This window comes from Pelophylax lessonae, assembly GCF_965119305.1.
Source record: "Pelophylax lessonae genome assembly, chromosome: 4".
In the NCBI taxonomy this organism is placed as follows: Eukaryota; Metazoa; Chordata; class Amphibia; order Anura; family Ranidae; genus Pelophylax; species Pelophylax lessonae.
Window position 1 is genome coordinate 121,366,450 of NC_138771.1, and position 144,179 is coordinate 121,510,628.

Genomic DNA, 144,179 nt, shown 5'->3' on the forward strand with positions numbered 1-144,179 from the left:
GGGTGGCCCCTCAGATTGGAGGTCAGTGGAAGTTCAACAGACGAAGGAAGAAGAAGCTTGGTCACCCACCTTTTTCACTGCAGAGCATCTCACCTCAGCTTCCCTGGTCTGTGATGGCGGATTTGGACGTTTTGCTGGAGCAAATTAAGGCCGCTGCCGCGGTGAAGGGGACTGAGTGGCTCCGGTCCCAGGTCTCCACGTTGATGGGGGTTCAGGACTCTGCACAGGATTCGGAGGGGCTTGCGGTCCCGCGGGCTCGGCGGTCACGGCCGCCGGAGCGTTTTTCACCGGACCCTTCCCCTCGAGCTCAGCGTCATCCTAGGAGCCCCGACAGGGACCCTTCAGGGCCGCCGGCTAAGCGTACTCCTGCTGCGGCCGTGCGCGCCTCTGGGAGGAATCCTCTGCATGGACGGAGCTCTGGGGGTAGTGGGGGGAGGCGGCCTTCGGTCTCTCCCCGTCCCTCTCGCCGGGGTGCTACTGGACTGGCGGGCTCCCCTACTGGCGATGCTCCGGTCGGAGGGGTGCCTCGGCGTGGGAGCGGCTTCATGGCGGCCGGTGGCAGCAGTGATCGGCGGGACTTGGAGTCGGCCTCGGCTGGGCGCAGAGAGATGACGCGGCGGGGCAAGTCACGTGGCCGGGTCATCGGAAGTTCGGCTGGTTCACAGAGGTCTCCGTCGGGCGGAGCTGGAGTACGGGGGCGGGGACGCCTGTCGCTCGGCTCTGCAGATGGCGGGAGTGCGACACCTGGTGGACGGATGTCGGCGGTGCCCGGGGACGATCGTTCGGAAGGCGAGGTGTCCGGATCGGATGTGGAAGAGGATGTCGGTGGTCGGTCGGCGACGAGGGAGGCTGGATCGGCGGCTGGGGGCGCCCCCCCTGGGCAGACAGGTGAGGTCACAATTCCTTCTCTGGCTTTGTCTGATTTGCGGGGCTTGTTTGATGTGGGGGGTGGGGGTGCTGGAGGGGCTCGGGGGGTGGGGGTGTCCCGGCCAGTGGGGGCGGGGACCCCGGAAGGGGATGATGATGGGGGTTTGAGGGGCTTCCTCCTGGGTCTACGGGACCTCTTGGGGCGTTTGCCTCCGGGGGACGGGGGCCGATTGTCTCCAGCGGCGGCTTGGGTGCCTCCGGCGGGGGGCTCGGGCACGGAGCCGGGGGGGGGCCCCGGGGCTGGCGGGGCCGTCTTCCACGGGGATAGTTGCGGGGGGGGCTGGGGCCCCTCCCCAGGTTGTTGGTGCGCCGGCAGTGGTGGCGGTGACGGCCGGGGCGGCGGGGGACAAGACCGGGACGGCGAAGGAGGGGAAGGCGGACGCTGTTCGCCTGGACGATTCAGCGAAAGGTGAGGTATATGTTTGTTTTGAGGGCCCGTTGGGGGCACATTTGAAGCAGGAAGTCCGGGAGAAGATCTGGAAGGGTGAGTACGTGGAAATCTTCACGCTGTTGCCCCTCGAGAAGTTTCACCTGGACAGGGTTAAACCGGAGGAGCGCAAGAAGGAGGACGAGGAGGCGCGACGCTATCGGCTTATCCCTCGGACCTTCGCCAATTGGCTGCAGGCCTTTGCCATTCTGGCGGGCGTCATAGGGGAAAAGGCGCCGGAAAACTGCTCGGCCCTGTTCTGCTACATGGACGCTGTAGGGGAAGCCTATCGGGTTTACGGGGGGTCGGCCTGGCTGCGGTACGACGAACAGTTCCGGCAGCGGAAGGCGGTTAGGCCGTCCTTGCGGTGGGACCACAAGGACATCAGCCTGTGGATGCGGCTCATGTCGTCTGCGAAGGCTCCGAATCAGTTTTTTCCAGGGGGGGCCGGTGGTTCTGCGACCCCGGGACAGCCGGCCGCAAAGAGGAGGGGTTTCTGCTGGCAATTTAATGAGGGTTCCTGTAAGTTCGGGGGCACATGTCGCTTCAAACATGAATGCTCCGGTTGCGGAGGTTCCCATTCCTTGGCTCGGTGTTTTAAGTCCGGAAAAGGGCGGTCCGGAGAGCCTTCGCACAAAGGGGACGACGCCGGTGAGGGTGGAAAGGCTGCGGCCTTTTCTAGATAGGTACCCCGATAGGGCGGCTGCCCGACTTCTGGGGGAGGGTTTTGCGGTGGGTTTTCGTATCCCTTGCTCTTTGGCCTCGGTGCCGCCGGTGGCGAGGAATTTGCGTTCGGCATTGCGCCACCCTTTGGTGGTGTCGGATAAGTTGCACAAGGAAGTGGCTCTCGGTCGCATGGCGGGCCCGTTCTCGGAGGTGCCGGTGCGTGACTTGGTGGTTTCGCCGTTGGGGGTGGTTCCCAAGAAGGAACCCAACAAGTTTCGCCTCATTCACCACCTCTCCTTCCCGAAGGGTGGGTCTGTGAATGACGCCATCGACCCCGATGCCTGTACGGTGTCTTACATTTCCTTTGACGCCGCGGTGGCCTGGGTGCGACATTATGGGCGGGGGGCCTTGATGGCCAAATCGGACATTGAGGCGGCGTTCAGGTTGCTCCCGGTTCACCCGGACAGTTTTCGATTGCTGGGCTGCCGGTGGCAAGGGGCGTATTATGTGGATCGCTGCCTTCCTATGGGCTGCTCCATATCGTGCGCGCTGTTTGAGACCTTCAGTTCCTTTGTGGAGTGGGTGGTTCGGGAGGTTTCCGGTGTGAATTCGGTGATCCACTATTTGGACGACTTTCTGTGTGTGGGCCCGCCCTCTTCCAACGGGTGCGCGATCCTGCTTGCCACGTTGCAGCATGTGGCCGGGAGCTTCGGCATTCCGTTGGCCCCAGACAAGACGGAAGGCCCGACCACGGTGCTCAGCTTCCTGGGCATTGTCGTGGATTCGGAGGCCATGGAGTGTCGCCTACCGGAGGATAAATTGAGGGCTTTGAGAGCTGAAATTGAAAGGGTGCTGGGTTTGCGCAAGATTCAGTTGCGCAGCTTGCAGTCGTTGCTGGGTAAATTGAATTTTGCCTGCCGCATTATGCCCATGGGCCGGGTTTTCTGCCGACGGCTGTCGGCGGCGACTTCGGGGGTGAAGTTGCCCACTCACTTCGTCAGGCTCAACAGGGAACACAGGGATGACTTGCGTCTGTGGCACGGTTTTTTGGCCACGTACAATGGTAGATCCTTGTGGATGGCCGGGCCGATCAGCAACTTTGATTTGGAACTGTTTACCGATGCTGCTGGTTCGGCGGGGTACGGGGCTTTTCACCGGGGGGCGTGGAGCGCCGCCCCTTGGCCGGGGACATGGCAGGTAGCGGGGCTGGTCAGCAACTTGGTGTTGCTAGAACTGTTCCCGGTGGTGGTGGCCCTGGAGATATGGGGGGCGGAGTTCAGGAACCTGAAGGTTCGCCTCCATTGCGACAATCTCGGGGTGGTTCAGGTGATCAACCGCGCGTCGGCTTCGTCTCAGCCGGTGGTGCGCCTCCTCAGGTATTTGGTTTTGCGGTGTCTACGGTTGAATGTTTTCCTGTACGCTGTGCACATTCCGGGGGTTAAGAATGATATTGCTGACGCGCTGTCTCGTTTTCAGTGGGACAGGTTCCGGGAGTTGGCACCGGCAGCGGAGCAACGCGGAGTCACGTGTCCGGAGTGGCTATGGGGGATTGCCTTGGGGTCCTCGCTGGATGGATCAGGAAGTCGGTGAGCGAGTCCACGTGGTCGGCTTATTGCAAGGTATGGTTGGAGTGGCTGGAGGTGTTGCGGGTGGCATCGGTGGATCCTCTGGGTCCGGAGGTCAGGTGGGTGTTACTTTCTTTTGTCTCTGATCATTTTGAGAGGGGCGCGTCGGCTTCTGCTGTGGCTCGCAAGTTGTCCGGCTTGGCCTTTCTGTTTAAATTTCTGGGTTGTCAGGATTACACGAAGGACTTCGTGGTGAGACAAGCGTTACGGGGTTATTCCAGGGCTTATCGGAGGAGGGACACTAGGCGCCCGGTGTCCTTCGCTCTTTTGCAGGACGTCTGCCGGCAATTGGGGGAGCACTGCGCCTCGAGTTACGAGGTGGTGTTGTTTAAGGCGGCCTTTTCTCTCGCTTTTTTCGGGGCTTTCCGGATTGGGGAATTGGTCAGCTCCTCCCGGACGGTGCCGGGGGGCCTATTGGGTCAGGATGTCTCTGTCGGTCGGGAGGGGGTTACTATCCTCCTTCGACGGTCCAAAACGGACCAGAGTGGCAAGGGGGTCCGTGTCCGGTTGTTCGCGGTGCCGTCTTCGCCGCTGTGCCCGGTAGGAGCGGTTCGGGATTACTGGGCAATCCGCCCTTCGCGGCCCGGTTCATTTTTGATGCATGCGGACGGGTCGTCGTTATCTCGTTTTCAATTTGTATCGGTGTTCAGAAGGTGTGTGGGCTCTTTGGGTTTGGATGCCAGTAGGTTTGCATCTCATTCCTTTCGGATCGGGGCGGCCACTGAGGCTGCACGCTGGGGATTGAACGACGATGCGGTCAAACGCATTGGGCGCTGGGAGTCTAGGAGGTTCTTGTTGTACGTTCGTCCACAGCTGTTGGTGTAGGGTATGTGCGGGGGGTGGATTTGTCGCTGGGGGGGTGTGGGCCCGGCTGGTTATCTGAGTATTGGTTGTTTTTCTTTTCCTTTTGTCCCCTTTTCTTGTAGGTTTGGAACCCTGCCTTGTTTGGATCGTGGGACACTCGTATGTTTTCTGGGGGGCCCGGAGAGCTGATGTGCGTCCTAATGGTAGACAACTTGGTTTTTCTCGGCACGAGGCTTGTGTCAGGTGGCTGGGGGTGCCGGGGCTTACTTGGGGCAGGGTCCTTCCCGAAGTGCATCGTTTCGCCCGGTTGGACAGGCAGCCAGATGTTTTGGTGCTGCATGCCGGGGGCAACGATTTGGGGGCCAGGTCCGCGCGGGCCTTGATCAGGGACATCAAGTTGGATTTCCTTCGGCTGCGCACGGCTTTTCCGGCACTGCTTGTAGTTTGGTCGGATATGGTGGCCCGCACGTCCTGGCGCATGGCCAGGTCGGTCGCGCGCCTTAATAAGGCTCGGATTAAGTTGAACAAGGAAGTGGGGCGCTTTGTGTGTCGGAATGGGGGGTTGGTGGTTCGCCACCTGGAGTTGGAAGTGGACACATGGCGGTATCTGCGGGATGATGGAGTCCACCTCAATGCGGTGGGTATAGATTTATGGGCCCTGGGATTACAGGATGGGATCCAGCGAGCCTTGAGGGTTTGGAGGGGCACGCAAGGGTAAGGTGTCACCCTTGGGTGCTGGTGGCGTTTTGTTGGTCTTTGCTGGCGGGGGAGGTGAACAGTTTAGGATAAGGGTATGGTTGGGACTCATCGTTGGTATGGGTCCCTATGGTGCATTCCATTTAATGTCAGTTTAAATGGAATTCAAAATGGTGGCACTGCGGGGAGTGGTTTGTCTCCGAGCCGGTGACGCGGCTGGAGGCCTATCAGGGCACAGGTCCCGCAGTGCAGGATTTGGAATTATTTGGAGGAGCCTCAAAGACCAACAGGCCTAATGACTGATTGTTTTATGTTTGTAAGGAATGTTTTTTCTCCTTATGTTAATTTTAAGGTAAAAGGGTTAATAAAATGGCTGCTGTGGCCAATTAACTCCAAGCACGGTGTGGTCTCAATTATTTAGGTAAAGGGAAAGGTTTATGGCATGGGGGTGGAGCCTTTGGCTTTAAGCAGCCTAAGAGTCTGGGGGTGACATCTATTCTACATTGGTCATGTAATTTGTAATGCATTATTTAAGCATTTCTCTACAATTTCCAAACTCATACTACTGCTGCTCCTGGAGTGAAAAATCTAATATGTTATTATTTATGGTATTAAGCTTTGAGCATGCACCAATGTTAATTTTGGCAGCAAATTTCGATTTAGTTTTAGTTATAGTCTTAAGACTAAAATGCCATTTTAGTTTTAGTCATATTTTAGTCATCTGAATTGTTTTAGTTTCAGTTGTATTTTAGTCAACTAAAATTGTGTTAATTTAGTCGACGAAAACGTTTTAGTCGACAAAATTAACACTGCTCTATATGCTGCTATGCATTGTATTAATACCATTCAATATGTTTTCCACACTGTACAAAATACAATCTCAACAAATATCTAAAACCCAAAACAAAAATGTATTGTGTTGCTGCCTATTAGTACATAGAGGTGGTGCCAGGGGCGTACCTAGAGCATTTGGCACCCGGGGCGGATCCTATATCTGGCACCCCCCCCAGGCAACGAACATTGACGTGTCATGTGTAAAATGTATGGAGACCCCCTTTTACATTACACAGCCCCCGTACCCCTGGACCCCTTTACATTACACAGCCCCCATACCCCTGGACCCCTTTACATTACACAGCCCCTGTACCCCTGGACCCCTTTACATTACACAGCCCCCTTACCCCTGGACCCCTTTACATTACACAGCCCCTGTACCCCTTTACATTACACAGCCCCCTTACCCCTGGACCCCTTTACATTACACAGCCCCTGTACATTACACAGCCCCCTTACCCCTGGACCCCTTTACATTACACAGCCCCCTTACCCCTGGACCCCTTTACATTACACAGCCCCTGTACCCCTGGACCCCTTTACATTACACTGCCCCCTTACCCCTGGACCCCTTTACATTACACCGCCCCCTTACCCCTGGACCCCTTTACATTACACAGCCCCCTTACCCCCTTTACATTACACAGCCCCTGTACCCCTGGACCCCTTTACATTACACTGCCCCCTTACCCCTGGTCCCCTTTACATTACACAACCCCCCATTGGAACCCTTTACATTACACAGCCCCATCCCCCATACAACCCTTTACATTACACAGCCCCCCAATATAACCCCTTTACAATACAAAGCCCCCACTAATAGAACCCCTCTACAATAAATCGCCCCCATAGAACCCATATACAATACAAAGCCCCCCCCATAGAACCCCTATACAATACAAAGCCCCCCCCATAGAACCCCTATACAATACAAAGCCCCCCCATACAACCCCTATACAATACAAAGCCCCCCCCCATACAACCCCTATATAATACAAAGCCACCCCCCCCCAAAAGAACCCCTTTACAATACAAAGTCACCCCCCCCTCAAAATAACCCCTTTACAATACAAAGCCCCCCCGCCCCCCCCCCTCAAAATAACCCCTTTACAATACAAAGCCCCCCCCCCGCCCCCCCTCAAAATAACCCCTTTACAATACAAAACCCACCCGCCCCCCCCCCTCAAAATAACCCCTTTACAATACAAAGCCCCCCCCCCTCAAAATAACCCCTTTACAATACAAAGCCCCCCCTCGCCCCCCCCCCCTACCTTTTTAGGAGGAGAGCGGAGGAGGAGGAACTGTTTAAAGCAGAGAGGATGTGAGAGACTCACTGTCACTCCCGAGCCCTGAATACACAGCGATCGGCGCCTCGGCGGGAACTGCAGAAGTTACTATGCTGGTTAATGAGCAGGTGATTGGTTGATAGGCGGTCCTAGCAACCAATCGCCTTCTCATTAACCAGCATAGTAAACTGCGGCAGCGCAGATCGCTGTGTATTCAGGGCTCGGGAGTGACAGTGAGTCTCTCACATCCTCTCTGCTTTAAACAGTTCCTCCTCCTCCGCGGTGGAAGCAATCTGGCGGCCGGCCCCGGGTGTCACCCTGATCTTCCCTGACACACTGACACCCCCCTAATGTGTGGCACCCGGGGCGTACCGCCCCCCCCGCCCCCCCTATTGGTACGCCACTGGGTGGTGCATTAGGAGAAGGCACAGTGTTCTGTAGTCCTAAAACATTTCCTGTCCTAGGGTAACAATGCTGCTCATACATACAGTAAGTATAGTAGTTGTACAATCCATTAGATTGTAAGCTCTTCTGAGCAGCGCCCTCTTGATCCTCTTGTATTTTATTGTATTGTAACTGTATTGCCTCCCTCTAACACTGTAAAGCGCTACGTAAACTGCTGGCGCTATAGAAATCCTGAATAATAATAATAATAATATAGTACAGTGAGTGAGCATAGCCCCATAGGGCAGAGAGTGTGTTACTGGCAGGATCTGCAAGTGAAAAAAAAAAAAAGCCTGAAACAAGAAAACCAACACAACTACAACATCCAAAACCTGGTAAGCTACAATACATAACATTTTTTTCTTGGGTTTAGAAATTTGCCCTTATTTTTTCAATCCAAAGTTTGTCGTAAAAAGCCAACTGTGACACAGACTGTCACTGCTGTGCTGCCTCTTTAGAACACACACACAGTTCTTGGAACTCCATCGTGTTTAAAAAAAAATTGTCATAAAAGACTGTAAACATATAGTAAAAACACATCTATAAAAAACATATAAAATTTATTACAGTTTCTATTAGTAGAATAGACCTATTATACTTGACATTTCCTAAACACTGTAAAATCATCATTAAATACCAGTCCCTCCAAACCTAAGTGTTCCAATTGTGATCTGCAATTATAATATATCTTATTAAAGATGTTTTATTACAGGGTGATGGATTTGTGCCACAATGTGCCATGCCTTTGTTCTACAGAGGGTTAGGCTCGGTTTCCACTAGTGCGGCTTGCTGTGCGACTTGACACATGTCAAGTTGCACAGCAATTCAAAAGCCATTGTTTTCAATTCGGGCCGTTTCCACTGTCGCGACTTGAGTTGCGGCGACTTCAAAAGTAGTTTGTGCACTACTTTTGAGCCGGCTTCAGTGCGACTTCCCTCTATAATGAGGGACAAGTCTCACTGAAAGCCGCAAACCACTTTAGCTACGAAGTCGCGCTAGAAGTAGCACGACTTCGTAGCCTTGTAGTGGAAACCGAGCCTTACTGTAAATCTTTTTATTTTGATGGATTGTTTCATTTGTTTATTTACTCACTCACTGATTGTCATTTAACATGCAGTAATTATGGTACATTTCCTTTCTTTCAGCTTCCAGATTTGGATATGTATTAACAACTGATTCCACATCAAGTCCCTCCATTGCCCCCACTTCACTATCTACTACAGAAATCACCAACAACAGTGATTCATCATCTACAACAATTATACTATCCAACACATTGGACCAAACATTATCAACAATACTTGCCTCTGATATCCCAACGTCATTAACGTTCAATTCTCTGTTAACAACTACATCAGCCTCTGACTCTCACACTACATTAGCACCAGATACATCAGTCACAAGTCCTACATCCCTACCACCAGTCCCATTAGAATCCAATGCCACTACGTTAGCACCATCTTCATCAGTCACAAATTCAACTTCTTCATTACCAGTCCCATTAGAATCCAATGCCACTACATTAGCACCAGCTTCATCGGCCATAAATTCTACATCTTCACTACCAGTCCCATTAGAATCCAATGCCACTACATTAGCACCAGCTTCATCAGTCACAAGTTCTACAGTTTTTCTACCACTCACATTAGAATCCAATGCCACTACATTAGCACCAGCTTCATCAGTGACAAATGCTACATCTTCACTACCAGTCCCATTAGAATCCAATACCACTACATTAGCACCGGTTTCATCTGTCACAAATTATACATCTTCACTATCATCTTCAATAGAATCCAATGCCACTACGTTAGCACCAGCTTCATCAGTCACAAATTCTACATCTTCACTACCAAACCCATTAGAATCCAATGCCACTACATTAGCACCGGCTTCATCGGTCACAAATTCTACATCTTCACTACCAGTCCCATTAGAATCCAATGCCACTACATTAGCACCAGCTTCATCAGTCACAAGTTCTACAGTTTTTCTACCACTCACATTAGAATCCAATGCCACTACATTAGCACCAGCTTCATCAGTGACAAATGCTACATCTTCACTACCAGTCCCATTAGAATCCAATACCACTACATTAGCACCGGTTTCATCTGTCACAAATTCTACATCTTCATTACCAGTCTTAGTAGAAGCTAATGCCACTACATTAGCACCAGTTTCATCGGTCACAAATTATACATCTTCACTATCATCTTCAATAGAATCCAATGCCACTACGTTAGCACCAGCTTCATCAGTCACAAATTCTACATCTTCCCTACCAAACCCATTAGAATCCAATGCCACTACATTAGCACCGGCTTCATCGGTCACAAATTCTACATCTTCACTACCAGTCCCATTAGAATCCAATGCCACTACATTAGCACCAGCTTCATCAGTCACAAGTTCTACAGTTTTTCTACCACTCACATTAGAATCCAATGCCACTACATTAGCACCAGCTTCATCAGTGACAAATGCTACATCTTCACTACCAGTCCCATTAGAATCCAATACCACTACATTAGCACCGGTTTCATCTGTCACAAATTCTACATCTTCATTACCAGTCTTAGTAGAAGCTAATGCCACTACATTAGCACCAGTTTCATCGGTCACAAATTATACATCTTCACTATCATCTTCAATAGAATCCAATGCCACTACGTTAGCACCAGCTTCATCAGTCACAAATTCTACATCTTCACTACCAAACCCATTAGAATCAAATGCCACTACATTAGCACCGGCTTCATCGGTCACAAATTTTACATCTTCAATACCAGTCCAATTACAATCCAATGGAACTACATTAGCACCAACTTCATTAGTCACAAATTCCACATCTTCACTACCAGTCCCATTAGAATCCAATGCTACTACGTTAGCACCAGCTTCATCGGTCACCAATTCTACATTTTCACTACCAGTCTCATTACAATCCAATGCCACTACATTAGCATCATCTTCATCGGTCACAAATACTACATCTTCACTACCGTCTCCATTACAATCCAATGCCACTACCTTAGCACCAGCTTCATCAGTCACAAATTTTACATCTTCAATACCAGTCCCATTACAATCCAATGGAACTACATTAGCACCAGCTTCATTGGTCACAAATTCCACATCTTCACTACCAGTCCCATTAGAATCCAATGCTACTACGTTAACACCAGCCTCATCAGTCACCAATTCTACATCTTCATTACCAATCTCATTACAATCCAATGCCACTACATTAGCACCATCTTCATTGGTCACAAATGCTACATCTTCACTACCGGTCCCATTACAATCCAATGCCACCACCTTAGCACCAGCTTCATCAGTCACAAATTCCACATCTTCACTACCAGTCCCATTAGAATCCAATGCTACTACGTTAGCACCGGCTTTATCGATCACAAATTTTACATCTTCAATACCAGTCCCATTACAATCCAATGGAACTACATTAGCACCAACTTCATTGGCCACAAACTCCACATCTTCGTTACCTGTCCCATTACAATCCAATGCTACGACGTTAGCACCAGCCTCGGCCTCATCGGTCACCAATTCTACATCTTCACTACCAATCTCATTACTATCCAATGCCACTACATTAGCACCATCTTCATCGGTCACAAATGCTACATCTTCACTACCGGCGCCATTACAATCCAATGCCACCACCTTAGCACCAGCTTCATCAGTCACAAATTCCACATCTTCACTACCAGTCCCATTAGAATCCAATGCTACTACTTTAGCACCGGCTTCATCGATCACAAATTTTACATCTTCAATACCAGTCCCATTACAATCCAATGGAACTACATTAGCACCAACTTCATTGGCCACAAACTCCACATATTCATCACCTGTCCCATTACAATCCAATGGCACTACATTAGGACCGGCTTCATCAGTCACACATTCTACATCTTCACTACCAATCTCATTAGAATCCAATGCCACTACGTTAGCACCAGCTTCATCAGCCACCAATTCTACATCTTTACTGCCAATCCCATTACAATCCAATGGAACTACATTATCACCAACTTCATTGGTCACAAATTCCACATCTTCACTACCAGTGTCATTAGAATCCAATGCTACTACGTTCGCACCAGCTTCATCGGTCACCAATTCTGCATCTTCAATACCAGTCCCATTACAATCCAATGGAACTACATTAGCACCAACTTCATTGGTCACAAATGCTACATCTTCACTACCAGTCCCATTACAATCCAATGCCACTACCTTAGCACCAGTTTCATCAGTCACAAATTCTACATCTTCACTACCGACCCCATTAGAATCCAATGCCACTACGTTGGCACCGGCTTCATCGGTCACAAATTCTACATCTCTATTACCAGTCCCATTACAATCCAATGGAACTACATTAGCACCAACTTCATTAGTCACAAATGCTACATCTTTACTACCAGTCCCATTAGAATCCAATGCCACTACGTTAGCAACGGCTTCATCGGTCACAAATTCTACATCTTCATTACCAGTCCCATTACAATCCAATGGCACTACATTAGCACCAGCTCCATCAGTCTCAAATGCTACCTCCTCTCTACCAATCTCATTCGACACCAATTCAACTACATTAGCACCAGCCACAGCAAACTCAAATGCCATCACTTCACTGCCAGTCTCATTAAATTCAAATGTCACCACATCCACCACATCTACAGTGACCACTAATGACACTACTTCATCACTGGTTACATTAATTTCTAATGTAGCCACGTCCTCACAGGCACAGGCAGTTTCTACTACGATCAACACATACAGCACAAGCACCATGCAAACAACCACTGCCATACCTACTGCCACTGCCATACCTACTGCCTCCTCTCTACCAATCTCATTAGACCCCAATGCAACTACATTAGCACCAGCCACAGCAAACTCAAATGCCATCACTTCACTGCCAGTCTCATTAAATTCAAATGTCACCACATCCACCACATCTACAGTGACCACTAATGACACTACTTCATCACTGGTTACATTAATTTCTAATGTAACCACGCCCTTACAGGCACAGGCAGTTTCCACTACGATCAACACATACAGCACAAGCACCATGCAAACAACCACTGCCATACCTACTGCCACTGTGCCTTTGGAATTTAAGATTGTCAATAAAGTATTTGATAATGATTTGCGGAACCAATCATCTAGCAAATATATAGACCTGAAGAATCAGGTAGAGAATGAGGTAAGGATACTTGATATCATTTTTTTTGTAATTTATTTTGTCACCAGACATCAACAGCTCCAGCACAAATGCAGAGTTACTTTTAAAAGGTTTTTCCGTTTAAACCTGATTTTATTTACACCTATAAATGATGGGTGGAAGATAATGATGAAAAATTGAGAAAAAAAGAAACGTGGATTTTGCAGGCACTGGATATTTAAAAATATAACATTTTATTAAATAATTCATATAAAATCATCAACAAAGAGTCACAAAAGACACATAACAATGTAATATCCCATGTATGGAAGAAAACATATTAATAACAACAACAGATTTGGTAGTTACATTGTTGATAAGGTGGTGGGCTAATACACAAAAAGATAGCAATAAAGATTCAATGATACTTCACATCGAAGCAATCCTGACCGCAGGTGACAGGGAGATATGCCAGAAGATCGGACGATGTGTTTAGCAATAGGTCATAGAGTTCCATTGAGCCATAGTGCTCTAGCATCCAGTATCCAGTGCCTGCAAAGTCCACGTTTCTTTTTTTCTCCATTTTTTAAATTTCAATAGGATGTGGCACCAATTACGCTATATAGACACCCAGGATACCGCTACCTGGGAGCTCACTTAATTTACTCCTGAAGATAGTGATGATCGAATCAGGATAATTGCTGACTGCTTAATTTTTTTTTTTTATTTGAATATTTTGTGCGTTTTTTTTTTTTTTTTTCATTTGAAGAGATTCATATAATTCATGACTCTGAATAACTAACATTCATGAATAGTGGATTCATTATAAAGAAGTCAGTTGCAGGTACTATCCACACCAAGACTTTCAAATGGCAGTGAGAAAATGAAGATATTTCCTAAAGTACACATATGCCCAGACGTGGACATTAGATATGGACATTTTTTATGAATTAGAATCAGAATACAAGCAGTAAATAGAGCTTGAAAACAAGCTCCCAATGAACTACACTATATTATCAAAAATATTGGGACACCTGCCTTTACTTGTACACAAATTGTAATGGCATCACAGTCTTAGTCCGTAGGGTTCAATATTGAGTTGGCCCACTCTTTGCAGCTGTAATAGCTTCAGGTCTTCTGGGAAGGCTATTCACAAGGTATAGGAGTGTGTCTATGGGAATGTTTGACCATTCTTCAAGAAGTGCATTTGTAAGGTCCGCCACTGATGTGGACGAGAAGGCCTGGCTCGCAATCCCTGCTCTAATTCATCCCAAAAGTGTTCTGTCGGGTTGAGGCTTTAATTATCCAAATATAGACTGGGCAGAAGGAACCGCGCATTCAGCCAAGGCTCGGCAGTTCCTAAATGTTTTGCAGGACAATTTTATGGGTCAGATGGTGAACGCACCGACAAGAAACAATGCGGTACTTGACCTACTGATTACCAACAATACAGACCTGCTCATGGATATAGAAATACGTGGCAACTTAGGAAACAGTGACCATAGGTCAATTAGTTTCAGTATTTATCACAGTAATAGGAAACACAAGGGTAATGTAAGGACACTGAATTTCTAAAGAGCCAATTTCCCAAAACTGCGCTCTCTGCTAGAAAATATCAAATGGGATAGAACCCTAGGAACAAAGAACACGGAGGAGAAATGGGAGTGCTTCAAGAGCATACTAAACAAAGGGATTGGCCAGTGCATTCCCAAGAAAAATACATTTAAAAGAGCAAAACTAAACCCTGGGTGGCTAAACATAAAAATGCATATTAATACTAAAGAAAAGGCCTTCAAAAAATACAAGACTGAGGTGTCATTGGCAGCATTCAAGCATTACAAAGAGTGTAATAAGAAATGTAAAGACGAAATCAAGGTGGCTAAAATAGAACACAAGAGACATATAGCGGAAGAGAGTAAAAAGAACCCCAAGAAATTCTTTAAGTATATAAACCGTAAGAAAGCAAGGCCAGAACACATTGGCCCCATAAAAGACGACAAGGGAAATATGGCCACAGAGGACAGAGAAAAGGCGGAAGTGTTAAATAATTTTTTTTCTCTTCAGTCTTCACAAAAGAATCGGGGGGCTACACTAACCCAGCTTGTAAGGCTAAACTAAATAATACACCTCAGGAAGTACCCCATGGCTAAAAGAGGATAGACTTAGAACTAAACTAGAGAAACTTAACATAAATAAATCACCGGGACCAGATGGCTTGCACCCGTAGGTTCTTAAAGAGCTCAGCCAGGTGATTGCCAGACCATTATTCATGATGTTTAAGGATAGTCTACAGATGGGTATGGTGCCAGCTGATTGGAAAAAAGCCAACGTGGTACCAATATTTAAAAAAGGGCCGAGATATATCCCGGGTAACTATAGGCCAGTGAGCCTAACATCAGTAGTATGCAAGATTTTGGATGGGATGTTAAGGGACCATATACAAGACTTTAGTAATGAAAATGGTATTATTAGTAGTAATCAGCATGGATTTATGAAAAATCGTTCATGCCAAACCAATCTATTAACCTTCTACGATGAAGTGAGCTGCCACCTAGATAAAGGTAAGCCTGTGGATGTGGTGTATCTGGACTTTGCAAAGGCCTTTGACACCGTTCCCCACAAATGCTTACTGTACAAACTAAGGAATGTAGGTATGGACCATAGGGTGAGTACCTGGATAGAGAACTGGCTCCAGGGGAGAGTCCAGAGGGTGGTGATTAATGGGGAGTACTCGGAGTGGGTGGGTGTGGAAAGTGGGGTCCCCCAAGGTTCTGTCCTGGGACCAATCTTGTTTAATTTATTCATAAATGATCTAGAGGAGGGGATATCTAGCACAATCTCGGTATTTGCGGATGATAATAAACTAAGCATGCCAATATCTTCTATGCACGATGTCGAAATCTTACAAGCGGACCTGAACAAAATAATGGGGTGGGCAACTACATGGCAGATGAGGTTTAATGTCGAAAAATGTAAAGTAATGCACTTGGGCGTCAGAAACACAAAAGCAAGCTACTCACTAGGGGGGAAACCTCTGGGTAAATCTAAGATGGAAAAGGACCTGGGGGTCCTAGTGGACAACAGGCTTGGCAGTGGCATTCAATGCCAAGCCGCTGCAAACAAAGCCAACAGAATACTGGCATGTATAAAAAAGGGGATTCACTCCAGAAATAAAGAGATTATTCTCTCTAGAGAAAAGATGCTTGAGGGGGGATATGATATCAATGTACAAATACTGTACTGGTGAGGACCCTAGCATAAGGAACAAACTTTTTAGAGAAAGGGAATACAGTAAGTACGTGGCCACTCACTAAAACTAGAGGAAAAACGGTTTAACCTTAAAATACATAAGGGGTTCTTCACTGTCAGAGCAGTAAGGATGTAGAATTCGCTTCCACAAGCATAAGTATCAGCAGGGAGCTTCAATAGTTTAATTAGATGGGCACCTTAAAGACCACAACATACAGGGTTATACTGTACAATGTACGGTTAACAGCAAACATACACACACATCATAGGTTAAACTGGATGGACTGATGTCTTTTTTCAGCCTCACAAACTATGTAACTATGTAACTCTGTGCAGGCTAGTCAAGTTCCTCCACCCCAAAATCACTTAGCCATGTCTTTATGGACCTTGCTTTGTGCACTGGTGCGCAGTCATGTTGGAAGGGGCCATCCCCAAACTATTCCCACAAAGTTGGGAGCATGAAATTGTCCAAAATGGAACTAAGGGGCTAAGCCCAACCCCTGAAAGAAACCCACATACCATAATCCTCCCTCAACCAAATGATTTGGACCAGTGCACAAAACAAGGTCCATAAAGACATGGATGAGTGAGTTTGGGGTGGAGGAACTTGAAAGGCCTGCACAGAGTCCTGACCTCAAAGGATAGAACATCAGGATGAGAACATTTGGAATGAGTTAGAGCGGAGACTGCGAGCCAGGCCTTCTTGTCCACATCAGTGCCTGACCTCACAAATACGCTTCTGGAAGAATAGTCAATTGCTTTTGAAAGGATGGTCAAACATTCTTAAAGACACACTCCTAAACCTTGTGGACAGCCTTTCCAGAACAGCTGAAGCTGTTATAGCTGCAAAGGGTGGGCCGACTCAATATTGAACCCTACGGACATAGACTGGGAGGTCATTAAGGTTCATGTGTGTGTAAAAGCAGACATCCTAATACTTTTGGTTACATAGTGTATCTTTCTGCATGTACTATAAAGTAACTTATTCTCAAAGATCATAAAGAAGACTCTAAAGTACATTTTTGGAAGGTTTAGAAACACAGCATACAAATCTCTTCTGTGCATTTAAATTAGAGGTTGAGCAGGGTACTAAAATTCTGTTGGAGCAGAAAATAAATAGAAAAGAGCTAAGCTTCCAGATCCTCTGTTGTGGAATTTGAAGAGTAAAAGAAAAGTATGGAATTTCTTTTTTTCTTTTTTTGCAGACTCATACTTACCTAGGCAGATGCAGCATAAGTCCAATGCTGCATCTGTCCCCCGCCGGCTCTAACACTGAAACATGAGCGATCAAACACCACCGATTGCTTGGTTCTCACAGCTCCCTGGGCAGTAAGCTGGTAACTGTTAGTCTCTCTGCTCTGCCCTGCCCCCATGCCCCAAGCGGCCAGCATGTGGGTGGATCCTGACTTTATTGTCGCAAATCTTGCCCGTGCCTGGACTGGCTCTGTGATGTCAGCTGAAAACTGGTCACAGGAGTACAGAACGAACTTTAACCCCTCCACAATACACATAGCAACAACAGTGACTGAGGGCTTGTTTTAACTACTTGCTGACTGCGCTATAGCCGAATGAGGGCTACAGCACTGCTGGTTAGTTCAAGGATGGCGTCCCGTGATCACGCCCACCCTGTGCTCACATGACAGTGCTGATCACAGATTGAGAAAAAGAGCCAATAAGTGGCTCTTCACCATGTGACCAGCTGTGTCCAATCACAGCTGATCATGGATGTAAATAGAAGCCAGTTATTGGCAATCCTTTCCTCACAATGACAGCGTGAGTAGAAGAGAGACGGTAACCAGCTTGTGTAAAAGGGACATGTACACTGATAATCAGGGCACTGATTATTAGTGTCCTGATTATCAATGTAGTTATGACAGTGCCCACCAGTGCTGCCAATCAATGCCCACAAGTGCTGCCAAACGGTGCCCATCAGTGCTGTCTATCAGTGCCTCCCATCAGTGAAATATGTGACTGGTGTCCAATCATAGCCGGTCATAGAATGTCAACAAACCCGGTAACTAGCTGTTACCGGGCTCTCCTCCTCACACACCGATCCTGTGTGAGGAGGAGATTGCGGTAAAAGCTAGTTACCAATTACAGTGCACACCAAACACACTGATTGCCCCCCCCCTCCGATAAAGAGGACCTGTCACCAGCCCATAAAAGTACATGTCACCAGCCCATCAGAGTGCCTGAGTACCTGTCACCAGCCCATCAGGTACTCTGATGACAGGTACTCGGGTACTCAGGTACTCTGATGACAGGTACTCAGGTACTCTGATGACAGGTACTCTGATGACAGGTACTCGGGTACCCTGAGTACCTGTCATCAGAGTACCCGAGTACCTGTCACCAGTCCATCAGAGTCCCCGAGTACCTGTCATCGGAGTCCCCGAGTACCTCTCTGTAGCCCATCAGAGTCCCCGAGTACCTCTCTGTAGCCCATCAGAGTCCCCGAGTACCTGTCTCCAGCCTAGAGTACCCGAGTACCTGTCTCCAGCCCAGAGTGCCTGAGTACCTGTCTGCAGCCCATCAGAGTACCTGAGTACCTATCTGCAGCTCATCAGAGTACCTGAGTACCTATCTGCACCCCATACCTCCTAGATTGTGTTGGGGTGTTTGCTTTTCCAAAATGGGGTCATTTTGTGGGCGTTTCCATTGTCCTGCCACTCCAGGGCCTTCAAAAGTGTGATAGGTTGTAATGAAATTAGATGTGAAATGTATGCTCCTAGAACGCCTGAAGGTGCTACTTGGATGTTGGGCCTCTGTATTAGGGATAGACCGATATGTTTTTTTCAGGGCCGATACCAATACCGATATATTGGTCACAACGTATCGGTATCAGCCAATATGGGCCGATAGTCTGCACATTCAATCACACATCCAATGCAGAGTGACCAGTGCCCCCATCTAATGCAGAGTGACCAGTGCATGGGGATTAGCGCCGCCTGATGACACAAATGCAGGGTTCTTCTGCTTACCCGGCGCTGTTATACGAAGTCCCGCCTCCTGGACCTGCTCCTATGATTGACGTCACCAGTGTGCTGTCAATTATAGGTGGGAGCCGGTTCAGTAGGCGGGACTTCGTATGACAGCGCCCGCGCCGGGTAAGCGGAAGAACCCTGATTTTTGTGTTATCAGGCGGCACTAATCCCCCTTCCCCTCCGGAGGCAGAAATATCGGTCATATCGGCCAAGTTTGTGACCGATACTTGCAAAAAAGTGAATATCGGCCAAACCGATAATCCGTTGATCCCTATTCTGTATGTGGCCAGGCTGTGTAAAAGTCTCACACATGTGGTATCGCCATACTCGGGACGAGTAGCAAAATGTATTTTGGGGTGTAATTTTTGCTATGTGTTAGAAAAATCTTATAAATTGACAACTTTGTGTAAAAAAAAAAAAAATATGTTTTCATTTTCTGTCCACATTTTCCAAAAACGTGTGGAAAAAAATGACACGTTCAAAAGACTCATTATACCTCGTAGAATACCTTGGGGTGTTTTCTTTTCAAAAGAAAATTTTGTGGGTAATTTCATTGTCCTGGTGCTCCTGAGCCTTCAAAAGTGTGATAGGCCCCTTTCACACTAGCGGACCGTTCAGATCCGCCTGTCAGTTTTTTAGGTGGATCTGAACAGGTGCCCCATGCATCTCTATGGGGCATCGGATGTCAGCAGAGGCATGTCCGCTGACATCCGATTCAATCCGGTCCGTCAAATCTGTACGGATGGAGACCCTATTTTCCATCCGTCCAGCGGATCGGATGGGATCAAATGAGAACGCACAGGCGGTCCGTTCTCATCCGATTAGGGAACAGCGGGACCTGACAGCGTTGTCTCTGCACACAGAGCAGAGACAGAGCTGCCATCCGCCTGCTCAGTGGGGGATCGGCGGTTCGATCCCCCCGCTGAGAAAAACGGAGTCCGCCGATGGACTCTAAGTGTGAAAGGGGTCTTAGTAAATTATATGTGTAATTTATGCTCGTAGAACACCTGATGGTGCTACTTGCATGTTGGGCCTCTCTATGTGGCCAGGCTATGTAAAATTCTCACACATGTGGTATCGCCATACTCAGGAGGAGTAGTAGAATGTATTTTGGGGTGTAATAGCAAGAATGCATATTCTGTGTGTGAGAAATAACTTGTTATTATGACAATTTTGTGTAAAAAAAAATTAATGAATTTTTCCAAGAATTGTGGGAAAAAATGACCACTTCAAAAAACTCACCATGCCTCTTACTTAATACCTTGGACTGTCTACTTTCCAAAAAGAGGTCATTTTGGGGGTATTTGTACAGTGTCCTGACATTTCAGGGCCTCAAGAAAGGAGACAGGTTGTCAGTACATCAGGTGTGATCAATTTTCAATGATTGGCACCATAGCTTGTAGACTCTACTGCATGGAACCGAATGGTTCGGCTCGCTTTTGCGCTTTTCCACTGCATGGTACCGCAACGGTACGACCGACTCTGAAGCCGCCCCGTGCAGCGTGACCTCAGCGTGGCTTGCAAACGACTTCTCTCTCGAATAGAAGTCAAGTCAATGCAAGTCGCCCCCAAAGTAGTGCAGGAACTTTTTCTAAGTCGGAGCGACTTAAGTTGCTCCGATTAGAACAGTTCCATTGCACTGAATGGAGCGCAATTTGTCAGGTGGCTAAGTCGCCTGACAAGTTGACCCAGTGTGAACCAGGACTTAATGGCAGGACTTAAAGGTTTGCTTTTCCAGTAGTAAGTGGGTGGGATAACAAAGATTCTCTGACCAATCAGTGGCTAGTAGTGACAACAGTCAAGGCTGCATGCAAAGGATTGTGGGATATGGTACCGGTACGGCCCTCTTGGAACCACAACTGAGGTGGTAATTTTTAAGCGAGCCGTACCGTTCGGTTCCATGTAGTGGAAAAGTGCCGCCGTACCGTACCGAACCGTTCCAACACCATGCGGTACCATGCAGTGGAAAAGCGTAAAAAAGTACCGGCTCGCCCCTGTGTGAACTGAGCCTAACTTTCACACAGACAAAGTAATATCTGCTAATTTGAGTTATTTTTACCAAAGACATGTAGCAGTATAAATTTTGGCCCAAATTTATAAAAAAAAAATACTTCTTTTCAAAATTTTATAATAGAAACTAAAACAAAATGTTTTTTTTTTTTTTCAAAATTTTTGCTCTTTTTTCACTTCTATCGCAAAAAAATAACGAACCCACTAAAAGAAAGCTCTATTTGTAGGGAAAAAAATGAAAAAGAAATTTGATTGGGTACAGCGTTGCATGACTGAGTAATGATCATTCAAATTGTGAGAGCACTAAAAGCTGAAAATTGGTCTGGGCAGGAAGGTGGTGAAAGCGCCCTGTATTGAAGTGGTTAAAAAAATAAAAAGGTTATTCTGTAGTTTCACATGCTTAGATATTATTTTAACATATAAGTATGTTGTGCCACCCAACCCTGGCATCTACTTTTAGGAATGTTCTAAAAAAGAAAGGTAAAAAAGTAGTAAAAAGCAATTTCTGAATTACTTAAAACATTAAGACATAAAATTCCCAGCTGAGAAAGATCACAAGTGAGTTTTTGTTTTAAATGTATTTTTATCATTTTAATGTAAGGTGGCCTATACATCTACTACTGTATATATTATTAAAATTAGTCTCACGCTAGCAGGTTCCTCGCTTTACTGAAATAATTTTTTTAGAGGACGAGATTCAAAAAAGTGTGACTTGGTTACTTAAGTGTGACTTATGTGGGCGCATCTGTTGTTGAATTGTTTGAATGTTGAAATAATATGAATCAAATGGAAAAAGGAAAAGCAGAAGAGTTTCCCATAGCAATTGCAATTTTAGCTGTTATTTTGTATGTTAGATATGTGGTAACCCGATATTGTTCCATTTTGCTGGCAGTGTTACCATCATCTTAATAAAGACAATATCACATTTCTAAATTGCTTACAGTACTGTGTATTTTAAAACTCCTATTGAGTAAATTACCAATCCGCTAAATCGTATAGTAATTTTTATTTTAATATTTCTATCACAGATGTCACAAATTTATAAGGATAAATTTAATAATTTCAAGAAAGTAACAGTGACAGGTTTTAGGTAAGTGAATAACTCCTTTTTGGAAAATGTATTTTAGTAAGTGACTTCATTGTAGACTGCATAACAACAATTACAACAGGCCACTTGCTGGTAATAGGTGGTACCTATTACCTATAGTACACATGTGAACAAATATTTTCTTCCAATGTATCTGTCCTTTTTATAAAGAGTTAATCAATCAGTTGGAAGCCGTTAATAAAGATATGGGCAGCTTGAAATACCCCATGTTTCTTTTATTAGACTAACTGTAAAGAAATCACAAATTTCGGACTCATACAATAATAATGTACATGGTGCAGTAAGTCAAATTTCTGTGGATTACTGCCCTTTGCACATTGATTGAGCTTATTAGATAAGGCTATCAGCTTTGTATTTTACAGTATAGGTGTGTTGTAGGAAGATTTTAAAAGATTTTCTTTGTTACAGACTTTAAAATATTTGCCTTATTATAGATACGTAACAGTTAAGGGACCTTCCTTTTAAGATTCACCTAGTGGGGAAAATGATAGCTAAATGGTTAGCACACTTGCCTTATAGTGCTGAAAACACTGATCCATGCCCACAAGAGGACATGTTTTCCATGTTTTGTTTATCCATAGACATATATCTAGGAAATGAAAGTATGTCTATGCTTTACTAGCATCTTAGATGTCCTCCAACTCAACTCTATTTCTCTCTGCATTACGGCACATGCTTGAGTGAGCTAGTTTTCATTTTTTATGTTCAAGATTAAAATGTAGGAGACTCCAGCATAGTACTCTGCTTAGAGCCCTAGTTTGTTGGCCTTGTAAGCAGCAAATCAGTGGACCAACTATTTAGGAGTATTATTGTTTTTATAGTTGTTAAACTTTTGTGCACAGTCTTCTGATCAAGATTTAGGATTTATGTACCTGTTGTACAGTTATATCAAAAATGTCATACTGCCATTGTTAATACTGTACATGTTTATTATAGCTGTTCAATAAAGATTTTATTGAAAAAAAAAAAAAGATTTAGGTATGTTCTACACATAAGAAGTCTCCAGTAAAGTTACTGAGCGTTTAGACTGTTGAACATCCATTGTATCTAGCAGCATTATTAACGGAATCTGTGGATCAGAAATTATCCCAATTATTAAAAGGTATCAGTGGTCAGTGGCTAAGTTTGTTGCCTTGAAAGGTATTATGAGAGTGGCCCCTAGCTCTGAAGAAGGCAAGTGTGTGTAATTTTTTCCCCTACACAATACATGTGGCCCTCTGGCCTTGCCATTGAAGGCCCCCCATTGTCAACAGGGTCCTACAGCCCAACTAATAAAAATTGCTTATATTACCATTGTGTCCCTATGGAGAGAATGCCACTTGCTACATGTACCAGTGAAAACACTGTCACCAGGAAAGAAGCAAGGAAAAGGCTTCTAAAGTAGGTCAGAGACAGCAAAAACACTTGACAGGGGCCCTGGTCTTACGCTATCTAAAACTAAAACTTTTTTTTGGGCTGGAGATATACATTCCCACCTGGCATATAGTATAATGACAATTGGAGCGGGACTTTCCTCTTTCTGGGTGGTTCTCCTGGAACACACCCCTGGGCTCAGCGGGCTCCACGGGCCACACTGTGGTGCGATCTGTAACCCGCTGTGTCAACTAGATACATTGGAAGACTGATCAGTGTACCAGCTGCTGCCGGTACTATGTGATCGCTGTGACCAATCACAGCAGATCAATCGTACACAATGGATGACTTTCATTCATGCCATCAATCGTGCACTATTGTGTTGATCTCTGTGATTGGTCACAGTGGTCACATGGTACAGACAGGACCAATCACAGCCCATCTGTACCATGTGATTGGCTGTGGCAAATCACAGCTAACCACAACAATAAACAGTGAATGAATCAATTTCATTCAGTATAAATGGTTGCTTGTAACAGTGAAATTCACTGGTAAAAGCAATCATAATGTAAAAAGAATAAAAAATACTTCCCCAGCGTAGTATAGTGTTATTATGGTAACATTGTATTGCTCTGGTCACTTTTAAAAAAAAAAAAAAATCATAAAAAAAAAATGTATTGAAAATGAAAAAAATGGGGAAAACATGATTGCTGATTGCTTTTTTATTCATTTTTTTCAAACTGTGACCAGTCAGTGTCCCTGATCACCAGCTATATGGTGACTCTGTACTGCACTGGTGACAGAATGTAAAAAAAAAAATAAAGGAAAAAAAAAAAGATTTTTGTAAATTCTCTTCATTTTCCAAAAGATTGTGACAAAAAATTACAACTTCAAAGAACTCACCATTAGGGATGATCGAACTTTTGAAAAGTTCGGTTCGACCAGAACACCCGAATTTCCCAAAAGTTCGGTTCGGATTTCAGAACCCCATTGAAATCAATGGGACCCGAACTTTGGTAATCAAAAAACACCATTTTTAAGCCCTAAAACCCAATAAATGCCCCTAAAAAGTGCCTAGGGTTCTGGGTCATGCCCCATTAACTATTAATCGCACAAAAAAAAAGTTCTTAAAAATTGTCATTTTTGATAAAAAAAGCCAATTATTGAAAAAAAAGCCAATTATTGAAAAAAAAAAAAAAAGAGAGATTTTTTGATTTTGACTAAAAAATCTCTTTTTTTTTTTTTTTTTAATTTTTCAATAATTGGCTTTTTTATCAAAATGACCATTTTTAAGAACTTTTTTGTGTGATTTTGTGTCTGGGGGGTCTAAAAAGTATACATGTGAAGTTTCAGCTCTGTAGCATGTCCAGAACCATGAAAAAAAAAAAGATAATTTTTCAGTAGAACAGGGATGTGGGACCCTCCTTTAACACCTATATGATCTTTTTTTCTGGTTCTGGACATGCTACAGAGCTGAAACTTCACAGGTACACCTTTTTGACCCCCCAGACACAAAATCACACAAAAAAAAGTTCTTAAATATTGTCATTTTGATAAAAAAGCCAATTATTGAAAAATTAAAAAAAAAAAAAGAGAGATTTTTTGATTTTTACTTTGGATTTAGTATCTGGGGGGTCTAAAAAGTGTGCATGTGAAGTTTCAGCTCTGTAGCATGTCCAGAACCATAAAAAAAAGATCGTTTGTATTAGAAAACTTTCAGCTCAGGGGGTTGGCTTCGCTGCTGTAACACCTTGCCGGTTTAATAGAAGGCATTTTTTTGGGTTCTTTGCAGTCAGGAAAAACATCTGAACTTGTGTATAGTGGTACTGTGCACAAGTTCTGATGTTTTGCCTGCCTCCAAAAACCCCCAAAAAATGCCAGCAAAAACACACCTGGGCATTTTTTTTTTTTTTGACGCTAGCGTTTTTTTTTGGCATTTTTTGGGGTTCTTTTGAGGCAGGCAAAACATCTGAACTTGTGTATAGTGGTGTATATACACACATACATATATTTATATACACACTTAGACATATATAGGTGTGATAGTAGCAGAAATATATGCTTGCGCTAATGAAATCATTTACAGTAATATATTTCTGCTACTATCACACCTATATATGGCTTGGTGTCTATATACATATAATTATGTGTGTATACAAGTTCAGATGTTTTGCCTGCCTCAAAAGAACCCCAAAAAATGCCAAAAAAAACGCTAGCGTCAAAAAAAAAATGCCCAGGTGTGTTTTTGCTGGCATTTTTGGGGGGTTTTTGGAGGCAGGCAAAACATCAGAACTTGTGCACAGTACCACTATACACAAGTTCAGATGTTTTTCCTGACTGCAAAGAACCCAAAAAAATGCCTTCTATTAAACCGGCAAGGTGTGGAAACCGAGAAGCCATATTGGTGATCTGAAAGTTTTCTAATACAAACTATCTTTTTTTTTATGGTTCTGGACATGCTACAGAGCTGAAACTTCACATGTACACCTTTTAGACCCCCCAGACCTGAAATCCAAAGTAAAAGTCAAAAAATCTCTTTTTTTTTTTTCAATAATTGGCTTTTTTATCAAAAATGACAATTTTTAAGAACTTTTTCTCTATAGCGGTCACCCTGCTATGTCACCCTGCCATAGCAGTCACTGCCAGTTAACCCTACACTACACTACGGTCCCTTTACACTTAACACTTTCCCTACAGAAACTAAATTTTTGAAGCTAACTTAAGTGTAAAGGAGCACTCTAACTACACTAGATATCCCTTTCCTCACACTAATAAATAGCTAAATGACACTTTTAAAGTAAAATTAACAGAACTGCTTCTACTCTCTTCCATGTCCAGTATAACAATGCTAGGAATATGGCGGGGGCGATCTTATATACTGGGGGGCGTATTCACTAATGATTGGTCTAGGGACCCCCTAGTCACTCCAATCACATTCCTAGCATTCTCCTGCCCCCTCAATTGGCTTTTGCTAATGGTTCTGGTCCAATCACGGGCTTTTAAAGCCCATTTCCTGAAGCATTTCATTTTGGGCAGTTCTGGTTGCCGAATTCCGAACTTTTTGGGCAAAAAGTTCTAAATTCGGCCGAACCTCGAACACCCAATGTTCGGGCCGAACCAATGGTCGACCCGAACCGTTCGATCATCCCTACTCACCATGCATCTTACTAAATACCTTGGACTGTCTACTTTCCACAAAGGGGTAATTTGTGGGATATGTTTACTGTCCCGGCATATTTGAGCCTTAAGAAAAAAGATGTCAGTACTTAAGAATTGATTAATATTCATACTGTGTATGTGTGTGTATATGTATGTATGTATGTGTGTGTATATATATAGCTGCAAGAAAAAGTATGTGAACCCTTTGGAATGATATGGATTTCTGCACAAATTGGTCATAAAATGTGATCTGATCATCATCTAAGTCACAACAATAGACAATCACAGTCTGCTTAAGCTAATAACACACAAAGAATGAAATGTTGCCATGTTTTTATTGAACACAATAACTTCAACCAAACGTTTCCTGTAGTTGCAGATCAGACGTGCACAACGGTCAGGAGTAATTCTTGACCATTCCTCTTTACAGAACCGTTCAGCAATATTCATGGGATTTCTGGTGTGAATCGCTTTCTTGAGGTCATGCCACAGCATCTCAATCGGGTTAAGGTCAGGACTCTGACTGGGCCACTTCAGAAGGCGTATTTTCTTCTGTTTAACCACTTGCCGACCGCCCACAGTATATTTACTGCGGCAGTCAGCCCCTCACAGGCAAAGCAACGTAGGACTACGTCGCTAGCCTGGGAGGCTCCCACCCCCGCACGCTCCTGCACATCCCCGCGCGTGTGACTGGCGGACCCGATGTCCGTCGGCCACTCGCAATCTCCCGGTGGAGAGGGAGAAAGGCAGGCGGCTGATGTAAACAAAGCCGCCTGTCATTCTCCCCTGTAAGAACAGAGATCATACGGTCCTGCTATGTAGGATCGTATGTCTCTGTTGTTACACCACTAGCCACACCCCTTGACAGTTAGAAGCACGGCCCTAGGGACACACTTAACCCCTGCATCACCAAAATACGTAAAGGGTTCACATACTTTTTCTTGCAGCTGTATATAGTTTGTGGACTGTATAACTTTCCTACAGACTAAATAATAAACAGGGAGTGAAAGTGCCCTGTATTGAAGTGATTAAACATTCATAGAAAGCAATAAATAACAAAAAGGTTTATTCTGGTATGTGACCAGATTTCTTTGTTATTGGATCAATGTTTTAACTGCACTAAAACCTCCTGGCTACTATTACAATCAGCATTTACTAGAATAAATGAAAGTATAACTAAAGGCAAAACCTTTTTTAAAGCACTTTGGATAGTGGAGAGATGGATTAGAACCCCTGTCAGTTTTTATTGCTGCCTGTGCCCTGTTAAGGAGATTCACCCTCTCTATTTGTCTTGTTTACCATTATCATTGCGGGTCAGTTCACACCATAGAAATGCAGTCCAGATGCGTTCCAGATGCTTTTATGCATGTGCATTTTTGATGCATTCCAGTGCATTTTTAATGTGTTTTTGGTGCATTTTTGATGCAATCCAGTGTTTTTTGTCCCCCTCTTTTTTCTTAAATAAGGACATGTGTGTTCCAGTCCATGTTTTATGCGTTTAGGTGCTTTCCATTGTGTTCCATTGTATTTTTGGTGTGTTTTACAGCATTCCAGTACAGTCCAGTGCAGGAAAATGTAGCATGTTTTTTTTTTCTGGAACTGGAATGTACTGGAACTGCAAGACTGGTGTGAACTATGCCATTAGAAACCATATAACCTACTTTCCATGCGTTTGTGATGCAGAAAAAAATGCACTAGACTGCCTGTGGTGTGAACTGTAAAAGAAAATCCCAAATTTTGGGTTGTCCCCATAAACATAACAGCATGGAAATCTTCCAATGGGGACACTAGTTCTAATGACTTGGGGGTTCCCAAGGAATTCCCTAAAATGGCAGATATTTCCTCTCACTTCCTGTTTGGCTATAGGACAGGAAGTGAAAGGAAATCTTGGAAATCAGACACAGATGGCAAAATAAAATCTAACCCTCCCTTGCTCTATTCAAAATAAAAAAAATATATATTTATATTTTAATTGAAATGAATAAGTTCTACTTGAATTGAAAATGGTGACCTATTGTCACTGCTATAAATATGTAAATTGGCAATTTTAGAGAGTGTGTCTCCCTGCCTCAAGTTCCCATTAGTCCTTCTGCATTTACTTGTCTTCTCAAGTTTTAGGTCTGGATTATGAATTATGTGATTTGTAAAGGATTTTAGCAATGTTGTTTTAAAGTTGTGTTTCTCAGTATACTTTCGATTTATGATTTATATTTAGTACAGAAAATGAGAGGATCAAAATTTAGAAAGAGGAAACCTGCTAGAATGCTATTGACAATATCTCAGTTGTTATTATCTGTCTCCACTTCTACTGCATATAAAATGGAGATGAAAATAATGTGATCAAGTCAGCCCCAAATATGCCTGCTATACACTAAAACAAAGATTTGTCTTCTGAAATCTAACATTTGTCCATTTGTCTGTGTTGCAGTCCAGGTTCTGTGGTTGTTGCGTCAGTACTTGAATTTGAAAATTCCACAACTCCAGCGCCTTCCAGTGACAACACTGTGCGTGCATTAATCAGCAGCCTGCAAAACAATAGTATTGTTGGGTCCTTACAGCTACAACCAGAAAGCATCATTTCCAACAGTAAGTGAGAGACAAATTTCAGCATATGTGCATTGGCGTATGATGATTATTACATACTTACATCGTTTGTGAGGTTGAAAAGACACCAGTCCATTCAGTTCAACCTATGATGAGTGTGCGTGTGTGTGTGTTTGCTGTCATTAGTACATCGTATACCCCTGTATGTTGTGGTCGTTAAGGTGCCCATCTAATAGTTTTTTTAAATTATCGATGCTTCCTGTTGATGCCACTGCTTGTGGAAGAGAAATCCACATCCTTACCAGTCTGACGGTAAAGAACCCTTTACGCAGTTTAAGGTTAAACCGCTTCTCTTCTAATTTTATTAAATGGCCGCGTTTTTTTTTTTTTTTAATTCCCTTTTGGTGAAAAGTTTGTTCCCTATGCTAGGGTCCCACTACGGTATTTGTACATTGATATCATATCCCCCCTCAATCGTCTCTTCTCCAGAGAGAATAAATTCAATGCTTATAGTCTTTCTTCATAGCTAATGTCCTCAATTCCCCTAATTATTTTTGTTGCCCTTCTCTGGACTCTCTCCAGTTCCAGCACATCCTTCCTGAGGACCGGTGCCCAGAACTGGATGGCATACTCCAGATGTGGCCGGACCAGAGTCTTGTAGAGTGGGAGAATTATCGTTTTAGCTCTTGAGTGAATCCCCTTTATAGTACATGCCAATATTCTGTTGGCTTTGCTTGCAGCAGCTTGGCATTGCATGCCATTGCTGAGCTTGCCATCTACTAGAACCCCCAGATCATTTTCCATCCTAGATTCCCCCAGAGGTTCACCCCCTAGTGAGTAACTTGCGTTCATATTTTTGGAACCCAAATGCATTACCTTACATTTTTCAACATTAAACCTCATTTGTTTTATCTGTCAAATCACATGACAAGTCGCTCCAATGTGAACAAGGGCTTAGGGGTCTTTGCTAAGCTTTAAAAATGTTAGATTTCTGTCCAAATGGATCTTCATTTACTAATATACAATTTATGTACGCATGTATGTTTTCCTATCAGTCTGGCTCAGTATTGATTTCTCCATGCAATAATATGCTTACCATTTATGAATTCTAATATGCCACAACAATATGCTAATCCTAATTTACATTACATAATATGTACTAATATGCTACAATAATGCCATTATAACATTTTCAAAGTTTCTGGCAAAGACCTGAGTCCTGCAAGGAGTCGTCATAAATCATCATAGCTAGCACACCTGAGAATTATTGGAGGCGGCTTCCTTCTTGATTTATTTATCTTAGGGGCACCCAATAGCATTTGGAGGAGGTTTTCTAACCTGCCTGATTGGCTGCTCAATCACAAATTGGTCAATGGGTGGGGTCAAAAGCCTCAGAAATGATATCCATGCCTTTGGCCAGATTGGGCAATGCTATCTCATGTTTAAACATACCTCCCAACTTTTTGAGATGGGAATGAGGGACACCTTTTAGCAAAATTATGTAGGCATAGGACACACCCCCTGCCACACTCCCTTAAAGGAGAATTATGCAAATATAAAAATATTTTTTTTTTGTTTTTTACCACTACTAATCCTTTTATATTGAATTTTAAGATTTACAAATGCAGCCATTTAGATATTGGATTAAAGGTTTAGCACTAGGAAACACTTTTTGAAAGATAAATAGTACATTTTACATGCAACTATATAGATCAGACCAAAATGAAGGACAAATGAGGAGGAAAGAGGGACGTTGTTCCAAATCAGGGACAGTTCCTTTAAAATCAGGGAGAGTTGGGAGCTATGTTTATACCTTTCGTTAGAAGTAGCAAACCAGACATGTTCAGGGAATAACTGTTGCAGCTTTCTGAGTTGGATTATTTTTTTATAGAACTAAGGTAACGGCTATTAAAGGTGCCTGGCTGTTGTTTTATAGTACTTAAAGACTCTTCACTATGATGAAGCCAAATCATATAAGGGTATAAAGTGTGGTGTGGTGTGTGGGGGGCTGGGCATAAGGTCCCGCACTAATTTAAGCATACATGTATGCTATTATTACACAAACCAATATTTTTATGAATGATCTATGCTACAGTACTTAATGTATATTTTTTTGTTTTTATCATTTCATTTACAGATGTTAGTATTTCCAACCTTGCTCCACTCAATATATCTGTAAACTTTCTTATTATGGCACCATATGATGCATCCGCCAGTGAAACACTAAGAATCCAGACAACTGATTGGGTAGGTTTTTACATTTCGTTTTTATTTAATTTTATTGGAAAGCTTTTAGATCTATCTATCTATCTATCTATCTATCTATCTATCTATCTATCTATCTATCTCATTATATTTGTATGATCTTTATAGGTGCAAAATGTCCTATTAGAGTTTCTGAATGGTACCGAGGCAGCAAAGCCAAATATTGCATTCACGTAAGTAAATTTGATTATTTTTTTTTTTTTATTTACTTTGATTGTCTTGTAGGCACTCTAGGCACAATAGACACAGTTGTGGATCAAGCCTTACAGTGGGCATAGTAGAGAGAGTTTAGAGCACCTGTGAGGTTTTTATTGTTGTCTATGCCCCCATGTTATGGAGAATCACCCTCTCTGTCATGTTTACTATTATGGAAAGTGAAAGGAAACCCCTCACTGTACTCAAAGAGGAAAGAAAAAAAAATTTCTTATAGTTTTACCATAAAGTCAGATCCACAGATATTGGAGAGTTAAAGCAGTATGGCGACCACCTAACTGGCAATATATGTCATTTATTTTGCATTAAATACCAGGGATATGGCAGCAGTAGTTAGCTGCCATAACCCAAGTATAGTTTTTTCCCTTAGGCGGCCGGCTTTTATAGGCGACAGGAGAGGTGCCCCCCTTTCCGCTGCTTCACAATCATTTCCAAGCTTACCGGTGTCGTCGGCAAGCCCAGTACAGACCCGGTGTGGCAGAAGGCTAGGCAGGAAATGGAGTGAGGGCAAGATAGCCCCCACTCGGCTCTATGCCCTTGGAGGACCGGAATTGACCTCTGACGTCACTTCCGGTTCTCGTGCTTATAGATGTGATTTCTTTTTTTTTTTTTTTTTTAGAATCCGTGTCAATTTTCTTTTTGCTTTTTTCTTTTGCTTTTAAGTCTAAATGCAGAGCCCAAATCTCTCAATAAAGAGGACCTGTCATGACTATCTCTATTACAAGAGATGTGTACATTCCTTTTAATAAGGATAAAAGTGATTAAAAAAAATAAATAAATAAAGGAACAGTGTAAAAATAAAAAGTAAAATAAATAAGACTTTTTTTTTTTTTTAAGCACTCCATCTTTCCGTTTTTGCACGCAGAAGCGAACACATACATAAGTCTGCATGCATATGTAAACGGTGTTCAAACCACACATGTGAGGTATCGCTGCGATCCTTAGAGTGAGAGCAATAATTCTAGTTTAGGACTTCCTCTGGTATTCTAAACGGGTAACCTGTAAACATTTTTAAAATGTCCCCTATGTACTGTAGTTTGTCGCCATTCCACAAGCGTACGTAATTTTAAAGTATGACATGTTAGGCATTTATTTACTCGGCGTAACATATAACATATATATATAATCTTTCAAGAAAAAAAATACAGATTTTTACTTTAACAACAAATGTAAAAAAAAAAGGCCTAGTCTTTAAAGCGGAGTTCAAGTTTAAGTGGCTAAACCCCAAAACAAAACAATTAAGAAAAGTAGAATGCAGCTTACCAATTCTTAGGTGGCAGACTGCATTTGTTTTCTTTGTTTAGGCCTTTTTTGTTTTATTCCACCTGGAGATCTGGCCAATCAGTCTGTTATTTTTCAACTTGCTTTAAACAGACCAAGCTGCCCAGCAAAAGTGTCAGTTAGAGGGTTTAGACAAGCCATTTACCACTGACAGTGGTGCTTACATTTATCAGCTTTTATTCATTTTCTGTATGTAAAAATATATCCCAAAGCCAGAAAAAAAAAACTGTTGCCGGAGCTGCTTAAGTGTTAGTTGGAGTTCACCTTTAGCTTGTTAGTCAAGTCCAGTACATCTAACACTACCCACTGCACGGACTGACTAAATGCTGCTGTTAGGCTCCATTCACACCTATGCATGTTGCTTTTGAGCATTTCTGTAGTGCTTTTTGCTTGCTTTCCATGTTTCTTACAGTGATTTTGCCACAATTTTACAGCGATTCGTGTTTTCTTTTTTTTTTTTTGGAAAATTTGTTGTTGAGCAGATTAAAAAAATGTGAAACCCAAATCGTGGCAAAATTGTAATACTTGCGTTTTGGTATGCAGTTCCATTGAAGTCTATGACGAGCAAAACGCTGCATTTTGCAGGAAAAAAGTCCCCAAACCTTTCCAAAAATGCAGAGGCACAAAAATGCATTGATGTGAACATGTTCCATAGGAACCCATGTTTAAAAAAAAAAAAAAAATGAAATGCATAACTGCAAAAGTATGAAAAAACGCATTCGTTTGAATCTAGCCATAGGCCCTGTTCACCCCTGAGCATTTTTCGGCCCGTAAAATGCTCATCTCTAAAGTCTCAAAACACCCAACAAGCAAAATCTCATTCATTTCAATGGCCCCTGTTCACATCTGAGCATTTGTCGTCGAAAGCAAAACGCCTGAAGCTCAAAAAAGTATATGAGCTTCTTTTTTGGCAGATTACAGACATTTTTGTTAGATGTCAATGCCTGCCTCCAAACACCTGCAAAAAAAACGCCTGAAAAACGCCCAAAAAAAACACCCAAAAAAAAATCCCTGAGAACGATACGCTCAGGAGTGAATGAAGCCTTAGGCTCCATTCACACAAATTCATTTTTTTTTCATGCTTTTTGCAGAAATGCAGGACATTTTATTAACATGGGTTCCTATGGAACTCTTTCACATGCATTTTTGTGCCTCTGCGTTTTTTAAACAAGGGTCAGGGACTTTTTTTTAAAAGCAAAAAACATGCTTTTTTTGTTCAATAGACTTCAATGGAAAAGCTGCAGAAATGCATGTAGTGAGTTTTTACTGCGATTTGCATTTTGTGTTTTTAAATCTGCCCATCAACAAATTTTCCCCCCTTAAAAAAAGGATTAAAACTGCAAATCGCTGTAAAATCACGGTCAAAAAACGTGGAAAGCACAGCAAAAAGCACTACAGAAACGCTCCATAGGAACATGCATAGGTGTGACTCAAGCCTTAGGCCTGCTTCACACCTATGCAGGTTGCAGTTTGCATATTCCAGGTGCATTCTGCATTTTTCAATACACATTTTTGATCCATTGAAGTCTATGGAGCCAAAAAAACAGAATAAAGTCCCTGGCCCTTTCCATAAAATGCACAGATGTGGATGTGACCCATAGGAAATCATGTTAAATGGACTGTAGGGTATCAGGACAATATCCCCCCGGACAATATCCCCCCGGATAATATCCCCCTGGGACAACATCCCCTGGGCAATATCCCCTGGGACATAGGGTTAGGGTTAGAGGGGGGATATTGTCCAGGGAGGATATTGTCCGGGGGGATATTGTCCTAGAATTGGACTGTAGTGTGTTTCTGAAAAATTGAACAGGCACTTAAAAATGCATAAGTGTGAACCAGGCCTAAAGGTTAAATTTTCGAATGAAAGTAACCTCTTCACTTTCCATATGAGATTAGCATGCAACAAAAAAATGGACAAAAGATCGTCCGATAACCGGATCGTGTGTACGAGGCTTTAGGCCTGGTTCACACCTATGCAGTTGATGCATATTCCAGGTCCTTTTTGTATTTCTCAATACACGTTTTTGATCCACTGAAGTCTATGGAACCAAAAACCAGAAAAGTGTCCCTGGCCCAAAAAAGCACAGATGTGACCCATAGGAAACCACGTTAAATGAACTGTGCAAAACATGTAACGAGCGCGCGCTATGAGGTAGGAGCTGCTAGCACAAAAAGATGAATATATATATATATATATACCTTCTAAACAGTGAAACAAAAACAAGTGCAGCACTAACAAGTAAATGACATATACTATTATTTTTATTCGGTCATTTATGATAACTGTGCCCATAAAACAAAAACAATTTAGAAGCTAAATGGCCAGTCCTCTTTAGTAGTCCGTGATCCACAGTGAAAAATAAACTGTGATGTATGGGTATCAATGCACACACCATAAAATGCAGCTTTTTTGGCTCCATTTGATGAGCATTTATCTAGTAAGTCTACCATTCCATGATTGAGAGGGCGTCCGTGTACCACAGAGGGGTTTTCCAGTTCCTGATGGGATTGTAAGCAAGGTCTATTTTCTCAGGATATCTGGGGAGCGCGTATAAATGCTGGGGGAGAAGCACTGTCACTTATTGCATTTGAAGGCCCCTTGAATCTCCTTTAGGGAAAGGGAGCCTTGACTGCTGGAAGCATGGCGTCACTGTGGGTGTAAACCTAAAAGAGAAGTTAAGTAGCTCCCTTGGGATTGGCTACAAAGACCTGAAGTAATTTAAGCCCTGGTAAGCAAGTAGGAGCTGTGGTGTGGTCTAGTAAAATCCATTTCTTTATTTAGGCCTTAATTAACATGAAATTAAGCTGCCCTGGGCCCCCCTGTTTGGCTCATCAGGCCTGGGCCCAGTACAATAGGGCTGGTTGTACTGCCTTATCAGCGGCCTTGGGCACATTATACTAATATTATTTTTATTCAGTCATTTATGATATGTCATTTACTTATTAGCACTGCACTTGTTTTTGTTTCAATGTTAAATGAACTGTAGTGTGTTTCTGAAAAACTGAAAAGGCACTCAAAAAATGCATGGATGTGAACCAGGCCTTAGAGAGGAAGTGTGTTGTTGGCCAGATCATAAGGCAAAAATAAAGATAAAAGAAAACCAATGCAGCCCCAACTTTTAAGATTTGCTAGGCTGCAATATATTACAATTTTGTGTTCTATACTGCAACTTTCCTATGCTATGTCTCACCTATATTTTATCTATATTTCAGAAACAATGCAAGTTGGACATATACCACAGCAAATTTCTTTATAAATACTACCAATTTCCTGAATGAAATCACAGTTCTGAATAAACTCATGGCAGCTAGAAGGAATGCTAGTTTCTCCATTGTTCCAGACACTTTGATCGTTGACGGTAAAGACTGCATTTCAATTTAGCAACTTTTTAGTTCTCTATGAACAGGGCTGTGTCGCCCATGAGGCCAGTTGAGGCAGGCCTCCTGGAGACATGATGGGGAAACATTCTTTCATACGAACAAATCTTCTAACTTTCCACATAAATTGAAATCTACTGTCGCACTACTCCCTTGGCAGGTGCTGGTTACGGGTTCCCCTGGGTTACCATTAGCAATAACATGACAGTTTGACATTTTCCCAAGTGTTTTAGCTCAGTCAGGAAACAGTCCAGTAGCTTTGATTTTTTTTTGTGTTTTTTATTTGGAACTTGGATAGGAGAAGGGAATGAGTGGGGTACTCCAATTTTATACACTATGCACAATTGGCTGGGATGACTTGAAAATGCTGAGTAACGCTAGTCATGGCTAGGCCGCTGCTTCACTTTGCCCTTAGCTGTGAAGTATAAGTGAATGAGCTTTCTGAGGTAATCTGTACTGTACTGCTGAACAACTTCAGGGCCCTTCCTGGCACCTCCTTTGTTCCTAATCTTCAGGGTCAATTACACGGCACCCCCTTTACTTATACACTTCATGTGTGAGCTAGCTCCCTGATCCCCTGACTTCTCTGGAGTGGCCCCCTCTCTCAGGCAGACCCTTAGGCAAATCCTCTGGTTCTCACGATACTGTTTTTCTCAAAAGACTCTGCCAGGAGCCCCACTTGTCAGCACTCTGGATCCTTCTGCAGCTCCACAGACACCCGGTTCACTAGGCCGACCCCCTGAACCACCTTCCTCACATCTGCAGGAGGAGAGACAGACATCCACCTCCTCCTGGGACTTTACTCCCGCCAAAAGACGCCCTGTCACATGCTCTCTCAGGATTTATTGCCAATCCCAGGATGCATTGCAGCAATGCCCACCCACTGAGACAGCCATAAACCCTGATGTGTTACTGGTTAGGTTTCCTCCACTGTCCAACAAGCTCCCTTATTGGATACAATGGGGACACTCCCACACCTGGAAACATGTGACAGGCAAAAATAACAGATTCTAGCGACCTGATAAGCAGAAGGAACCACTTTAAGCTTTTTCCTAGCACCTACCTAGGAGGGCGCTACACTACTTTAGATTTATTATCAACTAATTTGTAGACATACCCATAGCTCCCACCTTTTTGAGATAGGAACGAGGGATACCTATTAGCAACAGTATGTAGGCATAGGACACACCCCCTTCCACACCCACTTAAAGGACAATTATACTAAAGAGAGGGTTAGTTGAACCCACGAGTGCTTTTTTTGCCACTCTTTATATTGGCTTTTGACATTTTACAAATGCAGCAATTTAGAAGTTGGATGAAAGGTTTAGCACTGGGAAACGCTTTTTAATATATAAATAGTGCATTTTATATACATGTAGCAGGTTTTCCAGGCATTAGGCCTAAGATGGGTCTGCCATTGTTACCGGTGATACCTTCAGCTCATTTAAGCTGAATACCCTAGTGTGAGAGCTGAGACAATGACCATTCCAGCATCTTTGGTTTGTTTTGTTTATTTTATATTGGGGATGGGAGAAGGGAATGAGTGGGATACTCCCCTGCTAAAACTGGGTCACTCTGTAGAAAAATGCCTGTTAGCGCTGTCTTGAGTCCGCCAGCTGGATGCCGACCAACGCTTACTGACGCTTGAAAGTTTCTTTATTGCTGAACTGTACTAGAACTTGAATTTTAACCCTCTGGTTAACTCAAAAGATTCCGGACTGTAGTGAAACTTGACTCTTGAAACTCTGTTAAGCTCAAAAGTCCTATGAACAGCTCCCTCCAGCCCTTCACTGACTGAGGTAGCTCCTTGTAACTGCTTGTGCTGCTGCAACTCTTAACACTGTACACTGCACACTGCATGCTGTACACATTATTTCTTCAGGGCCCAACCGCTGGCGCCCCCTTTGACACTTCAGGGTCCTCTCACTAGACACCCCCTCTGACACTTCAGGGTCCTCTCACTAGGCACCCCTTCTGACACTTTAGGGTCACACTGGCACCCCCTTTACCACTAGCTAGCTCCTGGACCCTTGGACCTTCACCGGAGTGGTCTCCTCTCAGCTAGGCAGACCCCCAGGGGCAGTTATAGTATTCACGAACTTGGAATGCTTTCCTAAAACTGGACCCCCTCTACTCCGATGGTCCTTGGCACACCGGATCCTCTCTGCAGCTCAGCTCTCTCTGTATCCTCAGGCAAGCCACCCGAGACACCAGATCCTTCTGGCAGGAGGAGAGACAGCCGTACTCTCCCTCCTGGGACTCTGCTTCCTGCCAAAGACGCTGTGTCATGCGCTCCCCTCAAACTTATACCCACTCCCAGAATCCTGTGTGGCAGAATCTGCCTTTTTGGGGTAGATACAGGCCTGAATGTGCCACTGATTGGGTTTCCTCCACTGCCCAATGAGAACCCTACTCATGGAACCAGTGGGGAGACTCCCCAGTTTCAATAGCAACACCTGGGAGACATGACAGCCCAGCTAAAAATCACGGCCCTTTTAAATCCGAGACAGTTGGAAGCTATGCTTGCCTAATATATACTGTATGAATAGCAGGCAAGTATAACAAAAGGCAAACAATTTTTTTTTTCTTTAATTGGGTAAGAGTGGAGAGGTATTAAAACGCCTGTCAGGTTTTCATACCTCCCAACTTTTTAAGATGGGAACGAGGGACAACTTATAGCAAAAGTATGTAGGCATAAGACACATCCCTGCCACATCCCCTTAAAGGAGAATTCTACAAAAAAAAAAATGATTACCGTATATACTCGAGTATAAACCGAGTTTTTCAGCATGTTTTTTTATGCTGAAAAAGCCCCCTTTGGCTTATATTTGAGTCACTGGCTCACTTACTCTTTAAAAATGGCGCCGCCTGGCGCCAACATGTCACCGCGCATGCGCCGTCTGCCCAAGAATAGCCGAACGTGTACGGGCTTTCTCGCGCATCGGCGGCGCATGCGCAGTGACGTGTTAGCTCCGAGCAGCGCCATTTTTAAATGTAAGGCGCCTCACTGACAGGTAAGTGAGACTCCTCCGCAGCCCCTGCATTTCCTCATGCAGTGCTGCGGGCATGGTACAAGACATTCTCCTGTACCATGCCCGCAGCACTGCATCTCCTGTGCCATGTCTATACCTACTGAGCCATGCCTATACCATCACCTGTGCCATGCCTATACCATCACCTGTGCCATGCCTATATGATAACCTGTGCCATGCCTGTACCATGACCTGTACCATCTCCTGTACTATGACCTGTGCCATGCCTGTACCATGACCTGTGCCATCTCCTGTACCATGCCTGCATCTCCTGTACCATGCCCGCAGCCCCTGTTTTGTGTCTCATGGTGGTCCAGTTGGGTCCAGTAGCTGCTGCATTTCCCACCCTAGGCTTATACTCGAGTCAATAAGTTTTCCCACTTTTTTGTGGTAAAATTAGGGGCCTCGGCTTATATTCGGGTCAGCTTATACTCGAGTATATACGGTAGTTAAACCTACAAGTGCTTTTTTTAACCACTACTATTCCTTTATATTAAAGAGATGAGGTAGAATCAGCGCAAGATATCACTACTGGATGAACCACAATATAGGAGTAAACCTAATCAGAAAATAATTGATTCAAAGATTTCTTCTAGATCATAAATAAATGAGCAATGCAGAAATTCAAGTGCTTAAAGCGGAGTTCCACCCGAAATTTATACTTACCTCCATCTTCTCGCTCCCGGTCACCTGAAAAACAAATGGATAATCGCAATTTTTTTTTTTTTTTCACTTACCTTTTAGAGAAAATATACTCACCTTACTTCCTTCTTCCTCCCCTCGGCGGCCACGGCGATTCGTCACTTCCTGACTTTTGCAATGATTCCTGGGAGCTGAACGTCATAGCTCCCAGGAATCATTGCGCCTGCACCGGCCCCGACGTCAGTTCCGGGGCGCGCGCGTCATCCCCTTCTAAACAGCTTCTGGGCATGCCCAGAAGCTGTGGAGGGATGACGCGCGCGACCCGGAAGTGACGTCGGGGCCGGTGCAGTGCATCGTGGGACCGAAGAAGGAGGAAGAGGACCGAAGAGGACGCGGAAGAGGATCGTGCTGGCTTCAAGCTGCCCACACCTGAGATGGCAGCGCTGGAGAAGACAATTTCAAGGTAAGTATATCTCCTGAAAGGTAAGTGCAACCCGGGACAGATCAGAGGCTAGCCATTGTGGAATGTGCTAGCCCTGACTGTCCCGGGGGTATTTTTGTAAAGAAATGTATAACCAGGGTGGAACTCCGCTTTAATAAACAAGTGACTAAATGATTCGTGCTTATGTAGACAATTAGTAATGACCTTAGGAAAAAATTGAATAAAAAAACAAAAGTGATGTGAAAATTTCAAGTAAGTGCCCTCTGAAGAGTGAACCCCTATACCGCAGATTACACAATAGGTGTGTGAGATAATGGAACACAAAACAGTACGTGGGACTGATAAATGAAGTGAAAAGAACGTAGGATTAACGCTCTCCGATAAGTGAACCCCTACAACCAATTGGGTAGGAAGAGATTGAAATGTGCCAGTGAAAATGACAAATGAATAGCAATAAAGGTGCAAGTGAAATAGCAATCTGTTGATAGTCAACAAAATAATATACAAAAAATATTGTCAAAAAAACTAGAAGAAATCTTTGAATCAATTATTTTCTGATTAGGTTTACTCCTAAATTGTGGTTCATCCAGTAGTGATATCTTGCGCTGAATCTACCTTATCTCTTTATTTACTCTCTATGTGGTGACAATTGGCTGCAGGGTCCGGGTGCTCCATTTTACATTTCCGCTTCCTCCTTATTTCCCCCTTCTTTTTCTACTGGTAGCGCATAGATCTATTTCTCCTTTTATTCCTTTATATTGGCTTTTGAAATGTACAAATGCAGAAATTTTGAAACTTAATGAAAAGTTTAGCACTGGAAAACACTTTTTGAAAGATAGAAAGTGCATTTTATATACAATTTTATATAAATCAGACCAAAATGAGTGTCGCCGTTAGGGAGATTCATCCTCTCTGTCATATTTACTGTTATCATGGAAAGCAAAAATCTCAACCTATTTGCCCTGATTAGCGTTCTCACTAAAAGTGAATGTTAAAGAAAATCTTAATATTTTGGATTGTCCCTAAAACAAAAATAGAAAGGAAATTTTCTAATGGGGACACTATTTCCTCGCACTTCCTGAATTGGCTATGGGACAGGAAGTAAAGGGAAATCTCACCAATGTGGCATTGAAGGCCAAAAAAGCGAAAAGTTGTTATAACCCTCCTTTACTCAAAAAAAAAAAAAAAGTTTTGCCTTTTGTTCTATTTTAACCACTTAAGCCCCGGAGGATTTGGCTGCTTAAAGACCAGGGTTTTTTTTGCGATTTTTTTACTGCGTGACTTTAACGGACAATTGCGCGGTCATGCGACGCCGTACCTAAACTAATTTGATGTCCTTTTTTCCCCAGAAACAAAGCTTTCTTTTGGTGGTATTTGATCACCTGTGCGATTTTTACTTTTCGCGCTATAAACAAAAAAAGAGCGTAAATTTTGCAAAAATAACAATATTTTTCACATTTTTTTATATGAAATTCCCCCCCCAAAAAATGTAAAAGGAACTCAGTAAGGTTATATCCAGACCACTGTTCCTGATCTTTGCGGACAGTATTAGGACAGGAGATGTACCAGGGGAGTGGAGGAAAGCTAACGTGATTCCGATATTCAAAAAGGGTCAGAGGCATATCCCGGGAAATTATAGGCCTGTTAGTCTGACATCAGTAGTATGTAAACTTCTGGAGGGGATGATAAGGGACTATATCGTAGAGTTTGCTAAGGGCAACAGCATCATTAGTAGTAACCAGCACGGGTTTACAAATGGGCGTTCTTGTCAAACCAATCTCTTAACATTCTACGAGGAGGTGAGCTGTGAGCTAGATAGGGGCAGACCAGTGGATGTGGTGTACTTGGATTTCGCTAAGGCGTTCGATACAGTTCCCCATAAGCGCTTAATTTATAAAATAAGGTCTGCAGGTATCGACAGCAGGGTTTGCTCTTGGATATGGAACTGGCTAAAAGGGCGTGTCCAAAGGGTGGTAATAAACAGCGCATACTCAGACTGGTCTGAGGTAGTAAGCGGGGTCCCCCAAGGCTCAGTCCTGGGACCAACCTTGTTCAATTTATTCATAAACAGCATTGAGGACGGGATCTGTAGTTCAATTTCAGTTTTTGCAGATGACACAAAATTAGGCAGGGCAATAACAGCACAGCATGAAGCAGATATCCTACAGAATGACCTGGACAAAATAACGGAGTGGGCAACAACTTGGCAAATGAGGTTTAACGTGGAGAAGTGTAAGGTTTTTGCACTTGGGGACTAGCAACATAAAAGCACAATACACGTTAGGAGGGGAACCCCTGGGAGAATCAAAAATGGAGAAGGATCTGGGAGTATTGGTGGATGATAGACTAGGCAACAGCATGCAATGTCAAGCGGCAGCTGCCAAAGCCAGCAGAATATTAGCATGCATTAAGAAAGGGATGTATTCCAGAGATAAGACTATAATCCTTCCACTTTATAAAACTCTGGTCTGACCGCATCTGGAGTATGCTGTCCAGTTCTGGTCACCAGTCCTCAGAAGGGATGTGTTGGAGCTGGAGAGGGTCCAGAGAAGGGCAACTAAACTAATTAGGGGATTGGAGGACCTTGATTATGAGGAGCGTCTGCAATCGCTTGATTTATTCTCCCTGCAGAAGAGACGCCTGAGGGGGGACATGATAGCAATTTTTAAATATCTCAATGGGGATCTAGGCTTAGAAGAAAAGCTATTCAGTCGCAGGGATTGCATGAGGACTCGGGGGCATACAATGCGATTGGAGGAGAAGCGTTTTAACCTCAGGCAACGTGGGGGGTTCTTTACTGTTAGGGCTACAAGATTGGGGAATTCTCTACCACAAGAGGTGGTTTCTGCAGGTAATATGGTGGCTTTCAAAAGACTTCTAGACATACATCTCAAGGATCAGAACATTCAGGGGTATTCGAGATGATTACAGCCACACACACCTACACAGGTTGAACTGGATGGACTGTTGTCTTTATTCAACCTCACCTACTATGTAACTATGTAACTATGTAAAAATCAAAATTTTTTAACATTTTTAGCCAATTTGTTTTCTGCTACCTATGTTTGGTAAAAAAAATCGCAAAAAGCGTATTTTGATTGGTTTGCGCAAAAGTTATTGCGTTTACTAACTAAGGGAAAGAATTCTGTGATTTTTGGTGTTTTTTTTTTTTTAACGCGTAATGGCGGCAATCTGCGATTTTTTTTTTTTGCGGTACTACGACATTGCGGCGGACAGATCGGACCCTTGACTGACATTTTTGACACTTTTGGGGTTACCAGTGACATTACTACAGTAATCAGTGCTATACATATGCACTGTTACTGCAAAATGACACTGGCAGGGAAGGGGTTAACTTTATTGGGGAGGGAGGGGTTAAGTGTGTCCCTAGGGGCGTGCTTTCTACTGTGATTGGCTGTGGCTACTAGTGTAGGAACTGTGATCAACGGTCCTACATAGTAGAACCGTCTGAACACTGTTTCTACACAGGGGAGAATGACAGGCGGCTTGTTTACATTAGCCGCCTGACTTTCTCCCTCTGTACCGACGATCGGCGAGTGACCGGCAGACATCAGGTCCGCCGGTCACACGCACTAACTTCCCTGTGAACGAGCCGCGGCGGGCGCTATTGGCTCACAAGGAAATGACAGGCAAGTGACGTACCGATACTTCACTCTGCCTGGCCGGGGCTGACCGTCGCAGTATATAGTCGTGCGGCGGTCGGCAACCGGTTAAATGGATAGTGTAGGTCATATATGGCATAGCTTTCGGTAAATCAGAGATATAAACAAGCAAAAAATTGGGGGAGCAAACCCTGAACATGTATATCTAAAGCCGGTGCAGCTATGGACCAAGCAACATGTATATTAAAAAATATTTTTAATATACATGTTGCTTGGTCCATAGCTGCACCGGCTTTAGATATACATGTTCAGGGTTTGCTCCCCCAATTTTTTGCTTGTTTATTATGTATTCGGTCTGACCAGACTTCTGGGGTTGAGCATCCCATCCCCCACACACACCTGTACTCTATTGGTGTCCTCTATCAAGTAGATATAGGAGGAGTCCCCTGCAGTGCATTAGCACACCTTCCCAGCAAGGAGTGTTGTCTCCAAGGGTAAGAGAGGCTGGATTCACCCCTTTTTTATGGATAGTGTAGGACCCACTGATAATGGGGTACTTTGACGCAGTGGTGGGCTTGAGCACGATATGGCCATATGGTGGAACTAAATCCCCATTTTTATTTATGGATTGTCTCCATATTTGATAGTCATTTCTTTTGCATGTGTGCGCTATTCTTTTTTTAAGGTAAATCAGAGATATGCATGTGAGACCAAATTTAAAAGGTTCAGAGATAAACATTTTTGCTGTTCTAGCAACAGAATAAACACAAATTAAAAGTTAAAAGGAGAACACTATGATTTGTCTTTAGTAACACAGGCTCTTCTTCTTTGTGTGCACTATCCACACTTGTGTGCTGTGGTAATGCACGGTAAAACAGACAGCCCTATGCATAGAGTGGTGCTATTCATTCTGAATGGCTTCCAATGCATCAGAATACACATAATATTTGATTTGGTGGCCTGCATTGTGGAAAAAATAAAATTGTCATATGCATCTTTCTTTCTATTGAGTCAAATAGGCTGCCCTACTCATGATGTGCGTTAACGCACCACAACTGTTTTCTAAGACAGTGGTCGCAAACCTTTATGACCTCATGGACTACTAAACTCACAATTTTGAATCCCGCAGACCACTAACTTGAATCTTACATGCCTTTTACACACAATGCTATGGATCTCTGACCCCTTCTGCTCACACCCCCCCCTCCCCCTCTGTATTCTGCATCACACTGCTGCCTTAAACAGACTCATCATTGGATCTCATCTTTTTATCCAGCCATGTGCTTGAGCTCTGTGCTCCCTCCCACAGTCTGTGATCAGGGCTGCCATTGGAAGCCCCCTCCTTTTTCACCTCCTGCTCTCTGCACTACTCCTGGCGCTTCCCTCTGAGTTCACAGGAGCCGGAACTGCAAAGGAGGCATTGGGTATCAACATCCTGACATCGAGAACAACACTGGAAACAACATTAGGTGGTATACATCTGCCACAATTTGAATTTGTGCATAACCCCTGGGGACCACCAGAACTTTCTTGTAGACCAGTGGGCAACCGCTGATCTAAGACATTGGTAGGGGGAAATGTTTGAATGTTTTTACAAAGATTCTATACAGAAAAGTTTTATTATTCATCTATTAATTGTCATCTTGCATAACAAAAATGGAATTTAGTCTCAACAGTGGATTATTTACAGATGTTTATTATTTAATTTTAGATTTATTGTTTTTCATTCTTCTATTCCAGGAAAGAATCTGACCTTTAATATAATCAGCCTGTCTCTGGGAATTCTAAACCTATCTCCATCATCAGACCTGACTGTGAAATCCAGCAGTGCTTTTCAGACAAATGCTAAGGCCATTGAAAACTCTGTAAGATATAACGATTTTTCATTTTTGAATTGAGATAAATTCAGCCACATCCTGGCTTCTTACATCGCTTTAAAATTCCAGTAACAAGATAGATAATTACCAGAAGTCCCTTAATTAATTGCCATTAGAGCTGCACGATTAATCATTAAAAAATTGCGAGTCAACCCCCCTCAAGATATCAATCCGGCATTTCCACGATTCATACAGTGTAGAGCTGTTCTCTGTTCACTCACAGATGTAAAAAAAAAAAAAGCCTCCGGCAAATGTTTATCAACACTGCTCAGTGCTGGGAGGTAACTTTAAACATGTTTTACAATGTATCATTGGGTTCTTTTAGATCAAAGAGATGAACTTAGGTCTGTAAATGAAGGCAGTTTAACGACTTAAAGCGGAGTTCCACCCAAAAGTGGAACTTCCGCTTTAAGTACTCCTGACCACCTGACAAGCCACATTTGGCATGTCATTTTTTTGAGGAGGGAAGCGGGTACCTAGTTTTGACAGGTACCCGCTCCCACTTCCGCTTGGAGCGCTGCGGCGCCCTGAGCAGAAGTTCTCCTCTCCCCCTCCTTCCCTGCAATCTTCTGGGACACGTCAGAGGTCCCAGAAGATTGCCCAGCCATTCAGGACGCGCAGCGTGACTAATGATGCCGGTGCCGCCGAGAGGAGAAGGAGAGGAGCGAGGCTTCAGGCGGCTGCATCGCTGGATCCTGGGACAGGTGAGTGTGTGTTTATTAAAAACCAGCAGCTACACTTTTTGTAGCTGCTGACTTTAATAAACAAAAAAATGGCTGGAACTCTGCTTTAACCACTTGCCGACTGCCTAACGCCGATCTACGTCGGCAGTCAGCCCCTCACAGGCAAAGTGACGTAGGGCTACGTCACTAGCTTGTGAGGGTCTAGGGAGCGAGCGCGCGCCCCCGGAGGCGCGCACCCGCTCCCGCGTGGTCACGGACCCCCCCACACGTGTGACCGGCGGACCCGATGTCCGCCGGTCACTCAGCGATCGGCGGGAGAGGGAGAAAGTCAGGCGGCTTGTGTAAACAAGCCACCTGTCATTTTCCTCGGTGTAAAAACACTGATCACACGGATCTACTATGTAGATCCGTTGATCAGTGTCCTTACAGCTCAAGCCACAGCCAATCACAGTAGAAAGCACACCCCTAGGGACACACACAGCCCCTCCCTCCCAAATAAAGTTAACCCCTTCACTACCAGTGTATTTTTACAGTAACAGTGCATATGTATAGCACTGATTACTGTAGAAATGTCACTGGTAACCCCAAAAGTGTCAAAAATGTCAGTCAAGGGTCCGATCTGTCCGCCCCAATGTCGCAGTACCGCAAAAAAAATCGCAGATCGCCGCCATTACGCGTTAAAAAAAAAAAACAACAAAAATGACAAAAGTCTTTCCCTTTGTTAGTAAACGCGATAACTTTTGCGCAAACCAATCAAAATACGCTTTTTGCGATTTTTTTTACCAAACATAGGTAGCATAAAACAAATCGGCCGAAAATGTTAAAAAATTTTGATTTTTACATTTTTTTTGGGGGGAATTTCATATAAAAAAATGTGAAAAATATTGCTATTTTTGCAAAATTTACGCTCTTTTTTTGTTTATAGCGCGTGATCAAAAAATCGCTCAGGTGATCAAATACCACCAAAAGAAAGCTCTGTTTGTGGGAAAAAAAGGACGCCAAATTTGTTTAGGTACAGCGTCGCACGACCACGCAATTGTCCGTTAAAGTCACGCAGTGCCGAATCGCAAAATACCCCCTGGTCGGAATGGGGGTAAAATCTTCCGGGGCTTAAGTGGTTAAAGACTAAGCTTTTTTCTGACATTTGTTGCCTACAAGTTAAAACCAGTGGTTGTTACTAGAAAATTAGTTAGAACCATTATTATATTATGTGTGTATATATATATATATATATATATATATATATATATATATATATATATATACAGTATATATAGCTTTTTTTTTTTTTTTTTTTTTTTTTTTTTTTTTTTAGCAGAGACCCTAGAGAATAAAATGGCAGTCTTTGCAATATTTTATGTCACACTGTATTTTCGCAGTGGCCTTTCGAACGCAGTTTTTTTGGAAAAAGATACACTTCAATGAATTTTTAAAAAACGAAATAATAAAGTTAGCCCAGTTTTTTTGTATAATGTGAAAGATGATGTTACGTCGAGAATCGTTAGTGAGTCCTGATCTTTATTCTAAGCAAAATTAATTGTGATTCTCATTTTATCCAGAATCATGCAGCTCTCGTTGCCATTGCTTACCTTCACATGGCAATTACTCCTTTCTCAAGAACCCTCTTCCTGGGGCTAGGTGTGCTATTCCCTGCCATGTGAAACAATCTTTCATATTTTGAAAATCTTTATTCATAAATATATAGAAAACATAGTAATGAATCCATAAGAACAACAGTACAATTCTGGTTACATAAGAGAGTCTAGTCTCAAAAAGTTATTGCCCAGGCAAAATCAAATAGCTTGTATAACCCAGGAGTATAATACATGTGCACTAATCTTTTAGTACTTACTCTTCATTGCTAGTATTGCTTTGATAATACTGTATTTATCATTATGATAACATAAACGCATTGACATGACAGTAAGCTGTTTTTTGTTTTCCCGAGACTTAGGGATAATGTTAGGATTAGAATACAGGTTTAGTAAAAGAAGTATTACACTCAAAAACAAAATACACTGTTGTCAAAAGTATTGGGACGCCTGCCTTTACACGCACATAAACTTTAATGGCATCCCAGTCTTAGTCTGTAGGGTTCAATATTGTGTTGGCCCAACTTTTGCAGCTATAACCGCTTCAACTCTTCTGGGAAGGCTGTCCACAAGGTTTTGAAGTGTGTCTATCAGAATGTTTGTGAGGTCAGGCACTGATGTTGGACGAGAAGGCCGGGCTTGCAGTCTTCGTTCTACTTCATCCCAAAAGTGTTTTTTTGGACTGAGGTCAGGACTCTTCTGGGAAGGCTCTCCACAAGGTTTAGGAGTGTGTCTTTGGGAATGTTTGACCATTCTTCCAGAAGCGCACAGTCTCTGCTCTAATTTATCCCAAAGGTGTTCTGCCAGGTTGAAGTCAGGACTTTGTGCAGGCCAGTCAAGTTCCTCTGCCCCAAACTCACTCATCCATGTCTTTATAGACCTTGCTTTGTGCACTGGTGGGCAGTCATGCTGGAACAGGAAGGGGCCATCCCCAAACTGTTCCCACAAAGTTGGGAGCATTGAATTGTCCAAGTTGTCTTTGTATGCTGATGCCTTAAGAATTTCCATCACTGGAACTAAGGGGCCAAGCCCAACCCCTGAAAAACAATCCTACACCTTAATCCTCCTCCACTAAATGATATGAACTAGTCACAAATCAAGGTCCATAATGACATGGATGAGCAAGTTTGGGTAGAATAACTTGACTGCCCTGCACAGAGTCCTGACCTCAACCTGATAGAATTGGGATGAATTAGAGCGAAGACTGCAAGCCAGGCCTTCTTGTCCAACATCAGTGCCAGACCTCACAAATGCCCTTTTGGAAGAATGGACAAACTTTCCCATAGACACACTCCTAAACCTTGTGGACAGCCTTTCCAGAAGAGTTGAAGCTGTTATAGCTGCAAAGGGTGGGCCAACTTAATATTAAACCCTACAGACTAAGACTGGGATGCCATTAAAGTTCATGTGCGTGTAACAGCAGGTGTATCAATACTTTTGACAATATAGTGTATATTGAAGCTTACCAAACTTCAGATGCAATGGCTGCATTAGTTTACATTCTTAGATTGTTTTCTCCTTTATCTCACCTGGTGATCCGGCCAGTAACTCGCTTCCTGTCTTAAGATGGCCCTACACGAGTCGACTCGCTTGATTCCCCCATCAACACAATTAGTGTTGATGGCAGAATCCCTTGTGTGAAGCCATTGTGTCCTCCTGGAGGGCGGGGGAAGCCCTCCATGCTGGAAGAATACAGTGATTATTGCTAGCAGCTATAATAGAAGCTAGTAATAATTGCATGTAAAATCTGACAGGCTGGTTGTACCCATGTTGATCCATCAATTACCTTGGGTACATTCAACCTGCTCATACATTGTTCGAATCTCGGCTGGTTCCTGCTGAACTGGTCAAAATTGAAACTGTCTGTGGCTGGCTTTAGGGTGTCCCTACTCCATGGAGCAGCAACAGAGATACCTTTTGGACAGCAGAATTGCCAGCCTGGGGGGAGGGTAGTGTTAGACTAACAGATTTAGATGTATTTGACTAACGAATTAAAGTTGAACTACAGCTAACACTTTATAAGCCGTTGCAGCAAATTTTCTTTTTTTTTCTTTTGGGATAAAGGTTTTACATAATTTCTTAAAAACTGACCATTGTAAGTACCCCTGTTAGAGTTAAATGGTTTGTCTCAACCCTCTAAGGCTTCATGTACACACAGCCTACTTTTACCACCGGCCACGAGAAAACGCAAAACACAGCAAAATCGCAGTGGTCGAAAAGTTCCTATCTTGAATGCAATTCTTCTGTGTTTGGGAGATGGAGGATGAGGGAGGTTGAAGCTCCCCTAACCGCAGCAGCTAATAAACTCTGGTAAAAGCCTATGTGTGCATGGACACATAGGCTTTTATGGAGTTGAGTTTAGGAGCTTTGGCAAAAAGCACAGCTGCCTGCAGAAAAACACATTGGTTTCTCAACAAAATAAAGCATAGAGACATGGATGGATGTGGGAGTTTGCTTTGAATATTAAAAATGAATTAAATGCCATTTTTGGTTTGTGCTGCTCAAATACTGTTAAGTTCCCCTTTAACCTCCCTGGCGGTATGATTATGTCAGGAATTACATACCAAAAGCGGTACAATTCTTTTCATGGAAATTTGGCGTTATGTATTATAGGCCTACAATTCTTAGTAATTACTGACTTAAACCTGACCAAAACAAGAGTCTAGTAGACATCCCAGATGTGATAAATTTGAAACACAAACGCATGAATTATAATCGAATCAATAATATTATTTTATTATTTAATATATAATATATATAATAAAATGATATTGATTAGATTATAATTCATGCATTATATATTATATATAGATATATGTGTGTGTGCATATATATATATATATATATATATATATATATATATATATATATATATATACACATACACATATATATATGCATATATACATTTATATGCATATATATATATATATATATATATATATATATATATATATATGCATGCATATATATATACAATATAAAATGTGTTTTGTGTTTTGTGCAACGTTTTTTTTTTTTTTTTTTTAATTTCCCTCCCTAGTCCCGCTCCCATGCAGCATTGCTGCTGCGGGGAACGGAACTAGGAAGTGATCAGACCGACGGAGGGACGGAGGAGCGGCGGGACTCTCGGCTGGCGATCTCAGCAATGAGAGATCATCGCTGGATCGCCAGGATAAGGTAAGAGAACACCGCTGCGCTCTCTGCAATCCACCCCGAGCGTGACTCGGGGTTACCGATCCTGATATGAAAAATCAACCCCGAGTCACGCTCGGGATTACCGCTAAGGAGATTAAAGTGATATTAAAGCTTCTTTTTTTAAAAAAATTAGAATTTTGCACAGAGCAGTCACGATTCTCCTCTTCTCCATGGGGGCACCAGTGCGGGTTTGTTCCCGAGCTGCCCTGTCTGCATCTATTGACACAGAGCAGGCAGCTCGACCCCACCCCCTACTTGCTCGGCACAGCATTTCATTTATAGCCCATGGCTCCCTCTGCTATCAATCTGCCCAGGGAGGAGGGAGACAGTGGCGAGAGCCGCTGCTCTCCTGCACATTGCTGGATTGGTAAGGTAAGAATAAGGGGAGGGGGGCTGGGGGGTATTCTGCAGCATAGAAGGTTTTTCACCGTAAAGCAGAGTTCCACCTGTCTTTGGGCTTAATAAAAGTCAGCAGCTACAAAAAGTGTAGCTGCTGACTTTTAACCACTTGCGGACCGCCCCACGCAGATTTACTGCAGCAGGGCAGCTCGGCTGCGCATAATCATGTAGATCTACATGATTATGTGCACGCAGTCCCGCTGTGATTAGACACAGCAGGAGCCAGACCGTAGGAGGAGCGGGCTCGATCTCCCCCAGTCTACCGCAGTCTTCAGAGAAACTGACAGGAGAGCCGCCTGCCTATATAAACAAAGCAGACAGCTCTCGTGTCACACAGGCACAGTGAGATTGTTTGTTTCAGCTAAGCTGAAACGCCCATCTGTGTGCCTTTCACAGAGCCCTCCCACCTCCATTCCACAGTTAGCAAGCACATTTAGGCTTACATTTAACCCCTTGATCACCCCCAGTATTAGCCCCTTCCCTGCCAGTGTCATTTATAGAGGAGCGGTGCATATTATTTAGCACTGATTACTGTATTAATGTCACTGGTCCCCAATGTCAGTTAGGGATCCAATCTGTCTGCTGCAATGTCGCAGTCCAGCTAAAAATTGCTGATCACCACCATTACTAATAAAAAAAATAAATAAATAAAAAGTCCAAAAATCTATCCCATAGTTTGTAAACGCTATAACGTTTGCGCCGCCTAATTAAAATACGCTTTGTGGGATTTTTTTTACCAAAAATATGTAGCAGAATACAAATTGGCCTAAACTGAAAACAATTTTGACTTTAAATGTTTTTTATAGGAAATATTCTATAGCAGAAAGTAAAAAATATTGTGTTTTTTTTTTTTTTTTTTCCCCCAAAATTGTGGCTCTTTTTTGTTTATAGCACAAAATCTAAAAACCCGCAGAGGTGATCAAATACCACCAAAGAAAGCGCTATTTGTTGGAAATTTTTTTATTTGGGTACAGCATCGCACGGCCGCGTAATTGTTAGTTAAAGCAACGCAGTGCCGAATCGCAAGAAATGTCATTAAGGAGGCAAATCCTTCCAGAGCTTAAGTGGTTAATAAACACACACTCACCTGTCCCATGATCCAGCGATGCGGCCGCGGGAGCCTCGGTTCTCACCAGGGGCGTAACTACAGGGGTTGCAGGGGTTGCAATTGCTACCGGGCCCCATGCTCCAGGGGGCCCAGTAGCAAACCAGTGGGTGAACTTCCAGGATCTCAAAGGTCACACTTGCAACCGGGCCCTGGCATTGCACCACTGTGGAGAGGCCCCAAGATTGCAGGAAGGGTGCCCACTGCAGAACTTGTGAAAGGATCCTGCTGCGGGACCATAATAAAAGGCCATGCAACAAGAGTAAAGAGCGCCAGGATTAGTGGGAAAAGCCCCGGGCTTGAAGGGAAGGGCCCCGGCCAGGGGTTTGGGGGGCCCTTCGTGGTTTCTTGCATCGGGGCCCTGAAGGTTCTAGTTACGCCTCTGGTTCTCACCCTCTTCTACCCGGGGTGCCGGCATCTCTAGTGTGGGCACCCAGCTGTGACAGCTTGTGGCTTCACAGCCAGGTGCGCACTGCACATGCGCGAGTCACTCTGCGCGTTCTGAGCGGACAGGCAATCTTCTGGGACCTGTGGCATGTCCCAGAAGATTGCAGGGAGGAGAGGAGAGAGGAGCGGAAGTACCTACATTTGACAGGTACCCACTCCCCCCCCACCCCCCAAAACAAAATGACATGCCAAATGGGACTTGTCACAGGTGGTCAGGAAGCCTTAAAGCCGTAGTTAAATTTTTGGGTGGAACTCCGCTTTAATGCATAGAATGCATAAGGTGGAAAAATGTAAGACTTCAGAACCACTTTAGGTGTCAGTAAGTGACTACTAGTTTTTGGTAACTTATCATACATTTTTAGGGTGTTACACGTGTCTAACACATGCAATAAAAGTTATTTGGGAAAAAATACTATAAAAACTATAGAGGTACACCAATGTGAAATGAGTGGTTTTCACACTATTGAGGACCTTCAATGCTTTCATGCTGCTCCCACTGATGGTTTTTATCCTCCTTATAAATATGCGTGCATTACCACTATATAGTAATCCCACATGTCAAATGATATGACCAATATCTGTAATTATAGCATGCCTCTTACAATAAACACTGATTTGAATAAAAATGATGTGTGCAAAAAATAATAGCAGTTTTAAAATACTATAGGCAAAATTGTTTTTTTTTTTTTCATTTTGGATAGAGTGATGGAGGTTTTTAACCATTGCCAGATTTTTTTTTTTTCGCCAGCTGTGTCCAATTGGGGAGATTTACCTTCACTTCCTGTCCCATAGACAAACAGCAAGTGAGAGGAGATCCCTGCAAATTAGGGGAATTCCTTGGGAACCCCCAGATCACCAGACCTAGTGTCCCCATTGGAAGATTTCCCCTCTATTACTTTTCTGTGGACAACTCAAAATTTTCTTTTACTTTCACTTTTAATGATAATGGTAAACAGGACAAATAGAGAGATCGAATCTCCCTAATGGAGACACATACAGCAAAAAAAAAACTGACAGGGGGTCTAATCCCGGTCCACTCTATCCAAAACTAAAAAAAAAAAACAGTTTCACTTTAGTTCTACTTTAAGTGTATGCCGCTGGAAGTTAACCAGAATCTCATTGGTGTAACCCTAGTTGCTCCATGTATTAGATCTCCCCTCTACTGTATATATCCTTATATACAGGAAATGTCAGCTATGTGACTGCATCTCTCCTCTCATTTTACTTTACAGTTCGTAGAGATATTTGGGCAACAACCTGAGGATGTGGGACCAGTTGTAAAAACATTCACGTAAGTAGAAATGTTATTAAAACTAACTTTTAATTCATTTAGAGGTATTTCTTTATCAAATTATTATGCATGTTGCATTTGAGTTGTATGTATAAATTTTCATTATTTTTTATGTAAAAGTATATTTCTTTTTATTTAATCAAGGGTAATGCACACATGTAGCTTTAAAAAAACGCCACTTTTACAGGCATATCTCCCACTAATATATATGTTGGAACTCTATTCCTTCCACTGACACCAATGATGGGGCACTATTTCTCCTACTGAAACCAACAATAGGAAACTATTCCACCCACTGATACCAATAACGGGGCACTATTTCTCACACTGACACCAATGATGGTTCCCCATTCCACCAACTGACATCAATGATGGTTCACCATTCCTCCCACTTGTACCAATAATGGTTTACCATTCTTCCCAATGATATAAATGTTTGAACTCTATTTCTCCTTTTGACACCAATGATGGGGCACTATTTCTTCCACTGACACCCACAATGGGACACTATTCTTGCCACTGTCACCAACGATGGGGTACTATTCCTCCTCCTACTAAGCGCAGACATTGTTTACTGACACTGAGGCATTTTATACTTCCGCTGGCCCCAATCTGGCTCTCAAAAAATTTTAATAACAGTAAACTGGCCCTTTGCTTAGAAGGTTTGGAGACCACTGGTCTAAAGCATACATTTTCTCTATACCAATCCCATCTAAAGCCAGCATTTCTTCTAATTTACTGAAAAGCTACAAACCCCATCACAACCTGTCATATGTGTTCTAGACTCTTTAGTCCTTTTTTTGTATCATTTATCAAGCTATACAATACTATTTGGTTTCTACCATGTTGTCCTGATATATAGAATAGCTCAGACATGGTTCAGTACATCAAATCCTTATTTTTCTCTGTACTTTCTACCAGTCGTTACCTTTTTTCTAAGATTTTCCATGACACCTAGCACTCTCTTTTCCCTTACAGCAATGATCCAAGCCATGTAATTGCATCTGTGGACTTGTACTTCCTAAATTTCTCAATAAACCAGACTTCAGTTGTCAAGCTCATAATAAATAAATGGGCCGTTTTCAGCAACAAGAGTATTGTTTTGGACCTTTTTTACCTGGATTCCACAGGTAAGACATGGAAATGTGTAATACAGTAAAAAAAAAGCTGAACTCTGTCCACAAAAATGTATTTAAATATATTCCTCAATAGCCATATATAATATAAATCCACTTTTTGTGCACCAAATACCTTTTGCAATCCCAGATTTGACCTTATAAATGTAGCCGAGACATCATCACTGTGCTTTTCGAAGCCTGTGCAGAAAGCAGAGCTGTGAGAGGGGACCCAGCAGACTCTATCCAACCACCCACTACAGGCTGCCTGCAGAAAAGCTTTAGGCCCCTTCACACCAGAGTTGTATAAAGTACTCAAAACCCATACTTGAGTAAAAGTACAAGTGCTCGATCAAAAAGGGACTTGAGTAGAAGTGGAAGTGCTCGATCAAAAAGTGACTTGAGTAGAAGTACTAAAGTATTCAACATTTTTTGTACTTAAGTACTGCAAGTAGTTTTTTTAAAAATTTTGCTACTCAAGTACTGAAAGTAAAAGTACCAGTAGTTTTGAAAAGAAAATTGCTACTCAAGTACTGAAAGTAAAAGTAGAAGTACTGTGTTATGTAGTTATTAAAGAAAGAAGTCAAAAGTTTGTACATCATATTGTTTTTTATTATTTCAAATGCAGCTTTTATTTATACATACAGTAGCATTTATTTTCGTATGATAATACACATGTTTTGAGCTTCATGAAACCTGCCATCTACTGTTCTGGCAGTGGTCATTTTTATAATTGTAACAAGTAACTATGCAGCACAAAAAAAAAATATCGGAGTAGAAGTATTGAAATCATCGAAAAAATGTAGTGAAGTAAAAGTGGAAGTAGGAGAAAAAAATTCTACTCTAGGAAAGTACAGATACCGCCTTTCGGTACTTAAGTACAGTAGTGAAGTAGTTCTACTTAGTTACTATACATCTCTGCTTCACACCAGCGGACCGATTAAGTCCACCTGTCCGTTGTTCAGGGGGACCCGACCGGGTCACCCATTGTCCTCCATGGGGCAGCGGATGTCAGCGAACACCCACTGGGCATCTGATCCAACAAAATCAGCTGGAAACAGATGTATGGTGATATGTTCGCAAACCGTCCGGTGGATCTATTCGGATGACAGTCGGATGGAAATTAACATGTAGTCCGTTTCCATCATCCGACCCCCCCCCCCCCCCATTGAGGAGAGCTTGTCCACTCTGCATAGGGGTTCAGACACGGACCTGTCATCCGCCTGCTCAGTAGAGAGCAGAAGAGATATCCCCCGCTGAGCAGGCAGATTCCGCCCCATGTGAAAGGGGCCTTGTGGGTTAACTTCCAAAATATTGCAACATTATTGACACTAGAAAGGTTGACCAATTTATGAAAAAAAATTTGGGGAAGTCCTAAAAATCACCAGCTTTTACATTCAGCCAGCTTATATCTGCTGTATAGTGCTTGTGTGTTGAGTTCCTTATAGCCTTTAAAACATTCTGCCATATTTATCTCTGTACTATCAACAGAACATTGTGGAAATACTTGAAATTTCCAAACCCGCATTGTCAATTTTTATGAATTTTTTTAAAGATTATTTATTCCTATTTTAAGCTTGGGTACACTTTCTGATTGTTACATTATATAGTAAATATATGATGCGATATGACACATCATGCATTTAACTGAAAATGCCATGCATAGATATGTTTCAGATGATGTAACAATAATTTGACAAGCTCATTGTTGTAAGCCAAAGCTATTTTATTAGTTTCTGCACAGATTGATTATTTATATTATTATAATGATAAATATCTAAATTATTATAAAAAATATATACATTTATAAATCATAAGTTACTATTAATATAAATTAAATTATGCACACCCAATCACAAGGATTTCCTAAAGCTATACATTTTGACCTGTGACTGTAATTTTAAGCATTGCTTACAATCTTTTAGATCTGCATATATCAATAAAAAATATCTATTGAACCTGCCATAGAGGTCTTTGTTCAGGCACTTCCTGTTACGGTGACAACTGTCTTCCAACCATGCTCCTGTACTTTCATCAAATCCCAGGCTTGTTTGGTCATTGTCACTTTTAGAAAGCTGATTCAGAGCAATGATGTGTAACCGCTAGCTGCTGGGAGAGTGCATGTAGACAGGAAGTAGTGGAATGAGGCTGGAGGAGATCAACAGTTTTAAAATGCAAAAAAGGATAAAAAAAAGTTGAAAACAAGATTTTATGGAAGAAAACATGGTATTTGTTTACAGGAGATAGTGCTTTCACAAACGAAATATTGTGCATTCAGGTTTTAGATTTTCTTCAAGAAGCAGAAATTATATAACAAAAATTTGTTTAAACTGTATAGTACATATTTTTTCCTTTGCTTCATTATAGCCATTGTGCAAGTGAGATTCACACTCATACAAGACTACACACCAAGTCTCTCCAATATGTCTTCATCAGATGCCATCACCCTCCAAAAAAGTCTTCTGAATTTGGTATGTCCCATGTGAATAATAATTTTGTAATAAGTATTATCACCAGAATCTGAAATGTTCTGTTTTATGGCATAGGAAAGAAAGGCAGTCCATCCCTTTTATGAAATAATGGCCCTTAATAAAGGGAGGGGGAGAAAAACACATGAGGTGCCTGCTCTGACTTTGAGTCTCTCCTCGACTTTAGTGATCTGCCACTGGGGCACCAGGGCCAGATTAACGTAGGGGCTATTGGAGCTGCAGCTCCAGGCCCCTACCTTTATATAGGCCCCGGGTTGGCCATATTCACTGTTACCGCTCTTCTGTCACTTGTAAACACAGAAGTCTGGCTTCTATGCTCGCTTCCCCAGGCAGCTCCCTCAGAACCTCCCCACACAGCACGAAGGCCAGACAAGGAGGGACAGTTGCCGATGCATGGATGTGTTTATGGGCTTCAGAGACAGCATCCCATGTGGAATTAGGGATGCATGGCTGCACCCTTCCTCCTCTGGGTGCATGCCAAGGCACGGCCCTAAAGGCCCTTCAAAATCCACAGCACCAAGCCCATGATGCTCTTAATCCGGCCCTGTAGGGCACTTTAACTTAATATCTGCAGATATAAGACAGCCCCATGCCTCATTATGACTGTGCCCAAGCAAGGTATTTGGCTGCTAAGAAACCTAGAACTTTTTTTGTGGGAGGCGGAGAGGTTGAATACCCAATATCCAACAATACTGGGTATTTGCAGGGACTGCATGGGGTGGATCTTAGTGGTGGGGATGTAACGTGAGGGTAAGAGCCAGTCCCTTATGTTGCCTGATATGCAGCAGTAACTCTCTTTTAAATTTGCCATATTATATCACAAGAACATTGTGAATGTTAGTATCTTACTGTGAATGCACGGAAACATTTACACTTCAAGTGAAATATGTGGCCATTGGGCCCAAATAATACATTATTGTGAAACACATACATAGTTAATAAAAACATGTCAGCGATACCTTTAGCAGCCTATCAAATTATGGCTGTTATGTGTCAAATACGGATTTTCATAATAACGGCGAAACCCACATTGCATTTGTTATACAGGGCATTAATAATAGATATTTGTTTGTACCCTGGGCACAAAATTTGAAGATAAACACCTCCCATGCAATAGTGTAGGTTACATTTTGTTTCAGATAAGGTTTGCAACCATGTGGTTAATTTTGGCAAAATATAACACATTATAATATTAAGACCCCGTTCACACTGGGGCGACGCTACTTGCCGGGGCGACCTCACAGGTCACGGTGCGCAGCTCGCACCGCGACCTCGGAGCGGCCGGCACGGACTTCATATCATTGAAGTCAATGCAGGTCGCTCCGGGTCGCCCCAAAGAAGCTCCGGACCCTTTTTCTAAGTCGGAGCGACTTGTGTCGCTCCTATTAGAACGGGTCCACAGCTTCTCTATGGCAGGCGACCTACCTGTCAGGTGACCAGGTCGCCCCAGTGTGAACGGGGTCTTAATGATATATACACAGTGTGTATGTACTGTATATGTATATATATATATATATATATATATATATATATATATATAAAATACAACAATTTAATTCCCAGAATGCTCATGTTGTAGCACTATGGTGGTGAATCGCACAGCCATTCACGCTCGAGAGTGTTCTGACATGTTCTAACTTGCACTTGCCTGGGTTGCTAACTCAGTCTTTAGAGTAGTAGAAGAAATAACATGTGTGTGCTTTGCACTGTTAGGGGAAAATGAGTGACAATAACAAAAGAAGGGCACACCGACCTCGTGCATTACCACTACAAAGGTTTATTGCAATCCAAAAGAATTGGGGGAAAAAGGGGAAAATGAGTGACTGGAATCTGGAGCAGCAGATTAACATCACATTTTGTGTGAAAATTGTCAAAAGTGCAAGCGAAACTCTGTTATACCAGGCTTATGGTGAACATTAAAAAAATTGTATAATGGATAAGACGCTGCTTTGCAATATTTGCTTTGCTTTGCTTTTCTATGTGTATGCACAGTTTTGACGCACTTTTAAAGAACACCAGTCACTTTTTTGCCACAGAAGGTTTTATTTGATGTAGCATTTTTAAGTATGTGAAATTGCTGTTTGATTTTGTACTTGTGTATATGCTATATTCATTTTTTATAAGCACCATTCACTTGTTATGTACTATCACTAGCACATATATTTGAGCACCACACACTTTATGGTACTTATGTACATCCCCTCCAGAAGCATAATTTATATTGAAAAGCGCCTTACCTATTATACACCTTTTTTATCACATAAACATTCCCCTTTCCCAGGGGCTGTTTTTAGGGGAGGCAGCAGCTTTGGTGCATTGCAAAGTATTTAACATTGCGCAGAACTAGCTTTGACTTTTTTATGGTGTCCATGAAGAAATCAAGTATGAACCCTCACACTCATGCTTGTGTGTTTTTTTTTTTTTTTTTTTTTTTTTTTTTAATCACAAGGAGGATAGTTCACTTTGAGTTCATAAAACATGGTACAACAATTTACTAACATTGTTACTTGGAAATTCTTAAAAGATTATAGGAAACTGTTCAGAGGAAAAGACTGGTGTTCTGCCGAAAACTCTGACTCACTAAAATCTCCAACCACGTCACTTCCAGTGACTGTACAGAAGGAATAATTGAAGATTTAGACAAGTTGCTGTTTTCACACAACATCAGCAGCCTGTACACTACGGTTCACGACCAGTTGCCTCTTTTCACGGAACACCGGGTCGAGGAGAAACAAAGTTGTCGCCGCCTTGGAGGCAGCCATGTTGTTGGTTTTTAGCAGGCGTTACTTACAATGTCCAGTCATTTTAGCATGTATCGTAGTGTACAGGCCTGTCGATGGTCTGTGAAAACAGCAACTCATCGAAATCTCCAATTATTCCTGCTGTACAGTCACCGGTAGTGACGTGGTTGGAGATATTGGTAGGTTGGAGTTTTCAGCAGAACACCGGAACTCTGGCCTGACAAGTGGATTCTCCACCAAGACAATGCTCCTGCATAAACTTTTCTTTTTTCACAGTCCATTTTGGGAATTATAATATAATTAAATTGTCACTCCTCATATATAGTTGTATATATAATACAGGATGAACCCTTCTATTGTGTCCTAATATAAAGGGATCAGTACAGTCTTGCAATATTCTATTTCATGTAAAATTTAGTTATTTTAATATAAATATTTAAATCAATATTATATGAATACCTATAAAAATAATAATATTTTTTAAGAACCTTGTTTGTATGTGTAGTTTAGAAATATATATTTGCTCAAAAAATATGCAGAATGCTTCTCTGCCCCTTCATTGTGTGGCTGATAAATGATCTCAAGGTTAGGCAGGAAGCAGCGTAAAAGCACTGAGCCACTAAATGCTCCCTCTAATTACTTATCTACAAAGCTTTACATATAAAGCAATCATAAATTTAAAAGCAAGTATAAAAGCTTTTATTAAATCTCAGCTCTGTTCCTGTGTGCTGTGTTAAAGGGTGTGTCACTTTCCTCCAATCAGCTCTCAGAGCTCTCCTCGCTGAGCTCAGCAGAGTGTGGTTTCATCTCTCCGCCCCTTTATAAGCTTTATAATTTCTGGACTTTGAATGGCTGTAGAGGAGAGAAGACTGCAGATAAACAGGTATAACTTATGTAGGAGGATTTGTTTTATCTCAGTGTATTACCTGAGGCCAGTCACTTCACTTGGTATATGTAAGGGTTTAAAACCACTTTAAGTTAAAGCGGAGTTCCGGGCACAAAATCGGTATTTTTTTTTGTGCCCCTCCGCTAGCTACACATAACCTGAAAAGGAATTGGATAGTTATTTTTTTTTTTTTGTACACTCACCTTGTAATCGAAGATCGTAAATACTCACCTCAGGGTACTTCCTCCTCCAGCGCCGAGGCTCACCCCGTTACTTCCTGCCTCGCGATGATTCCTGGGAGCTGAACGTCATCGCTCCCAGGAATCAATGCGACGGCACCGGCCCCGCACGTCACTTCCGGGCGACGCCGCATTCCCCTGCTAAACAGCTTCTGGGCATGCCCAGAAGCTGTTTAGGAATGCGGCGCCGCACCGGAAGTGACGAGAGGGGCCGGTGTGGCGCATTCTGGGAGAAGAAGACGCGGAAGAAGACACCGAAGAGGACCGCGCCGGCTTCAGCTGCCCACAAGAGAGATGGAAACGCTGTGGAAGAAATTTTCAAAGTAAGTATTTCTTCTTGCAGGTAAGTGCGAACCGGGACAGATCAGAGGCTAGCCATTGTGGAATGTGCTAGCCCTGACTGTCCCGGGGGTATGTTCATCAAAAAATGAGATCTGTGCCCGGAACTCCGCTTTAATAGAAATTGTGTCTCGCAAAGGACTTATTAATTCATAAGATTGATAATTAAAGAAAAGGTTTTGGCATATCCTGAATTCAAGAAAACAGTGAGCTCTCCTTTGTTATGCAGATTTATATTAAAAATTCCAACTCTCCCTGGAGAGATCCTGGAATATCCCTTCAATAACTCAAAGAACCTACAAATAGGAAACAAAAGACATAAACAGTATCTTTTTTCTTCTGAATAAAATGGTTATTTAAGCTTTTAGAGCCTGCTGCACCTAACTGATATTTGATTGAAAGAGAGTATCTGTGTTGTAATACTTTTAATATGTCTTAGGATATCTGACTTGGTAATTTTTTTTCAGCTAACGCCAAACCTGCAGAGTATATACAGCAACAGCTTACAAACACCACCATCAGTGACCTTCAAGTAAGCCTTTTTTATTTACTAAATTCTGCTATGTTTTTTTATTCCTGTCTTTGAGTTGTCACCAGAACAAGAAGAAAGGAAATTTTTTAATGAGAACATACAGGACAGACAGTGAAGGGAAATGTCCTCAATCAGACACAGATGGCAAGAAATGAAAACCCTGCAAGGGTATTAGAATTACCAACTGTAGTATGAATGAAAATCCATGTTGGCTTCCATATGCAAGCATATAACTAAATTTCCTCTGACATCATTTTTAGTATTCTGTTTTCTTTCTGTTGCTTCCTTGTGTGAAATACCTGGTGATCCTGCCAGTCCTTCTAGCATTCCTATTCCAAACTAATCATGCTAGATATGATGGCACAACCTGCCCAGTGTGGTCAGTTTTCTACCTGTGCTGAGAGCACAGCCTGCCTGTCCTCCAATGGCCAAGATGGGTGCTGATATGCCCCTCTACCCTTCTCCCCCCATCCCACCACAGCTCTTCACTGGGAAGATCAGTCTGTTGTTCTTTTTCTGTCTCCTCTTGACAAGCTCCCCTGCAGTCTCCACCCCCAGCTCTCTAAACCCTTTACGCAGCCGAAAACAGAGGTCACGCAATCATTTAGACACCTTTCACACTGACGGAGCCTGCCAGCTGATCCGATCCATCTGCTCAGCAGGGGATCTCTCTGCTAAACCCAGCTGATATAGAGCGGACGTGGACACATGCACTTTTCTTAGGGGCTGTTGGATAGAAACGGACTGCCTGTCCATTTACATCCGACTGTCATCCAATCCGATCTGCCAGACGGCTGTCAGTCTGTTTTTAGCGAACAGGATTGAATCGGATGTTGATGGGTGTCAGTGGACACATGTCCATTGACATCTGCCACTCCATAGAGGGCAATGGATGGTCTGATCGGGTCCACCTGAAAAACTGACAGGCGGACCTGATCGTTCCATCTGTGTGAAAGGGGCCTTGTTGGGAAAAAAAAAGTATTTATAATGTTTTTATATGTACGCACAAATGTTTTGCCTTGCATTTCTATTTTAAAATGAATAGGTTGTTTTACAAGGCAAGGGTTTAAATATACAGTACTTTAAATTAGTTTTGGTAACCCATGTCCATCTTTCAATGCAGATATAATTGTGTTGAAGGAAATATCTCTATCAAGGCTTTTAAAATTGTAATTTTTACTATTCATGTTTCCATTTAAAATATGGAAGAGAGGAGAATGCCTGACTATACTGTTAGATTCACAGAGTGACTACAGAGAGCAAGGAAATTAGCAGGAGCTGATCTGACCAATCCGATTAGTAATATATTACGATTCTGATTTGCCTCTTAGAAAAGTCAAAGAAAGCTGAAGAAGTATATCTTTTCATAGTTACATAGTTGAATAAAAAAAACAGTCCAAGGTTTTTACACAACAGGATTCACTTTGCAAGGGAAGCTAAATGTTGCAATGGAATTGGACCCAGAGCTTAATGAAATCGGCAAAGTTTCCCTTTGCAAAGAATACCCAATAATTTACTAGGAAATAAAAATAAAAAAAAACACATTCTGTTTGCACATGATTGAATGATTGAAGTCAGTAGAGCAGGGGTCTTCAAACTATGGCCCTCCTACAATTCCCATCATGCTTCGTCATGTCTGTGAATGTCAGAGTTTTGCAATGCCTCATGGGATGTGTAGTTCCACAACAGCTGGAGGGCCTTAGTTTGAGGACCCATGCAGTAGAGCTTCACCTCTTTCACCAACCTCTGGGGCAAATTCCCTTGCAAAAAGCAACTTCCCTTGACAGCCTATTTGCCTTTAGTAAATCAACACCTATAAGACCAAAGGTACTGGCAGAAAGAAGGTAAGACCAATGAAACTCAGAAGCCTACATTGATGTCTGAAGGTTTGGCCCTCTCGCTGAAATGAACAAAACCCAAGATCATTTCCTTGATCAGTATTAACTTTCCTTGGAGTCACTTCACAATGAACTTGGGATGAATTGTGCAAGACAATTGTAGATCTCTTGATCATCAAATTAAGAGGCTAAAGCTGACCATATATGGATCCAAATTTGGCATGTTTAGCAGGGACTACTGATTTAACTGCTCACAAACAGGCTTGCTGGAAAACTTCGGTATGATCAGCATGGCAGCCAATAGATGTCAATGCTGATTAGTGTATTCAGACTGAATGCAATGATACAGCAGGAAGGATTCCTACATCCACTCCGAATGTGTGGATGGGGGAATCGGTTCTGGTTCTTTTTGTTCAGCCTTCTCTCTGAACTAAAAAAAAAACGGAGACCTGTATGGCCAGCTTACTTAATAAAAGCAAGGGATCAAGTAGACTGCACAATTATACTGTATAAAGCCACCTGGCACAACTGTTGTAGCAATGAAATGGAGGTAATATAATACAAATGGTCGTCATCAGTACAATGCCTATCTGATTTCATATTTATTTCTGTGTCACTTTAGCTTTGTTATTGTGTAGAAATAATGTTTTTTTGCACTGACTTGTTGGTTTACACCAGGGGTCTTCAAACTACGGCCCTCCAGCTGTTGCAGAACTACACATCCCATGAGGCATTGTAAAACTCTGACATTCACATACATGACTAGGCATGATGGGAATTGTAGTTCCTGAACAACTGGAGGGCCATAGTTTGAAGACCCCTGGTTTACACAGTCAGGCATCAATAATATTGCTTTACCAACTCTTACACATAGTTACATTTTTTTAATACTGTGCTTGTATGCTTTATTTATTCTGTCTTTTCTTCTAGGAATGTTGACATATCAGCAGCTACAGTGGTTCAATATGTGCGTGACTTCACAGTGAATGTGGACAGTGCACAAGTCATAAAATCTCTTGAAAAGAACACAAGTTTAGCAAGCTTAATCCGTACAGCCAGCCTGAATGTGAATGGTAAGTAACTGACATATATGTATCCCTAAAAAGAGAAATGAATGAACTTCTCAAAAACAGTTTGCCTAATTCACTAACCTGCTTTAAAAACATTCCAGCAACACTTTTTTGTATAAGCAGAGACACATATTTTCCATTACATTCCTAGACACATCACATTTTTTTCTGACCTGAACAGAGGTGTCCAGATACATTTTTTGTTTGCGTAAATTTACATTTTAACAATATTGGATTGGGAAAATAGAGCAATAAGTCGTTTATAAAAAAAGATTTGTACAGGGTGTGGTAGCACCACAACACATCCACAGGAACTTTTAGATATTCCAACCTGCGTGAGATGGTAAAAAAAACTTTTTTTAATTAAAGAATGACCCAAGAGAAAGTGATATATTTTTTTTAACATTATGCAACTATCAGCAGAAGGTTAAGAAGATTTATCAAGAAAAGAATCAATCTTTCTAATATAATCTTTCCTGGAGTTTTCCTCAGCAGCACCCCAAAGGATTAAGAATTCCAATGCCCAAGTAAAGAAAGCCTATGTTAAAAAAGGGGGATGCAGTAGCAGCAATGCAACACAATATAATATAAATATATTTATTTTTAAACAAAACAATTATGGCAGAATGCAGTATTACCACCACAAAACATCAAGAAAAAAAAATGGATTATACTGAAGATTTTTTGGGGTGCTGTACCATCACAGCATAAAATAATAAAAGAATATTTAGAAAAAATATTTTGGTGGTAAGTAATGTAGCTGCCTTTAAGGTATCATCAAGAACTTGAAAATAAGGACCAGACAGGGAGAACGTTGACATGGACATTGGACAGTGTTTAGTGCCAAGTCCCATTGGTGTGGACAAAAGATCTTGCCAGGGCAAACTTCTATAAATGTAAAAGGCTTAGCAAAAAAGATATTTGTAAAAATTAGACAGAGTTATGCATCTGGACCTCCCAATGTATGCTGGGGACAATCTCAGCTAGTTAGCATGTTTTGTGTGTGTAATAAAGTTATGTCACTATTCACTTCATGCAAAGATATAAAATTCTCTGATTTTGTTGGAATCACTTTTATCGTGGAACAGATCCGACCGCATCTGGAGTATTCCGTCCAGTTCTGGTCGCCAGTCCTCAGGAGGGATGTGTTGGAGCTGGAGAGAGTCCAGAGAAGGGCAACTAAACTAATTAGGGGATTGGAGGACCTTGACTATGAAGAGCGTCTACAATCGCTCGATTTATTCTCCCTGGAGAAGAGACGTCTGAGGGGGGACATGATAGCAATTTATAAATATCTTAATGGGGATCCCAGCTTAGAAAAAAAGCTGTTCATTCGAAGGGATTGCATGAGGACTCGAGGGCATACAATGCGATTAGAGGAGAAGCGTTTTAACCTCAGGCAACGCGGGGGGTTCTTTACTGTTAGGGCAACAAGATTGTGGAATTCTCTACCACAAGAGGTGGTTTCTGCGGGTAGTATGGTGGCTTTCAAAAGACTCTTAGACGTACATCTCAAGGATCAGAACATTCAGGGGTATGTGAGATGATTACAGCCACACACACCTACACAGGGTGAACTAGATGGACTATTGTCTTTATTCAACCTCACCTACTATGTAACTATGTAACTATGTAAGATTAAATGAGTACATTAGATGATGTGAATGATCCCACCTCAACTTTTCCGGACACTAAAGAAATGCTAAAAGCAGTTACTATATATTCCACATATACAGGATCTTCTTCGATGGAATATACAAGTAAACACTAAATATCATTGTTTTCTTATTTCAGGTGTAATGGGCAATTTGGAAGTATTTACATTTTCCCCAAGATTCACTAATATAAATTACACTTCCGATTTAAAGGACAGAAACAGTCAAAGATTCAAGCAACTAGAGCAAAATATCACAAATGCGGTAAGTGTTAATAAAATAAAGCGAATCATAGTTCTAACAACAGTTTCAATCAATAGGCACATGATCACTTTTCTTATTTTGACCAATAACACATTCTGTTCTCTAATACCAGCTGATTTAAAGTGTGTTTTTTTTTAACTCTTTCAGTACATAAAGATTACTGTAATTCAGCATTGTTCATATCAACGTCTGCCGTTTTTGTTTATATCTGTGGTTTATATTTTATTTTTTGAATGAAAATATGAATTCTAGGTTATTTCAGGATTATAATTGCAACATTGTAAATGTATGCTTTTTCTTTTTTTTTTCTTTAGCTCAGCAGTATTCTTAAAAATTTAGGTTTGGCTCAGATAGTAGTGGCTTCATTTACGTGAGTATCAACAAAGTGCTTTATGGGGAGTCTTTAGATTACAGAGAGAAATGAGTGCTGGGCTGATGGAATTTGCTGGGGGAACACATGAGTGTGCCAGACTAAATGGAGCAATACAAAACCTTTAATGAATAAAGAGACAAGTGGCAACTCACATAAATACATGTGAAACCCAGCTCTTGTCATCAAAATTCATGGAACTGGCTGCTCTGCATTCCCAGGGTATCCCTCATTCCAGACCAGGAAGTTGAATCACCATCATAGGCATACCTAGTCGCCCCTCCTGTGTGGCCCACCAGCATATGACATCACTTCCTGCCCAGTACTGTGCTCCACAGAGGCCAACACTTCCTGGTTCCAGTTGCTTCCTTTTTTTTTCACACTACCAAATCTGCAGTCGTGATATAGCTTCCTGGCCTAGAATGAGGGATACCCTGGGACTGCAGAACAGCCAATTGTGTGAATTTAAACATTCTATTTAATCTACAGCTGTTTAATTCTCTTGCTTTACTTTGTCTCTCTTTGGGAAAATGTTGATTGATTATATTGTAAGAATCTTACTTGCCAATTAAGAGAGGCCAGTCCATATCCACATTACTAGATACAGGACCCCAAACTGTACTTTAGTATATCCAATCTGGCATCAGCTGTACTTGTTTTGGAATGCTTACCTTCCTGTTTTCATTAGACTGCCCCAATTTTCAACTCTTGTAAAGATATGCTCATCATATATGGACATGTTCAAATATGGTCCTTTGTGGGTAGACTAGGGGCCATTCTTAACAGTTTTACGTGTCTCTTTTTTTCATGTAAATGGTTGGTATTTATGTGTAGTGTAATAGCTGGATTTCCTAGCCAAACTAACTTGTATTATGTTCTCTCATATACAGGTCAGGATCAGTAATCAGTGTGGTACAACTGACATTTCCTCAAGGCATCACAACTTACAACGCTGTGGCTCAGCAGATTGTGAATAACCAAAACATTCTGCAGAACTACAATCTGACCTTGGATCCTCAATCAGTATGTAAGTGCCTAAATACCATGCTGTTTCACTTGATAGGTGACACAATATGCCTAACACCAAAACTGAGCAGGGATTGATTAAAATTCCTATGAGATTATTTTACTGTCAGTGCCACTTTGGGGAATTTTTTTTACTTTAGGTATGTATGGGTCTACCTGATATGGATGACTCTAATGTATGAATATAAAGTCAAGGTAGCTGCAAAAATGTTACTTGCAGTTTTAGTTCCATTCTTTTTGTCTAATCCGTATGATTTTAAAAAAATGGTTGGTGTCTGCACATAGGCACCGACTCCCTGTTGCATAAATGTGAATGAGATGGGTAAAAGATGGCTACAATTGTGGAGAACTGCTCAAACGCATTTCGCCCCTTTCAGGGCTTAACTCTCTAAATATTTTGGTTTGTTTATTAAGGGAGTATAGAGAGCACTGGAGATATTTAAAAATCTAATGTCCATGTATAAAAAAATCTGAATTTAGCTTTTGTGATCAGGCTTCTTGCAGATAATATCCTACTGACTTATGTTACTGCACATTGTCAATACCCTTTTTGTTTATCAATAATTCCACTGGTGTAAAGCCCGCCATAAACTGAGTGAATTTCACCTGCTTTCTAATGAACTGTGAAAAAATTGAAAAATTAAAAATCAAAAAATTTGTGGCCATACTGTCACCACTCTATGCAAATCACTTCAATTCATATACTGAAGAAGTCAGGCATTAAATCGTCAGCTGAACAGCAACTGCATCCAATCAGATGCAGTCAGTGTCTGGGTAGAGAACCTTTAACCACTTAAGCCTCCGAGGATTTGGCTGCTCAAAGACCAGGCCCTGTTTTGCGAATTGGCACTGCGTGAATTTAACGGACGTGCACCGCTGTACCCAAATGAAATTGACATCCCACAAACAGAGCTTTCTTTTGGTGGTATTTGATCACCTGTGCGATTTTTATTTTTTGCACTATAAACAAAAAAGAGCGTCAATTTTGAAAAAAATAACAATATTTTTCACATTTTTTGAAATTCTCAAAAAAAAAATGTAAAGATCTAAATTTTTTAACATTTTAGGCCAATTTGTTTTCTGCTACATATTTTTGGTAAAAAAAAAATCGCAATAAGCGTATTTTGATTGGTTTGCACAAAAGTTATTGCGTTTACTAACTACGGGAAAGATTTATGTAATTTTTATTGTTTTTTTTTTTTTTAACTAGTAATGGCGACGATCTGTGATTTTTTTTTTTTTGCGGGACTGCGACATTGTGGCAGACAGATCGGACCCCTGACTGACATTTTTGACACTTTTGGGGGTACCAGTGACATTACTACAGTAATCAGTGCTATAAATATGCACTGTTACTGTAAAAATTACACTGGCAGGGAAGGAGTTAACTTTATTGGTGATCAAGGGGTTAAGTGTGTCCCTAGGGGTGTGATTCTAACTGTTAGGGGGCGTGGCTAGTGAAGTAATCACAGAGACATACGATCCTACATAGCAGGATCGCCTAGCCTCTGTCATTACTTCAGGGAGAATGACAGACGGCTGTGTTAACATCAGCCGTCTGTCTTTCTCCCTCTCCTGAGGGAGCTTGCGAGTGGCCGGCGGACATCGGAGCCGTCGGTCACACGCGCAGGCTAGGCAGGGAACCGGCGCGCTCCCGCCCCCTACAGGCTCGCGGGGAAGTGACGTACCCATCCGTCACTTTGTCTGTAGGGGGCTGACTGCCGCAGTATATAGTCGTGCGGCGGTCGGCAAGTGGTTAAAATTTACTCTGGCATTAGTGCTTGACCAAATTGCTAAAAAGATAGTGGGTAACCCAGAAAAAGATTTTTAACAGACTGAAAAAAAAGATAAAAATCTTGAGGTGAATTTCTTGGATTATTGTTATATTCTTTGTCCTGCAGGATCCTCAAAATTGTACCAATTGGGGCAAAATTTGATTTTGAATAATTGTTGCACACATCATTAGTTATATGGAACTTCATTTATATAAATCATTTCCAGGAGAAGTACTCTTACTTGCGTAGTTGTAGTTGGTCACATTTTGCTGGACTTGTTCTATATTGTTAAACATGTTTCGTTCCGGCAGCTACTTTGGTTCTAAAGTGTGTCAGGAATACCACAGCATTTATAGCCATGAAAGTAACTCAGTTACCTTAATCCAATCACCATGGAATGTGTCAAAGCAGATGATTATGGACAACGAACAGGATGGCAGATGTAAACGTTAATTAAAACACCCTTTTCTATTACATTATACAGTCACATGGTGCCATGACGCTTGAGCCAGGTGCACATTTTGGACACATAACCCAGCTTTTTTGCAAAAGGCATGCAGAATGCCATCAAAATCAAACTGGATCAAACATCTCCAAATTAAACTGTGGGTCATAAATATTGCTGTTTCAAATCTCTACTCAAGCGATTTACCAAGAGTTTACACTTACAGCCATGTGACTTGAACAATCAATATATATTTCATTTAGGTACCACTGGAACAAAAATGATGAGCTGCATGCACTCCAGTTATTGCTAAAAACATGCAGTGGGCTCCCAGACACTGCTTATATAATCCACAGATAGAAGGGAGGAAGCACAGAACTCCTTGCTCCTTTCTTGATCTTTCATGTCATATAAAACAATGGCCATTTCGGAAGTCTCTGCCCTTTTTTCAGGTTCACAAAAAATGAAATAAAGAGGAAAGAGCAAGAAGAGCTATGCTTTATCCATATACACTGTAGCGGGGTGCCTGTGAGACATGTTAAAATGTCAGGAAAAGTGATTGATGGGATATATGTTCCTCCACGGATTCTTAGATTTGCAATTTAAGGTAATACCAGCAAAGACTAGAGTAAAGAGAGAGAGTTCTTTACCCTTTATTAGTAAAGTTAGTTTCCGGGCTGGTTTTACTGGAAGTCTGATAGAGCTCTGGGTGGGACAGATTCCCAATTCTGTGGACCACAGTTTAATGGTCTTGATTAGGGCAGCTGGTCCTAGATCTCAGTAAGAGTGTGGATGTCTCCATGTGAAGAAGTAAGGCTGGCCTTACATGTTCAATTTCCTTGCACAATTTTCCGTTAGATTTACCAATATCCATATAATATAAGGTCAAAACTAAACAACACTTTCAATTGTATCCTATAAGGCAACGTTGAAGGTAAATCTAAAGAAAGTTGTACAGAAAATTGAATAATGTACGGCCAGCGTAACTGGGAGCATGGCTGCTTATCCCTGAAACTTGGATACAAATGTTTGCTATGTAAAGGACACTTGCTTTAGAACAAGGACTTTATCAGACTACAGCCACAGTAAGGCTCAACAGAGCAGAAGTTTAATTTTGTTTGTTTCATGGCAAGGAGTGTGTTTCTTTTGCTATGAATTTTCCTGTGGATTAAATATGACGTTTTTTCTAAAGAAACTGTGAGCGTGTCCCTGCATTGAGTCTAATCCCCCTACAACACATTTACACATTATATAAATATATATATGTATATACTATATTGTCAAATGTATTGGGACACCTACCTTTACATGCACATGAACTTTAATGCCATCCCAGCCTTAGTCCGTAGGGTTTAATATTGAGTTGGTCCACCCTTTGCAGCCATAACAGCTTTAACTCTTCTGGGAAGGCTGTCCACAAGGTTTAGGAGTGTGTCTATGGGAAAGTTTGACCATTCTTCCAGACGTGCATATGTGAGGTCAGACACTGATGTGGACGAGAAGGCCTGGCTCGCAGTCTCTGCTCTAATTCATCCCAAAGGTGTTCTGTCGGGTTGAGGTCAGGACTCTGTACAAGCCAGTCAAATTCCCTCACCCCAAACTCGCTCATCCATGTCTTTATGGACCTTTCTTTGTGCACTGGTGCGCAGTCATGTTGGAACAGAAAGGGGCCATCCCCATACTGTTCCCACAAAGTTGGATCTCAACTCGATAGAACACCTTTGGGACGAATTAGAGTGGAGACTGCAATCCAGGCCTTCTTGTCCAAATCAGTGCCTGACCTCACAAATGCGCTTCTGGAAGTATAGTCAAACATTCCCATAGACACACTCCTAAACCTTGTAGATAGCCTTCTCAAAAGAGTTGAAGCTGTTATAGCTGCACAGGGTGGGCCAACTCAATATTGAACCCCACAGACTAAGACTGGGATGTCATTAAAGTTCATGTGCATGTAAAGGCGTCCCAATACTTTTGGTAATATAGTGTGTGTGTGTATATATATATATATATATATATATATACAGTCAGGTCCATAAATATTGGGACATTGACACAATTCTAATCTTTTTGGCTCTATTCACCACTACAATTCGTTTGAAATGAAACAATCTAATCTTTTTGGCTCTATTCACCACTACAATTCGTTTGAAATGAAACAAACAATATGTGCTTTAACTGCAGACTTTCAGCTTTAATTTGATGGTATTTACATCCAAATCAGGTGAAAGGTGTAGGAATTACAACAGTTTGTATATGTGCCTCCCACTTTTTAAGGGACCAAAAGTAATGGGACAGATTAACAATCATAAATCAAACTTTCACTTTTTAATACTTGGTTGCAAATCCTTTGCAGTCAATTACAGCCTGAAGTCCGGAACGCATAGACATCACCAGACGCTGGGTTTCATCCCTGATGATGCTCTTCCAGGCCTCTACAGCAACTGTCTTCAGTTCCTGCTTGTTCTTGGGGCATTTTCCCTTCAGTTTTGTCTTCAGCAAGTGAAATGCATGCTCAATCAGATTCAGGTCAGGTGATTGACTTGGCCATTGCATAACATTCCACTTCTTTCCTTTAAAAAACTCTTTTGTTGCTTTCGCAGTATGCTTTGGGTCATTGTCAATCTGCACTGTTAAGCGCCGTCCAATGAGTTCTGAAGCATTTGGCTGAATATGAGCAGATAATATTGCCCGAAACACTTCAGATTTCATCCTGCTGCTTTTGTCAGCAGTCACATCATCAATAAATACAAGAGAACCAGTCCCATTGGCAGCTTTACATGCCCACGCTATGACACTACCACCACCATGCTTCACTGATGAGGTGGTATGCTTTGGATCATGAGCAGTTCCTTTCCTTCTCCATACTCTTCTCTTCCCATCACTCTGGTACAAGGTGATCTTGGTCTCATCTGTCCATAGGATGTTGTTCCAGAACTGTGAAGGCTTTTTTTAGATGTTGTTTGGCAAATTCTAATCTGGCCTTCCTGTTTTTGAGGCTCACCAATGGTTTACATCTTGTGGTGAACCCTCTGTATTCACTCTGGTGAAGTCTTCTCTTGATTGTTGACTTTGACACACATACACCTACCTCCTGGAGAGTGTTCTTGATCTGGCACATTGTTGTGAAGGGTGTTTTCTTCACCAGGGAAAGAATTCTTCGGTCATCCACCACAGTTGTTTTCCATGGTTTTACGGGTCTTTTGGTGTTGCTGAGCTCACCGGTGCGCTCTTTCTTTTTAAGGATATTCCAAACAGTTGATTTGGCCACACCTAATGTTTTTGCTATCTCTCTGATGGGTTTGTTTTGTTTTTTTCAGCCTAATGATGGCTTGCTTCACTGATAGTGACAGCTCTTTGGATCTCATATTGAGAGTTGACAGCAACAAATTCCAAATGCAAATAGCACACTTGAAATGAACTCTGGACCTTTTTATCTGCTTATTGTAAATTAGATAATGAGGGAATAACACACACCTGGCCATGGAAGAGCTGAGCAGCCAATTGTCCCATTACTTTTGGTCCCTTAAAAAGTGGGAGCCACATATACAAACTGTTGTAATTCCTACACCTTTCACCTGAATTAGATGTAAATATCCTCAAATTAAAGTTGAAAGTCTGCAGTTAAAGCACATCTTGTTTGTTTAATTTCAAATCCATTGTGGTGGTGTATAGAGCCAAAAAGATTAGAATTGTGTCGATGTCCCAATATTTATGAACCTGACTATATATATATATATATATATATATATATATATATATATGTATGTATGTATGTATGTATGTATGTATGTATGTATATATATATATATATATATATATATATATACATTCTGCATTTGTCACTAAACTATCTGTTAGGTGAAGACGTGATCTTGAACCATTGGTGATGTGGAGAAGGTGGAAGTTGGTATAATAAGGGGCAATAACAATGCTGGTTATACAAAAAAAATAATAAATCATACATTGGGCATTATTGACTTCTCAATCAATAATTTTAGTCTGATCTTTAAATATGTTTTTTTTTTCTCTTTAATATTTCAGATGTGTCTGCTGCAACCAATCCCCCTATTGAGGGTTCTTTCCCCAGCTATGCAGTAGCCATCATTGTTATGTGCATCTTGGCCATCTTGTGCATCCCTGTGTGTATAATCCTGGTGAGTGCTATTCTAATCAATAGGAACTGAGACATGCTGATGTTCTATTACACATACAGAGCCACCCAGAAATCCATAAAGTGATATGATCTTTTAGTAGTAAGCGCACCATCTTGTATGCATTGTGTAACCATTCATGTTTTGCCTACGGAGAGAAGCAGGGGAGGCATGCTGCAGACATATTCAATGCTAGCTTATATGTAAACCCAATCACTAAAATCTCATAAAAAATTGAACACGTCAAAGCTATTTTGAAGGTAATTTTCAATAGGTTTAAATCTGAAGCTTTCATTAAAATAATATATGGAGACCCTGCAGCAAAAAAAAAAAAAAAATAGCAATTGTTTAATACAGTGTGCAAGCTAAATGCCTTTTTAGTTTGGGTTTACATTTACTTTAATAATAAGCAAAGGTTAAAATCTGTGAATTTAGTGTAATTAATTTGCTCTTTCCCATTTCTAGTCTTTGAAAACAGATATGTGCATGAAGCTCCGCCGTGCTTTCACACTCAAGCCACCATATAAACACATTGAAGGAGTGAGTTTCATGCCTGGCATAACAAGCTATAGGGTAAGAAAATCTTTTATGTCTTTTAAATGCAAACCTTTCCTCCTCCTATAGAGGACTTTTCTTAGAGCTCTACTGCTTTGGCAGTGCTGTACCGCTCTCTATTAGCCTGTCCTTTTGGTATTCACTGTTGAAGCTATTTCCTTGTCCCAATGTGCATTACCTTTTCAAATTATCTAGTAGTAGTTGGTGACATTTAATTGGACTTTTGCCATTCATCCAAGTAGCTTCCCTGGGTCTAGTGAGTGTCCGAAACATAACCCAGCATTTATATCCATATGGGCAAAGTTAAATAAAAGCATACTTAGTACAGTTATCCAATACATGCAAATTTCCCTGGATTTAATGTGTTTAAAAACACTGCAAGTACAGAAAAATACCGGTTGATCTGCCAGAAATCTAGAGAACTCCTGAAATCCTATTTGGGCAGACAATACAGTGCTTTTCGTACACTGAAATGCCAACCAGGGTTTTCAGCCCTAGCTGCTGAACTACAGAAACTCCACCAATTCCGCATTGCTCTGTTCCATTGATTTTCCAGTGAAACAGTGTTGCAGAGTTGTCTCAGAAACACACCGTGCATAAGGTAGGGGCTTTTAGTAGAAGTAGCCCTGGGCGCTTGTATATATATTAGTTGCAACTATGGTTCCAACAGTTGCTTCTGCAACTTTCTACAAGCTTGGTGTCACAGGAAGCATTAAAAGCTATTTCTTATTACAGGAACAAGGTAAAAAAAATGAATTATGGGACATGTTCTAGAGAGGAAGAGAAGGGTTGGGGTTAAGTTTGGGTAAGGCCTGGACGTACACATAAGGAAAAATGAACATTTGTTCAAGGACAGTAAGGTGCACATTCTAGACAATTGGTGCATTTACATTAAACTTAAACAACCACCCCAAAACAAAAGCCAACCATTAGGTTGATTGACTAAAGGCAAATATGCTGTTCAAGTTTCAAGGAAATTTTCACTTTACATGGGAAATGTTCCCCTAGCTTAAAGGGGTTGTAAAGTCAGAAGGTTTCTTTATCTTAATGCATTTCATGCATTAAGATAAAAAGCCTTCTCTATGCAGCAGCCCTCCTAATACCTACCAGAGCACCTCTCTATCCAGCAATGTCCATGAGTGCCTCAGCCATCTGGGATTCTCTCTCCTGATTGGCTGAGACACAGCAGCGGCGCCATTGGCTCCAGCTGCTGCCAATCAGGAGAGAGAGGAGGGGCCAAAGAGCAGTACCATGTCTGAATGAATACATGGAGCTGCAGCTCTGCTCGGGTGCCCCCATAGCGGAGGGAGGGGCCAGGAGCTCCAGCCAGGGACCTGAAAAGAGGAGAATTTGGACTACCCTGTGCAAAACCACTACATAGAAGGAGGTAAGTATAACATGTTTGGTATTTTTGCAATGTGAATTTTTCACCACATTCACTTAGCTCTGGAAAAAATTCCCATGCAAAGTGAATGGCCTCTTTCACTTTAATAAATCAACCCCCATCTGTCATCTACCGACAATGCCATCTTAACATCAACCCTAACAAGTCATACCCTTCATAATCCAATAATTTTGTTTTCATCTTTTGTTTCACCAAAGTTCCATTTTTGATTTCCCTCACAGTACTGGGAAGTGATGGGAAATCAAGAAATGGTTGTTGAATAACAAATTATTTGTTCGATTTTACCTAATTTTACTTAATTTCTCCTTTTAGAGCCATTCATATGAGCTACCACATTGATCACCAGTTTAAGAAAAGAAAAGAATGCATATTTATGAAACTATTTAATGGATAAATCAAAAAGTTCATACTCAACAAGTCTGCCTTCGAAAATGGATCGTACTTTGCCCCAAGAGTTGGAGTATTTATGTATCATGATATTTTTGTTATGGAAAAATTGCGTCCATATTTTAACAAACATTCAAGAGATTCTTCAATGACTTTATGCATTTGCACCTTATTCAAAGCATATCATCACTAAGACGATCCAACTGCTTCTTTTCTATAGATATACGGTCATTTATTCTTATTCATTTATTCATCTCAGTCATTAAAAAAAAAAAAAAAAAAACATGCTATATAGGTCAAGCACGCAAAAAAGGGTTTATTTTGGTTTTACTTTTTTATCTAATGCAGGTTTTTTATAGTTAGTATTAAGACTTTTTCAACCGGTGTGATGACTGCATGGAAAGGTCGGAGTAGGTTGGAGAGTTAAATAATGCTACTTTTATTATTTATTTTATATGTTAATTTATAAAATCGGTGGATTAGAAATGATTTATAGAAATATATAAATCAAACATGTTAGCCAATGGTAGAAGTAGACGTTGTCTCTCAAAGACATATTTGGAGCCAATTGGACCAAATATGGAGTCAGTGGAACGCCATTACATGGGACCTAGGACCGTTACATACACCCGGAACTGTGTCAGTGAAATGCCATTGCATATACCTGGGAGACGTTTATATTGACCAGGCCCCCATTTACACTGCTGTCAAGTGAGTGTGAATTTTGGAAGGTGGTGGATTTAAGCATGTATCAGTTGGGTGTATCACCATATGAGCAACTATATACACTATTATTGGCACAGAATGGATTAATGGATGCTTTATTTTTATACAAATATTATTATATACATATATTATTTTCACAGGTGCTGGAACACTTATATTGTATGTTTTTTTTTTTTTGTATGTTGATTTGGGCACTAATTATCCACACATTGGTTAGTGCAGCTACTATAGATTTTTCACTTGTATACACTCCTGTAAGGAGTCACTTTAGCCACAGCAAACCACATATTGGCTACTAGTTTAAGGTTTAGTTTGCGTCAGTGACACATATATATAGTGGCTGAAACCGGAAGCTTTTGTATTGTTTGTTTAACCACTTCCCATCCATTTCAAAGGTTGATATCTCGGTCATTGCTGCAGCAATGATCGAGAAACAATTTGTTAGGGCAGGCGATCCCTTCAATGTAAAAGTAACCCTAGTGGCTAAGAAGCTGCTGGATTACTTTTACAGGCTGCTGAAGGGGGTCCCTCCCCTGCGATCGGGGAGAGCGGTAAGGATGGGACTGGTGGAATCCGGTTCCTGGGACAAAGTGAGAGGAATTGATGTTGTTACTCACACTGTGTATTATCAGAAACCGGAAGCAAAAAGGATTTCAGCACTTCTGGTTCTGGTTTTGGTTTTAAGGCTGCAAAAAAAAAAACACCTGGTGCTCCTAAAAGCAGCTGTAAAAACGCTGTGTGCACATGAGGCCTGAAAATTCAGTATAATCTTGCTTGAAAAATCTTTCATGTTGCAAATGCTGTCTGTCTGCTGGCCATCTCCTCCTACAACTTCCTAGATTTTCAGGTTTTCAGCTTCCCCTCTGCTGTATACTTTCAATTTTTAAGGACTACATATCCCATGGTGTAAACAGAAGGAGCAGGGCTATTACCATTACAGCTCACCAATAAACAACCCTTTACCTTTGAAACCACATTTTCTCAAGAATATCATCAAATAACCAAAATAATAAAGAGGAATTTGCCTACATTGTATACAAAGGTTTAAATGTAATTTTAAAAGCAGGCTCTCGTTTTTCCAGTGGGATAGCACCCACATTAGGAAATGCTTTATGACCTAGCATTTTTTCCTCTATGCAATACCAACCCACCTGGCTGGCATAACCTGGAAACTATCCCTGTAACATTAAGACTTGTAGGTACTGTCATTTGAGTGGGCCGGGCAAAACTTTTGTTGCCATGGCTATAGATGAGGAGTTTACCATACAACAAAATGTTAACTCTGGCACAAATTTTGTAGTCTGATTATTTGTACATTATGTGGCCTACAATATGTAGGCTGCACCACACGTCCCCTGAGAACCAGAATAGGGAAACAAATAATTTAGATTTTAGAAATATTTCCAATGCAACAAGTCACTTTAGGGAATGCCATCAGGGGGATCTTTACTCATTTTGTTTTAGAGGAATAGAACAGCTGTCTTACTCACCTAGAGGAGGCGATAGGGAGAGAAGGTTACTAGGAAGAGAGGCATGGTGGATTTTTAGACTAAATTCCAGATCACCCCAGGGGTTAAACCTGAGATGGGATCTAGATCTGCACATACATTAAACTGTCTTACCCTTTTGGTCTCTTTATAACTTTCTTTTTTTCTAAACACTTTTATCTATGTATATTATCATTGTTTAGTGTGTGGATATTATAAGAGTATATACTGCAATTGATTTGAATGTCTGCAATCAATTAGAGCCATGAATGGGTGAAGCTTGTGATATGTAGAGTCACTATATATTTTAAAGTATTGTGTCTAAATGTAGTTATGACTAAGGCCTTATAGGCTGAAACGTGTCAACTGATCTTATCAGCAGTTGTGTTCTGTGGTTCCTGAATAAAGATGTTTTTTTTTAAAGTGACTCCTGGTGTTCAGATCATCTTTCTACGTATCCCATGGTACCTTGCTGCCTACAAGCAGTGATTCCAATACTGACTCTGAATCCTGAAACTCCTCCTCTGAGAACCTCTGGAAGTCAGAAGACAGGCTCTATAAAACGTGCCTGCTCTCAGGACATAGAGAGGCATGAATCATACAGGTCCCTCTCAAAAAATTTGCATATTGTGATGAAGTTCATTATTTTCTGTAATGTACTGATAAACATTAGACTTTCATATATTTTAGATTCATTACACACAACTGAAGTAGTGCAAGCCTTTTATTGTTTTAATATTGATGATTTTGGCATACAGCTCATGAAAAACCAAAATTCCTATCTCAAAAAATTAGCATATCATGAAAAGGTTCTCTAAACGAGCTATTAACCTAATCATCTGAATCAACTAATTAACTCTAAACACCTGCAAAAGATTCCCGAGGCTTTTAAAAACTCCCAGCCTGGTTCATTACTCAAAACCGCAATCATGGGTAAGACTGCCGACCTGACTGCTGTCCAGAAGGCCATCATTGACACCCTCAAGCAAGAGGGTAAGGCACAGAAAGAAATTTCTGAACGAATAGGCTGTTCCCAGAGTGCTGTATCAAGGCACCTCAGTGGGAAGTCTGTGGGAAGGAAAAAGTGTGGCAGAAAACGCTGCACAACGAGAAGAGGTGACCGGACCCTGAGGAAGATTGTGGAGAAGGACCGATTCCAGACCTTGGGGGACCTGTGAAAGCAGTGGACTGAGTCTGGAGTAGAAACATCTAGAGCCACCGTGTACAGGCGTGTGTAGGAAATGGGCTACAGGTGCCGCATTCCCCAGGTCAAGCCACTTTTGAATCAGAAACAGCGGCAGAAGCGCCTGACCTGGGCTACAGAGAAGCAGAACTAGACTGTTGCTCAGTGGTCCAAAGTACTTTTTTCGGATGAAAGCAAATTTTGCATGTCATTCGGAAATCAAGGTGCCAGAGTCTGGAGGAAGACTGGGGAGAGGGAAATGCCAAAATGCCTGAAGTTCAGTGTCAAGTACCCACAGTCAGTGATGGTCTGGGGTGCCATTTCAGCTGCTGGTGTTGGTCCACTGTGTTTTATCAAGGGCAGGGTCAATGCAGCTAGCTATCAGGAGATTTTGGAGCACTTCATGCTTCCATCTGCTGAAAAGCCTTATGGAGATGAAGATTTAATTTTTCAGCACGACCTGGCACCTGCTCACAGTGCCAAAAGCACTGGTAAATGGTTTACTGACCATGGTATTACTGTGCTCAATTGGCCTGCCAACTCTCCTGACCTGAATCCCATAGAGAATCTGTGGGATGTTGTGAAGAGAAAGTTGAGAGACGCAAGACCCAACACTCTGGGTGAGCTCAAGGTCGCTATCGAAGCATCCTGGGCCTCTATAACACCTCAGCAGTGCCACAGGCTGATTGCCTCCATGCCACGCCGCATTGAAGCAGTCATTTCTGCAAAAGGATTCCCGACCAAGTATTGAGTGCATAACTGAACATAATTATTTGAAGGTTGACTTTTTTGTATTAAAAACACTTTTTTTTATTGGTCGGATGAAATATGCTAATTTTTTGAGATAGGAATTTTGGTTTTTCATGAGCTGTATGTCAAAATCATCAATATTAAAACAATAAAAGGCTTGCACTACTTCAGTTATGTGTAATGAATCTAAAATATATGAAAGTCTAATGTTTATCAGTACATTACAGAAAATAATGAACTTTATCACAATATGCTAATTTTTTGAGAGGGACCTGTAGAACTCAAAGAAGTTAAAATATAACTGAAGGGAAAGTTTTGGACAGAGTGGAAAGGGATTGGAACACCTGTCAGTTCTTATTGCGCCTGTGTCCCCCTATTAGGTAGCTTCATCCTCTATTTGTCCTGTTTACCCCTTATCATTGAAAAAGCAAAATAGAAAATCCCAAAATTTTGAGTCGTCCCCAGATAAAGAATAGTGGGTAAATCTTCCAACGTTGACACTAGTTCTGATGACCTGAGGTCCCTAAGAGATTTCCTTAACCACTTACCGCCCGCCCGCCGTCATATGACGGCGGGACGGTGCGGCTATTATCCTGGGCGGACGTCATATGACGTCCACCCATTCAAGCACGGCAGGCGCGCGATCGCGGGCGCGCCGCCGTGCACTGCCGGTGTCGGTGTGTCCCCGGGACACAGCCGGTCACCGGCAGGGGGGAAACAGCCAATAGGCATGGCTGTTTCCCACGTGATCGGCTGTGTTCCAATGACACAGCCGATCACAATGGAGGCGGCCGGGAGATGACCGCGCATGCGCGATCGGGAGCGCGCAGCGCGGTCATGTCGGTGGCACTGTGTTCCGTAGGAACACAGCTGTCACCGGCGGTAGTAAACAGTCACTGACAGTGACTGTTTACTAAGTGATCGGCTGTGAATCCATTCACAGCCGATCACAAAATGTAAACACAGAGCAGTAACTGACTGTTACTAGCTCTTCTCTCCTCATACAGTTTCCAGTATGAGGGGAGAAGAGCTAGAAATAGTGAGTTACTGCTCTGTACACATGTAAAAAGTAAAATCACACTAAAATCACAGTAATAAAGGTCCCCACACAGTCCCCAGCCCCCCCCCCCCCCCAATGTCACCTGTCACCCAACAGTCACCTCATCAGTGCCCAGAAATTGACACCCATAACGTTCACATGTGAGCGCAGCGATCGCGGGCAAAATCACCGCGATTCTGCCCGCGATCCGGAAATCATTGCAAATTGCGGGACGCCTGTGCGTTGCCCGTGATTTGCAATAGCACCCCAAACGCTGTGCGATGTTGCCGCCATTTCCGCCTGCCGAATCGCAGTAACATCGCGCAAACAAACAAAAAAAAAAAGTACAAGAGTTTCTTTGGGGCGTCATGCGTTGTTTGCGTGATGTTACCGCGATTCGGCAGGCGGAAATCGCAGCAACATCGCACAGCGGGCAACGCACAGGCGTCCCGCCATTTGCAATGATTTCTGGTTCGCGGGCAGAATCGCAGTGATTCTGCCCGCGATCGCTACGCTCACATGTGAATGTAGCCTAAAATTCACCGGTCACCAGAGACTGCCATCAGTACCGCCGTGCACCATCGCCCGTCACCTGTCACCCCATCAATCACCGTCACCTGTCACCCCATCAGTCATCGTAACCTGTCACCCCATCAGTCACCGTAACCTGTCACCCCATCAGTCACCTGTCACCCCATCAGTCATCGTCACCTGTCACCCCATCAGTCACCGTCATCTGTCACCCTATCAATCATCGTCACTTGACACCCCATCAGTGATCGTCACTTGTCACCCCATCAATCATCGTCACATGTCACCCGGTCAGTGATTGTCATCTGTCACCTCATCAATCATCGTCACCTGTCACCTCATCAATCATCATCACCTGTCACCCCATCCGTCATCGTCACCTGTCACCCCATCAGTCATCGTCACCTGTCACCCCATCAGTCATCGTCACCTGTTTGCCATATACATGCAATCACTTACTGACCGCCTAACGACTATATGCGTCGGCCATTAAAAGCTAAATACTGGGGTTATGGCAGCAGATAGCCCCCATAACCCCGGTATTTTTTGAAACGGCGGGTGGTCGGCTTTCAGATAAGGGTGGTCCCAGTGGCGGATTCGCCGCGGAATTACCCTTACGGTGCAGGGGAAGAGGTTCCCCCCCCCCTCCTGCCGCGTCCCAGACGTTTTCCCAGCTTACCGGACCCGCTGGCAGCGGGGAAAACTATCCGGTCCCGGATCCTCAGAGACAGGAAGTCGAGTGAGGGCAAGATGGCCCTCACTCAACTCTATGGTCTTGGAGGACCGGAGCTACGTCAAAAGACGTTGCCTAGCAACCGGTTTAAAGGGCCGCTTTTTTTTTTTGCTTTTTTTTTTCCTCTTTCAACATTTTTTTTTTTTTTTTTTTCTTTTTTAGTGTAGTTGTGAGGTGTGAGGTCTTTTTGACCCCAGATCTCACAATAAAGAGGACCTGTCATGCCTATTTCTATTACAAGGGATGTTTACATTCCTTGTAATAGGAATAAAAATTATCAAAACATTTTTTTTTTTAAACTGTGTAAAAATAAAAAAATAATAAATAAAATAAATAGGAAAAAAAAAAAAAAAAAAATTAAAGCGCCCTGTCCCCGTTAGCTCGCGCGCAGAAGCAAACGCATACGCAAGTCCCGCCCACATATGTAAACGGTGTTCAAACCATACATGTGAGGTATCGCCGCGATCGTTAGAGCGAGAGCAATAATTTAAGCCCTAGAACTCTTCTGTAACGCTAAGCTAGTAACCTGCAGAAATTTTTAAAATGTTGCCTATGGGGATTTTTAAGTACCAATGTTTGGCGCCATTCTGTGAGCATGCGCAATTTTGAAGCATGACATGTTGGGTATCTAATTACTCGGCGTAACATTATCGTTCACATTATGGAAAAAAAATTTGCTAAATTTACTGTTTTCTTATTTTTTTAGATCAAAAAAGTGATTTTTTTTCAAAAAAAATCGCATTTGGAAGACTGCTGCGCAAATATGGTGTGATAAAAAATATTGCAACGATCTCCATTTTATTCTCTAGGGTCTCTGCTAAAAAAAAATATATAATGTTTGGGGGTTCCAAGTAGTTTTCTAGCAAAAAAATGATTTTAGCTTGTAAACACCAAGTGTCAAAAATAGGCCCAGTCTAAAGCCCCGTACACACGTACCGATCGTCGGCCGACGGAACGTCCTACAAATGTTCGCGGCTGGTGTGTTTGTTGTTTGTCTGTTGAAAAGTGCTCCAAACTTGCCCAGGACATTTGTCTTCCGACAGAAAATGACGTCACTACGTTCCACGCACGTTCGCCGCTACAAAAGAGGAAGTGAGTGTTTGGCCGTGACCCTTCTGGGCATCTCGCGCTGATTTCGGTAGCATTTGTTTGGTTGACGACATTTCGCTATTTTCCGAGACATCGTTCGAGAATTTATTATGGCGACCGTGAATTCGTCCGTTGCTGTCGTTAGTGTTGGAGTTTTGGCTCTGAGACGACGTACGAGCAATAGGAAGAAGAAGCGGACCTCCTGGACGAAAAATTGGTTGCTTAACCGTGATCAATTTTCTCATATGTCCTTGCTGAGGGAGCTCCAGGAAAATAATCCTGATGACTTCAGGAATTATTTGAGGATGACGGATCCCATCTTTTACCGTCTTCTTGCCCTGGTGTCCCCCTATATTCTGAAGCAGGATACTTGTATGCGGCTTGCAATTACTCCTGAGCAAAGGTTAATTGCGACGGTGAGGTATCTTGCAACAGGGAGAAGCCTGCAGGATCTGAAGTTCACCACAGGCATCTCCCCCCAAGCACTGGGAGTCATCATCCCTGAGACCTGCTCTGCCATCATCAAGGTCTTGCAGAAGGACTATATCAAGGTATGTTTGATTTTTTACATTACATGTATTACTAGTTTCACCCGAATTATGATGTTTTTGGATGTACAGCAATTGACACAGGCCATTATTTGTAAACTACCCTCTGTCCGCATGCACATAGTAGTAAAGATGTAGATTATCTTTAACCATTTGTAAAATTACCCACTAACCACCCCACCATTCTCTCCTATGTGTCCCTAAACGCATTGCCTGTTAACAGTATTTTGAATTTGGGTCATTTTATTGCTTTCCCTCAAACAATTATTCCTTGGCCAATGTTTTAGTACCTAGTTAATGATTTATCTAAAATACATCAGTCCATCCATTCCCACCTATGATTCTGTATGTTTATGTAATGATGTTAAAACCTTCACTGACCACAAGCCCTAATTGATGTATAAATGCCCAGTTTTACTTACCCATCCCCCCACCCACATGCTAAATCTCAAAGTCAGCATATACCAAAGCTCAAGTTCAGAGGTCTTCAAACTATGGCCCACCAGTTGTTCACGAACTTCAATTTCCATCATGCCTAGTCATGTCTGTGAATGTGAGAGAATTACAAGGCCTCATGGGATGTGTAGTTCTGCAACAGCTGGAGGGCCGTAGTTTGTAAATCTCAGCTCTAGCTGGTGAGTATAATGGGCCATACACACTAGAAGATTGTCAGAACAATTTATCCTTCCGATTTACCAAAACCAAATAATATGAGGTCCAACAAACACTTTCAAATCCTATGCAATCTGGTAGGCCCTTGCACTACATAGAAAAGTTAAATCTGCACGAAAAAGTCTTCAGAGAATCTTCTAGTGTGTATGGCCCTTTACAATATAAGAACAATAGGAGGTTGAAAAGAAATGTATGTAGATGTTACATCCCCATATCCAAACCTTTGCCTTCCTGTTGTATATTTTTTTAGCAAGTTGCATAAGCATTTAACAGACAACTGTGTGTGTAATTAATAATGTGATGTGCTCAAGCACTAATTTTTTTTTTTTTTTTTTTTTTTATTTTTTCCCCACAGTTTCCTTCAAACGCAGAGCAATGGCTGGAGATTTCTGATCAATTTCTGGAGAAGTGGAATTTTCCCAATTGTGGGGGTGCTATTGATGGGAAGCACGTCCGCATTGTCCCCCCTCCGAATTCCGGCACATTTTATTATAATTATAAAGGTTTTTTTAGTATAGTCATGCTAGCCATAGTTAATGCAAACTATGAGTTTATTTTTTTGGATATTGTCAAAAATGGCCGCAATTCGGATGGGGGAGTTATTGATCAGACGGAGTTCGCTCGTCGTCTAAAGAACGGCACTCTGAACCTGCCATCCAGGGAGCAAACTGTTGAGGGTATGAGCTTTGTGTTTATCGCAGATGAGGCTTTTGCGCTTGGGGAGCATCTCATGAAGCCCTACCCTCAGAGGAACCTCACCCCAGACCAAAGGATTTACAACTACCGGTTGTCCAGAGCTCGCAGAGTTGTGGAGAATGCCTTCGGGATAATGGCCAACCGGTTCCGGATATTCCTGACGTCCATAAACCTGGCACTGTACAAAGTGGATAATGTGGTCTTGTGTTGCTGCATTTTGCACAACTTCCTACGCAGGAATGCACAAAATTATGTCTTGCAGCAACTGGATACTGACCCTGCTATGCCAGGTACAAGTGGAGAGGCCCAAACTTCTAACCAAGTGGAGTCCATGACGTCAATGGAAGTTGGACGGTCAGCATTGGCATCACACAGGGCCCGTCAGATCCGCCAGGAATATCTGGACTATTTCGTGGGGAGAGGAGCTGTGTCCTGGCAGCAATCACTGTCACACACCCATTAATCTTGTTAAAGATTGGACACACAAGATAAATGTCAGAGATATATTATTTTTCAACACATTAAACAAAAATTGCAATGATTCTGTATTGTGGATTATAATCATTTGGGCACATATGCCAAACACAATTATTTGGGTTAATCATGTGTTATATATGTGTGACTTTGGAAGGGTTAATACATTCATCAGTGTGTTTCTTGACTGTAGTCTCTCACCAGCTGATCCAAAGTGATGATGGCCATGTGTTATTTTTTAGCCAGTGGTGTAAATACAAGGGCCTTCTGCACCCCACAAAATGTACACAAACCCTGTCACATTGAGAACTAGGTCACACCCAAGGTTCATCTAATGTCACCTTACATTGGTGTTCATTGTCCAGAAGTTGCCCATACTATATATTTCATATAATACATTAGGGTATTAACAAAGTACCTACACCTGTTATGTTGTGTTCATTTATGACATCCTTCTCACTGCCCACCAATGTTAGGATATGTCAGTGTTATGTGAAACTTGATCATTGTTCATCTCAAAGTGTTATATATATAGGTAATGGAAAGTGAACTAGAGCAACGAACAAGCAATACACTATAGATTACACTGATCTCCCTACACTGATTTCTACTGCCAATATCAATGCCATATTGAATCCTAGGACTGCTAGTACCTTGAGTGTTGAGTCACACTTATGCGATGCGGGAAGTCTGCGACTTTGCAGCCTTCCAGCATTGCATAAGGGTGACCCGCCACTTACTTTTTCCACAGGATTGTATTCCACAAGTGTTAAGCACTGTGCGATCCAATCCAGATACATCAGAAATAAAGGGTCATGTGCGACTTGTATGCGTGTTCAGTGCGAATGTAGCCATACAAAGTGTATGTCTCAATTCACACTGCACATCTGATGGCATGTAATATCGTAGCGCACTGCTCCTTTATTACATGCGATCAGATGTTCATGCGAAAATCAGCTATACAGTTTGTATGGCTCAATTCGCACTGCACTCGCACAAAAGTCGCACATGATGCATTTATTCAGCCGCATCAGGATAGGATCGCACAATCGTTCAAACTTGTGTGATCCGATCCTGTGTGAAATGTCAGATCGCACTGTGATATGCGTTAAAACTGGGGGTATCTTTAACATTTCATTGACACCTCCAGCAACTCGCATATGGCAGTGTCCAAAATGCTTTCATTAACATGTAAATATGGGAATAGGACAGCCATCATACATTTAGTGCTTCTTTACACAGCTTTAGACCTCGACCCCCCAACTAAAGTCTAATAAAGAATTGAACACACATTGTTGAATGTAAAAACGTTTTAGTATCAAACATTCACAGGGTTAGGGTTAGGGTTAGGGTTAGGGTTAGGGTTAGGGTGTTGTAAAGTGCTTTTCCCAAACTTGGGTACACTCTTTAACATCTGAGTGTAATTAAAATGCCCTAAAACATTCTAAAAAAATTGTAACATCAGGAACATCCCAATACAAACATTAAAAACCTAGTAAAATTGTGGCTTAAAATTTGCCAATCATGTCCACAAAATTGCGCATTTTGATTTGTAATGCCGTTGCAGTCTCCTTTATTTGTTCCAGGTCTGCGCAGCATTGGAGAGCCTCACGGGTCAATTTGGCTAATGTGCAACTATGTAAAACATGGTCTGTAAAAATTAAAAAAAAATGAGTCAATGTGAATCACCTACATGAGGTCATAATAATAGAGAAACATTTGGTGTCCAGGTAATCTTAAATTCCTCTCGAGTTAATACCTACCCTGTTCTTATGCTCTTTTGCCCTAGGCTCTTCTTCTTCCTCCTGTCCTCCTCCGATGCTGTTGCTGATGATTCTGCCGGTCTCCTGAGCTTACTATATATTCATTAGGGGTGTGAACGCATGATGACGTCATTGTGAGGGCATGGTTGTAATGTATATATATTAAGATGCAGAGACCAGAGACGGGCAGAATGCACGGCAACAGCATTGGAGGAGGACAGGAGGAAGAAGAAGAGCCTAGGGCAAAAGAGCAGACAACATAAGAGCAGAAGATTGGACAGCAGAAGAGTGGAGAGGAGAAGATCCAAAGAGCAGAGTGGAGAAGACCGGATGAAGATATTTAAGAACATTTCATAAACGTCTCCTGTCGTTATTCACATACACTTCCATTTATGTGGTTAATGTGTAGGGGTACTATGTACCCCATACCCATTCACATAGTGATTGGGGTCTGGGATCTGGGGGCCACCCTTTGTTAAAGGTTGCTTCCAAAGTCCTAGGAACCCCCTGTCCGCATGACCCCCCAAAACCACCAGACAGGGTTGTGGGGATGAGGCTCTTGTCCTCCTCTACATGGGAGTAAGGTGCTTTTGGGTGTGCGGTGCAGAGGCCCCCTGGCCCAAAGCAACAAAACCCCCCCATGTTGAGGGCATGTGTCCTGCTGTGGTCCAGGGGGTGTTTGGTCCGCTTGCTCGTTCTCTTTCCTGGCCTGACAAGCTGCATGCTTGTATAAGGGTCTGGTAGGGGTTTTGGGGGTAACCCACGCTGTCTTTTTGTTGTGGGCATACCCTCAAACTCAATACCACACACAAAAGGCCTGGTTGTGAACTTGGGGGGACACCCACGGTGGGTTGTTCAATTTTTGGGTGTAGTTCCCCCTCAAAAATCTTCACAACGCAAGTGGCCCCGCAAGTCAGAGCATCCTGATCCGACTTACGGTGCCACTTCCATTCAAATAAAGAGGCTCCCATAGGGAACTAGTGTTGTAAATTGGAGGCTAAAAATAACACTGATAAAAATCATTCTGAAAAAACCTACGTGGGCACACAATTGGCTCTTGGACACTTGGTCCTGGTTCCTCCACAGTTTCTGAACTGGCTTCCATGCTGCTTGGCACGTTGCCAGGAGATCGGGCTTCTGACCTGGCTGGGGATGCCACATCCTGGCATGATGCAACATCTGCAATGTAAATTTGTAAGGGAATACAAGAATATAAGGTTAAACAATCATTGCAAATACACATATTTCTATGATACCACTACACAAAAATCTGTGCCTACCAACCTTCATGTTGCTCTGATGTCTGGTCACTTGTTGGCTCCACCAGTATTATTTCTGGAATAATGTCTTCATCTACATAATACAAAGCATTGGCCATATCATAAAAGTCACCAGAGGTACATTTGTTAGGACATGGTGCCCTGCTTGATAGCTCTTTTAGTAACAAATATGAAGACATGTACATGGTTATCTACGAAAAATATGGTACATTAATGTTTGACAGTGCATAGGAACCAATTACCTTTAGTGGAATCTGTGCCACCTTCTGTGCCCATGTCCTCCTCTTCTTCCTCCACTGCAGATGGAGCTGCCAAACCTCTCCTCCTCCTTTCCCACTGTTTGGCACGGAGTTTACGTTTTTCTCCTATTTAAAGGTTTGAATAATAATCTGTGATTAATAGGAATGTTTGCTGAGAAGATTCGTGCAGGAAAGAACGTTCGTTGCAACACAATACATATATTTTTCACTATGGCTTCCTGACTTTTAATGTCATATACTAAAACATCAACAATAGATCGATCAAATCACGACATGACAACTAAAATGAGTAATCTAACTTTTTACATAGACATTATAATCTAGACATGTTAATACAACATACACCAAATTATAAAAAACATATTGCATGATTAAAAAAATAAAGAAAAAATAAAACTTACTTTTTTTCAAAATCCGATGGATTTGGGAAAGCTGATCCTGCTCACGGTGTTTGAGGTCAGACCATCGTTTCCTAATCTGATCTTTCGATCGCTCGACACCGAATTTTCTGACCAAACAGGCCACCACCTTGTCCATGATGCCATCTTTCCTGGCATTGGGCCGCTCGTAATTTGCCAACTTTCCATCGTAATCCGTTTTTTCTAAAATGGAGACCATCTCCACCATTTCTGCCTTTGACATGGGTGTAGCCCTTGATTTTCGGGTGGCCCAATCACTTCGGCCCCCACTTGATGAACTCTGAGATCTTTCAGACATTCTTCTTGATTAAAAGATTGTTCCTCTGCTTCAGGTGTGAGTGTCGCATGTAGGCCTGATCTTCGGCACGTACACACCCCTGCACAAGCCCGCCACTGGAGGAGGAGTTGACGCCTGCGCTGTATTTAAAGGACGCCAGATCGTTCGGCCGACGATTCGCTAGCGGACATATCGAGAGTTGGAGCACGATCGAGCGGCGAATCACGACTTTTCCCCACAAACAAAGGTACGACTCTTTTAATAGAAAGTGTGTGTTTTGGGCCCTATACAGCTTTTATTAGGAATATCTTTATTATGTGCCAAAATACATGCTATTTTAATATGTTTTGTGTTGTTTTGTGTCTTGCAGGCATATACTGTCCTGCAATATGGTGGACAATTTCACCACCCACAACTTTTTAATAAGTTTTATTGATGAGTTCAGGCAACTGCCCTGTTTGTGGCAAGTCAAGTCCGCAGATTATAAAAATCGAAAACTCAGAAAACAGGCCATGGAACATTTGGTGGCCTTCTACAAGCCCGTCTGTCCTGGGGCAAATTTTGATTATATCCGAAAAAAAATAAACAGTATTCGCACTGCCTACAGGCGGGAGTTAAAAAAAATTGAAGATTCCACCCAGTCTGGAGCAGGGGCACGGAATGTATATGTACCACGGCTGTGGTACTTTGATAACATGCGATTCCTGGCAGACACCATGGAATCCAGGCCGTCAATTTCTACACTGCCTTCTACATCGGCAGAGGGCTCAGTGTCTGTAGATCCAAGCCAGGATGAGGATTTCCTGGAGGAGAGTTTTACTCAGGTATGGCATTTCACAATATATTGTCTGCTAAAATGTAATCATGTAACAAAATTATAAGCTAAACCATAATTGACCCTTTATGTAAACGGGCATAGCAAGGGGTTGGCATGACAGGCAACCGCCAGGGGCGCAGGCCAAGGGGGGTGGGTCACAAAAACATTGGCATTGTTTTATTGTTTATTTGAACAATCCACTCAGCCTGCACACCCCAGAACCCCCAGTTTGCAGGCGGATTCATGCAGGTGTAAAACATTGAGAGCAGCTTCATGCAGGTGTAAAACATTGAGAGCTGCTTCATGCAGGTGTAAAACATTGAGAGCAGCTGAGCCAAAAGACCAGGAGACTGAGACTGCCTCTCACTGCATCCCCAGCACACCTCTGGTCTTACAAACACTGCTGCATCCCCAGCACACCTCTGGTCCAAAGAAACACTGCTGTAGCCTCAGCATTCCTCTGGCTCAACCTTTTTTAATACAAAACTAACAGCTCCTGCAAATGATCCATCCATCCTTGCTTCCATGTCTCTGGTCTCTCACTCTGGGTCAGCAAGGCAGGTGGCTTCCTTATTCATGTTTCCCTGCACTGCTTCACCCTCAATGCCCTACATCAAGCCCTCTGCAAGTTCAGGCCCCTCTCTCTCTGCAACCCCCTCCTCTCTCTCTCACACCCCCTCTTTCTCTCCCTCTCTCTATCTCTCAACCCTCTCTTTCTTTTTCACACCTGAGACAATGATTGCCCACTAGAGAGCTCTACACTGGGCAAACAAGGGGCAAATTAGAAACTTTTAATGCCCTTTAATTTTTTTTTGGGGGGGTGGGTTACAGTTTTCCATTGATCTTGGGGGGGGGGGGGGGGTTGTTGCCAAATACAGCTCCTCAACAAGGGCACTGGAGACCCTAGATACGCCACTGTATGTAAAGTCTGCTATTTGTTCACAATAATATAACAAACATGACTTTTTATATACACTATAACATTCTAATCAATTGTTCATTTCATCAACAGGGAAGTGTCACTGAGGAGGAGCCAGGTTGCAGCCAGGAGCCTGGGGAGCCTGCGGAGCCTGAGGAGCCTGTGGAACTCTTTCCACCACCACCTCCTCCTGCCAAACGGAGGCAAAAGAGGAAGCACGTGGATGACATCACCGACGAGTTTATCCAGGAGGCCACCATAGCCCTACGTCGGAAACCGGAGGCCAATGAGTCCTTCGGGAATATGACTGCCAAAATCCTGGATAAGGTGGACCCCAGGCAGTGTCAGTATGCCAGAAAAATTATTCTGGATGTGCTGCAAAACGCTGAAAACGGCATACTTAATGAGCACAGCCATGCATGCCAGGAGCACCCGTGCCCTCCACCTCCACCTCCACCTCCACAACACCCACCACCTCGCCAAATGCCACATGGCCAGTGGCAATATGGCCAGCAGGATCCAAACCTGCCCTCATGGCAACCTGATTATAGCTATCACCAACTTTAATTTGTGTAACCCCCTATTATTTATTTTACCCCTGTTTGCCAGTTTCTAGTTTAATTTTGTCCAAATGGACCTTTTTTATGTTTAGTTTATTATACGGAAAGTATTGATGTTTGCTTTGTTTTTTTTTTGCTGAGATCCAAAAAATAAAGAAAATGAAAATAAAAAATGGCCTATCTGAATTTGTTAACATGTTTAATATTGTACATAACCTGAAAAATATGTTTTAGACATTAATTCATAAAAGAATAAAGGGTCATATCAATAGTTAGATCTTTGGTGTGAAAATACAAAAATAATGGTGAAGAGTTCAAATTATTTAATTCTAAAATTTGATAGAACAGATAGAATAGACAAACATTATCTTCATCATAACAGAACACATGCCTTTTTATTAGAAAAGTATGGCATTATGAGCAGCATCTTCCTTCTTCTCACATTTATCAAGATGAGCATGTGCTCCGCATTTCACCTATTTCTTGGACTTCCGCGAGCCGAAAGTTCTTTCTGAATAAAATGTTGAGTTTACTAGAGAAAATTCTTCCGGGAACTCATTTGGTTTGATCATGCGTGTTGGGATTTGTAGCTGTGTGTCGGCAGAATTGCGTACTGACAGGCGAACAATCGTCCGTTCTGGTGTCGGCATACAAATATTTTCATGTTTGCAAGAAAGACTTTTGTCCGCGGATTGTGCGCAGACATCTGTCGGAGGCACCATACTAACACGCGTACAATCGGCAGATCCTTCGTCCACCGACGTTTGTATGCCGACGATCGGTACGTGTGTACGGGCCTTTAAAGTGGATAAATGGACAACTTTGTGTAAAGCGCTACTTGGATGTTAGGCCTATGTATGTGGCCAGGCTGTGAAAAAGTGTTACACATGTGGTATCGCCATACTCAGGAGGAATAGCAGAATGTATTTTGGGGTGCAATTTTTGCTATGTACATGCTATGTGTTAGAAATATTGCATAAATGGACAGCTTTGTGTAAAAAAAAATGTGTTTTCATTTTCTTTCCACATTTTCCAAAAACTTGTGGAAAAAAATGACATATTCAAAAGACTCATTATGCCTCAAAAATTATACGTTGGGGTGTTTGCTTTCCAAAATGGGGTCATTTTATAGGGGTTTCCATTGTCCTGGTGCTCCAGGGCCTTCAAAAGTACGATAGGTTGTCAGGAAATTATATGTGAAATTTGTGCTCCTAGAATGCCGGACGGTGCTGGTTGGATGTTAGGCCTCTGTATGTGGCCAGGCTGTGAAAAAGTCTCACACATGTGGTATCGCCATACTCAGAAGGAGTAGTAGAATGTGTTTTGGGGTGTAGTTGCAAGTATACATGTGCTGTGTGAGAGAAATAACCTGTTAATACGGCAATTTGTAAAAAAAAATAAAATAAAAAAAAAATCTTCATTTTGCAAAGCATTGTGGGAAAAAATTACAACTTCAAAAAACTCACCATGCCCCTTATTAAATACCTTGGAATGTCTACTTTCCAAAAAGGGGTCATTTGGGGGGTATTTGTACTTTCCTGACTTTTTAGTGTCTCAAGAAATGAGATAGGCCTTCAGTACATCAGGTGTGATCAAGTGTGATCAATTTTCAATGATTCGCACCATAGCTTGTGGACTCTATAACTCTCACAAAGACCAAATAATATACACTTACTTGGGTTATTTTTACCAAAGATAAGTAGTAGTATAAATTTTGGCCAAAATTTGTGAAGAAAAATTACTAATTTGCAAAATTTTATGACAGAAACAAAGAAAAATGCGTTTTTTCACAATATTTTCAGTCTTTTTTTATTTATAGCACAAAAAATAAACCCAGTATTGATTAAATACCATCAAAAGAAAGCTCTATTTGTGTGAAAAAAAGGACACAATTTTTGAATGGGTACAGTGTTGCATGACTGAGTAATTCTCAGTCAAAGTGTGAGAGCGCTGAAAGCTGAAAATCGGTCTGGGCAGGAAGGGGGTGAAAGTGCACTGTAGGTAAGTGGTTAATTTGCAGGGCTTTCCTCCCACTTCCTGTGTTATTTTCACTTCCCTTGGCCAAATCTCCCCATTGGGACAAAAAAAAAAAATAAACTTTACAGGGATTATAATCCTCCCTTACTTTATCCTAAATGGAAAAAAAAAGTTTTGCCAATAGTTCTACTTTAATGTGGCAATCTTCACAAATCAGTGAATAAAACACCTTCAAGATTGTTCAAATAGGGATGGGCTAGAAATAATTGAAACACAATGTAAAAATGCATATATTGTTTTACATTTTGACCATAGATATACTTGGTCATTCTCAGTGTAAAATGTCATGAATGCACTGTAAATTGTGAAATTAAAGCTAAACTTCAGGCAGAAAAATATCATTCAATATATTTTTAATGCAAGCAGTACAAGTATCATAATTTTACTTGGCATCAGTTTTGCTGAATTTTAAAGGGAGAGAGGCAGCACAAGAAGCCAGTCAGTTGTGTTGCAGTAATCACGTTGACAAGGGACATGCCGATAGGAGAGAGCAAAGGAACAGAGAGATGGGCTCAACAAGCTGCTGTTTCATCCTTTCCCTGTCCAGTCACAGGCAGAGAACGGTTTAAGACTTGTTGTAAGTGTTACTTAAAGAGGATCTTCACTCTTTAACTATTATTAATATTTGGGCCCCTAGCATTAGTAATTTTTTTTTTTTTTTTTTTTTTACATTTCATCAGTTATGTCCTGGTTTCCAGTCCTAGGCAAATTATGTCATACACCCCAGGACTCTTCAGGAGGGGGATTTCTTAGTTAACCACTTTACCCCGCTCAATGTGACTCTATTGCGGCACAGTGGCTCGTTCCCGTCCAGCGACGTAGACCTACGTCACTGGACTCCTCCCCTTGTGGGCGGCGCACGTGCGCCGCCAGAAGCTCGCTCCCGCTGTATTCAGTCACAGCGGGAGACGGGCCAGGGGAGGGGACTCAATTGTCGGGGAATAGAGTCTGGAGATCCGCCCTCTTGTGTAAACAAAGCGGGCGGATCTCCTAAGTGACAGATTGCAGGGTTCAGCATAGCTGAACCTGCGATCTGTCCCTGTGTCACTCAGTCACCTCCCCCCACACACATTAGTAAGCACCAGGCATACATTAACCCCTTCCCTGCCAATGTCATTTTTACAGTAACAGTGCATATGTATAGCACTGATTACTGTAGTAATGTCACTGGTACCCCCAAAAGTGTAAAAAATGTCAGTCAAGGGTCCGATCTGTCCTCCGCAATGTCGCAGTACCGCAAAATTTAAAAAAAAAAAAAAAAAAAAAAAAAAAAATGCAGTTCGCCGCCATTACTCGTTAAAAAAAAAAAAAAAAAAAAAAACACCAAAAACGACAGAAATCTTTCCCTTAGTTAGTAAACACAATAACTTTTGCGCAAACCAACCAAAATAAGACTATTGCGATTTTTTTTTACCAAACATAGGTAGCAGAAAACAAATTGGCCAAAAATGTAAAAAAAATAGATTTTTTAATTTTTTTTTTTTTTTTTTTTTTTTTTTTTTTAGGGGATTTTCATATAAAAAAAATCTGAAAAGTTATTTTTTCAAAATTTACGCTCTTTTTTTGTTTATAGCGCAAAAAGTAAAAAGCGCACAGGTGACCAAATACCACCAAAAGAAAGCGGTTTGTGGGGAAAAAAAAAATTGTTTAAACAGGAGCAGCAATTTTAATGCTCATGTAAAATATTAAATATGCTACATCCTTGACTCGGCACAAAAAAAAAAGCAACATGGGGAGGGGGTCCTTCTAAATTCCATACCAAGCTGATCTGGTATAAATTTGAAGAAGAAACCCTACCCAAAACACAAACAAAAAAAAGTGTCAGTAACCCCCCCCCCCCCCCTTCCAAAACCCATACCAGGACTCTTTATCAAACTATGCAGCCTGGCCAAGAAAGGAGTGGGGAACCGTACCAGGCCACTTTTCTTTACCATGGTGGGGGTGAGACCCCCCCCTGGCAAAGCAGCCTGTGCCCATGTTGATAATGATGTAAATAATGACACTGTACTTTGTGACAAGTCCTTAAAAAGTCTCATGTGTGCATCCTTCATGAATCACATCCATGCCAACAGGAACAATGCTCGCCAACCCACCAAACCCAAAAAAACCTGTCCACCAACACAACCCATTCCAGTCCCTCCCTTGTACTGAATTACATCCCCTTAACCATTGACTCATCAACCCCGTATAGTGTGTATTGCCTTCCAGGAATAGTTAATAAGAGCAGCAATGGCTAGCTTAAGTCAGAGCAAAAAGAACAATTCTGGTGTGAAGACTGAATTGTGTCACTCAAGTGATGTGCACACAACAGTGACCACTAATATTTTCAGGCTGTCTTCTGTATGGATGGCATAATGAGTCAATGGCTAGGGAGGGCTCTCTGTTCCTGACTCATAAGGGGTGCTAGTGGTTCCCATAATGGTCTGACATAGGGGTGTCTGGACTTGAAACATTACAACCGCAGCCTGGGGTTGTTGGGTGAAGAGATTCTTTGGGACCAGGGAGGGAAGGGCGCCGGCCCCCCCTTTTCCTGACCTGCATGCCCGGATAATTGTCTGGTATGGATTTGGGTGGGGGACTTCACAGCTTTTTTTTTTTTAAAAAAATTTTATTTTAGTGCGGGGCTCACCTCCAAATCCATATCAGACGGGTCTGGTTCGGCTGGAAGTCATGCTTGAGCCAAACCATTCACACATCCCTTATGTCCATATTATGGCTGTGCTATTATTTCAGGAGTTATGAAATGTACTGAAATGTTGGTAGAGCTGGGACCAGTGTCTTTAGGGGAGTTGGAAAGTATTCTGGAATGCCGCTTACAACAGTTTGTGATACTTTCTAAAGGACTGAGCGCTCCTAGTCCTTAAAGCGGAACTACACTGCATCTAAGCACCACAAACAAAAAATGCCATTTTATTCATTTTTATTATGCAAAGCAAATTCCCCAAACATCTAGGTCTCCATAATTTATTTTGCTGAGAAATTACTTTGGAAACACCCCCTAGCATTTCTGGTCGAGGCCATCTTGAGTAAGGGCAGATGATTCATGTAGCATTTACTTCCTGGAATCCAATCCTTCGCTTAGGCACGCATGCAGGAGGGTGTGCTTGGCTGAGAAAGCCCCTCCGCTCCTGAAGACTCATGGGATGTTTGACCTCATTTGCCTAGTCCTGGAAACCAGGAAGTAACTGAAGTAATGTTACATTTAAAGCATATTTATTTACTAATGCTAGCAGCATAAGGATTATAAATAGTCAATGCTAATTGAGTAAGTTCCACTTTAAGGGGCTTTTGCATCTTTTCAATCAGAGACTGTCAGTGTTCAGGAAAGATAGAAATCTGGAGTTGTACATGAGGAGTTGTCCCTGATATTCTTTGATTCAAGTTGGGCATCCTATATATCCCTTCACTCTATCCAAGTTGTTACCCCGTAATAAAAACTAACCAAGGGACCTACTTCTGGATGTGGAGAATGCATGTTGCCTGGCTGTGTAGGAGTAGGAGAGCCAGTTACCAGCAGCTCCTACAGGGGTAATGCTACTTCTAGAAGCAGGAAAGGCTGAAATTGGACAGGAGTAAATGAACTCGTAAGTGAAAGTTATCTTTTCATACAGGTCTCTTTTTAAAAAACAAACATACTATACCACCACTTTTGTCAGTCTTTATTTCATTTCACAATAGATTAAAATAAGCGCATTCAGTTTATCCATAAAACCATTAAAATATTGTTCTACCCACCACCTTACAAACCATTAAGTCGTGATGCATCTCACACAAAAGGTTTATTTATTTTTTTTTTTTAAATGAAAACAAAGCCGGTTACCCTTCCATAGGGTGCAAAAATCGGTCATAGGATTCTATTTTTTTCTACATAAATACAAGTATATATCTACAAAACAACTGCTCATACCACTTGCATAGCTGAGCAGTTCTCCAAGACATTCAGTAGACAAGCTTTCACCGAAGAAAAAGCATTGAGAACAAAAAACATTTCCTCTGTTAGTTAAGGTTTTTGTACAATGTAAAGGAAAACTATGTACAAGAGAAAAAAAATAATTTTTCTTTCCTTTTTTCTCCATATAAGGTCCTGTGCCTCTAAAATGCAGAAATCACCAATGAGTCTCCTTATTAACCACGTGCATTGCAAACACAGCCAGCTGATACTGCCAAAGTAAAACGTACAGCTCCATCTAAAGGCTTCTTCCAGAGTTTCACAGCCGTTCCAGCATCCTTGGCTTCTCAGTTTGTTAAATTTGCTCGAATGCCAGTATGTGTCCACTAGGGCTATTTGGAAGGGGAAAGAATATAAAAAGTGAATAAGCAGTCCTGTCTCTCATCACCAGTTTTTTTTTTTTTTTTGTGTTTGGCTTTCTGAAACCAAAGCCTACATCCAAGACCAACAGTCATGAGTTAAGGTACCGACAGACAGATTAGAACTGGCTATGAATGCAGTGTTAGGTCAAAAAATCTCCCTTGCTCTGTCTGTAGAAACAAACATGTCTTGCATCAGCTAATTGAATGCTCGTGCCTACCCCAGAGGGAGGTGGAGGAAAACCATAGAAACTGGCTAAAAATCAAAAGGAACACATTGATATGTTAAAAATTAAAAACCTGAAAATTCAGATATCCATGATCCAAATGGCATTTAGCAAGAATGGACAAATAAACCAATCTTCTCCGCTGAAGACTTTATAATCAAACAAGTCACATCAGAATTGTATGAACTGTCACTGATAGGTTTCACTCTGTATTGCATTTATGCAACAAAGACCAGTTTGTGCCTTCATCTATTGCTATATAACTACTATGACTTTGCATTAAATATAAATTTTACCTGTCAGGGCTGTGAAACTTGCAGTATGTTATGTAAGAGTTCCAACCAGATGCAGTCAAGAGTTCCCATGTACCATGTCACAGGTAGAGATTGAAAAGTTCGGTTCGACCAGAACACCAGAACTTCCCGAAAGTTCGGCCCGGATTTCAGAACCCCATTGAAATCAATGGGACCCGAACTTCGGTAATCAAAAAACACCATTTTGAAGCACTAAAACCCAATAAATGCCCCTAAAAAGTGCCTAGGGTTCTGGGTCATGCCCCAGGGACTATTAATCACACAAAATAGTTCTTAAAAATTGTCATTTTTGATAGAGAGCCAATTATTGAAAACATTTTTGAAAAAATTAGATTTCTTTGGATTTAGTGTCTGGGGGGGTCTAAAAAGTGTACCTGTGAAGTTTCAGCTCTGTAGCATGTCCAGAACCAGAAAAAAAAAAAAAAAAGATTGTATTAGAATTAATATAGAACAGGATATGGCTCCGCTATTTTCACACCTTGCCGGTTTTGTAGCAAGCGTTTTTTTGGGCATTTTTTGGGGGTCTTTGGAGGCAGGCATAACATCAGAACTTCTGTGTAGGGGTGTAATATATACATACATATACATACACATACACACACACATATATATGTTTACATATACACATATACATATACACACACACACACACACACGTATGTATATATACACATATATAGGTGTGAAAGTAGCAGAACACTATGCTTGTGCTAATGAAATAATTAACACCCATATGGCTTCTCTGTTATAACACCTATATATGTGTATATATACACATACGTGTGCGTGTATATACCCCTACACAGAAGTTCTGATGTTATGCCTGCCTCCAAAGACGCCCAAAAAATGCCCAACAACGTCAGCTACAAAAACGCCCAGGTGTGTTTTTGCAGCAGGCGGTTTTTTTGGGCATTTTTTTGGGGTCTTTGGAGGCAGGCAAAACATATGAACTTCTGTATAGGGGTATATATACACACACACACACACACACTTGTATGTATTTATACACATACACACATATAGGTGTTATAGCAGAGAAGCCATATGGGTGTTAATTATTTCATTAGCGCAAGCATAGTGTTCTGCTACTTTCACACCTATATATGTGTATGTGTATATATACATACATGTGTGTGTATATATATACCCCTACACAGAAGTTCTGATGTTATGCCTGCCTCCAAAGACGCCCAAAAAAACACCAGCTACAAAAACGCCCAGGTGCGTTTTTGCAGCAGGTGTTTTTTTTGGGCATTTTTTTGGGGTCTTTGGAGGCAGGCAAAACAGCTGAACTTCTGTATAGGGGGTGTATATATACACACACAGACATACATACACACAGTATCTCACAAAAGTGAGTACACCCCTCACATTTTTGTAAATATTTTATTATAACTTTGTGTGAAAATACTGAAGAAATGACACTTTGCTACAATGTAAAAGAAGTGAGTGTACAGCTTGTATAACAGTTTCAATTTGCTGTCCCCTCAAAATAACTCAACACACAGCCATTAATGTATAAGCCTCTGGCAACAAAAGTGAGTACACCCCTAAGAGAAATTGTCCAAATTGGGCCCAAAGTGTCAATACTTTGTGTGGCCACCATTATTTTCCAGCACTGCCTTAACCCTCTTAGGCATGGAGTTCACCAGAGCTTCACAGGTTGCCACTGGAGTCCTCCTCCCTTCCTCCATGATGACATCATGGAGCTGGTGGATGTTAAGAGACCTTGCGCTCCTCCACCTTCCATTTCAGGATGCCCCACAGATGCTCAATAGGGTTTAGGTCTGGAGACATGCTTGGCCAGTCAGTCCATCACCTTTACTCTCAGCTCCTTTAGCAAGGCAGTGGTCGTCTTGGAGGTGTTTTTGGGATCGTTAGGTTGGAATACTGCCCTGTAGCCAAGACTCCGAAGGGAGGGGATCATGCTCTGCTTCAGTATGTCATAGTACATGTTGGTGTTCATGGTTCCCTCAATGAACTGTAGCTCCCCAGTTCCGGCAGCACTCATGCAGCCCTAGACCAGGACACTCCCACCACCATGCCTGACTGTAGACAAGATACACTTCTTTGTACTCCTCACCTGGTTGCCGCCACACAAGCTTGACACCATCTGAGCCAAATAAGTTTATCTTGGTCTCATCAGACCACAGAGCATGGTTCCAGTAATCCATGTCCTTAGTCTGCTTGTCTTCAGCAAAATGTTTTTGGGCTTACTTGTGCATCATCTTTAAAAGAGGCTTCCTTCTGGGACGAAAGCCATGCAGACCAATTTGATGCAGTGTGCGGCGTATGGTCTGAACACCAACAGGCTCCCCCCCCCGCCCCACCCCTTTAACCTCTGCAGCATTGCTGGCAGCACTCATACATCTATTTCCCAAAGACAACCTCTGGATAGGACGCTGAGCACGTGCACTCAACTTCATGGTCGACCATGGCGAGGCCTGTTCTGAGTAGAACCTGTCCTGTTAAACCGCTATATGGTCTTGGCCACCATGCTGCAGCTCAGTTTCAGGGTCTTGGCAATCTTCTTATAGCCTATGCCATCTTTCTGTAGAGCAACAATTCTTTTTTTCAGATCCTCAGAGATCTTTGCCATGAGGTGCCATGTTGAACTTCCAGTGACCAGTATGAGAGAGTGAGAGCGATAACACCAAATTTAACACACCTGCTCCCCATTCACACTTGAAACCTTGTAACACTAATGAGCCATATGACACGGGGGAGGGAAAATGGCTAATTGGATCCAATTTGGACATTTTCACTTAGGGACTTTTGTTGCCAGAGTTTATACATTAATGGCTGTGTGTTGAGTTGTTTTGAGGGGACAGCAAATTGACACTGTTATACAAGCTGTACACTCACTACTTTACATTGTAGCAAAGTGTCATTTCTTCAGAGTTGTCACATGAAAAGATTTAATAAAATATTTACAAAAATGTGAGGGGTGTACTCACTTTTGTGAGACTGTGTGTGTATATATTTATTTTTAAAGAAAGGATTTAACAAAAACACCTCTACAGAGGAAGTGTATAGAGTGACTTGGTGGTTGACCTTCAGAAAATGGTGCTCAATGGCTGTCATTCCGATCCAGTGGCTTCAGTAGTATAAGTAAATGAGGAGTTTTGACATCATGCCGAAAGGTATAATTAGAAAGCAAACACAGTTGTGCAACATTTGTGTGTTTGAGAAATGCACACAAAAATTAAACGTTACCTGTTCTATGGATGCTCTGAATGCCCGGTTATCCATCTCAAAACGGTGACTTTGCTGATCTGGATCATGCCGCTGACGAATGGTTGCTTTTCTTCTATGCCCAAGCATTCGGGTTTTGTAACACTGCAATAATTGAAAAAGAAATTTAAGCATACAGTTCTGTGTAAGGGAGCAAAGACTGAAGACTGTCTATAGCCAAATCTTTTGTTTTTAGTAGGATAGCCAAATCTTTTGTTTTTAGTAGGATTTTGATTGGGGGAAAAAAAATAAATCAGAACCCCAGTCAAGATTGTATTGCTGTCTGTGTCCCCACCAAGTAATTCATCATTTTTGCCCTGATTATTTTATTGGGACTACAGTAATGGGTCAAAAATCTGAATTGTCACCAGAACACAAAGAAACCTAGTTGGAACACCCAATCTATTGGCAACTGTTTTTTTTTTCACATTAGAGATTTTCTGTTGGGTCTACAAAACAGAAAAATTAGGAAAGTCTCCCCAATAGGGGACACAAGACAACCCCCAACAAAGTCAGAAAGAAAAAAAAAAAAAAAAAAATGTTTAAATTTGTGTTAGGATTTCCATATAAAATCTAACATTTTATTTTATCTACAAAGGATATCAGAATCAAAACATCAAACTAATACATGCGTTATGAAACCAATAGGCAGCCAGCTAAACAGGTAGATTACACACCCATCAAACAATGAAAATGAAAAAGTATAAAAAACATTTTATTTTGTTTAAGCTCTTTGTCTCTAACAATTGTCATTTTCAGTTCAACGTGTGTGGGAGGGGTGCATATGTATTCGGTCTCTACCATTTCCCCAATCCCTGTATACTGTATTAAATAAGATGCCCATCAAGGTGTTTTTTTTTTTTTTTTTCAATTAGCAACATTACCCACTGAAACCACAAATTGTGGAAGGGAGTTTCACATGCTTACCGCTCTAACAGTATATATAAAAAAAAAAAAAAAAAATCACTTTACAGTTTATGGTTGAACTGTGTCGCATTCAACTTCATAGAGTGGCCACATGTCTTCTTGAGTGACCCATGGCTGAATAGTTTCCTCCCTGTGCTAGAATCAAAATTAGGATATTTGTATATCGCTATCATATCTCTTCTGCGTCTTTTCTCTGGGGAGAATTTAATAATTGTAACACATTCTTCATAACGGAAATCCTCTAGCCCTCTGATTAGTTTTGTTGCTCTTCTCTGGACTCTCTCTAGTTCCAGCACATACCGTAGGAGGGCTGTGGACCAGAACTGGGCGTAATACTGAAGGTGTTGCTGAAACAGATATTTGTAAAGTCGTAGAATTATATAGTTTTATCACGGGAGTAAATCTCCTATTTATTGCATGCTAATATTCTACTGGTCTTGCTTGCTGCAGCTTGGCATTGCATGCTGTTGCTGAGCCTGTGATCTACTAGGACCCCCAGATCTTTCTTCATCCATGATTCCCCCAGGAGGTTCTTCCCCCTAGTGTGCAACTTGCATTCATATTTTTAGAACCCAAATGCATTACTTTACATTTTCTTACTTTGAACCTCATTTGCCATGTGTTTGCCCTCCCCTCTATTTTATCAAGGTCTTCCGGGAGAGTTGCTATATCCAGTTGTGAAGTATTTGTCCTGCTTAGCTTTGCATCTTCAGCAAACACAGAGATTGAGTTATTTATACCAACCGCTATATTGTTTATGGTCCTGCTAAACAGAATTGGTCCCAGGACAGAGCCCTGGGGTACCCCACTTATAACTGTTGATCATTCAGAAGATGCACCATTTATCACCACCCTCGGGGCAACACCCTCTTTTTCTGAAACATGTTTTCCATTTGAGTACATACACTATCATCAACACCAACAGACCTCAATTTGTGGATTAAGCGTTTATGGGGGACAGTGTCAAATGCTTTGGTGAAGTCTAGATACACTAAATCCACCAGCCTTCTTTTATCCCGATTACAGCTCACTTCCTAATAGAACGATAATAGGTTTACAAGAACAAGCTTTCAAAAATCCATGTTGGTAGCTACTAACTATTCTTTTCTGCAAAGTGCTGATATGGTCCATTATCCCCTCACTATTCATGTGGCTGGCCTGTAGTTTACAGATATGCATCTCAGCCTATTCTTTAATATTGGTACCATGTTAGCTTTATGCCAATCTGCTGGTTCCATTCCAGTCCGTAAGTTTACCTTAAAAGATTATGAACAACGGTCTAGCAATAACCTGGCTAAGTTCTTGGAGGACTCTCAGGTGATTTGCTCACATTAAATTTTTAGAACACTGGCTTTGGTTAACCACAAGGGCACACTCCTTGCTGTGTTGTTAACAATACCGTCTTGTTAATTATGCCCCTCCTCCCCTTGGCCTTCTGTTTTTTAAAGGACAGTATTTTTTTCTCTTTGTGCCCTTTTACACTGTAATTTAATGTAATGTGCCCTGTAATTTAGCCACTAAGGTTAGCCTTCGTTTTTTTTATTATTTGTTGCCCTTTGGAATACACTGGCTAATGCCATAACCTAAAACGTTCTTAAAAGCACTCCCACTTTTCCTGTTTTTTTTCTAAAAATCTTCCAATTTAACGCCATGAATTATGAAGCGCAGTTTAATAAGGAGGTAACATGATATGATGTGCATTCGTGGAAGCAGCAGATATGAATTGGCACCAAAAGGCAACACTAGACATTGGATGTTAGGGCCATTGACAGCTAGATCAGGTTACAACATATCCAGCAGACACCACCGGCCCAAGACTTGTCAGGGAGGGAGAAGTGGTCCAATTACTATTACCCCCTCCTTTTCCCTAACCCCCCTAATAAAATCCATCCCTCTTAAAACTCCAACCATAGTTAAAAGTAAACTTGTGGCAAGGATTTGGACATTCAAGTATTTACATATATTTTAAAACAAGCTCCCATTGATCTCTGTAGCTGTAGGCATGGTGGAGAAAATCTTCAGAAGCGTTTTCACCTTCTCAGCTCACCCTATTCTGCTCTCCCAGCAATGACCTGACACCCTGACTGTCAGCTTTCTAATCTCCAATATAAAAACAAAGAAGATGCACACAGATAGAAGTGCTCAGAGGCTTAACTTGGAAGACCTCATTGCTTCTATTGTGAACATTGAGGATTGATCATACCGCCTCTTTTGGACTTGAGAATGAGGGACTCATTAAGGAGATCGTAACCTGTGGTGTGTGCGCAGCGAGCTGTGGCAAACGTGGGCTCCCACTCCCAATTTACACTACAACCCCTCCCTGTACACACTGCCTGTCTCCATACTCTGCCCGCCTCCCTGTACTCTCTTTGGAGGTATGATTTCTTGGGGAGAAGTTGCACCCCAACCTCCCCTTTTTGCTCCCAGCTGCACTTCCAACTCCCTCCCCCCACTAACCTATGCACTACAACCCCTTCCCCCTCTGCTAACCTCGGTTCCCCAAATGCCCTCTATGCTTGCCTTTACACCCAAAGCCTTCAATCTGCTGCCAGCTGCCACTGCAGTAGCCTACATCTATCCCTGCTGGCTTCTTGCAAATTAGGTTAGGGGAGCCCAGAACTTGTTCCCGGCTTTCTGCTCCCAGATATATTAAAAAAGAATAGCGCGCAAATGCAAAAGAAATTACTACCAAATCTGAAGAGAGTCCATAAATAAAAATGGGGGTTTGGTCCCACCATATGGCCATATCGTGCTCAAGCCCACTACTGCGTCAAAGTACCCCATTATCAGTGGGTCCTACACTATCCATGAAAAAGAGATGAATCCAGCCTTTCTAACCCTTGGAGATAATACTCCTTGCTGGGAAAAATGTGCAAATGCACTACAGGGGACTCCTCCTATATCCACTTGATGGTGGACACTGATTGAGTACAGGTGTATGTGGGGGGTGGGGAGGGCTGCTCAACCTCGATAGTCTGGTCAGACCGAATACATAATAAACAGGCAAAAAATTTGGGGGAGCATACCCATGTATTTCCAAAGCTGCTGCAACTATGAACCAAAAGACATGTATATTAAAAAAGAATAGCGCGCAAATGCAAAAGAAATTACTACCAAATCTGAAGAGAGTCCATAAATAAAAATGGGGGTTTGGTCCCACCATATGGCCATATCGTGCTCAAGCCCACTACTGCGTCAAAGTACCCCATTATCAGTGGGTCCTACACTATCCATGAAAAAGAGATGAATCCAGCCTTTCTAACCCTTGGAGATAATACTCCTTGCTGGGAAAAATGTGCAAATGCACTACAGGGGACTCCTCCTATATCCACTTGATGGTGGACACTGATTGAGTACAGGTGTATGTGGGGGGTGGGGAGGGCTGCTCAACCTCGATAGTCTGGTCAGACCGAATACATAATAAACAGGCAAAAAATTTGGGGGAGCATACCCATGTATTTCCAAAGCTGCTGCAACTATGAACCAAAAGACATGTATATTAAAAAAGAATAGCGCGCAAATGCAAAAGAAATTACTACCAAATCTGAAGAGAGTCCATAAATAAAAATGGGGGTTTGGTCCCACCATATGGCCATATCGTGCTCAAGCCCACTACTGCGTCAAAGTACCCCATTATCAGTGGGTCCTACACTATCCATGAAAAAGAGATGAATCCAGCCTTTCTAACCCTTGGAGATAATACTCCTTGCTGGGAAAAATGTGCAAATGCACTACAGGGGACTCCTCCTATATCCACTTGATGGTGGACACTGATTGAGTACAGGTGTATGTGGGGGGTGGGGAGGGCTGCTCAACCTCGATAGTCTGGTCAGACCGAATACATAATAAACAGGCAAAAAATTTGGGGGAGCATACCCATGTATTTCCAAAGCTGCTGCAACTATGAACCAAAAGACATGTATATTAAAAAAGAATAGCGCGCAAATGCAAAAGAAATTACTACCAAATCTGAAGAGAGTCCATAAATAAAAATGGGGGTTTGGTCCCACCATATGGCCATATCGTGCTCAAGCCCACTACTGCGTCAAAGTACCCCATTATCAGTGGGTCCTACACTATCCATGAAAAAGAGATGAATCCAGCCTTTCTAACCCTTGGAGATAATACTCCTTGCTGGGAAAAATGTGCAAATGCACTACAGGGGACTCCTCCTATATCCACTTGATGGTGGACACTGATTGAGTACAGGTGTATGTGGGGGGTGGGGAGGGCTGCTCAACCTCGATAGTCTGGTCAGACCGAATACATAATAAACAGGCAAAAAATTTGGGGGAGCATACCCATGTATTTCCAAAGCTGCTGCAACTATGAACCAAAAGACATGTATATTAAAAAAGAATAGCGCGCAAATGCAAAAGAAATTACTACCAAATCTGAAGAGAGTCCATAAATAAAAATGGGGGTTTGGTCCCACCATATGGCCATATCGTGCTCAAGCCCACTACTGCGTCAAAGTACCCCATTATCAGTGGGTCCTACACTATCCATGAAAAAGAGATGAATCCAGCCTTTCTAACCCTTGGAGATAATACTCCTTGCTGGGAAAAATGTGCAAATGCACTACAGGGGACTCCTCCTATATCCACTTGATGGTGGACACTGATTGAGTACAGGTGTATGTGGGGGGTGGGGAGGGCTGCTCAACCTCGATAGTCTGGTCAGACCGAATACATAATAAACAGGCAAAAAATTTGGGGGAGCATACCCATGTATTTCCAAAGCTGCTGCAACTATGAACCAAAAGACATGTATATTAAAAAAGAATAGCGCGCAAATGCAAAAGAAATTACTACCAAATCTGAAGAGAGTCCATAAATAAAAATGGGGGTTTGGTCCCACCATATGGCCATATCGTGCTCAAGCCCACTACTGCGTCAAAGTACCCCATTATCAGTGGGTCCTACACTATCCATGAAAAAGAGATGAATCCAGCCTTTCTAACCCTTGGAGATAATACTCCTTGCTGGGAAAAATGTGCAAATGCACTACGGGGGACTCCTCCTATATCCACTTGATGGTGGACACTGATTGAGTACAGGTGTATGTGGGGGGTGGGGAGGGCTGCTCAACCTCGATAGTCTGGTCAGACCGAATACATAATAAACAGGCAAAAAATTTGGGGGAGCATACCCATGTATTTCCAAAGCTGCTGCCACTATGAACCAAAAGACATGTATATTAAAAAAGAATAGCGCGCAAATGCAAAAGAAATTACTACCAAATCTGAAGAGAGTCCATAAATAAAAATGGGGGTTTGGTCCCACCATATGGCCATATCGTGCTCAAGCCCACTACTGCGTCAAAGTACCCCATTATCAGTGGGTCCTACACTATCCATGAAAAAGAGATGAATCCAGCCTTTCTAACCCTTGGAGATAATACTCCTTGCTGGGAAAAATGTGCAAATGCACTACAGGGGACTCCTCCTATATCCACTTGATGGTGGACACTGATTGAGTACAGGTGTATGTGGGGGGTGGGGAGGGCTGCTCAACCTCGATAGTCTGGTCAGACCGAATACATAATAAACAGGCAAAAAATTTGGGGGAGCATACCCATGTATTTCCAAAGCTGCTGCAACTATGAACCAAAAGACATGTATATTAAAAAAGAATAGCGCGCAAATGCAAAAGAAATTACTACCAAATCTGAAGAGAGTCCATAAATAAAAATGGGGGTTTGGTCCCACCATATGGCCATATCGTGCTCAAGCCCACTACTGCGTCAAAGTACCCCATTATCAGTGGGTCCTACACTATCCATGAAAAAGAGATGAATCCAGCCTTTCTAACCCTTGGAGATAATACTCCTTGCTGGGAAAAATGTGCAAATGCACTACAGGGGACTCCTCCTATATCCACTTGATGGTGGACACTGATTGAGTACAGGTGTATGTGGGGGGTGGGGAGGGCTGCTCAACCTCGATAGTCTGGTCAGACCGAATACATAATAAACAGGCAAAAAATTTGGGGGAGCATACCCATGTATTTCCAAAGCTGCTGCAACTATGAACCAAAAGACATGTATATTAAAAAAGAATAGCGCGCAAATGCAAAAGAAATTACTACCAAATCTGAAGAGAGTCCATAAATAAAAATGGGGGTTTGGTCCCACCATATGGCCATATCGTGCTCAAGCCCACTACTGCGTCAAAGTACCCCATTATCAGTGGGTCCTACACTATCCATGAAAAAGAGATGAATCCAGCCTTTCTAACCCTTGGAGATAATACTCCTTGCTGGGAAAAATGTGCAAATGCACTACAGGGGACTCCTCCTATATCCACTTGATGGTGGACACTGATTGAGTACAGGTGTATGTGGGGGGTGGGGAGGGCTGCTCAACCTCGATAGTCTGGTCAGACCGAATACATAATAAACAGGCAAAAAATTTGGGGGAGCATACCCATGTATTTCCAAAGCTGCTGCAACTATGAACCAAAAGACATGTATATTAAAAAAGAATAGCGCGCAAATGCAAAAGAAATTACTACCAAATCTGAAGAGAGTCCATAAATAAAAATGGGGGTTTGGTCCCACCATATGGCCATATCGTGCTCAAGCCCACTACTGCGTCAAAGTACCCCATTATCAGTGGGTCCTACACTATCCATGAAAAAGAGATGAATCCAGCCTTTCTAACCCTTGGAGATAATACTCCTTGCTGGGAAAAATGTGCAAATGCACTACAGGGGACTCCTCCTATATCCACTTGATGGTGGACACTGATTGAGTACAGGTGTATGTGGGGGGTGGGGAGGGCTGCTCAACCTCGATAGTCTGGTCAGACCGAATACATAATAAACAGGCAAAAAATTTGGGGGAGCATACCCATGTATTTCCAAAGCTGCTGCAACTATGAACCAAAAGACATGTATATTAAAAAAGAATAGCGCGCAAATGCAAAAGAAATTACTACCAAATCTGAAGTCCCCTGCAGTGCATTAGCACACCTTCCCAGCAAGGAGTGTTGTCTCCAAGGGTAAGAGAGGCTGGATTCACCCCTTTTTTATGGATAGTGTAGGACCCACCGATAATGGGGTACTTTGACGCAGTGGTGGGCTTGAGCACGATATGGCCATATGGTGGAACTAAATCCCCATTTTTATTTATGGATTGTCTCCATATTTGATAGTCATTTCTTTTGCATGGTTGCGCTATTCTTTTTTAATATACATGTTGCTTGGTCCATAGCTGCACCGGCTTTAGATATACATGTTCAGGGTTTGCTCCCCCAATTTTTTGCTTGTTTATTATGTATTCGGTCTGACCAGACTTATGTGGTTGAGCATCCCATCCCCCACACACACCTGTACTCTATTGGTGTCCTCTATCAAGTAGATATAGGAGGAGTCCCCTGCAGTGCATTAGCACACCTTCCCAGCAAGGAGTGTTGTCTCCAAGGGTAAGAGAGGCTGGATTCACCCCTTTTTTATGGATAGTGTAGGACCCACCGATAATGGGGTACTTTGACGCAGTGGTGGGCTTGAGCACGATATGGCCATATGGTGGAACTAAATCCCCATTTTTATTTATGGATTGTCTCCATATTTGATAGTCATTTCTTTTGCATGGTTGCGCTATTCTTTTTTAATATACATGTTGCTTGGTCCATAGCTGCACCGGCTTTAGATATACATGTTCAGGGTTTGCTCCCCCAATTTTTTGCTTGTTTATTATGTATTCGGTCTGACCAGACTTATGTGGTTGAGCATCCCATCCCCCACACACACCTGTACTCTATTGGTGTCCTCTATCAAGTAGATATAGGAGGAGTCCCCTGCAGTGCATTAGCACACCTTCCCAGCAAGGAGTGTTGTCTCCAAGGGTAAGAGAGGCTGGATTCACCCCTTTTTTATGGATAGTGTAGGACCCACCGATAATGGGGTACTTTGACGCAGTGGTGGGCTTGAGCACGATATGGCCATATGGTGGAACTAAATCCCCATTTTTATTTATGGATTGTCTCCATATTTGATAGTCATTTCTTTTGCATGGTTGCGCTATTCTTTTTTAATATACATGTTGCTTGGTCCATAGCTGCACCGGCTTTAGATATACATGTTCAGGGTTTGCTCCCCCAATTTTTTGCTTGTTTATTATGTATTCGGTCTGACCAGACTTATGTGGTTGAGCATCCCATCCCCCACACACACCTGTACTCTATTGGTGTCCTCTATCAAGTAGATATAGGAGGAGTCCCCTGCAGTGCATTAGCACACCTTCCCAGCAAGGAGTGTTGTCTCCAAGGGTAAGAGAGGCTGGATTCACCCCTTTTTTATGGATAGTGTAGGACCCACCGATAATGGGGTACTTTGACGCAGTGGTGGGCTTGAGCACGATATGGCCATATGGTGGAACTAAATCCCCATTTTTATTTATGGATTGTCTCCATATTTGATAGTCATTTCTTTTGCATGGTTGCGCTATTCTTTTTTAATATACATGTTGCTTGGTCCATAGCTGCACCGGCTTTAGATATACATGTTCAGGGTTTGCTCCCCCAATTTTTTGCTTGTTTATTATGTATTCGGTCTGACCAGACTTATGTGGTTGAGCATCCCATCCCCCACACACACCTGTACTCTATTGGTGTCCTCTATCAAGTAGATATAGGAGGAGTCCCCTGCAGTGCATTAGCACACCTTCCCAGCAAGGAGTGTTGTCTCCAAGGGTAAGAGAGGCTGGATTCACCCCTTTTTTATGGATAGTGTAGGACCCACCGATAATGGGGTACTTTGACGCAGTGGTGGGCTTGAGCACGATATGGCCATATGGTGGAACTAAATCCCCATTTTTATTTATGGATTGTCTCCATATTTGATAGTCATTTCTTTTGCATGGTTGCGCTATTCTTTTTTAATATACATGTTGCTTGGTCCATAGCTGCACCGGCTTTAGATATACATGTTCAGGGTTTGCTCCCCCAATTTTTTGCTTGTTTATTATGTATTCGGTCTGACCAGACTTATGTGGTTGAGCATCCCATCCCCCACACACACCTGTACTCTATTGGTGTCCTCTATCAAGTAGATATAGGAGGAGTCCCCTGCAGTGCATTAGCACACCTTCCCAGCAAGGAGTGTTGTCTCCAAGGGTAAGAGAGGCTGGATTCACCCCTTTTTTATGGATAGTGTAGGACCCACCGATAATGGGGTACTTTGACGCAGTGGTGGGCTTGAGCACGATATGGCCATATGGTGGAACTAAATCCCCATTTTTATTTATGGATTGTCTCCATATTTGATAGTCATTTCTTTTGCATGGTTGCGCTATTCTTTTTTAATATACATGTTGCTTGGTCCATAGCTGCACCGGCTTTAGATATACATGTTCAGGGTTTGCTCCCCCAATTTTTTGCTTGTTTATTATGTATTCGGTCTGACCAGACTTATGTGGTTGAGCATCCCATCCCCCACACACACCTGTACTCTATTGGTGTCCTCTATCAAGTAGATATAGGAGGAGTCCCCTGCAGTGCATTAGCACACCTTCCCAGCAAGGAGTGTTGTCTCCAAGGGTAAGAGAGGCTGGATTCACCCCTTTTTTATGGATAGTGTAGGACCCACCGATAATGGGGTACTTTGACGCAGTGGTGGGCTTGAGCACGATATGGCCATATGGTGGAACTAAATCCCCATTTTTATTTATGGATTGTCTCCATATTTGATAGTCATTTCTTTTGCATGGTTGCGCTATTCTTTTTTAATATACATGTTGCTTGGTCCATAGCTGCACCGGCTTTAGATATACATGTTCAGGGTTTGCTCCCCCAATTTTTTGCTTGTTTATTATGTATTCGGTCTGACCAGACTTATGTGGTTGAGCATCCCATCCCCCACACACACCTGTACTCTATTGGTGTCCTCTATCAAGTAGATATAGGAGGAGTCCCCTGCAGTGCATTAGCACACCTTCCCAGCAAGGAGTGTTGTCTCCAAGGGTAAGAGAGGCTGGATTCACCCCTTTTTTATGGATAGTGTAGGACCCACCGATAATGGGGTACTTTGACGCAGTGGTGGGCTTGAGCACGATATGGCCATATGGTGGAACTAAATCCCCATTTTTATTTATGGATTGTCTCCATATTTGATAGTCATTTCTTTTGCATGGTTGCGCTATTCTTTTTTAATATACATGTTGCTTGGTCCATAGCTGCACCGGCTTTAGATATACATGTTCAGGGTTTGCTCCCCCAATTTTTTGCTTGTTTATTATGTATTCGGTCTGACCAGACTTATGTGGTTGAGCATCCCATCCCCCACACACACCTGTACTCTATTGGTGTCCTCTATCAAGTAGATATAGGAGGAGTCCCCTGCAGTGCATTAGCACACCTTCCCAGCAAGGAGTGTTGTCTCCAAGGGTAAGAGAGGCTGGATTCACCCCTTTTTTATGGATAGTGTAGGACCCACCGATAATGGGGTACTTTGACGCAGTGGTGGGCTTGAGCACGATATGGCCATATGGTGGAACTAAATCCCCATTTTTATTTATGGATTGTCTCCATATTTGATAGTCATTTCTTTTGCATGGTTGCGCTATTCTTTTTTAATATACATGTTGCTTGGTCCATAGCTGCACCGGCTTTAGATATACATGTTCAGGGTTTGCTCCCCCAATTTTTTGCTTGTTTATTATGTATTCGGTCTGACCAGACTTATGTGGTTGAGCATCCCATCCCCCACACACACCTGTACTCTATTGGTGTCCTCTATCAAGTAGATATAGGAGGAGTCCCCTGCAGTGCATTAGCACACCTTCCCAGCAAGGAGTGTTGTCTCCAAGGGTAAGAGAGGCTGGATTCACCCCTTTTTTATGGATAGTGTAGGACCCACCGATAATGGGGTACTTTGACGCAGTGGTGGGCTTGAGCACGATATGGCCATATGGTGGAACTAAATCCCCATTTTTATTTATGGATTGTCTCCATATTTGATAGTCATTTCTTTTGCATGGTTGCGCTATTCTTTTTTAATATACATGTTGCTTGGTCCATAGCTGCACCGGCTTTAGATATACATGTTCAGGGTTTGCTCCCCCAATTTTTTGCTTGTTTATTATGTATTCGGTCTGACCAGACTTATGTGGTTGAGCATCCCATCCCCCACACACACCTGTACTCTATTGGTGTCCTCTATCAAGTAGATATAGGAGGAGTCCCCTGCAGTGCATTAGCACACCTTCCCAGCAAGGAGTGTTGTCTCCAAGGGTAAGAGAGGCTGGATTCACCCCTTTTTTATGGATAGTGTAGGACCCACCGATAATGGGGTACTTTGACGCAGTGGTGGGCTTGAGCACGATATGGCCATATGGTGGAACTAAATCCCCATTTTTATTTATGGATTGTCTCCATATTTGATAGTCATTTCTTTTGCATGGTTGCGCTATTCTTTTTTAATATACATGTTGCTTGGTCCATAGCTGCACCGGCTTTAGATATACATGTTCAGGGTTTGCTCCCCCAATTTTTTGCTTGTTTATTATGTATTCGGTCTGACCAGACTTATGTGGTTGAGCATCCCATCCCCCACACACACCTGTACTCTATTGGTGTCCTCTATCAAGTAGATATAGGAGGAGTCCCCTGCAGTGCATTAGCACACCTTCCCAGCAAGGAGTGTTGTCTCCAAGGGTAAGAGAGGCTGGATTCACCCCTTTTTTATGGATAGTGTAGGACCCACCGATAATGGGGTACTTTGACGCAGTGGTGGGCTTGAGCACGATATGGCCATATGGTGGAACTAAATCCCCATTTTTATTTATGGATTGTCTCCATATTTGATAGTCATTTCTTTTGCATGGTTGCGCTATTCTTTTTTAATATACATGTTGCTTGGTCCATAGCTGCACCGGCTTTAGATATACATGTTCAGGGTTTGCTCCCCCAATTTTTTGCTTGTTTATTATGTATTCGGTCTGACCAGACTTATGTGGTTGAGCATCCCATCCCCCACACACACCTGTACTCTATTGGTGTCCTCTATCAAGTAGATATAGGAGGAGTCCCCTGCAGTGCGTTAGCACACCTTCCCAGCAAGGAGTGTTGTCTCCAAGGGTAAGAGAGGCTGGATTCACCCCTTTTTTATGGATAGTGTAGGACCCACCGATAATGGGGTACTTTGACGCAGTGGTGGGCTTGAGCACGATATGGCCATATGGTGGAACTAAATCCCCATTTTTATTTATGGATTGTCTCCATATTTGATAGTCATTTCTTTTGCATGGTTGCGCTATTCTTTTTTAATATACATGTTGCTTGGTCCATAGCTGCACCGGCTTTAGATATACATGTTCAGGGTTTGCTCCCCCAATTTTTTGCTCCCAGATATAACCCGGACCTACAGGATTCCAGTACTTTGTTAAAGTTCCAGGAAGGTCCCGCAGGATCCTGGACAGTTTGGGAGGTATGGATTACCTGAATCTACAAAAGGTCAGTAAGGTTGTATTTTAAAAATTGAATTTACTGTTTGTCAAGACAAAGGAGTAAATACTCGACTACCCACACTCTGGCCAGGGGTTCACTTTAAAACACAAAATTGTAGGATACAACAAAGTCCTGTATGTCCAAGTGTCCTTTTAGGTCTTGCAGCTTTGAGATATTGAATGAAAACTTAGATAATGACTTGCAGACTAGCACATGCTTAGGAAGGATATGGAAAGATTAGTAAAACTGTTGTAAATGTATATGGCTGGCTTTAAAACAACAAAACATGAATACTTACCACATAGACCAGTAAGGGAAAAATCAAGATAGAGAGTCCACACATCACTATTATGGCCACAGCATAGCCAGGAAAGTTTGTATACTCATTATAAGGGCTTGATGTGGAATCTAGAGGTAAAGCGCAATAAATCAGTAACAAAAAGATCAAAGGAATGAAAAAGGTTACTTCTCCATTATTCTGCTCACTGTCTAGATACCCATTGACCCAACTCTGTCTGTACATTGACTTGCAAGTAAGGACAACAGCCAACACTGGTGGTAAAGGGGTTTTTCTTTTTATAACCGATGAGACTTTTCTTGAAATTCCCCAGAAAAATATTCTACTTGGAAGAGGGGTACCCTTCAAAATATTTTCTTTTAATTGGCATTTATTGATTTGTATTCATAAGAATCATACTTCGGAGTATAGAGAACCTGCCCCCATATACAGGTTTTGTCACTCTTTATACACATCAAAATATAGTTCTCTTCTGTAAGAAACACAAGTGAGGACATTTTAGAATTTTACAAGTTGTCAACCAAACATACCCCATCTACTATTATTCTGACATCCATAGAAGCTTTGTATTTTCTTTTTTTGGACTGTCACTTCAGTAGTGAAAGTGCAACTCCCCAATGGTAATACAGCGTAACAAAACTGACCGAGCTTGAAATATAAAAAAAGGTAAAAGGGTTTTGCCTGGGAGTTTGCCATTAAAACATTTAAACCTAGAAAAGATGGTGAAAGGCAGTATTTTCAATTCTGATGCACAATGTAAAATTCTTAAATGCCCGTATGAAGAGCAAGAGAAGGTTATTTGATGAATACTATGTCCATGCATACAATAACTAATAAGACCATCACAAAAAATAAAATAAATAGCACACACTTTGTCTTGATCACTTCCATACCTGGCCAATTCTGGCACTCCTCTCCTACATGTAAAAATCATCCTTTTTTGCTTGAAAATAATTCAGAACCCCAATTTTTTATCAGAGACCCTAAGTAATAAAATGGCGGTCGTTGCAATTTTGTATCTCATATAGTATTTGCGCTGCAATTTTTTTTTGGGGGGGAAAAAAAAAAAAAACACAATATTCACACTAGTTTTTTTGTATAATGTGAAAGATGATGTGAAAGAGGAGGTTACGCTGAGTAAATAGATACCCAACATGGCATGCTTTAAAAATTGCGTACACTCCTGGAATGGCACCAAACTTCTCCATAGGCTACACCTAAAAATGATTACAGGTTACCAGTTTAGAGAGGAGGTTTAGTGCTGGAACTATTGCCCTCGCTGTAACATTCGCAGCGACACCTCATGTTTGGATTGAATGCCGTTGGGTGTGACCTACGTATGCGTTCTCTTCTGCGTGCAAAAACAAGGGGATGGGGGCGCTTTACATTAGATTTTTATTTTATTTTTAATGTTTTTATTTTTTACACTTTCCCAATTATTTGTTAACTTTTATTCCTATTACAAGGAATTAAACATCCCTTATAATAGGAATAGGGCATCCTTCAGACATCTTCACTCTAAGTCCAGGACGTCATGACGTCCTACAGGCGTTAAGTGGTTAGTACATGTATGTCCGCCACCCAACCACTAGAGCGTATACAGGTCACTCATCTTCCTACAAGATGTTCTCCTGTATGGATCTTGCTTATGTGAGGGATTCTGTCCAGGATTAGGAAAGTATCCATCTTCCCTAGGGGCATCTCAGAGCATGCCCCACTATTAGTTTGAGGGACTCTCTCATTAGCCCCGGCCAGTAAATTCTGGTGGCTCTCCAGATTTTGGATTTCTGATGCTAGGGTGGAACCACAGTTCTTGCAAAATATAGCTGAATTTTGGGATCATAACCCTGACTCTGCTTTACTGAAGACAGTGGGAGATAAAGTAATTATTTTAGAGGCCAATAGCAATCCATCATAAGACGAGTTCACAAGGACAGGTGGAACAGGATACAGCAGAAACTGCTGTTTTTACCCTGGAACAGACGTTTGCTCAAACACGTGACCCGCAAAACTATGAACAGCTCTGAAAAATTGCATATAAACATTATTCTGCTCCACCCCTTATCCATCCTCTAGCCCCTTATGTACTCTTTGTGGAGCTTCTATTAGCACCTTTTTCCACATAGTGTGGGCTCGTCCCTCTCTGCAAACTCTTTGGGATTCTGCGGTGACTGCCATTAATATCACTTGAGATTTGTAGTTGAGTTTTCATCCTTTACTGCTGTTGGGTGGATGATCTAGAAGTGGGTCAATATCAAAATGGTTTATCTCCTACTCTGTGTACTATGCCCACAGGGAAATTCTACTTTTCTGGAAATTCAATTTAAATTTTATTTTAGGAGTTCTAAAAAAGGTACAACTTTCCTTGACTTTTAAAAAAAAAATTTAGAAGTAGGTTGTGAGTGAAAAATTAAAAAAAAAAAAAATCCTCAAAACCTAAATGAAAAAGATCTAGTGGTATTGGTGGATATGGTGGAGTCACTTAGAAGATTGTTAATCATTTGTGGATGACAGTTCTATACAGGCTGCAAAATGTGCTCAAGGCTATCCATTTACTGGCAGATGGCTCATCTAGAACAGGAGGAAAAAAGTGTACCAGTCCTCCCTTGTATGGAACTTCACCAAGCGTGGTACACATACCACGCTTTTTTTTTTTTTTAAAGATACATTGACTGCATACTTTCTAAACACATGTTCAGAAAGGATTCCCTTTACCTGTCTACAAGAGTATTGAGCTCAACAGTTTCTTGCATAAAACGTAACAGTCCAAAGACCTGGGTAACACAGATCTATACAGACATGTTTCCCAAACCCAGTTTGTTTATGCCAATACCATTTCAATATTTGCTTATATTAACTGATAAAACATTTTGTAAATTGCATATAGGATAAAGGGTTTGCTATGAAGTAGTTTAGTTTTCGAACTTTCATTGTATAAACTAATTTTATGTAGCGTTGAAGAGGTTTGAATTTGATACCACACTTATCAGAGAATTAAATGTTTAAAAAGGTGCTCACAAAGATAGCAAGATGCTAGAGAAACTGACATGTACATTAGAGCACCGTTTAGCATGTTTGGTCCATTTCGGAGCAGCGATATTTATTTCCATGATCATTAATACGTCTTCTGCATATTTTAGGCGTTTTAGAGTGTTAGCATAATAAATTAGCTTTTAAGACTGAGAAATTAGCATTCCGTAAAACGTGCCAATACTCAAAACTATCTTTGGTTAATAGTGACCCTTACCCATAGGATGTAGCTTAAGCAAAAAACACATATCAAAATAACGAAGGAAAAGAAAACAAGAAGAGTGAGACTAAAGTTTGCCGAAAGCAAAAATGGATTTTTGTAAAATCTTACCGTAAAATCCTTTTCTCTTAAGCTCATTGACAGACGTAGTCCTCGTTGATTAACAACAACTCGGGTTATACTGCCCTCTACAGGAGTAGGACTAGACCGGAAAGAAAACGTTCTGGCCACACCCTAGGGGCAGTCCCAGAGGGTATATCCTCTCACTTCCTGCTACAGCAAATCAGTTATGTCACAAAGCAGTGTTTAAAGAATTTAACCCAACCCAACTCAAAAACAGAGGGGCGGGTACTACGTCTGTCAATGAGCTTAAGAGAAAAGGATTTTACGGTAAGATTTTACAAAAATCCATTTTTCTCTGTCGCTCATTGACAGACGTAGTCCTCGTTGATTAATAACAACTCGGGACGTCCCAAAGCAGTACGACAAATGAGGGGTGGGATAACAGAAATCAAAATCCAGAAGGCCCAACCGGAGCCAACCAGAAGCATCAAGGACTCATCGAGCAAAAGATGAGACCTGAGTGAAAAACCCAACAAACCCTTGAGGTAGACCAACAGTCTCCTCAGATTGCGGCCTGCAGAACCTTGCGGCCAAAAGAGGCATCTGACGATGCTATCACATCAACTTTATAAAATGATGTAAAGGTATGAACCGACGATCAAGTCATCGCCTTGAAAACCTGGATCGCTGACACCTGATGGCGGAAGACCCAGGAAACACTAGGCGCCCGAGTAGAGTGCGCCTTAACAGGGAACGGAGGATTCCGACCCTTAATAGAATAAGCCTGTACCACCGTCTGACTGGTCCATCTAGATATGGTCGCGGCAGACACAGGCAACCCCCTTCTAGGGCTATCCGTGATCATAAAAAGTGAGTCCGTCTTACGAAACAAGTTCGTAGTAGTCAAGTGTACCCTGATTGTCTGAACCCCATCCAAGGAGTGTAATGCAAACTCCCAAGGATGGCTAGTCTTAGGACATGGGGAAGGTAACACAATATTTTTATTCAGATGAAAACTCTGAAAACCACTTTAGGAAGGAAGGATGGATTCGGAAGAAGAACCACCTTATCCCTATGAACCACCAGATATGGGGAACGACAAGATAATGCGGCCAGTTCTGACACCCTGCGAGCAGAAGTAATGGCCACCAAGAAGGCCACCTTCTGGGATAATGTAAGCAAGGGAATCTCCCTAATATCTTCAAAGAGAAGTTTCTGAAGAACCGACCACACTAAATTAAGATCCCAGGCGGTAAGGGTGCACGCACTGGCGGAGCCAGATGTCGCACCCCCTGGATGAAATTCCGCACCAAGGAATGATTAGCCAAAGGTTTCTGAAAGAAGATTGCCAACGCTGAAACCTGATCCTTGATAGTGCTCAAGGACAGTTTCTGCTCAACCCCTTGTTGCAGACAGACCAAGATTCGGGTCACCGAATAGGTATGTGGGGGAAATCCAAGAGATTCACACCACGCAATATAAGACTTCCATGTGCTGGAAGTCGCTTTCCTAACTTTAACTAGAGGTAGGAATAACTGAAGCTGACACTCCCTTGTCCTTCAGTACCTGGGTCTCAATGGCCAGGCCATTAAGCCAGCGATTGTGAAGCACGATGGAAGATCGGTCCCTGAGACCGCAAATCCTCCCTGAGAGAAGTCTCCAAGGAGCGTCCGCGACTAGCCTCACCAAGTCGGCGTACCAGGCTCGACGAGGTCAGTCCGGAATTTCCAGAATAACTGGAATTCCCTCTATCTCTATCCTGCGAAGAAGTTCCCGCAGTAACTTGAGAGGATGGAAGGCATGCCGTAGCCGATACTGCCCCCACGGGGCGATCAGCGTTTCTGCTGCGTCCGCTAGAGGATCGCGGGTGCGAGCTACAAACCTCCGCACCTTCCTGTTGAGCCAAGGTGCCAACAGATCCACATCCGGGGTTCCCCAATGAAGGGACAGCTAGTGAAAAACCTCTGGATGAAGAGGCCATACCCCTTGATCCAGAATCTGACGGCTGAAATAATCTGCCTGCCGATTTCCCACCCCCAGAGTGAACACTGCGGGGAGATCTGGAACAAACCGTTCCGTCCAACGAAAGATGCTAGTCGTTTCGATGGCCACCAGGACACTCTAAGTGCCCCTTTCTTGACATAAGTCACGACCGTGGCATTGTGCGATTGGATCCGAATCGGGCTGCTCTAGAGCTGCTCGGTCCAGTAAATCAGACAAAATCTGATCGTGCTCAGTTCCGATACCCTTATTGGTAACCTAGATACTATCGGAAGGAATGACTTCCCCTGGTTGAGCATCGGAGACTCCCTGGTCCGCTCGCTCAACCGGATCAGATTGTCCAGGGAATCGGAATTCTGATTCCATTAGAAAAGAATCTCCTTCAGGAGAATTCGGGTATGAGACTGGGTATACGGTACTGCCTCTAAGAAGGCCACCATCAGTCCCAGCCAATTGACGGACAGCAACATCCGAATCGTTGACTGAACCTTCTGGAGTTTCTCCGCAAGGAGAAACTCTTGCCCAGGATATATCCAACATTAGGCCCAGGTAGTTCAGTCTCCTGGTGGGAACCAGGGATGATCTTTGGGAAAGCGAAGAAAACGCTGATGTCCTGCGATGATGGGGATATAAAGATAGGCATCCTAAATGTCTATGGACGCCAGGAAATCCCCCTGATGCAGGGAGGCCACCACTGTTCGGATGGACTCCATCTTTCCCCAAGTCCAGAAATTGGACGCACCTTGCCCTCTTTCCTGGGCATTGTGAACAGGTTCGAATAGAACCCCCTGAAACCGTTCAATGTTAGAAGGGAAGAATCACACCGGTGGAAGTGATCGAAAACTCGATCCTGTATCCTGACCGTATGACCTCGCGAACCCCTTAGTCCGGGGTTCTGGCAAGCCATGGATCCGGAAACCGGTGAAGCCATCCCCCTACCCCAGAGATGGGTAGGGGCGCATCAGGCTGTATTCTTCAGGCTTGGCTGAGCTGGACTTTTTGTTTAGCCGACCAGCGCCCTTTGAAAACCCTCTGAAGGGGGTTTGGAGGGTTTCGCCTTATCGCCTGCCCTCGCGGAACGAACAAACTCTTTATGAGCAGAAAAGGAAGGTCCTCGTTAGTTACGAGGTCCTTTTATCCTAACAGTCTGTGGCAAGACCGTGCTCTTGCCCCTAGTGAGATCCTTTATAATCTCAACCAAACTAAATGGCAACCACTGGCCTAAGGGTTGACCCTATCAGGGAAAAAATGACGCGGGATTCCGCTTCCACTTTTTCGATCCACCGGATCCCTAAAGGACGCAGCGTCCTCCAACGGGATAACGGTGGCTTTATTTGGAAATTGGTGAGTCCACTACAGGTGGTACCGTCTATCCTTTTAAAGAGGGATTCCTCAAACGGATAGCGCCTAGCCATGCGTTTGGAAATAGCAGGGGTTCGTTTCAAAACAACCCCATTTGGGTAAAGGAAAATCCTTCGCCCTTTTTGGTAGGCTAACAAGTACCAAAAAGGAATCTCAGTCTCAGCTACCTCTGCCGGTGTAACCTCAAGACTAAAGGTTTCCCGGACGGACACAACTAGTGCATCCACCACTCTTGTGCTATGGCGGAGGCAGAAACGTTCTCCTCACTGCTGAGGAGACATTACCTGAGACAACAGCCCCATAAGAGGGACCTGCAGCTGCATTGACCAGCTCCGAATCCGTATCTGAAGTATCAGATAAAAAATAGGGGTAGGCGGGGATCGCTTCTTGACCCCCGTCCCTGACAGGCCACCTCCACCCGGGATACCAAAGACTCCAAAACTGCCGAAAATGCATTAAAACAAGTGGGGTACTGGAGGGTCCTGCGGCCACCTTGAGGGGGATCAGGTGGGGATACATATGCGGCAGGGTCAATGATTATACAAGACATTTGCCAGCGACAAAAAAAAAAAAAAATGACAAAGTAAAAAACTTTTTTTTTTTTTTTTGTAATCCCCCAGCGCAACAGCACCCCTCAGTGTTACCTGCCTTTTTGGACCCCCACAGAGAGAGAGAGAGACCCCAAGGCTCATCCCTGATGCACAGAAGTTTTCTATCAGCCTGCTCAGTGCTGTCCTGTTACAGACAGGAAGTCTTTGGCCCTTTTTCCTGGGTAAAGGAGGCGGCTCCTCCCCTCAACACGCCTTCCGGCGCCTCCCCCTGGCTCCACGAGGTGTTTGGTCACCTCAAACATGGCCGCCCCCATGCTGGAGACACAAGGCTACGCCAATATGGCGACCTCGTGTGATCTGCAAGACAATGGCGGCGGCCTGTTAGGATAGCGGCGGCTAGCAGCGGCCTGCGGGATGCTGTATTCGGCCTAGCAGCCTGCGGGAGTGCATCGGCCCCACAAACTTCACCCTGGATGGTGATAAGCCTGGCCGACGGTACAGGACCCTGGCGGGCCGCATGCGGTCCGTGGGTCGTCGGGAGATGCCACAAAACAGTGCTGTGCAGCCCGTGGAAGCTGGAGGAATGGCGATCTGGACTGCAGTACTCAGGCATAGGCATCAGCCTGTGTACCTCTGACAGGTAGGATACCTCTTACTTCAATAGTAACGCCCCTTTTAGTGCTTCCACTGACTTAACAGTCATCCTTACAGACTTACAATGACTTTAGATCGTCAGCTCCCAAACCAAGCCTCCTGGTTATTTTTCACAAAAATCACACTCAAATTGGGGGATCTGTGACTTATTATAGGATAGGGGGGAGAACCATCCTACCATCCCAGAGAGGGGCCCGCGTCCACCACAAACCCGACAGGGGGAGAGGGGGAACATACTATTCACCATACCGGAACCAGGCGGGCGCCAACTCCTGACAGAACCCCTCTCCACCGGGGTGGGGGGCTGTCGACCAATACGGACGCCATGACTGTGTTGGTCATTGGCGTCCAGGCGAGACGTTTAACTCGCAGGGTCAGTCCCCGTCCAGTGGGACTATGTCGCGGCCGACCCAGCGCGGAGCTATGGCCTGCACGCGCTCGTAGGCTGAACTGGGGTGACCACTGGATCTCAACATCCAGCCCGTCGCCCAGTTCCAGCTTACTTGCTTGAAGATTCACAGGAAACTGGAGAAAAAAAGCTGTCTAAAAAATCTTTCTAAGAAAAAAATCCTGCCAGGACCGAAGATCCTAGCAAGGAATCTAGGTCCTTACTCCTAACTAGACAGAAAAAAACTGATTTGCTGTAGCAGGAAGTGAGAGGATATACCCTCTGGGACTGCCCCTAGGGTGTGGCCAGAACGTTTTCTTTCCTGTCTAGTCCTACTCCTGTAGAGGGCAGTATAACCCGAGTTGTTATTAATCAACGAGGACTACGTCTGTTAATGAGCGACAGAGAAAGATCAATTTTGAATAATTGTTAAAGCAGTATTGTGAATGTCCATAACATCTCTTTCAGCAGTTGATTAGGGCAGCCCTCAAAATTTTCCACTCGCCTGCTCGCATTTTGCGAGTGGAAAATGATTGAAGGCGAGAGAGAAGAGGAAGAGACAGAACACTGTTGGTACATGCCGGGGTGGGCAGTGTCCATATCTGCGATGGGGGGGGTGGGCGGTGCACTAGGAGCTTCTGCCTTCACCTGCCTGACAGGAGTGAATGTCATTCCCCCTCCTGTTATTGCACAATGCATGATTTCTGGACTCCTCCGTTCCAGCCACTTATCTCTCCTGCAGCCGTTAATCACTTCCCTCCTTCCAAGCTCCCCTCCCCCTGTTGGTTTGTTCTCCTTCCCGGCCAGGTCACTTGAGTTGGTAACTTTCACTTTGTTCGTCTGCACAGGTCTTTATCTTCCCTGCACAATCTTAAGTCAGCAGCGATTCTTGTACTCCTCTCTCCTGTTCACATTAACCTTTCATCTACTTCTATCTTTCAGCTGTCCCCTCCATAAATCTGTACTGTATGTCCTGCAGCCTCTGGTCCCAGCTCTGAGCATTCCAAGCAGCCATTTAGCTGACCCTGTCCTGTCCCAAAATACAGCCTAGCACTTTCTCAACAGTCCTTCACTCTGCTGTTCATTAACATATTATTACAACCCAAACCCCCCCCCCCCCCCTATTCACTCTCTTATCCCTAATAACTGGTGTACTGTGGTTTGGCCAGTGTGCTTGTATGTGCGTTTTACCTGGATTTTATGTGCATTTCTATTGAATTTCTATTACAAAGTGCGTTTTAAAGTCCTGCATGCTGCATCTTTGATGCGGCTTCAGAAAACGCACTGCGTAATAGAATTCAATAGAAGTGCACCTAAAATCCAGGTAAAACGCACATACAAGCACACTGTTATTAATATTTATTTGTGCAACTTCTGCAATCATGCAAAAACATTTAACAGTGTCATTTTATAAAATAATTTTTTGAGGGCGCATTTAGGGGCGGGGCAGGGTAGGGGTTAGGTGGGGCAACTGGTGGCAAGTAACCCTTAAGGCCTGGCTAGTAGCTCAGGACCACAAATTTTGAGCCCTGGATTAGGGTATGCAAACATCTATTGTGTTCCCAAGAACAAAATCGTTCACAAAAATAAACGTTCCTTACCTCCAATGGTTACAGATTGAAAATCCACTTTATAGGTTGATGACCCCAACATGCCATCAGATGTCAGAGAATAAAGAAATTGTCGTAATATTTCCCCACTGCCAGGAGCTGGAAACTGGTATATCAGGTCCCCTTTGCACACTACAGAGCCACTACTAAAGCAAACAGAATAAAAATAATAGTTCACAACTGCACACAAATGCAAAACTTTCATCTCAGGCTTTACGGTTACACAAATGTTAGTCAACAAGTGACTATATTCAGAACTACTTCTAGCTGTAGGAGGGCCATCTGAACTTGGTTAGTCTATTTAGATTAGATGTGGTCTGGATTGTGCTGGTACCCTTTCACACTGTTTCAAACAAAAAAGAAACATTTCTGCACACTGTTTCATAGACCTAGCCACTGCTCTTTTCTTTGGTGAAAAAGAGAAAGCATTGGCCACAATGTCTGAACGGGGACCCTGTTTTTTTTTATAGGGTGTCTTAGAGGCCACTCATCTGCATCATTCTATATACAGTTATCAAGTGTTTGTACTTAAAATATGAGAGTGATGATACGGTGAATTTATCCACCACAGTTTAGCATTACAGGTTTGCTTTGGCATGCATACATATTCTAGTCGGAAATGCAGGTTGAAGAGTTTTTTTCATATAAAACAATTGGGTCTTTTGGGGGAGATAGAGATAGAGATCGATCGCTAAATAGATAGAGAGAAAGATAGAGAGATCGAGAGATGGATAGAGATTGCTTTAGAAATATAATGGAACTCACTAGAATTCCCGGACCACCACCTGGAGGAGACTTTTGTCACGCAATGCCAATTCGATCTACAGAGAGAAAGAAAATCTTAACACCTAAACTATGAAATAAATATTTGTATTTTTCAGAACTGGAATCCTTGTAGCACACATGGGATTTTCAGCAATTATCCTGCTTTATGTTCCCAATGTATTCTCTTACTTTACTACAGTAGTTAGTGGCTCATTCAGTAAAAAAAAAAAAAAAAAAAAAACTGCAAAATTGAAAAGCTTTTGAAAATTCCTAAAGAGGTGCACCGCAACACAAATTGAGGGAGAAAACTACATAGGCTCCAGAAGGTAACCATTTACAAAGTGTGCTAACAGAATATGGGCACCTGTTATTGATTTACTGCGGAAGGTCTTTTTCAGCTGTGTCTGTGCCTATGGTGGAGGTCAGCCACACCTCCTGACCTTTGTCCTGAGTCCACACCCTCTTCTGTGTCAACCCCAACCATTGACCTTTGATCCCAAAATTGTAAAAATACCACCATTTTCCTATGTTAATCTCCACTTGGTGTCTCCCCCACCTGAAACCACTATCTTTCCCAGAACCAGCTCGGTTTGTTGGATTGGGGGGGTAAAAAAAAAAAAAAAATTTAAAAACGCTCGCTTCGCTCGCAACGTATTTGATTACAGATTTACTGTTGCAGGATGGCTCGGCTGCGCATAATTACATTGGATCTAGGCAATTATGTGCACGTGGTCTTGGCAGTGCTTCCGCTGTGATTCAACACAGCAGGAGCCAGACTGCGGGAGGAGCGGGCACGATCTTCAGCTAGACAGGCAGACAGCTCTTCTGTCAATGTAAAAGCAGGCAGCTCTCCTGTCAAACAGGTACAGAGAGATCATGTGTTTCAGCTAAGCTGAAACAGAGCCTGCCTGTCACAGAGCCCGCCCTCCCCCCTTCCACAGTCAGTAAGCACAAAGACATACATTTAACCCCTTTGATCACCCCCAGTATTAACCCCTTTCCTGCCAGTGCCATTTATACAGTAACCATGCATATTTAGCACTGATTACTAATCTGAGTATTAATGTCACTGGTCCCCAAAGTGTCAAAAATGTCAGTTAGGGGTCTGATCTGTCCGCAGCAATGTCACAGTCCCGCAATAAAAAAAAAAAAAAAAAATTGCTGATCGCCGCCATTACAAAAAAAAAAAAAAAAAAAAAAAAAAAAAATTAAAAAGTCCAAAAATCTATTCCGTAGTTTGTAAACGCTATAACTTTTGAGCAAACAAATTAAAATATGCTTTTTGGGATTTTTCTTTTACCAAAAATGTGTAGTAGAATACAAAATTGGCCTAAACTGAAAAAAAAAAAATTTGATTTTTTTACTTTTTTTTTCTGACTTCCCTCACAGAGAGGGAGAAGGAAGGACCCACGAGCTACTGTCCTCCTGGTACCAGGAAACCCTTAAACTACGGATAAGATACCTCTCCCTCTATAATGCCCCCAATCCTGGTTGCTCCATTCTGTCAATTTATTTACAGCATATAACTGACACACCCAAAAAGGTTCTTGCTGCTAAGTGAAGGGCAAATGAACTATACATGGAACAGAACACAAAAAATAAATGGTGACAATTTATAATCCTTGATAAAGGCTTGTAAAAAGCCGAAACGCGTAGGACACGCACCAGGAATTCTCTCAGACCAAAACTTCCAAGCCCACAAGCATGGAGGAACAGAGACAAACATTCCAATAATAGGTCACCATATGACACATGTCACGATACTTTCAACTTTTCTCACTCATTCACTCTGGGTCTATAACCCAGCACAATGAATGCATATATTTTTTCTTTATGATGTAAATAATTTCTTTTTATAAATAAATACAAATACTTTTACTTTATATACTTTGTATAAAAACTTACTTGCCACTAAAGTCCCACCCACCTTGGTTTGAGGCACCAACCAAACATACAATTCAATTCAGGGACGAAGGCAAACCCATACTTTCCCAGCTCTTTAGAGATCAAAACAAACCCAATTCCTGCTATGTCATAGCCCTCTCCTATTTAAGGTGCATCCAGTTACTATTTGTACTGGCCAAAAGGCTCTGCCCCTACCCTTACGTTCAACTAAGATTACATGTAGGCTAAATGTATTATCTGAAGATAGCTGAAAAAATGGTCTGCAAATGAGGTCACACAGATGAGCTCAAAGGACAGAACAAATCATTGCCAACATGTCATGCCTTACGTGGTCTTTCAACCCTCCATTGGCTTCCAGGTGAGGTATGGTCCTGCCATGTCGTCCGACAAGGTCCCTACTAGGTCGACATCCTATTTTTACAACTTATCCCATGATAAGTTGACCTTTGTCAACAATTCAACCTTGCTCCAATGGCAAACCAATCTAGCATCAATTTTCAGTTCCACAATGGAAAGCAGCCCTTAGATCTCTTTATAGAGCCTCAAGCTGTATAGACCACTGGTAACTACCCCTAAAAATAGTCACACGCTGGTATTATACCCCATACTGCCTTGCCAAATTCAACTCAACCCTACATTCTTTAGTACAGCCCAACCCTGCCCTAGCATTACTTAATTTGGGTATAGACAATATTCCCTCTCACTTTCACAAAGTGGTGTCGCATATACTTCTGGCGGCTAGGTCCACTATTACTAGATCCTGGAAAAAGTCACATGCACCAAATCCTTCCGAAACCTTAGATTCTGAAAACCAATTTTATGCATGAATGCTTATTAGCTTTAAGAAATGGCAAAGTTCCTAGTTTTCTTAAACTGTGGAAACCCTGGATATGGAAACCCTGGATATGCTGGAATGAGAACGTATGAATATTTGTATGATGCCTTATTGTATTGCTTGCTTCTGCTGTCCAAATGTACTGTTATACATGGTACATTATTGAGCTGATATACCTTATCTCCCATTACCACCTTTGTACCCAAGAATTTATGAACCTGTATTTATGTGGACCGATCACAATATTTACAGTTGGTTATACTGCATGTTTGCCATTTTTCTGTACTTCAATATTTTGTATCTTAAAATGCAATATAAATTTACTGCAAAAAAAATAAATAAAAGAAGAAGAAGAAGAAGAAGAAGAAGAAGAAGAAGAAGAAGAAGAAGAAGAAGAAGAAGAAGAAGAAGAAGAAGAAGAAGAAGAAGAAGAAGAAGAAGAAGAAGAAGTGAAATAGTTTGAGGATAAAGCATCAAGGATATGCAGGCTATAGTGCCAAAACATTAATATTTACTGTACAGTTCTCCTAATGATAGGTGCATGCATGTTGACATGAAAAGATTAATATTATTAAATATCAGGGTGATCAAGATGGGAGGTATCCATTACACAAATATTTCATAGATCTAAAAAAAAAAAAAAATTACCCTGAGAAAATATAACTGTATACATTTACTCACCATTTTTGAAAGATCTTTGCTGAGCTTCTGAGACTCCGTAGAGGCCATATCCAGCAAATTTGTAACAAACTGCATGTTTGTTATCCGGAAATTGAAAGGATAAACTTTTAATTCCTTATGCACACCTAAAAAGAATGCAGAAAATGAAACCAAATATAAAAAAAATGAATAAAAAAAAAAAAAAAATTATACATATGATACTAACCATCCACAGTGATTGAAGGAAGGTCCACAGATACATTGGCAAGGGGCAGCAGGGTGGATAGAAGATCCTGAACATTTGTAAACAGGCTCGATTGTATATACAAGATCCCTCTGACTTCTAGATCTCCATAGAGATTCCTGGGTCAAGAACACAAGAATGACAAAAAATTACGTTTTTTCTAGCCAGAAGTGTTTTTTGGAGAATGTATTAAGGAGGAGTTTTATATTTAGTGTTTTTTTTTTTCCTTTTTTTATTATTTGCGTTTTGTATGGTTTTTCCTGTGAAGAAAAAAATTAAATGAGGTCCAGGAACATTAAAAGTAGCTTCTGTAACTCAGGAGGCATTAAAGCCCACTGTTTTTTTTTAATTATTATTTTACTCATTATCTCCATGCATTTCACAAAAAAAAAAAAAGACTAAATTTAAATGCTCAAGTTTTGGCCTGCCTTTATGGAAAATATAAAAACAATCAATTTTGCTCACCCCTCTTTGATATTCATTTCTTTAAGTCTAGTACACGCGGGCTAAACGTCAAGCAAAAATAAATCAATAAAAACAGACCGTTGGCCCCTGTGCACGGCAGCGGGTCCGACAAAAGCTGCCCAAACTGAAAACGATCTGCCAACCAGCTCCTGATCAGCACTTTCAGCCAATCTTTTTTTTTTTTTTTTTTTAACGAAAAAAAAACACTAGTAGTGTGTGCTAGGCGTTCGGTATTCCTTAATCTAATGGTGTGCTAAAAAGAAATCTGTACCAAGAGAAATCTGTATGCTGTCATTGCTGATCTCTTGTGAAAAAGCAAATTGCCTGGTTATTTCCAGCTTCACTTCTTTGTGAAGCTGGGTCAGTAAAGCAAGAGTATAGATATGACAGTCTAGCAGCAATTTGTTTTTTTGTAGTAGCCCTACCAAAAACTCTTGATGAACAAATGCTTTGAGTCTATGTAAGCAGGGTTAGAACATTTTTGCTGTATAGCAAATTGCTCACCGAATTTGTGAAATCAAAACCTTGGCAACTGGAAACGACGTATTAACAGCATGCAGCACCTGAAAATATAAAAAGGGAGTATACCAGTTTCATATATGTTCTTGAAAAATCAGTGCAAAGATATCTATGGCAAAAAATAGAATAATGCTTAAAAAGGAACCACAGCCCTTGCTTTAAATTTCAAAGAATAAATGATGAACTCTGGCTGGCGATTATGGCATTGCAATTTTGCTCAAGTCTTCATAACATTAAACCCACATTATTGCAGTCTATTCATACACACTACATTCCCAAAAGTATTGGGATGTCTGCCTTTACACACATATGAACTTTAAATTTCATCCCAGTCGTAGTCCGTAGGGTTCAACTATTGAGTTGGCCCACCGTTTGTAACTATAACAGCTTCAACTCTTCTAGAAATGCTGTCCACAAGGTTTAGGAGCATTTCTGTGGGAATGTTTGACCATTCTTCAAGAAGCGCATTTGTGAGGTCAGGCAAAAATGTAGGACTAGAAGGCCTGGCTCGCAGTCTCTGCTCTAATTCATCCCAAAGGTGTTGTAACGAGTTGAGGTCAGGACTCTGTGCAGGCCAGTCCGGTTCCTCCACCCCAAACTCGCTCATCTATGTCTTTATGGACCTTGCTTTGTGCACTGGTCCAAATCATTTGGTGGAGGGGGAGATTATGGTGTGGGGTTGTTTTTCAGGGGTTGGGCTTGGTCCTTTAGTTCCAGTGAAGGGAACTGTTAGGGTGTCAGACATTTTGGACAATTTCATGCTCCCAACTTTGTGGGAACAGTTTAGGGAAGGGACGGGGGGACCCACACACATCCATCCCCACTGGCTATTCCTGGTCCCACAGGTGAATATAAACTAAGGGCAGTGTGTCCCAAATGAGGTCGTTGACCATAAGTGGTCATAACCATCATTTGGTTAAGGACATGGCCTGGATACACCTTATTTTACAGCTAGAGGAATGTAATTTATAGCAAGCAGTAATCGGACATGTGTGCTTTGGTGGGTTGGAAAGCATAGTTTGTCATTATTGAAAAGAATCCACATGACAAATTTAGATTGCAACACAAGAAAAAAAAAAAGACTGCCAGTGTTTTTATGTTTTTCTTTAACCACTTGACCGTTGGGGAAGGTTTTACCCTCTTCATGACCAGGGCATTTTATGCTATTTAGCACTGTGCTACTTTAACTGATAATTGCTCGGCCATGCAACACTGTACACAAATTAAATTTATATCATTTGTTTTTGCACAAATATAGCTTTCTTTTGGTAGTATTTGAACAGCACTTTTTTTTTTTAAATTTAAAAAAAAAAAAAAAAAAAAAGGACCAAATATTTTTAGAAAAAAATATATATTTTCTACTTTCATCTATTAAACCTATCCAATAAAATCAAATTCCTTCATAAAATGTAGACCAAAATGTATTCCGCTACATGTCTTTGGTAAAAACCAAAATACGTTTTGGGGGACACTAGTTAGTTTGGATCATGATCAAGATACTGACCCATAGAGATTTTTTTTCATACTGGTAATAGCGGTGATCAGCTACTTCTAGTGCTAGTGCTACTGTGATATTGCGGTGAGCAATCTGGTGCCAACCGACAATATCACGAGGGGGGGGGGGGGGGGAAAGCTAACCGACTTTGAAGTCGCTCGTGATGCCAATACAGTGATCAGTAATAATACTGTACACTGTGCTAACACACTGGCAGGGGAGGGGTTAACATCAATGGGTTAACGTTGTGCTAACAAGTGTAATGTGTGCTGCTTTTACCAACAGATCTGTCTGCTTTTTCTCCCTGAAATCAGAGTTAAATTCAGGGAGAAGAAACAGACAGATCGCGGTCTGCACAGGTTTGTGTGTTTGTCAACACAGAACATTGTACTGTGATTGGCAACAGTGGATCAGTAGGTGTATACCCAGTTGACAAACTTGTGCGGTGTCCAATCACAGCATGGGTCAGCAGGGGGCACGCATTTATACCGCTGAACCAGAAGTACACAGTGAAGTTAAGGTGCCTACCTGTGCCACCCGCTCGCAGTACATTCGCCGATTTTATTTGACACTGATCACTTTAAAATATTAGGTTTCATTTTGATACTTTTTTTACACTAAACTACAGCATTTTATAGAGTGTGACCGACTTATTTTGCACATAGTCACAGCACTGGGGAATGTACATAAGGAATTTTTTACAACGTGATTGTTTGGTAATGTAGCACATTTTAGTTGGGTTTTAGTTTCAAATTCTAGTGCTGTAAAATAGAAGGTACATTTAAGGTATCAAGGGGATCTCTCACAGCAGCTGAGAGATTTCATTGGTAAGGTACAAGAGGGTGTTGGCACTTTTCTAAATACGTTCCATAATGAAGACATGCCAGAAACATTTGAAGATACAGGCATCCTGTTGTACCTCTTTTTGTAAACTTTCCAGGTAACTCTGCTTGTTTTGATCACTTTGTGAAATGGCAATGAACCCAAAACGGAGAACAACAAAACTGATGGACAAAGACTCTTGCTGCAAGTTCTTTGGGGTATATCCTAAAAAAGAAATGCTTTATTACACAGAATTCACAAGTTCTTGTTCACTATCCTAAAGAAGTCATGTCACCAAATAGGAATTCCAGTTATACCCAAAAACAAACAAAATAGCAGGAGAAACCCTGTATTTTCTGTAGAATAAATCAATGGAACTCCCAGTGCAGTAAGTGCCGGTTCACACTGATGCGTGTGCGGCGATCGCATGTAATGTCGGAGCGCACTGCTCCTTCATTACATGCGATCGGCTGTGCGGTGCGAGTTTAGCCATACACTTTGTATGGCTAAATTCGCACCGCACCCGCAGCAAAGACGCACAGGACCCTTTTTTGCAGCCGCATCAGGATCGGATTGCACAGCGGTTCACACTTGTGCGATCCAATCCTGTGCGACTGCAAGATCGCACTGCGATATGCGATCAAACTGCGGGTGTCGTTAAGATTACATTGACACCCCCAGCGTATCGCATATGGCAGTGTGAACTGCCGGGGGTGAGTTTGCGATGCGGGAACAGGCTGCGAATTCGCAGCCTTCCCGCATTGCATAAGTGTGAACCGGGGCTAAACCTTAAAAGTGATTGTAAAATGATCACCTTGTAAAAAAACAACCCATTCAGTTTGAAATAAAAGGCAAACATTTGTGTAAAGATTAAAAAAAAAACAAACAAAAAAAAAACAAATGTAGCAGGATTTCCAGGCATGGAGCCTGATGTGGGTCTGCCATGGTTACCGGTGACACCTTCAGCCTATTTAAGCTGAATACCCAAGCGTGAGATTTGAGTCAAGGACCAATCCAGCATCTTTAGTTTGTTTTGTTCATTTGATGTTGGGGATGGGAGAAGGGAATGAGTGGGATACTCCTCTGGCTCAACTAGGTACAAATGGGACACTTTGAAGAAAAATGCCTTTCATTGCTGTCTTGACGCCGGCTGTATGCCGACCAACGCTTGAAAAACACTGACTTGCTGTACTGTACTTGAACTTGTACTGCACGCTGTACACTTTTACACTTCAGGGGCCCAACTGCTGGTGCCCCCCTTTGTACTTCAGGGTCCTCTCACTAGGCACCCTCTCTACACATCAGGGTCCACACACTGGCACCCCCTTTCCTCTTCAGGGGCAACACTGGCACCCCCTTTACACTTGCTCCTGCACCGGCTAGCTAGCTCCAAGATCCCCTCTCTAGGCAGACCCCCAGGGGAAGTTTGCAGTAATGCTTTCCTGAAACTGGACCCCTCTCAGCTCCGCTGGTCCTCTCTGCACTCACCTCAGCCTTCAGTTCCCTTCCACTAGGCAAGCCGCCTGGGACACCCGATTCCTCTGACAGGAGGAGAGACAGCCGTACTCTCCCTCCCGGGACTCTGCTTCCCGCCAAATATGCTGCGTCATGTGCTCCCCTCAAACTTATACCCACTCCCAGAATGCTGTGCGGCAGAATCTGCCTTCCTGGGGTACATACAGGCCTGAGTAGTGTGCCTTCGGCTGGGTTTCCTCCACTGCCCAATGAGAACCCTCTCATGGAGCACAGAGGGGAGACTCCCCAATCTCAACAGCCACACCTGGGAGACATGACAGCCCAGCTGAAAATCATGGCCCTGCTGATAAGCAGACAAGGCCCACTATACTTTACCTAGCACCTACCTTGTAGGGTGCTATACAAAAAAAAAAAAAAAAAAAAAAACACTATAAATACCTTTTTTTATAGGGCCCCTTTCACATGGGGCAGAACCGTTTGGACGGACTCCTTTTGCTCAGAGGGTATCACTCCGTTGATCCCTGCTGAGCAGGCGGATGACAGGTCCGTCTCCACTCACTGTGCAGAGATGGACCTGTCAGAGTCCCGCTCTCCTCTATAGGGAGATTGTATGAAAACAGACAGCCTGTCTGTTCTCACCAGATCCCATACACTGGACAGATGGCGAACGTATCGCCATACGTCTGTTTTCAGTTGATCTGGTCGTAAGGGATGCCAGGCCGGTGTCAGCAGGCACATGTCTGCTTACATCCACCTCCCCATAGACATCCACCTCCCCATAGAGGTTAATGGGTGGCCCAATCCGGTCTACCTGAAAAAAACCGACAGGCGGACCCGATCCTGTGAAAGGGGCCTAAGTGATCACATTCCCTCTGTGCTCAGCTGCATAAGAGCTGGGGGGGGGGCAACAGCACACTGATATTACCAGTGAAAGGCTGTGCAGGGAGGGCATGTCAGAACAAGTCTGATTATTGGAGGAGCACACACAGTTCCCAGCACAGCTAAAGAACTGACCACTGTGAGCTCTTCTGCCTAGTGTGATCAGTTTTTTACCAGGAAAGTAGAGGGACTGGCAGGAACACCAGGACTTTTGCACAAAGAAAGCAATACAAAGAACAGGAGACTTTCATACAAGTACATGGTACAGCAGGTACAGATCAGGAATTTGAAATGCTAGGGTAACAAACACTAAGGATGTTCCTGGTTAGCCCATTTTCCATGTCACATGCTGTTGATTTAGTCTCAAGTTCTGTGCAAACTGAACAGCCAATCATCTGCCTACAGATATGGGGAACAGTAGAAACCTGTATTTCTTGCAGGGAAGGGACAATTTTTGGTGGTGATAAAAATCAGTTTTTAATGGAAGCTAAGGTTCCAATTATCAGAACAAAACATTTACAAGCTTGCTAGTGAGTTAATTTGACAACACTGTTCATTCACCCAAACAACCTTATCTCAGAACTTTTATAACATATATAGGTTTTTGTTACCGGTATAAGAAGTATTTTGCTGTAGCATTGTTTAAAGTGCTTTAAAAATAATGAGAAGTGTATATATTATATTATATGGGCAACATCAACCCCAGGAGCATGAATAGATACACAGGATACCGAGCCCAAATGTTTATTCACAACCTGATAGCGCTATTTTTTTTTTCGTTCCCACCGAGGTCATACTTGTAACTTTTCTGCACCATACAGTATAGTAAAGGTCTGCACTGCAGGTTGTCACACTTTTTAGGTTCAGCCTTGTTTTTTGCTGAATTACTTTAAAAATGTGTGCATTTATGTCAAGTCATCTTTAGATCTAGATACACTTAACACTAAAATAAATCTTGATTTTTAAGCTACTTGCATATTAGAATTTCTAATATATAGGATATTTATCCATTTTATTGAATTGGGGCTACAAAAATGAATTGTGCAAACTGCACAAGAGGCACTTCAGAGAGGATCGAATTGCAATATTCAAATCAATGGTGATAGTAATATCAGGAAGAAACGGGTAACATGCGGCCACACAATGAAGTTGGACAGGTTCACCTTTAGAATAGGTTACATCCATAATTAGGGTGTAACATGTTCCAGCAAACCGCCTTAATCCCTGAACCCCCCCAAATTACAGCAGGTAGGGCTCCCTCCCCTGCAGCCGCTGTCACGTTTTTTTTTTTTTAAATCAGCACGTGAGCAGGGTTCTGCCAACACAGCTGGGTTACTCATTTACATAGATCTGTAAATTAACTTCAAGTCCCATCTGCCACTGCAGTAGACTGCTTGCACTTCTCAATGGACTGCGAAGGAGCAGATCGGTGTAGTCAGTCCATTAACATTGCCTCCAGCTTTATAGCCGAAAGCCTATACGGGGGACGGTACAGATGGAAAACTGGAGGGAGTGTGTACAGCAGACACAGAAAACTGGAGGGAGTGTGTACAGCAGACACAGAACAAAGAACATGTTTGATTGCAAATTACCTTGGAAAGTGAAAGAGTGCTCTGGCCCAGATGCCTTTGAACTGTAGCAATAATTCTCGAATATAATGAACCCGGATACTCGATAACATCCATTGCAACAATTCTTTATTGGCTACTTGGCAGAATACAGCAATAACATGCCAACGTGTTCAGAACAAAAACCTCACACATGATGCTGTGCCGAAACTCAGTAGTATTCTTGCTGTATCCTGCCATGTAGCCAATAAAGAACTGCTGCACGAACTGTTGCAAAATATGTTACCCAATAGCCAACCTCATGTTATTCGAGGATATAGTAGCCTGACCCTGCACCCTGTGGAGGGGAAAAAACAAAAAAAACAAATGCACTTTTTTCCCTACAAAAAATGGGATTTTTGTACTTACCGTAAAATCCATTTCTCTTTTGTTCGACGGACAGCGCTCCATAAATCATAACTATTGGGTTATATTGCCTCCTCCAGGAGTAGGACTAGGCAAAACAAAAAACACCTGGCTATGCCCATGGGCCGTCCTCAGCTTGGTATTTAACCACCACCCCCCCTCTCTGCTCTAGGTAATCAGTTTACACCTGAATTGCACAAGCCATCTCCAAGGTATGCAAAGCAAATTCCTTGGTATAAGCTGGCTTGGGACACAAGGAAGGCAACACAATGTCCGCATTCAAATGGAAGTCAGAGACCACTTTGGGCAGAAATTATGGACAGGGACAAAGAACCACTTTATCCCTATGGACCACTAAATGGGGACTGCGACAAGATAATGCCACCAATTCCGATACCCTGCAGGTCGAGATAATAGCCACAAAGAATGTCACCTAATGTAGGCAAGGGAATCTCCCAAATATTCTCAAATGGAGGTTTCTGGAGAACCAAAAATACAAAAATTTAAATCCCTTTGCAGCAAGAGAGATGAAGGTATGAACTAAAGAGTGCGTGGCTGGGGGGGGGGGGGGGGGGGGGTTCGCTGAAAGAAGATTGCCAGGGCAGGCACCTGGCTCTTGATGGTACTCAAATGGATGGATCTCCGCCACAGAAAAGGACCGAGGATGAGCGCCAATCGACTCACAACAAGAAATGTACGCTTTCCACATACTATGGTATATCTTGCTGGAAGACTAATTCCTCACCTTCACCTTAGTAGGGATCACTGATCCAGACAGACCTCTATCCCTCAGTACCTGGCTTTCAATAGCTAAGCCATTACAACCAGCAACTGTAAAGCAGGATGGTAGATCAGCCCTTGGGACAACTGCTCTTCTCTGAGAGAAAGGGACGTTTATAGCCACCAGTCTGATTGGAAGATCCTAGCCCTTATATCCGCGCAGGAATTGCAGAAAAAGCCTGAGCAGAGGATGATAATGGCCTTACTGTGGCCCTTGAACACCTGCGGCATCTGCCAGAGGAACTCGTGATCTCGCCACGAACCTCAGTATCCTGATGTGGAGCCGAACCTGCTAAAGGAGCTGCACGTAGGACTGTGCAAACAGAACTATCTTGAAGGTGGATACCACCAGACTCAAAACCTGTATGCAAAATGGGAGAGAACTATCTGTGCAACAGCAGCCGGTGAATAACGGCCTGTGGTTCCTGAAGTTTGTCCAGAGGAAGGACCACCCTGGTCAAAATTAGAAACAGACCTAGGTAAATCAATTCCCTGGACAGGGATAGGGGGGACCTTCGGTAGTTCGGACATCACCTGAACCTTTGCAGGAATTAAATCCGCAAGGAGACTCAGGACCTAAAAAAACTGAAAAGGACAAGCTTTGTCCCTCTTTCTGGGTACCCCCAAATGAATCATTTTGTGGATCCCCTTGAAACTCATGAAGGAGGTCCACAAGGCTGGAAACTAGCGAAGATGTCCCCCCCACCCCAATAATGGGCGAGGGCAGACCTTCATGCTGAAGAGGTCTTGTCTGTGGGTCCAGAGAAGCTAGCTCTAAGCTTACCAGACCAAGGATGCTTGGAACCTCCCAGGGAATATTTGAAAGATCCATTTCCCTTATTCTCCATCCCAGAAGCAAGAAAGAATTTTCCATGTGCGGAGAAGGAGGGCCCCCATCTACATTGACGCTCCTTCCCTTTTCTAGACTTCCCCACCCCCCCTAATTCCCGTGGTACCCTTAATGAGGTCATCCAGGGCAGCCCCAAACAGGCGATCGCCTTGAAAGGGCAGATCAATGAGAGCTTTCTTAGAGGCTTGGTCTGCAGACCAATTCTTTAGCCACAGCACATGCCTAATCACCACCGCTGAAATAGAAAGTTTGGACTGCATAGGAGCTGTATCCAAAGCTGTATCCAAAGCTGCATCACAAAGAACCTGCAGTCCATGGATCAACTGGTCCACTAGATCAACATAAGTGGCGGGGACCTGCTCAACCCCCCAGGCCCTGGCGCAAAAGCTTGGCCCATTCAGTTAGAGTCTGAGAAACCAGGGCGGAGGCAAAGACTGGCCGCAATGTCGAACCAGCCATAGTAAACATGCTGCGTGCCACAGCCACCGCTTTCCTGTCAGCTGGGTCCTTTAAGGATAGGGATTCCTCTACTGGGATCATGGTAGCTTTGTTCAACCTGGAACCAGGAGGTCCACCACTGGTGGGACTAGTCCACTTTTAAAAAGGGACTCCTCAAAAAGGGTAACGTACAGCAAAATGTTTGGGGACCACAAAAAGCAATTTTGGTTGTTCCCATTCCTTACAGAAAAACCTGTCAAAATAAGGCACATAAAAGGAAACACCTTTGGAGTGCAAGGTGACTTATTCGTACCAAATGACAGCGCCATGTCCGTGGCTACATCAGCCACATCCTCCATTTAAAATCTCACATACTGCAGTGATAAGGGCGTCTACCAGCATTTTTTTAATTTGCTGTGACCATGGATGAATCATCCTCACTATCGGATGGATCTTGGGGTGCGATATTAAGCCCCACCCCCCCGGACAGGCAATGTCCACGGCAGCATTAGGCACAGAATCAGAGGAGACAGACTGAGCAGGGAAAGGTGGGGGACACTTCCTCCTGGGCCTTTGCCCATACACCACTTCCACCCGGGACAACAAGTATTGCAGGACCACCGTCAGTGCAACCATGGGAAGCTGGATGCCACCTCCATGAGGGTGGGGGGGGGGGGTCAGTGAGGGAGATGTTCTCCATAAAAAGGAAAAGAGAAACGATCTTTTGGCACCACTAAAAGATCCTCCCAAGCCTCAGACTTCGGCCCCCCCAACGAGGCTTTGGTCATCTCAAGCGTCTCCTGGACTAAAAGAAAATGGCCCCCGTTACATCGGACTACACAAACATGGCCGCCAACCAGAGACCAGCCAGACTAAGGGAAAATGGCCACCATCAGCTACAAACACTGAAGCATGCTGCCAGGATCTTCCCTGCGCCCTCTGCAAGGGGACCCCCCCCCCAAAGGTAGGATGTTAGGGGAGACTCCGCTGCACACTTTGCACTGGGGCCCCCCTGCACTATATCCACACTGCAAACAATAGGGAATGCACCTAGGTGTCTCCTACACTAAGATCCCTCCAGACTACCAGGGGCAGGACACACACTATGCCAGGACCCTTACAGAGAGTGTAAATAATCGAGGGGGGGGGGGGGGGGGGAGACCCTAGAGATCTCCACTGCATTCTCTGCCCTGGGACTCCCACAAGGCTCCAGGCCCAGGCAGGGGGGAAAGGGAGTGGGGGAAGCCCAGCTCCCTGAGGGATTATTAGGGATAGGAGGAGGTTCGACCGTCCCTAAAGATTATCAGCGTCCACCCCAAAAAAAAAAAAAAAAAAAAAAAAAAAAAAAAACACTAAAAAGAGGAGGGGGTGGGGGAAACTGTACTTACCCTTCCATGGTGTGGGTAACTCTCCAGACAGAATTCTTGCCACCAAAGTAGGGGAGCTGTCGGCCGTGGGACCGCTGTGACTCAAACACAAGCCTGGTCGTATGCAACCCTGCGAGACATTTAACTCACGGGCCAGCCTCTGTCCATGAGGCGAAGTCACGGCCGACCTAGCGCGTAGCATCGGTCTGCACGCGTTCACTGGCTGGGCTGGGGGGGGACCACTGGATCTAGATAATCCTGCCCATCACCCAGCCCGGCAGTTGATTGTAGATTTCCCAAGAGAAAAAACAAAAAAGATGTAAGGAAGAAGAAGAAAAAAAAAAATTGCTAGGATCAGAGGTCCCAGCCAGGAGTCTGGGTCCTTACTCCTGACTAGACAGAATAAAACTGATTACATCGAGCAGAGAGGGGGGGGGGGGTTATATACCAAGCTGAGGACAGCCCATAGGCATAGCCAGGTGTTTTTTTGTTCTGCCTAGTCCTACTCCTGGTGGAGGCAATATAACCCAGTAGTTATGATTTATGAAGCGCTGTGTCCGTCGAACGAAAGAGAAACGTGCATTTATTTTTTTTCCTTAAAAAAGTTACCTTGGCGTTTAAACTGTGTAAGGGGTTATTTACAGTTAGAGCTGTAAAGATGTGGAACTCCCTTTCACAGTTCGGCTTCTTGCATGAAGGGCGTGTGAGCCCATACAATGCAAGTTCCACACAGCATTCTTCCC

The 144,179-nt window shown here is 42.6% G+C and overlaps 2 protein-coding genes across 2 annotated transcripts in view; one reads left to right on the forward strand and one right to left on the reverse strand.

Moving 5' to 3' along the window:
- Positions 1 to 11,778: 11,778 nt before the first annotated feature.
- Positions 11,779 to 78,021, forward strand: LOC309554552 (uncharacterized protein; the record flags this gene model as incomplete). The annotated part of the gene is made up of 18 exons (XM_082256292.1): positions 11,779 to 12,951; positions 22,181 to 22,242; positions 29,201 to 29,358; positions 31,454 to 31,563; positions 31,690 to 31,754; positions 36,292 to 36,437; positions 45,936 to 46,060; positions 54,729 to 54,787; positions 55,766 to 55,917; positions 58,270 to 58,373; positions 63,064 to 63,128; positions 65,897 to 66,039; positions 67,831 to 67,955; positions 68,270 to 68,325; positions 69,216 to 69,352; positions 75,613 to 75,725; positions 76,188 to 76,295; positions 77,995 to 78,021. Coding segments are annotated over 18 exons (2,928 nt in total), but the record flags the coding sequence as incomplete, so codon positions are not given.
- Positions 78,022 to 104,248: 26,227 nt separating this feature from the next.
- LOC309552543 (uncharacterized protein) overlaps positions 104,249 to 144,179 on the reverse strand; it is a gene marked incomplete at both ends in the record, with an annotated part of 52,495 nt that continues 12,564 nt past the window's right edge. The window contains 9 exons of the mRNA XM_082253497.1: positions 104,249 to 104,275; positions 104,395 to 104,517; positions 118,085 to 118,194; positions 127,955 to 128,109; positions 128,729 to 128,784; positions 132,150 to 132,274; positions 132,355 to 132,491; positions 133,342 to 133,400; positions 135,771 to 135,898. Of these exons, the coding sequence (XP_082109623.1) occupies positions 104,249 to 104,275; positions 104,395 to 104,517; positions 118,085 to 118,194; positions 127,955 to 128,109; positions 128,729 to 128,784; positions 132,150 to 132,274; positions 132,355 to 132,491; positions 133,342 to 133,400; positions 135,771 to 135,898 (920 nt within the window). The remainder of the gene's footprint in view (positions 104,276 to 104,394; positions 104,518 to 118,084; positions 118,195 to 127,954; positions 128,110 to 128,728; positions 128,785 to 132,149; positions 132,275 to 132,354; positions 132,492 to 133,341; positions 133,401 to 135,770; positions 135,899 to 144,179) is intronic.